Here is a 122,219-nt window from a genome sequence, read left to right on the forward strand (position 1 = left end):
CCCAATGTGATTAAAGTAGCTTTCCTTAGATAACGTGCTCTTCTGGAGATGGTCCAAAATTATGGTACGTTGGGGGGTAAGAGATCAGGACCTATGATGGGAGGATCATTTAAGGTTGCTTATGTCAATGAAGTGGATGAGATGTAGAAGAATAATGATATGTACAAATTTTAAGTATACAAGTCTTGCGTAGGTTTTTTTCTTTTTTTTTTTTTTTTTTTTTTTAATTTATAAAAAAGTGAATTCTGCGTGTTAAAAATTACTTTTTTATGGCGGGATATTTTTTTTTTTTTTTTTTTAACAAAGGGTCTGCACCAAACTTGTACACTCTTAATGCTTTGTATGTGTAGCATTACTCCATATAAATATGGATGATGTGAAATTAATTGAGCTTGTTGGACATTGACACCATTAAAATTTAAAACATCCTAGAGCATCCATATTTCGTATTGCAAGGAGGTGGTAAGATCTTGGAGTTTTAAGAAAGAAAAACTCTACTTATCATTTCCTACACCACATACCAACATATGATTTATCATTTTTGTCATTCTGTTTGAACACACATATTTATGATTGGCGTGTGGTGATAAGTAACATTTCTCTTTAAGCAATGTTGTTTCCTAGTTGAAATCAAATTTTGATGAGAAATAGAGGTGGAAGGATATGGGAAAACTGGTCCTGTATCCTATGAAAACATACATCGTTTTCGTGTTTGTATGAATGAAGCTCGAGGGTTCGGCAAGAATGACAAGGTTATAAGAAGTGTGAAAAAATATCAAAGGTTTAAGAAGTTTGTATCTATAAATTATGAACTCTCTCAACACTTAAAAATCGTGCATAATTAAATTTGTAGAGATTGGACTCAAATCAAATTCAGAAACGACTTGAAATCATCCTATTAGAATTTGAAGCTAGGAACGCAAACTTCTTATATGACTTGCACGTGTACGGATTTCATGGATCTAATGAATATCCTATTTTGTTGCATTTTCTGATCCATTTATTTCCAGCTAGACTTGATCCAATTTTCTTACAAATTCAGTTGAAGTAAGTCTTGTATATGTGGCAAAGGTCCGTGGACCAATTGGCAACATCTTGATTTTTCACTAAGAGAAATAAAGATCAAATCCCTCCTTCCCATGTAAAAAAAAAAAAACAATTGTATATATGATCATTATATTGACACATAATATAATTTGAGACCTTTGACTTTCAAACTATTAGAACTATGTATCCCGAGATTAGTCGGGACCTTGTTCTCGAACACCCGGAGCCAATAATATATATATATATATATATATATATATATAAGTCTTCAGTATTCTGCAATTGTTTATATACATACATAACATGTGCCTCTCATTCATGCGAATTAGTTTACCACATCTACACTTTGATAGTTTAGCAACTAAAGTGTATATTTCCATATTTATATGCATATTCTATCCACATAATTGATTGTTTGTTCCATAAACTATTCTACAAAATGATACACATAGACTCAACATCAATTATGGTTGAAACTTCGATTTTTAATGAACAATGTCTCGAAGTTTTCTCGTATTATATCTTTGAAATCAGTTGGTATATCACATTTTAAATGATTTTTAATTTAAGCAGTTGATCTATAAATTTACTTAAAATATGTCATATCAGTCGATATGATTGAAAATGATAAAATTTGATAACAAAAATAACATAACAGTTTTTTTTTTTTTTTTAATTTTTATGTATCAAGTAACCTACAAATTTTCTCATTATAATTAGCTTGTCTACTCATTTGATTCCATCAACTACATCTATTTTGGTCTTGGAATCCCAACAGTTAATTAAAAAATTGATCTTCAGAAATTATTGACCAAAGAATATAGTTTAGAACGAAAAAATAGACACATGTCGAATGTGGACTATACTATTTATTAAACAATTAATACTACAGTTGAGATTCGCATAGACAATAATAAATAATTATTTTATATTTAAAGCTTCGAAATAATTCTTAAAATCTTAATTCATTTTAGTGATGCTACATATACTTATAACTTTATTTTTTTAAAAAAAGTTAGGGCTACATGTCCAAGAGTGACTCATTTTCAGATTATTAATAAAAAACAACCTCACTTATAGCGGATGAATACCTTGGTTACAATGCAAACATAATAAAAAATTACACAACAAGCAACATGCCAAAAAAAAACCAACCTCACCAAGATAAAACCAACAACTAGAAGAAAAATAAGAACAACAACTCAATGACCTCTGAGATAAGGTAAGGACAATTTATCCGTTCAAATCAATCATTTCAGATGTTTTGAAACACGCAATAAAGAGCGCCAAACATATGTTGAACCTTGAACTCTTATTTTAACTAAATAATCAGTCGGCGCATTTCTTTCTGGATAAATATGATTTATAGCAAAGTCTCCACCTTCAAACAATACTCATTTTATCAGTTTTATTTTTAAATTAAAATTTTAAATTTTGAATTTCATAAATTTTAACATATTAATAACTTACGAGTGAACAATTAAATTTTTTGTAAGTTTTTTTAAAGAATTTCTTAATCAATTTTGTTCAGCCTCGTCATAGTATTAGTTACCATTATAAATGCCTTCTCCTATTTGTTTTTTTTTTTTTTCCCAAAGATTTACTAAAAAAACTCAATTAAATAATTTTCAAGAATCAAAGTCGTTATGGAATTAGTGTATTCCATCCAGTTATTATTATTATTTTCTCGGATCAATTAAAGGAGAGAATATAAAGTTTTCCACAGTACTCTTTTCTGACCGTGACCCGCACATGCAGTTGTTCTTCCTTTCTTTTTTTTTTTCTCTATCTTTTTAAAAGAAAAAAATATATATAAATGGGGATTTTTTTAAAGCAAATATAGTTCTTATACGAAATGTTAAAAATAAAATTTAAAAGAAATACACATACTGAATATAAAATATTTTAAAGACAATATATGCTCATATATAAATATATAAGCAGTTTAGTGTAGCTAATAACATTGTAAAATTCTATTTATAATTCTCTATACTATATATCAACATGCGATTTGTTAATTTTATTTTTTTATTTAAACACACATATTAATACGTAAATACGTGCATTTAAATATAAGGATAGAAACGATAAATAACATATGAGGTCTCGTTTAGATTCGAAATTCACATCAATTTATTATTATAATTTTTTAAAATTTTTATATAAAATATAATAAATAATTTAATTATTTAAAATTTTAAAATAATAATAATATTAAAAATAATATTTTATTTAATTTATTTAAAATTATTTTAATTTATCTCTGAATCTAAATAAATCCTTAATATGTGATGTGAAAATGATAAATAACATCTCTCGATAACATTTGACCTCTTCTGGAGCAGAGATACAATTACACCACTCCTTCAATGTCCAGGCTTTCGTTTTGACGAGAAATATTACTCGTATGCGCTTTCATTTCTAGATTTGATAGGAAATTCTCATCTCCTACTTCATGCAACTCGCAAGAACTATTTTAATAGATGAGAAATTATCAGTCATTTTTATATTTTATATTTATAATTTTTTTATAAAATGTGAATATATTTTTAAATGTGAAATGTTAAATACTAACTTATAAAAATAATTTCTGTTGTTGGAATTTATCAGCTTGTAAGCATTTGATCGGCAGCACAGAAAAGCATGAAACGTATTCCACGCGGCAGAAATCTAACCTCAGCCACGGTGGTCAATTACACGAGTGGGCCCAATGCAGAATATCTTATTTCCCCAAAACTCCAACGAATTTACTGCAAATCCTCAACCCCATATAATCTTCTCCCTTACGACTCAATTCAAACTCATTGGTATTTCCTGTTTCCAAAGTATTCTTTCAAAGCAAAATAAAGCGGAAGGACAAGTTCTTGGAGCTGTGGGATTCTCTGATTGATTCAGAGAATTCAAAGCAGCCGCTTTGATTGATTGGAACAAAATCGGAGTTAATGGGTGTTGGTTTCCGTGGCTTGTGGGCTCTAAGCCTCTGCTTTTCCTTTTGGAAAATCAAAAGGTGAATACTTTTGTGTTGTTTTGTATATCTTTTATTTGCTTTGGTCGGTGGTATTTAATTTGTCACTTGAGTGAGTGAGTTCGTGAGAAAAAATCATAAATTTGTGACCTTTTTAAATTATGTCTGTAGGTTTTATCTGTGTAGGTTGAATTTCGATAATTCCAGATGGTTTTTTCTAGTGGGGTTTGAGAAATATCATGGCCTTCTGCTTCTGATAAGAAATGAGCTTTTTGCAACGCTGAGCTCTTATATATGCTTTTGTTGTTTCGTTTTCGTTTGATGTGAATTTTGACTCCTTATCTGTCTTCTTGGGTCGGAGTTTAAGTTGCAGTTCATTTGAACCATAATTAGATATGGTTGCTAGAAATTTTGGTCATCATATTCTATTTCTTGCGCGATTTGTGGATTTGATTGTATGATGTATGATAATAGGTCTGATTGGATATGATCTTAGGACGGATTAGTGGCTTGTGTTGCTGATGTATTGTATATTTACATATAGAAGTTATTGATTTACCTTTGGTGGTGGTGTTGGTGAAAAGATTTTGGAGTGTCTTCAGGCAATATGAGGAGTAAGAATAGGATTGGAAAGCGGAGGGGCAGAGAACTTGGGCGGAAACTTGGCAAGATTGTGAAGTGTATCTGCTCCGGGGAGCAGTTTAGCGCAGTAGATGAAATGGCTCCTTCATCAGAGTCACTTGCAATCAAGAATTATTCAGAAAGTGCGGATTCTTTAAAAGCTGTTGAGGTTGAAAAGAAGCTGGATACTGGGAACATAGAGGAAGCTGAGTCATCTCTGCGTGAGAGTGGTTGTTTGAATTATGAGGTTGGTTTCCGTTTTGTTTTGGCTTTGGAGTATGTTTATCTCTGGAGTAATCACTTTTCTTTTTCCTAATTTACACATGGGCGGAAATTATCTATTATATATAGTGACCCATAGTAGCAATGCTTGATTTTCATCTCATTATATGTTCATTTATTTGGGCCTTCCTTTAGCCTTAATTGTGCTTTCAATTCAAGGCCACTCCCTCCTTACTAGTTATAAATGAAGCTGTTGTCCACATCATATAATGAGATGTTGCCTTTCAAGATTTGCACTCTTCTTAAGCGAATAATAGGGATTCAACTGCTACTGTACACGACAAGATATTTCTATACTCGAACCTCAGAAATCAGTGATGAAAATGATCTGCATCGACTTTTGTGAAGGATGCTTGTGATAATATGTTTTGCATCTTTAAGACCAAGATCTCTGTTTATGCAGGAAGCAAGAGCATTATTAGGAAGATATGAGTATCAAAAAGGCAATATAGAAGCTGCATTACATGTATTTGAAGGAATAGATATTGCTGTGGTAACTCCTAAGATAAAAGTCGCCCTTTCTAGAAAAGGTGAACATCATAAGAGGCGTTCTCAAAATTTTGCTAACCCACCTATGTCTATACATGCTGTCAGCTTACTCTTGGAAGCAATCTTTCTCAAAGCAAAATCATTGCAGGGTCTTGGGAGATTTAAAGGTATTTCTTTTACATTTTCTTTCTGAATTTGTAGAAGTTGCTCCTTTTTTCTTTTACTCGTCAAAAATATAATAATTTAGAGAAGTTGCTAGTTGAAACTTGCATATTTTCAATCTTCACATTGCTTTTCTATTTTCTTCTTCCCAGTGATAAATATGAGAGCATGGTTTAGGTTTGGGTATAATTGTGGTGAAGTTTCTTTTTGCTGTTGCTTTACTATAATTTCAGATTTTGTATTTGGAAAACTTCATGGACTTTTTCAACAGTTTTTTTTTCAATTACATATATTGCTGGAGAGTCCCTACTGTCAAGATGTGGTGTAAAAACCCTCCAATCACAAACTGCCACTTAAGGATTCTTCTTCTTCTTCTTCTTCTTCTTGATTCTTCTTCTTCTTCTTCTTCTTCTTCTTCTTCTTCTTCTTCTGTCTGGATGTTAAAATGAGTTTAGATATATTTATGGGAATTTGAAAAAGGTTGTGAGTCCCACGTGTAAAGAGGTTTTGAGTTGAGATGAGTTTAGTGATTTGAGAGTTGGATGTTTGGATGTTAGACTCAGCTTAAAATTAGAATTCCCACTTGAGTCTTCACCAAAAGATTTCGGGTTCCATCACTGTAGTTGTTGTTCCTCATTCTAGTCTTGCAGCTTAGCATATTGAGTTCCGTTGAGAATCTGGCCAAGCAATGGGGACTTTGCACATGATCTTTTGCTTGTAAAAAGATTAAATAAATGAAGGAAAAAAATGAAATTTGTGAGCTTAACAATCCAAACATCATTGCATAGCTAATTCCTATTTAAATTGTTCTTGCAGAAGCTGCTCAATCTTGCAAAGTTATTCTGGACATAGTTGAGTCCTCATTACCTGGAGGCTTGCCTGAAAACTTTGGTGCTGATTGTAAATTGCAGGAGACTCTAAACAAAGCTGTTGAGTTGCTTCCAGAATTATGGAAACTTGCTGATTCTCCACATGAAGCAATCTTGTCATACCGACAGGCGCTCCTGCATCATTGGAATCTTGACGCAGTAATAGCAGCAAAGATCCAAAAAGAGTTTGCCATATTTCTTCTGTACAGTGGAGGTGAAGCAAGTCCTCCAAATCTCCGCTCCCAAATGGACAGTTCATTCATACCCAGGAATAATATAGAAGAGGCTATACTTCTATTGATGATACTATTAAGAAAAGTTTCCCTCAAGAGAATTGAGTGGGATCCATCAATCCTGGATCACCTTTCATTTGCTCTATCTGTGGCAGGGGATTTGAGGGCTTTAGCTAATCAAGTAGAAGAACTGCCTCCTGGAATCATCAATCGGAAAGATAGGTACCATACTCTAGCTCTGTGTTACTGTGGAGCAGGGGAGGACTTGGTTGCTATTAATCTACTTAGAAAATTGTTGAATGGCAGTGAGGATCCAAAATGTCTTCCAGCTCTATTATTGGCATCAAAGATTTGTGGGGAAAACCCGAATCTTGCTGAGGAAGGGATAAGTTTTGCTTGCAGAGCCTTGGAAAGTTTGGGTTGTGGATGCAATCAATTGGAAAGTATTGCCAATTTTCTATTGGGTGTCTCACTTTCAGCGCATTCAAAATCAGCTGTTGCTGATTCAGACAGGGCCTCGAGGCAGTCTGAGACAGTTCAGGCCCTTGAAACTGCTGGGAAAATGACAAGATTGAATGACCCCAATATTCTTTACCATCTCAGCCTAGAAAATGCTGACCAGAGGAAGTTAGATGCTGCGCTTTATTATGCAAAGCGCTTGCTGATATTGGAAGGTAGCTGTAATGTTCATGGGTGGTTATTATTGGCCCGGATATTGTCAGCTAAGAAACAGTTTATTGAGGCGGAAACTGTCATTAATGCTGCACTGGATGAGACTGGAAAATGGGATCAGGGAGAGCTGTTGCGGACTAAAGCTAAACTTCAAATTGCACAGGGTCAGTTAAAAATTGCCATTGACACTTATACTCAGCTTCTTGCCATTCTTCAAGTTCAGCGCAAAAGCTTTGGTTCTGGGAAGAAACTTATCAAGGTTTGTTAAGCTCAAAATTATTAGCTCCAATATTTTGACATAGAACTCTTATTACCTTTCGCTTAAAATTTCTTCATGTTCTGTTGTTCGTGGGAATTAAACTGTGTCTTGTTCCTGAAAGAATCAAATATTCTTTTTGGAATTGGATGCATTTAGTTTCTCACGTTATTGTCTTAGTAGTGTTTGATATAAGAAAAGTGGTAGGTTTCTACTAACTGGCATTCTGAATGCGACCTCTGGTTCCAAGAGATAGGATGACGGACATCGGCAAAAGATTATTTCTATTGAGACACTTTGATTATTTCTATTTAAGCTATATCGTTGAAGGACTAGTGTCATAACTAGATAGATATACTTCTATAGATTCCGTCCTACTTGAATCATTTAAAAGTCGAAGTGGTGGAAGTTTCTCTCTCTTCTTCTTCTTTTTTTTTTTCTCCCCCTCTATAACTGATATATGGGGATATTTACTGATTACAAAAATGATATGCAGAGGATAATTGCAGTTCCATTTTCTGAGTTTGTTTTCCATTACGAAAAAGGCTCCCTTTTTTCTTTGTATTTTTAACATTCCAAGAATTCTTTTTAGATAAAATTTTTTCGAGCTAGTTAATATTTTTGAAATACTCATCACAGAGCAGCAAAACTCCTGCTAAGAGTTTGGAAGTGGAAGTATGGCATGATCTTGCTTATCTCTACATAAGCCTGTCACAATGGCATGATGCTGAGATTTGTCTTTCAAAATCTAAGGCCATCTGTTCTTACTCTGCTTCTAGATGCCATGCCACAGGTATATCTATATCATCACTCATTCTATAGTTTTTTCTTTCTTCCAATCATTTCTGTGATATTTTAGATGCCTTTTTGTTTAGGTAAAAGTTTTGTCGTCGTCCAATTTTACTTGTTCACGTAATTTTCAATAAACAAAACTGACATTTAGTTTTTCCGCTTTTCGCAAAGTACTGAAAATATGATTTACTTGGGATAAAAAGTTTATGAAAAAGGACAAATTTGATGCAGTTGTTAACAATGAATCTTGTTTTAGTGATAGCTATTTTTCCCTTTTTTCACAAAGGGTTGGCCTAAACAAGCCACCCCTTCAGAGCTCAAAAAATTGTGTCTGACCATATGTCCTAATAGCCAGCCATACAGCAATCACCAATTGAGGCCGCCCTGACATAATTTGCCAACCAACCCTTTTTTTTAGTGATATCCCTTGAGGCTATGGTACTTATACCGTACCCTTAGACTCTAGTGTACTGATTCCATCATTTCTTAAAGCAAGAAGTTTTGGCCTATGTGCTTATATCAGACTGGGGATTTTCCCCTTGAATTTCCGGAGGTGCACTTGCAGGAAACTCCTTACCGAGGGCTTGTGCACTTCTGGGATTAGTCGGGACACTGTTCTCAGACACTTGGTGCCAATAAAAAAAAAATAGTTTTGGGCTATATATATCTCACTTTTGTCTCCAATTGCTCTTGATTTGAATTTTGATTTTTTTTTTATAAGTAATAAGAGATTTTATTAATGCAAGTAAATAGGCATAGTTTAAGTACACAAGAATTTTGAATATACAGACATTCGAATTTTTGAAGGCACACTATGTTTGCTTCCCTTTATAGGAGGTTCGCTTACTTTATAGTTTTCCCAAGTTTTCATGGCCATTTTAAGGGAAGATGAAAAAATTCTATCAATATAAAATTCCTTTTTTTACTTGTAAAAAAAATATAAACTTCCTTTTGAATTGGGGGTCCATTCTATTGATAATTATTCATTTGTTTTGCATTGCGTGCTATCATGAGTTAGCTTTTGTCATTCCTGGATATCTTTACCTGAGCTAAATTACCAGCCTCTCGATCCCCATTCTTTTTTCAATTAAAAACTGTCGGACCATTGGTTGCTGGAATTTTGGTTCTGTTTTCATACAATGACTTGACTGGCTGGTAGGGCTTGACAATTACTCCCCTTTTGTTCTGCCTCATGTTTTAAAATATTCAGTTTCAATCGGAGATAAATAAATTTATTGGAGTATTGCTATATGCGCCTAGAATCTTTAACTGAGAGAGAAAAGACTGATTTGAACATTTCTTGTGAGAAAACTACAATGTCTTCTGGCATGGTTATGGCTGAGACCTCTAATTGAAGGGATCATAATGGAATTTACAGGTGTGCTTTATGAAGGAAAGGGACTTTACAAAGAAGCTCTAAAAGCTTTTGCGGATGCTTTGGAAATTGATCCCACCCATGTCCCAAGCTTGATCTCCGTAGCTGTGGTTCTCAGGCAGCTCGGTAATCCATCACATGCAGTTGTGAGAAGCTTTCTGATGAATGCACTACAACTTGACAGAATGAATCATTCTGCATGGTATAATCTCGGTTTACTCTATAAAGCTGAGGGCACTGCATCATCGTTACTAGAAGCTACTGAATATTTTGAGGCTGCCACTCTTCTTGAGGAGTCTGCCCCAATTGAACCCTTCCGATGACATGACGGTTTCATGTAAAACATTTCATCTCTGTAAACCCCAGAATCCTCTCCTCTCCCACCATTGTCTTCTCATATGAATCTTCACTTGCTAGTGAAAGCCAATAAAAAGAAAGTTCATCTGATCTGGTTGAGTTGAAACACCGAGACAGAGTAAGCTTCTGGTGATGGCTAGTGGATATAGCAAACTAGTACAAGTGAGTGACTGGCCACTGAATTACTTGCATACAACAATATATAAACTTCTTTTAATGAGGCTTTTGAAGCCAAAAAAACTCACTGGTTTTGATTTTTTATTTTCTTTGACAAGGTTATGTGATCAGTAAAATGAATACTAATATATTTTGATTTCCAATCAAAGGTTTCTCAGATCTGTTGTGTTGAAGGCAATGACTGCACCAACTCTAGGAAATGGAATTGAGAAAGTCCATGATGGGCCAACATTCTTTCTCATCTATTTTCCCCTTAAAGAAAAATCCTTAGAAACATGGGTTTAGATTAGATTAATCTTGTATCAATACAAATACAATGTTTTGATAGTAAAGCTGTAAAAAAACTAGGCAGACTATGGAACGGTGGAAAAAAGGTCTTGGGTGTGTGGGCTGGTTTGGGCGGCCGCTAACTTTATATATCCATAACAGTTATACAGCGTATCACGAGAAATGCTTTGGTGCAATCAAATTAACAAACGACAAACACAACTACTTATGTCTTGAGCAGTCTTCTGATCTTCTCTCTTGTCTCACTCCTTCCTCACATGGATCTTGTACAATACTCTCTCTCTCTCTCTCTCTCTCTCTATATATATATATATATGTATGTATATGTGTGTGTGTAATATATGTATCTGGAAATTTTGTTTTTATGTTTTTGTTTTTCCAATCTCAAACTTAAACTGAGAAATCTCTTCACAAAATCCAAGCTTTAAAATTAGAACAGAAATGTCTCGTCTGTTATAATCATAGAATAAGCCATAAAAAGAATAAAATTATTAATTAATCAAGGCGCGATTCACGAGTAAAGCTTTGAATTGAATTGGAGAAGGCCCACTTGTTTTAATGCACTTCTTTATTTTCTGTCTATGGACTCGTTTGTTTTTAGAAATAAGATAAGATAAAATGAGATTAAAATTAAAAATTAAATAAAATATTATTAGAATATATTTTTTAATATTATTTTTATTTTAAGATTTAAAAAAATTGAATTGTTTATTTTATTCTGTATAGAGATTTAAAAAAATTATAATAATAAAGTGAGATGAAATATTTCCTGTAAACAAACGAGGCCTTAATTAATGTCCTTTTTCGCTATTTTCTTTGACCCATTGCCCATATATTAACATTTTTTTATTAGAATTTAGGGTAGTCTTTGATGGTCCAAGTGAAAAGTCTCAATCATGTTGGTGATCCTCACAATTCCAACTTCGATTATTTAAAAAGAAAATACTAACTTGTATATACATTGTTTTTTAGTAATACGATCTCTTATGATAGATAAATGATAAGTTTGGTAAGTGGAGAAAGACGTAAAATTATCATTTCATCTTATTTTATTTTTAAATTTTTATATAAAATATAATAAATAATTTAATTTTTTTAAATTTTCATTCAACTTTTTAAAATAATAATAATATTAAAAAATAATATTTTAAAGTATCACGTCTTCATGTCCTCAGACTATATAATAAGTTTGCGAGTCATCTATTGTAGATTGGTTGGAGGGGGTGCGTTTCCATTTATTTTTCAAAAAATTTAATTTTTATATTTTTATTAAATAATAATATCCTTTTCCCACAACCAAGAGTCAAACGCCGGTTTACGTAAAGTTGGAACAAAATGATATTGCTTCTCATTGGGGTAAAAAGACAAAATATAGAGGTTAGTTTGGTTCTTTAATTACATTCAGTTCAGTCGATTTTGGTTTAGATTTAGATCTCTTTTAATATTTAAATATTTAACTCTTGAATTATTAGATCCATCTCAATTTAAAATCAATTTACATAGGAGATTTATAATCTTTTTCAACTTAACACTTTTTTATACGTAAGATTTATAATTTTTTTTATTTTTTTATAAATATATCTAAATTTATCTTAATATCTAAATATATCTAAATCATTTTTAAATAGATCTTATAAAATTTATTTTATCATCTCAATTTATTACTATTTATAAATAATTTAATTCAATTTAATATTCAAACGCAAACATTTTGAGGGTAACAAATTTGAATAACTAATTCGTAGGGACTCGAGCGGAAAAAAAGACAGACTGTATGCTCTCAAGTCCATTGAGCAGTAAAGCATTACCCCGACACAGCACAGACAAAATTCAACACGGAGACGGCCACAAGCAAACAGACGAACGAACAAACCAAGAAACCAGAATGTAATGACAGTGTCTGTTTAGTTTAGGAGTGTGTATATAAATCTCTACTACATATATATATATATATATATATCACATTTGTTCTCTCTTTCATCCTTTTTAATCCAACTCTTCTTTTCTCTAGATTTTGTTGGGAAAACTTCGAAGGGTTTGTGCCTTTTTTTTGTGGGTTGGTCTCTATATAGAGAGGGAGGGAGAGATGGAGGGTGGTAAGAGAGGGGAGGGAGCAGGACCATCATCGGGAGGGTCTTCATCGGCTGGTGGTGTTGGTGATCAAAGACCAGAGAAGGAAAAGGAAACGAGTGAGAAGCCAAGTGGAGTTCTTGGTGGTGTGGGAGAAGAAGAAGAAGAAGAGGAAGAAGATCATGATGATGATGCTAAGGATGATAGGCTTGTTGCTGGTTTTGTTCCTGGGCCTTTGGTTTCTCTCAAGGAACAGATTGAGAAAGACAAGGTTTTGTTTTTCGTTCCCTTGTACTTTTATTTATTCGTCATTCTTCTTCTTTAACGATATGATTGCATTTTGATGTTTGGGATTGCTCTATCCCGGAGGTATTGTGTACTCAGATGCTGGTGTATATAACGAAATGATTTCATTTTTCTGTTTAGCATCCAGTTGCTATCCTATAGATCAACTTATTAATCCGGGTTTAGTTAATCAATACGTTTATTGTTGGGATGAATGCCCTAATAATCCAATTTGAACGAAATTTTGCAATAATAATTTATGTCTCGTTTAAATGTTGATTTTCTTTGCAGGATGATGACAGCTTAAGGAGGTGGAAAGAGAAGCTGCTTGGTTGCTTGGAAAGTGATTTAAATGGTTTGTATCTGGCATTATCCTAAGATCCCGGCAAATGTTTTGTTCCGTATGATATGATGGTTCTTTTCTTGACTTCATGTCTTCTATTATTAGACCAAATGGAACCTGAAGTCAAGTTCCACTCCATCGGGATTATCTCTGATGAATTTGGGGAGATCACTTCTCCCTTGCCTGTTGATGAAAGTCGGAATCGTCATGTGTTGTTCACTCTCAGGGAGGGATCTCAGTATCGGCTTAAGCTGACATTCAGTGTTCTGCACAACATAGTTTCAGGCCTGACCTACTCCAATACAGTGTGGAAAGGGGGAGTTCAAGGTGCATAATTTTCATTTTTTTCGTATAAACTGCAGTTCTTATTCTTGAAATTTTAAGTTGAGAATTTGTTAAACGTTGGAAAAAAATCTAATGGAATATATCATTTGGAATCCAGACTGTTAGAAGACCTGATGTTCGCTTTAGTCCTACTAGTTGATCTTGGCCCTCATACTTGTCTGTATTGTTAGTTATTCTTTTCTCCTGCATCTGATTGGCAATTTGCAACTGTGATGAAGAAGATACCCAATTTAGACTGAATCTTGTTTTTGGTCGGTCTTAATAAATAACAACTGCAGAAAGTTCAGATTTTGGGGTGAAGGTTTCTTTCTCATTGTGGGCTAGGAAGCATTGAGAAGGCAAGTTGCCTGTTAATAGCAATAATAGCAAATGCAGCCTGATCATAAATGATCCAGCTTATACTGAATTCTTGGATATTGCTTCCTTTTGCAATCTTCAAAAACTTGTACTCAAACACCTCGTGCTTGATTAGTATTTTCCCCCAGATAGCATCTCTTATCTACAAGAAATCAGTCAAGCTGAAACAGCAATTGTTTGAAAATACTGATGCAAAATCTAGGACAACTGATGATCAAAATGCAGAATCATATCAACTAGACGTACTGACATGCCATCTATTTATTGCCATTAACTGAAATGTTGTCCTTGAACGTTGTGATGGGTACATTTGTCTTCTCCTCAATTGATGTATCAAATATTCCACTCTTTTCAACGACTCCTCTCCGTATATTCTGTAATTTAATTCTTATCGTCAGTTACTCTGTTCATCTTTTTCCTTTTCTTCACCCATCTTCTTCTGGACTCAGTTGATCAAAGCGAAGGAATGTTGGGCACTTTTGCCCCTCAACCAGAACCATATGTGCACGCCCTTGATGAGGAAACCACTCCATCTGGCATCCTCGCTAGGGGAACCTACTCAGCGAAGCTCAAGGTGTGTGGAAATGAAGTGCATGTATGTGCTTACAGTGATATATATATATATATATATATGTAATATGTCTCTGTATGCGTGTGCGTGTGCATGTGGGCATGTATATATTTGATGCGTGTGCTTATCTTGATATTAAAGTGCATATGCATACTTGACTTTGTCTTGTGATGTTTTGCTAGAAAATCTAATCCCTTCCCTTTTTCCTTTCTTTAATAATAGCAATTAATTGATACTTATCAAAATATTAATTAATCAATCATCCATTTACTAGTATTAAAGAGTGTACATGATATGCCTACTTTGAATGGCTTGTGCTTTTCTGGGTGGAGAGACTCCGGATCTTTTGACTTAAGTTTCTTATAGGCCACAGTCATTCCTTGGCATGCACAAGATCCATAAAATCTGCTTCCTTTTTATGGGCATTAAGGGAGTGACTTTTGAACATTTTTCATCTTTTGTTTACTCATGGTGTTCCTTTTAAGGATGCTTCTAATGAAAGCCCAGATTATTGGACAGTCATGTAGGGCCAATCTGTAGATCTACAGTTTGTTCTTTGGTAAATTCTTTTGTAACATAATACGTAGTATTGAAATAACTGGCAACCATGTGGGAATTTACTTCTGTGGGGATGAATATGTTCACCAAAATAACTTGTGTCATCAAAACATTGTGACAACTATTAGATTATATCATCTGGATTGGATATAATAAAATCTGAATCGGATATTACACACTTGTTTAATTTAATGTGACATGTTAATTTTTCTTGTTACCTTCTTTACACAGTTTGAAGATGATGACAAGAGATGTCATTTGGAACTCGAGTATTCCTTCGAGATCAAAAGAGCAGCTAGATGAGTTTTGCCAAAACAATGTTTTGTTGTCTTCTGTTTTATGTATTTTTCCATATTCTTTTCTATTTCTTTCTTTCTCTCTTTCTTTCCCCTCTTCTTGTGAACTGCCTTCATGTTTGTTTGTGACGATTAGTTGAATATTGGTTTGTAGGTGTGAAACTAATTAGAATTGAATACAAATTTTATGACCTTGAATTGCATTCTTCTTACTGATCAAAGGAAAAATTGCATTCTTGAACCATAAGCTGTCCCTTTCACAAACTCTTGAAAAATTCTTGAATTGCTTTGTATAATTTTCGATATGCATACTGCCATCATCAAAGTTTTTGGGTTTCATAACTATATATGGGAGGTTCTTTTTTTTTTTTTTTTTTTTTTTTTTTAACGTACGTACGGATATTATTAATACACATTTTCATCCAAGACAAAGGTAAAAAACAACGACAACAACACTTCTTCTATATATATGGATATTAGTTTGGCACTTGACCAGAATCCACGAACTTAACGCAGTAGTCTAAAGACTTTGCCGCCCCTGTGCCTCCGATGGAATTTGAATCAGAAAGGCTAGTAGACTAAAGATGGAATTTGAATCAGAAAGGCTAGTAGACTAAAGACTTTCCAACTCGGAAAATATCCGATACCATCAACTATTGATCTAAAAGCTCTAGGACTGTTGGACATTAATTTGATTAGACCTTTAACTCATGATCATAACATTTCACCATGCTTCCTAACTCGACGGCCTACTCTATCGACATTGATCCGGTGGTAGTTCTTTTTTTTTTGGCGGCTTCACTCATCTATCAGTATTCAATGACTTAATACTATCTCATATATAGTATTAACTACTAAGGCATTTTAATCCAACCTGTAGATTGCCCTCTCCATAACTTCAACCTGTGACGTAGTCCCTGCACTGATACCAATTATTGAAGACCCAACAATTGATCCAAAAGTTCTATAACTATTGGATATTAATTTGGTTAGATCTTGAACTCTCGTATCATGACAAACTCTTTTTTTTATACTAGATTGGGATATCGAGACTCGATCCCAGGCAAGGGGCATCTCTCATAAGGGAGGAATTATCAAAACTGTTTAGTGAACTTTCACAAGTTCAAATCCAAGAGGGACAGAAAGATTCGTAATATTCAATGAAAAAAGGGTCAGCACTTGCAAATAGATGATGATAAAAGAATAAGAGACATTTGTTTTTCTTTTTTTTGGGCAAAGAATGAGAGACATTGTTACATGTTTATACAACTCTAATTGATCAATCTTTGAAGAGACGTTTCATAAAAAATGGATGGATACTCCCAGCTCTAATGCCATTATCATGGCTCAAGGTGGAGACGACTTCCCTGCATTAGAACATTTGACTTTTACATTTTAGGTAAAAAGAAAGGACCTCCTTAAAATCATATTACATGGATACAATGTTAATGACTGTCTCTTGATTAAAAAAAAAAAAAAGATTCCGCTTTTTTCTGCTGTGATGATGTCTCAGCAAGGAAGTGCTCACAAGAAGCTACTTGGACTTGGAGAATGTTAGCTACAATGGGGCTGGCAATGCAAAGCTGCAGTAAAGGCTGAAGGATGAAACCAAGACAGCAAATTAGAATTGCAATCCCAACTCCCTACTCCCTACTCCTATTGTGCATGATACAATCACTGAACTGGATGAATTGTGATTTTGAACAAACTGGACCTCTCGTATTTGTGAAGTATGTGCCGGAGCAAGCAGCTGTAATACGACAAAACAAAATATCATTAAATGAACAAAATCATACATGCATATATATATATGTATGTATGTATATTAAAACTCAAAATTTATGCCTGATGAAAAACTATAGCAGTACCACACCCAGAAGAAAACACAATTATTGACAGATAAAGATGCGTTTAAGATTACTGAAATAAGTTAATTTCGCTTTTTCATAATCTTATCTAAAAAATTTTGTTGTAGTTTTAGAATGTCTTGATACAAGTCCAATCTTTCATTTTCATTTTTCAACCCATAATGACCAGAACAGATATAAAGCTGAAGCTAGGAGAGTTGGCAAATGCTGGACAAAAATGCTTTGTAAATACTTAATAGCATGTGTGAATCCTGAGTTTGAGGGCAATCATCATGCTTTCATCTTGAGGAAAGTCAAAGCAGGGTCCCAAAGGAAATTATTGTTCATCAATAAATCTTCGTGGGGACTCTGGTAAAAGTGCAATCAATTTTCTTCCTAAGCTCCTCCTAAAAAATTCTAAATTATGCTCAACTGCCAGTTCAAATTATACTTGGATAGAGAAGAAAAAACATAACTGGCACCTTCTGATCTATAGATAATGCAACTTCAGATCAGATGAAGAGTTCTTCACCCTACAGCTCTGCCCTAGATGAACATCCCCAAAAACATACCTGCATTGCCATCCATCAAATAAAACAATAATAGCATGAACTAAAACAAAGGAAAAGCACAAGTTCCAATAAAAAAAATGAATTTGTTCTGTAGGAAAAGAATTAACCTATATTCACAGTACTCAGGCCATGCACACCGAGCTTTCCCATAATCCCAATAACAGTCTTCATCCCGCAAAGGCCCACGCTTAGCTATCAGACGTCTTATCAGTTAATATTGCTCAAATTAAACACCCTGCCCCTGCCCCTCCCCCTCTTCCTTCTTCCAAAAGAAATAATTAGATAAAGATTCACCTTTTGTAACAAAATTGGATTTTGCATCAGGATGAATATCATGCCAGATCTGAAGCCACACCTCCCGCATTAGGACTGGGGATCTAACTATGTTCCTGTGATTTGCTACAAGAAGATATAGTCTCAATTTAATGAGTATAACTCCTATTATTAACAACCCTTTTTCTACTAGTGTTTGGTATGAATCACGGTATGAAAGAAAGAAACAGACAATAAGGGCAACTCAAATTTGCCATGGAGAGATATTCCATAAAAACTACAAAAGAGTCCAAATTCTTGACTAAATATAAAACTTCATGACAATAACCCGCCTCCAAATCATAAGGCAGGAATATCCAAAATTGAGAAACTAATCCTTATAAAAAATAACGTCAATAATAAAACTTCTAGTATCATAGAACAATCCGGCCAGTTCTAAATCATCTTTAAAATATTTCACAAATTGAATATAAGTCTTCCAAATCAACAAGAACCAGCCCTTATATTTTAGAGAAATTTTATTTGCAGTCCTGAGTGGGGGACTGCATGTGCAATCTCATTGATGAATGAGGGTAAAAGGGGAAAAAGTATTATTCTAAAAAGGATATTATTGTAATTTTAAAATTTTTTTAAACATAACTATATGGGTTTGCATGAGCAGCCCCATTTGGGGACTGTATGTAGACTAACTCTATATTTTATATACAATTCTACCAGTTGTACATTGCATGTTGCATAGCTATGCCATGCTGTCTTAAATAACAAAGCAAATGATACAGTTTATAAGGGCATTATTAAAGTCAAAGAGCTATAATACACTGACATGACTCTTTTCATGCACAATTCATAGATATGTAGCACACCTTTATCAAGCTCCCAAACTGCTGTCCTCTTTCCAGGAATACTTTCCGAATCTTCATAAAAGGTGATGTACTTAACCCTTGTTGATCTTGTCATATTGGGAACAATGTCTTCTCCATGATGTTCTACATTCAATTCCACTTGTATGTTGGACCCATCATGCTCCGACTACATTTTCAGAACAACCGTGGAATTATCAAAGCTCTCGTAGAAAAACAAAATTTTGGATGTTTAACATATCGGCCCATAAACTGCATTTTTGTTTGTAAGACAAGTATGGATATACAAGCAATGGAAACATTACACAAAGGTAATAGAAGTAAATAAGGCCAGCCCATGGTGACAAGGAACATCAAAGACCAAGGGAAACCATTTAAACTCTTGAAACTGGAGACAAATGAGGAATATGTTTCTTGCTCCACAATTCTCAGATTTAATTTCGCTAAATCACAAAACTGATTCACTTCACTAAGAAGCAATACATAACATAGTAAGAACTCAAAGAACACAACTGAGACAAATTTAAATCTAATAACATGCACCATGCATCCAAAATGTCATGGTATGTCTTGCCAACTGATCTGATCAATAACAGAGATTTGTATTCGCTTAAATATCATCCCTACAGATTAAGCAACTGCATTTACGAGGCATAAAATCATAATGCATACACAAAATGCAATTCCATACACTTATTGCACTCGCACAGGGACAACACACATGCTAACTAGGAATACCTGAGGAGCCCTTGTTATGTTCACTTTTGGTCCAAGCCAATTCTTGCACCATGAGAGGGAATGGTAGGGTACCTGTAAACAGTTATGTCTTTTTCATAGGAAGCTAAAGCACTGTTGTGTGCAATTTATAAATTAAATATCAGATACCCAGACTGAAGTGTGGGAATCTGAATATATCTTATGATTAAATATATCCTATAATAAAACCACCAACACTATTTCTTCAACTTACTGTCTCATCCCCACTTGCAGCTCCCGCATTCCCTTCAACCAGATCCCCTGACCTACATCAATGTTACAAATGTGTATGTCACAGTTCATAAAGAGAGTGGACACCTACATTCACATATTCCCACCCGTTCACCTTATCCATAAGAATAATATTTTTGACAAATTCTGTTCAATACTTGTATACACTGCTTTATAGAAAGCAGAAACATAGAGCATAAGGCTTGTGAATACGAAGCCAATGGGTAACATGACCAGTTTAGTCAGCCAAAAAGCAGGCATGGAGATGAGGTAGGGAAAATCTGATTGACTAATGCATGAGTTAATGCACCATAACAACAAATGGGCCACAAGAGAGCTGCAGGAAAAATGGAGCAAAGAGCACCAAAAACCATGTCCACAAGTCACATGAATAAGACAACTAACAATCTAGCATTAGAGAACATCAGGATATCAACATCATCAACAGTGGTGAGAGGCATGTGCAAAGATAAAGTCCCAGGCCCAGATGGTTTTTCCATGGCATGTGAAGGAAGAAGGGATGCAGATTTTTCATGATTTCCATACTTTTCACAAGTTTGAGAAGTCACTAAATGCTACTTTCATTGCTCTTATCCCGAAGATAGCTGGAGCCTATGAATTGAAAGACTTCCGTCCTATTAGTTTGGTAGGTGGGATCTATAAAATCATATCAAATGTGTTAGCCAACTGAATGAGTATGGTGACCGATAGACTCATTTCTAAACCTCAAAATGCTTTCATTCGGGGCCGGCAAATCCTGGATTCAGTTCTGATTGCTAATGAGTGCTTGGACAGCCGGATAAGAGAAGGCATCCCGATTCCTTATTATATCTCCACCACCATTTTCTAAGTAGCGCCTGATTAAAGATCCTCACATTTCTAATACCCAAACCACCATTGGAGATAGGACGACATACCGTATGCCACTTTACTAGGTGGAATTTATCCCCCATGCCACCCCACAAGAAGTTACGTTGGAGCTTCTCAATTCGATAAGCCACACTTGCAAGTATAGGAAAAGGTGATAGAAAATAAGTTGGCAAGTTAGAAAGTGTACTCTTGATCAAAGTGATCTTGCCGCCTTTCGATAGGTACATACATTCTCTTCCATCCTGCTAATCTCTTCTCTATTTTCTCAATCACCATCTCCCATATAGAGGAAGCCCTTGCAACCACCCCCAACGGAAGTCCCAAGTAAGTCAAAGGAAGAGAGGCTATCTTACACTCCCAATGTGCTAGCCAGCTACTGTATATTAGGAACATCTCCAATTGGAACCATCTCTGATTTATTTAAATTCACTTTCAAACCGGAGACTGCTTCAAAACAAAGCAGCAAGGCCTTCAACACTTGAATCTGATTTCGATCTGGCTTACAAAAAACAAGTGTATCATCTGCAAACAACAAGTGTGAAATATTAATGATACCCCTATCAGGAGTTCCAAACGAGAAGCCATCCACAAAGCCATTAGAAACCAAAGCCGATGTCATCCTACTTAAACCCTCCATCACAAAAACAAACAACAGAGGCGACAAAGGATCGCCTTGTCTTAGGCCTTGCGAGCTATGGAAGAAACCAGCTGGGCTACCATTTATCAATACCGAAAATTTCACCCAAGTCCGCCACCTCACACCAAAGCAACACCTCCCAAGGAGGTAGAGAAGAAAATCTCAATTAACGTGATCATACGCTTTCTCCATGTCAAGCTTGCTTCCTGCTATACCAACCTTCATCCTACTGTCCAGACATTCATTAGCAATAAGAAACCCGTCTAGGATTTGCCTACCTTTAACAAAAACATTTTGGAGTTTGGTGATAATCTTCCCTACTCCCTCACTCAGTCGATTTGCTAGTACTTTGGATATGATCTTAGCAGATTGGTATGGGGATACCCCACTACAAGTTTCTTTCCTGTCATTATTCCAAATCACAAGTGATAAAGAAGTTGCAGTGGCGGATGTCATGGGGCTTTCGGGGGGTCAGATCCATTGGGATATCAGTTTTAGTAGAGCAGCACAAGATTGGGAGATGAGCAGCGTTGCTGATTTTTACAGCCTCATGTACTCCGTTAAACCAAGCACTCAACAAGAAGATGGACTGTGGTGGTCACCCGCTGGGAAAGGTGCATTCTCGATTCACTCTTTTTAGAAGGTTCTCACTCAAGAGCCTAATACTTATTTTCCATGGAAAAGACTTTGGAGACACAAGGCACCCTCCAAAGCTGCTTTTTTCATGTGGACAATATCGTTGGGTAAAATTCTACAAGTGACAATTTGCGAAAAATGAGGGTTATCATAGTAGATTGGTGTTACATGTGTAGGGGAGGGGAAGAGTCGGTGGACCACCTTCTCTTCCATTGTGAGACAGCAAAGGTTTTGTGGAATGAGGTGATCGGTCGAGTAGAGTTGGCTTGGGTTATGCCGGAGACTGTAGTGGCAGTGCTGGCCAGCTGGACAAATTTAAGAGGCATGCAACAGATTAAAGTGGTTTGGAAGATGATTCATATTTGTATCATGTGGTGCTTGTGGCAAGAGCGCAATGCCAGGATGTTTGAAGACAAAGAGAGATCATTAGAGGAACTTAAAGTTTTATTTTACACTACTCTATGTACCTGGGTCATTGTTGTTGATTTTAATGGCATGGACCTTCATGACTTTCTTATTTCTTTGGCGCCTTCCTAGCTAGGTGACACTGTGTATTTTCTTATGTGTATCAGGCTTTGCCTTATTCTTTGATTAATATAGTTTTGTTTACCTATCGAAAAAAAAGAGAGAAGGCATCCCGGGGGTTCTTTGTAAGCTGGACATGGAAAAAGCTTACGACCATGTGTGTTGGGATTTTCTCTTTTATATGCTCAAGAGATGTGGCTTTGGAGACAGGTGATGTGAATGGATCCAACATTGTGTTTCAACTGCTCGGTTAAATCATGTGGATTTTTTCAGACTTCAAGGGGTTTGAGACAAGGGGATCCATTATCCCCTTTTCTTTTTGTCATTGTTATGGAGGCATTGAGTTGAATGGTGGAGGCTGCAATAGGGGGGGGGGCTTTATTACTGGTTTTTCGGTGGTTAACAATAGTAATGGTGCTAGTTTCATTTCCCACTTATTATTTGCAGACGATACTCTTATTTTTTGTGATGCAGATTGTGGTCAGATTCAAGCCTTAAGGGCTGTTTTGTTATGCTTTGAAGCGGTTTCGGGACTCAAGGTGAATTTGGGAAAGTCGGAACTGGTACCGGTTGGGGACATGAGGAATATTAACTTTCTTGCGGACTTGCTAGGCTGCCAAGTTGCCTCTCTTCCTATGAAATATCTTGGGCTTCCTTTGGGAGCGTCTTTCAAAGCAAATAGTATTTGGGATGGTGTAGCAGAGAAGATTGAGAAAAGATTGTCGGATTGGAAGCGGTTATATCTATCAAAAGGGGGGAGATTAACACTTATCAAAAGCACCCTCTCCAATCTTCCTACTTACTATCTTTCTCTCTTTCCATTACCAATGGGAGTGGCAAACCGGATGAAAAAATTATTTAGAGTATTTTTGTGGGGTGGCATGGGGGAGGAGAACAAATTTCATCTTGTGAGTTGGCAAAGGGTGAGCTGTCCACTTGTGAATGGTGGTTTGGGGGTGCAAAAGTTGAGTATTTTTAATAAGGCATTATTAGGAAAGTGGTTGTGGAGATATCAAATGGAAGGGAACTCGTTATGGAGAGAGAGCGTTATTGATCGGAAGTATGGAAGTGAGTGGGGGGGATGGTGCTCTAAGGAGGGTAGGGGCCGTATGGTGTTAGCCTATAGAAATTCATTAAAAAAGGGTGGAACATTTTTGAAAAACATTTCAAGTTCGAGGTGGGTCACGGAGCAAGAACCCGTTTTTGGTTCGATGTATGGTGTGGCGAGAGACCTCTTTACACTGTTTTTGCGGTCGTTTACAGCTTGGCTGGAAACCAGCAGGCAGCAGTTTCAGAGGTGCTGTCTCGTGTAAATGGGACTGAATGTTACTTTCACTAGAAATGCTCAGGATTGAGAACTTGATGAGCTTGAAGGTTTTTCAGCTACCAGTATTCAGTGAAGTTGGGAGGTAATGGGAGTGATCGCATGTTGTGGAAACATATGGGGAGCAAGAAGTTTACTGTTAAATCGTTTTACAAGGTTTTGACAGTCCAACAGCCTAACTCTTTTCCATGGAAGAGCATATGGAGGGTTTTTGCGCCGTCTAAAATCACTTTTTTTACATGGACAGTTGTGCTTGGGAAGATTTTGACGGTGGACAATCTACGGAAATGTGGTATGGTTGTTTTGGAGCGGTGCTTCATGTGTATGAGGAATGGGGAATCGATTGATCATTTACTTTTACATTATGACGTGGCTAGCGAGTTATGGGCTGATATTCTTAGTAGAGCTGGGCTGTGTTGGGTTATGCCTAAGAGTGTGGCGGATCTCCTAGCATGCTGGAATAGGCATCTTAATAGCTCTCAACTGGCAGCAGTGTGGCGGATAATACATTTGTGCTTAGTGTGGTGTTTATGAACGGAAAAGAATGATAGGTGTTTCAACAAGAAAGAGCGTGCAGTGGGGGAATTCTGGAATTTATTTGTATTCTCACTTTTACAGTGGTTTTCTGCTATTGTACTAAAGGGTGGGAATGTTCATGAGTTTTTGTCTACTTTTCAGCTTTCTAGAATGTAATTAGGTGTCTCATTTTGTATGCTTCCTGTGTACATGGCCATTGCCTAGTTTCACTCGATTCAATAAAATTTCTTACTTATAAAAAAAAAATGTTAACTGAGGTTTCAAGAGTTGATAGGCACTTCAATTTTCCAGGCAAAGGTAGTCAATAGCCACTTGTTGTGGAGAATCACCATTAAACACGTGCACTGCAATTACTCTCAATATCTCATCTCACCAGTCTAACAAAATCTGGTAACTAAAAGTAACTTTTAACCAACAAAAAAGCACCAACACACACACAGATTTCCAAAGAAGCTTATTCTTTTTAAGATATAGTTAAATATGACAACAATTTTCAGCAAATATAATCCATGATAAGTGTACCCCTTGCCACAAAATAAGTTTTTTGATAGGATTATAGACTTAGCACGAATGACACTTACCTTGAGAATAAAGATCCTTCAACCTCAAAGATGATATCTGTAATGATCCAATTATCAGGGTAAGGCTTACCACTTGGTGCAAAATAATAACCAACCTGTATTATCATTGGCAAGATACCAAAACTATCATTCACCATGGTAACCAGCTAGAAGATAGAACAGGCAATGACAAACCCCTAGCCATAGGAAAGATATAGCTTTGGATGCGTATAATCTAATTAGCTGTCCAGAAAGTCACTAAAACTGATCTAAAAATGTGGAGTTTAAATAAAATACTGAATACAAGAACTGACTAGAGAAATTATGATCCAATACAACTTAGCAAAGAAAAAAATTATGATGCAATACAAAATCTCTAATTGTCTAAGCTAAAGAGGCAAACACACATCCGCCCATATGATTTCAGGAATATACACACATGTTTACTAGAACTCATCAAGAAACTAAAATCTATTGTTTCTAGGTCAGTATAATACCCACTATTGACCTTAGGATATCAAAGGAAAAGGAACAAATTTAACTAATGGTTTAAGTAGCACTCTCTAAAATTGAAGGTATCCTTTTGACTAAAACAAAATTTTAAGGATTACATGTTTCTCTTTTAAGAAAAATATAAATCTGTACTATAAAGAACACAATTTTACCTCAGTCTTCGAATCTATTCCATAGACACAAAAAACATTTTTTATAGGTGGTCTGTCCCAAGGTGTAAGTGGATTCAAAACAGGATCACCATGATATGACCTGAAATGCACAGCATTGTGAACACAGGCTATTGAAAATAGAACCAGAAAGCAACAACATCCTATGCTTTCCAGAATAATAAAAAATAAAAGAGAAGGAAAAAGAATCTAGCATTAGAAATTCTAATCAATATAGCATTTGGTATTTATGAATCAGCAACTACTGAGAACTGATTGCAGGTACAGATAGAGAAGGACATCAGCAATGTAACAGTCCAAAAAAGGCCCAAGCCACATCTGAGTTTGTATTTCAAAATTACTAGGTAAGGCTTCTATTGAAGCTCCTTGGAATCATTATGAACCGTAAGAATTTCTCCCTCCCAAGTAATATGGATCCCATTTACCACTCTCCTTTACTTGAGGTGTTATAAGCAAAGTGATTGTCTGACTGCAAATGCACATACTATGGCTCAATGGTAAACTACATTTATCTCATTTGGATAGCGCCTCATGACTTATGACACACTCTTTTCGTTGAAGTTTTAGACCAGACCATCCCAGTTGCAGCTCCATACAATCTCATAAAAAATATATATATATGATTAGACACTTGCTACTGAGTCACAGATTTTATATGGCAAAAGCCACACCCAAAATCATCAACATGTATTAATCTGCAGCAGCCACTCAACCACAATTTTTTGAAGGAAAATCAAGGAACTAAAATTCTTCATCCAATTTGGCTTAATCTATATAAATCCACCCCTTACAGGAGTTTCAAGAACATCCCATAGGAAGACAGTATGATTATTTGTAGTCATTTATAAGGATCATGAAACCTTGAGTGACAAACACCAGTAACAATTATCAGCATGGATACAGATGTCCGATATAACAACCTCAAAAGCGGAATAGTAATTTTTGAAGCCAACATGAAGTTGATAGCCGAAATTAAAGGAAATATTAATCTGGATAGGTTGACATGAAGTTGCTTCAAGGATAAGTGGAATGAATTTCAGTCCTAGCAGGAAATAATAACTGTAGAAGTCATAATAATTTGGCATTCTATGCAGAAAGCCTGCACATCAAGTGGAAAGGGTTTGTTGGTGATTAGTAAGACGATACCCACTTCTCTAACTGGTACAATAGCCTCTTGCTATCTGGATCATAGTCCTCTATTGCTTTGAAAAAGGTCCCATCCGCGATTTCACGTGCAGAGAAGGATAACTGAGTAGGCAGTCCACATTCCATTCTAGAAAAGTTGGTCTCAGCTACTTCCGAAACAGATGGATAAGCATCAAACCCTGATAATAAAAGATGTAGGAAGCATGTGGGAATGATTACACTACTACCTGAATGAGACATGCATGAGTCTCAAAATTCTTACCACGGATTGAAGGAATTTCAATATTGATTATATTTGTCGCCAACCCAGAAAAGTTTGAACGGAATTCCTGCTCTTCGCAGTGATATGTTTGATGACCACGCCTGGTCACCCCAGAGAAATGTTTCCAATATGTATGATCTGCCCTACAGTACTTTGAAAAGGGCAACATCCACAATGAAGAAGAAAATGAATTGAACAACAACCGAGCTGTCCCCTGATACCTTGCAAGATGTACAATAAGCATGAGTTGGAACAGGCATCCTAGTTCAATATGGTAACCACATCAACCAAGATTGTACGTGGATGATGCACTTTCACAGTGTCTCAATCTCACTGAGAAGAAGAGTTCAGTCAATTGAGTTTCTTAAGACTGCCTGAACAGGTTCTAGTTGATTTAACTCTTGAAAGGGCACTGTAGGAACTTCTATTTTAAAAGTATGATGCACTGTGCAGTAACTAAAATAATAGAAGAAGATTAAAGTAGTAAATATTGATTTGCAAGGAAGCAAATACAATTACATATAGGACAAGTAAAAAAAAATAGACAAACAAGAGCACTGATAAGAACAGAATATAATATATATATATATATATATATATATATTACTTAAAAGAAAAAGTAAGAACAGAATATTTTGAGATAGTCTGAAAATATGGAAGTAAAAGAGGTAACCTCAGAAACAGGAAGACCAAAAGTATCTCCAGAAAGTGTTGATTTTACCGTCTGAATTGAACCAAGAAGAGGAGCTCCTGGAATCAAGAAAACAAAAAGGCCACAAGAGCATCATCACAACTATCTCAAGCAACTAGAATTTTGAAGTAGATGGAATTTGATTCAAAGAGATTATACCAACAGCAAAATAGGCGTGAATGTGTTCATCCAGCCACCGCACATAATGTTTCGGAGGAATTTCTAGCTTTAACCACTCCAAAAAATAACGGAACACATTGTTACCCAGTGAATGGGCCAAGACGATAGAGGGACCACCACGGAGTTTAAGAGCAGTTTCAAATGTCAGTCTGCAAATTTAAAAGCAATATTTGGAAATTCTCAGCATCCCAAAATTTACCAGTAAAGGAATCTCACCCCAGCACAAACTGTAAAATCTAAGGAAATTGTTCAAAGCATGGGAATGCTATCCATTGTAACTTTAGCTTTGTACGTAGATTAAAGTGACAAGCGAAATTCCCCTTCTCCTTTTCTCTCTCTCTCTCTCTCTCTCTCTCTTGGGGGAGGGGGGTTGATTTGTTTACAGGAATCCATTCGGAGACAAGAATCATAGCCAGTAATTATAGTAGGCAGTACAAATGTTTAGGTTAAATACGAACTTTAACTTGTGAAAGTAAAGGTCTCGCTCCTCAAGCATTGATGGAGACAATCTCCAATCATATGGAACGGCAATAATTGCGTTAGCCTCAATACCAAACTCAATACACCACTTAATCCATTCTTTCCACACTGAAGAGAGAGGACCTGCAGACCACAGAACAACAAAATTGATTTAAGCAGGCCATACCGCCAGAAGATTAAAACATCTCCTGAATATCTTAATCTCAACAAACAGAAGAAGACCATAGTAAAAGAATTCAAAAGGCATACCCGTTATATAGCCTGGGTCCAGTTCAGTGATAGCAGAAAGACCGCAGTCTGGCCTAGACTTGCATTCTGGATGATCCGTTTGATTGTAAGGATCGAGCCACATGCACTTAAGCCAGCAGTTGACAGCAGAAAGAAGCTTCAGGCAAAGGAATGCGATTTTCTCAGGCTATGGATATAAATAAGATTATTTCAACTCACTAACGGCCCCTTTACCATCACTTACTTATATTCTTCGCAATTTTGCACGTATTTTTGTTTATATGCTAGCATAACAAACACTGATAAACATAAATTAACTCTTTATCCAACTAAACTAAAGCGTGACACAAAATGACGTGCAGCGCGCATATTTAGTTCCTCAAAAAAGCACCACAGTAACAATGCCATGCAAGCAATAATGCGATGCCAAAGCAGGAGATTGAGACAAAAACGAGTGGAATTCATCAGATTTCCAATGCTACGGGAAAGAACAATGAAAAGAACAAATACATACTTTCGTGGTGTCGAGCCAGACCAAGTCGAGAGGGTTGAAGTCGAGAGGGGAATAGGGGCAGTCGAGGATGGACCAGGCGCGGAGCTGGGTGGAGGCGAAGCCGGGGATTATGATGCCAGAGAGCTTGGAGGAGTCGCCGGAGAATTGACCGGCGCTGGAGACGGAGCATTGGAGGAGGAAGAGGAGAAGAGTGGCGGCTAGAGTAGAAGGAGGAGGAGAAAGAGCTCTCATTTGGCTGTACGTTGTTTCTGTCTGTGAAGAAGGGGGAAGAACTAAGAAAGGCGAGAGAGCGGAGAAAGAGATTATTGTCAAGCTGATACAAGTCTTCTCGAGCAGTTTTGACCGTCGGTTGGTTGTGGAACGTCGAACCATTCGGCCCCCTCTTTTATGCTCACGTTGTTGTTGTTGTTTTTTATTTATTTATTTATTTATATTTTAGAACACATAATTTGTTTATGGGTAATTAATTTGTGCTAGCATCGTGCACTTAAAAAAAATTATTATTAATAAATTATTTTTTTACATAAATTTCATATGTTTTTTATTGTTTTAAAAGAAATACACAGTACTTATATATTTTATGACTGTAAATATCATTTTTTTTGAACTCTTCCCCTCTCGAGTAATAATATTCACACAATAAATTTCAAAATTATATTTTAAAATAAGTATATTTTTTATAAAATGATGTTATTTTTATAATGTATTTTATAAAAATACTCTTCATTTTCAAGTATTGTTGTGAAAAGTATTGTGTATTTATCTTTTTCCATTTTAGAGATGCTACGATCTACATCTTATAAAAGTAAATTTATAAATTGACATACTTTAATATTTTATTTTATTATAAATATATTCAACATATTATGTTAATTTATAAATTTATTTTTATGAATTGAATATTTGAATTTAATTGAATGGCATGTACAATGAGAAAACGTGATAGGAAATATAGAAGGTACTATATGCACATTAACTGAATTGCACAGTGAATTTGTATAGTTTATCTTTGTATAGGAAATAAGGATATATACACACATACACAAACATTTATCTTTGTATAGTTTTCCTCAATCAATTATGATTTTCGTGGAGATTTAGCCAGGTTTACTTTCAAGACCAAAATCTAAAATTTTAAAAAATTTGAAAATCTCTAATATCATCATTATAATTTTTTCAAATTTTCACACAAAATAAAATAAACAATTCAACTTTTTTAAATTTTAAAATAAAAATAATATTAAAAAATATATTTTAACAATATTTTAATTTTAATCTCAACTGATCTGATCTGATCTCTAAAAATAAACGAGACTTAATTTCATAATTTGATATTGAAACTTCAAAATACCATCTAAGCTGGATTTTTTTAGATGTTTAGGGTGAGAATTGGATGAAAAATCACTAGGAAAATACAAAAATATGACTAAAAAAAAAGAAAAGAAAAGAAAACAACATTAATCATATATTTGAAAAAATGGGTATGTTGTCGTGTAATTTTGTCAATGCTAAGATGGGGTGTCCGATTAGAGATTTTTGGACTAAAACTCTAATATCAATTTCTAGAACCATAGAAATGTCAAGGATTAAATAGTATGCAAGAATATTATAATAACATGATAGAACTTTCGAAAATTCCAAGGTGCAAAATTTGAGTTAGGCAGCATGTGGCATGTTTGACCATTTGGGTCAGAAGTAGCGCCCAACCTGCGCATGACTTTTCTAATCTACCAACTATATTTTTAAAAAATTTGAAAAATGATATTGGCATGTGGATAGTAAGTCTTGTGCATTATATCTTAAATAAATAAATAAATAAATATAAAACTGATAAATATAAAATTCACATTAAAAATTAATTTTTTTTTAAAAAAATATACGAGATTTATATACTTTAAAATTATATATAATATTACTCTCGTATATCTATTTTCTTTACTTGGGCCAATAAGAAAGTTAACTCAAAATGCAACGGCAAGCCCAGGACAAAATGGGCCTCAATGACACGCGGGTATTTGTAAGTGTTTAAGGTCCGTTTAGATATAAAACCGATTTCATCTCATATTATTATTATTATAATTTTATTAAATTTTTATATAAAATATAATAAATAATTTAATTTTTTTAAATTATAAAATAATAATAATATTAAAAATTGATATTTTAATAATATTTTATTTAATTTTTAATTTTTATATAAAATTATCTTATTTTATCTTATCTCAATATTTAAATGGGATCTAAATGTTTTAATTTTATTTTTAAGTACTAAAGTCAATAACAAAATCATAGATGGACGAATGTTTTAAACTATTTTGTAATTAATTTAGAATTCTATATGAAATAGAAGGTAATTTTGTAACATCGAAATTTAATTTTAATAAATTGATACGACTGCGTTGATTTGTTTTTTTTCTAAGGAATAAAGGAAAGAGACAACCAAAGTGGTTGCCGTTTTGTTTAACGAAGAAACCAAAGCATTTGGCGCGAAAAGACGACAGAGACTTCGAAACAGTACCTTACGACTTAATTGTCGAGCTCACTTAATTTCCTCCGCTTCCAGCCTTCCAAGGTACCGATCGCGTTTGTTTGATGGGAGACAATTTTCCATGGATTCTTCTTCCAACCCTTCTACATTCCGATTCCGAGAAATGGAAAACTCAGCGCATTCCGACACTGGCTCCGACTTTTCATCCGTGTCCAGCCACTGTGCTGACGATTCCGATATACAGTCCATGGCTGGAAAGGCATGATTCTCTTCCTCGCGCTCCCTCTCTCTATAATTGACTTAAAAACTCCTAGATATACTTTCTATGTGCCGAGAAACAGTTGAAGACTAGAAATTTCGCCTTTTCTGGTTTGTCCAATGGCAAGGAATATGAAAGCAGGAAAATTTTTATTTGTTTGCTTAATTTGAGTATGCATGCCTAAATTCTAACCGGTGTTTTTCCTTTTTTGCTTGTGCTTTCGATTTCTTAGGGAATTAAGCATCTTTGTTCGGAGCTACTTGAGCTAAAGGAGGAATCCGTTGAAGATTTTGAAAGAAACGTCTTTTCCAATTACTCAGCCTTTGTTAGGTGATATTATTGAGCTAAATTTTGCTTCATCATCATATGATTATGCAGCGATATTGTTTCATAAGACGACCCCACTGTCAGTGGATTGGCCTCTAGCAAAATTCTAGTAAACGTTGTACTAACTTTAGCATTAAGCTCAAGTGGTAAAGGCGTTGGACTCAGGATATGCTCCCAGGTATAAGGTTCAAATTTTCTTGTATGCAAACAATCTTTAGGGGCCATCGGATTAGGGAATTTTCTTCTTGAGTTACTCAAGGTGCAATTGTAAGAAACTCTTTGTCGAGGGCATCTGCATCCCGGGATTAGTTGGGACACTGTTCTCGGACATCTGGTACTAATAAAAAAAAAACTTTAGCATTGCTCATAATATAATCATATAAAAGTCAATTTAGTTACTCGAGTATGGTGAACTAGCGTCCAAGATTGAGGTGATAATTTATAAGCAAGTACTAATGAGGTGTGCAATTACACGTGCAGAATATTTGAAGAAGTACGAGATGCTGAGAAGGAACTGATGAAACTGAAAAAACCATGTTTCAACGCAAAAAGGGCTTGTGAAGGAACTTGTAGATGGTATATATCTAGAGGTTTTATCAGAGGAGACCATAGAATCAATTATAGAAGAACATGTTAACACTGATCCACCTGAGCCAAGTGAGTTAGAGGCTCACGTTAATGATGTTTCAGAAACCCTGGATCTTCTTCTATCAGAAAACAGGATAGATGAAGCTCTGGCCATTGTAGAATTGGAGGATGAAAATTTTCAGAGGATGCAGTTTGAAGGAAATGCTCCATCAGACATGTTGATGTTATATAATTCTTCACTTTGCAAGGGGAAGGCCATGCTTACACTGCAGTTAACACACGTGGCTGAAAACCCACGAACTACTGCACCAGAACTTCAAAAGGCGCTCTTTGGAATTTGCAGACTTGGTGATAGTCTTCTTGCAACTCACTTATTACTTGAATATTATCATTTACGTATTGCAAGTGGAATACATAATTTGCAGTGTTCAAACTCATATTTACATGGGACGTACATTAGGGACCTTGCAAAAATATTATTTTCTATGATTTCTCAAGCAGCAAGGAGCTTCACAATGTTATTTGGAGGAGCTTCTCCCCGTGCTTCAGAACTTATTCGGTGGGCATGTGAAGAAACCAAAGTGTTTGTTGTTTGTTTTAATAAGTATGTTAAGTCCACGTCAGAAATAAGCGGTGGATTGCCCAAGGTTGTAGAATCTGTGCAATTTTCAATGTCATTTTGCTCTTTGTTAGAAACTCAGTCATTAGTGTTGCGGCCTTACTTAATCAAGCATATTCGTCCTGGCATGGAAGTGGTTTTACAGATTCATATAGATCACTATAAGAAAGTTGTATCTATCTTTACAGCAACTGAATCTTGGGTTTTGGGTAGATATCTTGTATCAGGTGTAGTAAACGAAACTTGCTCTTCTATCATGGTTGGGAAACAACTGGAATATTGCCTGCTCACTAGCAGCGGCCGGAAGTTTGTGACACTGTTACAGGTTTGTTTTATTTCATTTTAAATTAATTTTAAAAGTGGATAATGTTAGATTGATTTAAAAGTAAACCTGGTAAATAGAGAGTAAAAATTACTAGTATAGGATCAAAACCATTAGGTTAAGTGTTTGATTCAAATGCAATTTCACCAATTTTCAAAGCCACAATGATAATTCTTTCCAAGCAATATCTTGTTGCATATCTAGAAACTACCATAAGTTTTGAAGCAGACAACCATCATAAGTATTGTTGTAGGAAAATGTGAACATGTTGAGTGCACTTCTAAATGCTAGCTTCGAAGCTATATTTACTATTTGTGGCTTACTTCTTTCCATATAAATGGAAAGAAGCATGCTATATTTCTTTGTGGATTCAATCAGAAATGACAAATGTTTATAATCCAGAAGGAAAGTGATTACATTCAACCAAACAATAATATGTTAACTATTAGTTTGTTTGGTGACACATCAAGAAGTCAGGGTTACATTAATGTTTGATTTTGTCACCGTAAAGATTGTGTATTGTGTTTGGGAAATCAAAATTGTTGAATGGAAAACCAAATATAACCTTTCTGCATGTGACTTAAATAAATCATGCTGTTGTTTGGTCATATGTGCCTTCCAGGTGTGACTTGCTCTCACATATATCCTTTCTTCTATTCAGGCTATCACAGGAGATATCTCACCTCTAGTCACCCTTCAAATGGATGGTCTGATCCTCAGAGGCCTCGTGGACCTCTTTCTGGAGTACACAATCGTGCTCGAAAAAGCCATCACCTGTGATGAACTTGTCACAGAAAAGGGTGGTTCAAGAATCAATTTGGCAGAGACACTTACACAAAAGGTTTCTGTTCTGGTGAACTTATCAACATTAGAAAAATTCTTCTCTAACATCATCAGAAGTACATTTGGGAGCACGAGTCACATCAACTCTGAGCTAATGAGAAATGATTTAGTAAGCGATCAACAGGAGGAGCTTGATAGTTGTATATTGTTTATTCAAGAGGCTTCTTGTCAGGTTAGAGCTCATTTCTGCCAGCAATTTATACATGGAATGATGTCCATGGAAACTGGCTCCAAATGTTATCTGGAAACTTGCATTGATGGACCAAAAGATCTCATGCCCTCCATTGCTTTTCAGGTACCCTTTTTATGTATGTAAAGATTGGAAAAAATTTTAGTCAACACCTTGTGGGGAAAGAAAAAGTATTGGATGGTCTTCATTTTGGTTTCTTTTGATCAGGTATTATTCTTAGAACTGAGGAAAATGGAAAAACTTGTGGAAGATTGTGTTTTTGAAGTAGATTGGTTGATGGAACTTTTGAGGGAACTGATAGAGGCCGTATTTGTTTGGATATCCAACAACAAAGAGATCTATGCAATTTCTGAAGAAGATTTGACTGTCCAACATTCTGACAATTTCAAGAAGGTACGTTCTTTTTATGGACATTGCATAGATAAATGTTCTCTTTAAGCTCTGTGTGTGTTTCCACTGCTTCCTATTAATACATCTCAATATCCGGTTTCTTTTTTATAAGTAAGTAACATCCAGTTTCATGTATAGTTGACCTTCTTTTCCAAATCTTTATTAGCTGATCTGCTTCACCTACTTGCCTGGATCTTTACGAGTTTGGAGCATTTACACTCAAATCTTTTGGATGCAAACAATCATTTTGTTGTTTTAGGAAAGGAAAACTATCATTTCTCAACTCACATTCGTGTGGGTTCAACACCTCTGTACAAAATCAAAAACCAATGTAAGAACTATACTATCCTTTCACACTAACACGACCAAATTCATTTACAACGCAAGACAAGGGAGCTCTGCCCTTTCTACCACCAGACAACCTTTTGCCTCCTTGGGAACATTTTGCAGCTCTAAGGCCTTGTTTGTTTTTTGAGATGAGATGAGATGAATTGAGATGAAAGTTGAATAAAATATTATTAGAATATATTTTTTTAATATTTTTTTGTTTTGGGATTTGAAAAAGTTGAATTGTTTATTATATTTTGTATGGAAATTTAGGAAAGTTGTAATGATTAGATGAGATGAGATGAGTTGAGATGAACTGTGAAAACAAACGAGGCCTAAGTATTCACGTGAAGTCCCCAAAGCCTGAACTTTGCAAAGAAATCTGCCATTTGGTTTGCCTCCCATTATGCGTGCCTCACCTGTAAGTTCAAAGATTGCTTTGTAACTATGAGTTCCTCCCAAATGTCAATTACAGCCCACACAATTGTATGCCCATGGAGTTTTTCTTCTCCTGAATATGTGATATAACAATGTCAATCCTTCCTCACCATAGTTGAAAGAAATATTTCCGCTGGAGCATCAGAATTTGGTTCTCTTAATCATATTTTGGGTGCTTGTCAAAATTTAGACCTTGCAAAAAACAATAATGGATATTTTAAACAAACCTTTTAGGTGTTTTTTCTAGAAGTTCCCTGCTTCCCCTCCAATTTTTTTAGATGTGATGGGATTTGTTTTTGGCCAGATTAAAGTTTGATAACAGCTCCTTTTTTCATGTCTTTGTGTCATAATGTTTTGATGTTAGTTTCATGTTGGAGGTTGTCTTGTGACTATTTTTGACTTGGATGACTAAATATGTCATGGTTACCTATGGATTCCCCACCCTCAAATTTAGTTTGATGATGCATGGTGAGGGTTTTTAATATGTAAAGGAATTCCTGGTCATCTTTTGTCATAATGCTGAGTCCTCCGCTAAAATTATACTGATATTCCTTTTCCTTTTACAGTTTGCATTGGATATGCAATTTCTTGTGGAAATCTCAAGATATGGGGGATACTTCTCCAAGAACAGCTCGGTTCTTGTAACTTATATGAAATCGGCCTTTCTTTCAGCTGGACTCAATCCTGAAAGGTGGGTGTATTATTTTGCATCATCATGGTATTTTATCGCATATAAAAAAAGGGGTTCAGAGTTGTAAATCATGTATGTTTTAGGCCATGATTTTTTAGGGGATTATTTTGTACACTCATTGTTTACTTAATTCTTTCATCGTGATAAAAAAAAATTCTTTCGTGATTTATTAATTCTTATTGAAGAAACTCAAAATGAATTTTTAATTTAAAAAAAAAAAAAAAAGTTCATGAGTAGTTTTTTTTTTTGTTTTTTTAATGCAGTTAAACCCTAATGGAACACTCACCTACAAATTAACATGCTTAGACATACACGCACACACAAACACGTATATACAAATGTTGTGTTTATATCAACTTTGTCTTTTGCTCTGCATTCAGTAATTTGATCTTTAACTTGTTTCAAGTTTACAACTTAGAGGAGTTTCTCCATATTGTGATAAAATCCTCTGTATTGGAATTTATTCAACATCTTGGTAAGCCAGAAAATAATGAGCTGTTGCATAAGAGAGAATGAGAGACACCTTAAACAGTGGAGAATATGCACACAGCTGCATCATATTTGGTAAAAAAAAAAACTAGCATGCATATTACATTCTACCATACTACCAGGAAGCCATTGGGCTTTTATAGAAGAACCAAAATTGTTCCTTCAATAAATCAAATCAGTCTCTAATAGAAGATGGGTGCTTGTTTTTGCTTTTCAGAGATGGCATGGATGATGGATGGGCTATAAATGCTGTTAATGAAGCAATAACAAAACTACTGATGATCGAAAAAAGAAATATGCTTTCAAATGATGATTCTGTTGGTGTTGTTGAGGAGGAGGAACTGCATGAAAATCAATCTGAGCATGTGAGTGACTCTGAGGATGGTGCTAGGAGTTACACAAATGATTCCATGAAGTCATGTGATGATGTAGAAGGTAATACTGCATTGGAAGCCGATCTAAATGAAGAAACAATGATAGTGAATACAGAGTCAAACCCTCCTCGAGAAGAAGACGATGGTTCTTCTTATAGAACTGCTATGAACAGAAAGGATAGTTCTGTGGAAATAGAAGATGTTTCCTCCAAAACTGCAGCTAATAATACAGAATCTGTGGATATCAATAACAAAGAATCTGGTGGGGAAACTGAAGGCTCTTAACTTACTAAACAAGGATATTGGGTCGATAATTGACAGCAGCTGAAGTTTCTTGTTTCACTTGGAAGGGGCAAGTCAGATGGTTTGATGTCAATGAGGTAGTTAAAGAAGATCTTGGATTTTAAAATTAAAGCCTTTTGAGATGTTTTGAATTATTAAGAGGTAGCACAGCTAGTTACTGGATTTTCTTGCTGAAATGCAGAATAACAGTTGCTTTTGCTGTTTCGTTTTTCTTTTTTAAATTATTATTGCCACTTTTTTTTTTTCTTTTTATTATGAATGCTTATTTCTACCAAAATTTTAATTACTTTGATATAATTCTGATGAAATTTACAAAATAAATACTCTTTCACAATTCTTTAGTTTGTTAATTCAGTAGTGTTCTCATGATCTACCATCAATGTTTACAGCTTACCCATCAAAATTGATATCTTTTCAGGTTCCTAAGTTGGTTTTTTACAAAAAAGATTTGAAACTTGAAAAATAATATTTTATAAAAAAAATATAATAAATATTTTTGTTAATGAGTTATTAAAGATGGAATTACTTTCCCTTAAACGATATGAATAAACCAAATAATTGTACTGAAAATAGGAAGATGTCTTAAACGATATAAAAAAAATGAAATTTATCATGAAAAGTTAATTTTTTTTATATTAATATCAAATTTTTTTTTTTAAATGCCAAACTTGCACCCTCGTAATTGAATAGATATTTTTCTTTTTATTTTTTTCTTATCATTTTTATAATGAATTTATATATTTCCATTTAATAAAAGAGAACTACTACGTACACAAAAAGATTATATAAAATTAAATTTATAAACTGATGTAATTTAATATGATCTGTTAAATTTATTTTAAAATAAAAATAATTTTATAATTTAATTTATCATATAAAATTACATCAATTTATAAATTTATTTTTCCCTAAAATATTTCCATTAACAAAATAGGAAAGCAGGCTGGCGGGAGTTCCCGAAAAGCCGAATACGAAAAGAAGCGCGCACAGTTGAAACGTCACCGTTCGGCCGCCCCCGCAATCAAAATGTCAAATTCCTCTCTCTTCGCGCGCGAGCGTTTCGACCTTTCCTTCCTTTGCTCTCGGAAAACCACAATCTCAGCAGTCCACGTGTCTGCTCGCTTTCCGAGACCTCAGTTTTGGACGGTCAAGCAAAGCAAGCCCCAGTTAATTAATATATATATAAAGAAAATACGCATTCACTGTACAGCCACAAAAACACTCACAAACACACCTTTCTGGGAGACAAATCTGCGTTTTCAGTGTCAATGGGGGATTCTATTGATAATGGCGGCAGTAGATTTCTGAACCCTTGGTTTCTTCATTTTCAGAAACTGGGTCTCGAGCTCAAATGCCCTCTCTGGTATGTGTTTCTTTATTTTTTTCTTTTGCTTTTTGTGTGTGTTTGGTTTTCGGATGAAAGAAATGACTTTTGATCTGAATCGACGTTTTTTTTCCAATCTAGTGCCCAACCAAACACAGCCTCAATGATTTCTTTCTTTTGTATTTGTAATCTATAATGGGATTTCATGTTGATTTTGCAGCTTAAACTTGCTTGCCAAACCAATGTTACTCTCCTGCAATCACATTTTCTGCAAGTTAGTTTCCTCTTCCTCTTCATCTTGATCTTAATCTGTCTATTTTTTTATTTTTTTTTATTTTTTTACAAATTGTACTTAATTTAAGTTCTGGGTTTGCGTTTTTGAATTGAATTCCATGTAGTTCCTGCATACCCAGCTCAACACAGCTTAAATCAGAGTGCCCTGTCTGTAAAGCTCACTATTTTAACAAAGGTATGTGATAAATCTTGGGGTACCTCTGGTCTTTATTGCTTTCTTCGAACAAAATAATTTGTACTAATACTTAGAAAAAAAAAAGTTTGTACTGATACATTATGGTTGAACAGTACCTCCGGCTCCACTGCCTTTAAGCATACTTTGTAGTTTTTTGGGTGAGAATACCACAAGGGAATTAATATATTCTCCATATAATAAAACCAAGCAGGGGCATGCTAGATCTCTATTTTTTTCCTTTTTCCAATTAGTATCTTTTACTTAAGTAAGAGAACTATTCCTCTTTTTTTTTTGATAAGTAAGAGATAGATATTATTGATATGAATGAAGTAAGAGAACTATTCTTAGCTATTATTTGTCTCTTTGTTGATACAAATGATTTATCTATCTTCTTATGGTTGGCAGACTTAAGGCCTGCGCCTTTCATGGATAATCTAGTAACGATATATAGGGGTTTGGAGGCTACTTTTTGTGCCAATCTGTTTCAGCGTGTGCCTTCAGGTACAACCACTAATTGTACCCTTCTCTGATAGACGTTGTTTTAATGAATTTTGGTTCTTTATGATTCATTTTTGAATTATAGGTTATTTGTTGGCTTATAGCTTTCTATAATTGATCTTGTAGATTCCAGGAGGGTTTTGGAGCAATTCCAGGCTTCCCTTTATACTGGTAATTGTAGTAAGGAACCATCTGACATTGTCCAGAGGGATGAATCATGCAGTGGACGGTTAATCTTTCCATTATTGGCTAATAAGCAAGATCAAGTTCCATTGAATTTGAATAATTCTGTTGAAAATGGGTTTGACATGAATGACAAATTTGAGAAGTACAGTACTCCATAGAGGGTAAAGGTGGTAGGGAAGGAGTCAAATTTAACGATGCATTGAGTACGAATCCACCACCATTGAGTTCACAAATGGAGCCTGAGAGCCTTGGAGAGCAAAAGGTTTTGGAAATAGAAATGAATCAGGTGTCTCAGTCATTACCAGATACCCCTCCTTCGTTTGGTGATACTAAGGGCTCAGATGATGAAAGCTTTTATCGGGGCAGTGTGCATGTATGGTATTAAGAGTTGTAGATTTGATAATGATTTGCATGCATTAGCATCAATTCAGATTATTGTTATATATATATTTTAATAAAAAATGACATTTTTATTTTTCTTTACATAAATTTGTTGATGTAGATTGTTTTACAATTCCTTATTGTTATGTTTTGATAATTTTTTTCTGTGTTTGACTCAGCCTCCACAGTGATAGTTGCAGACAAACAGTGATTCTAGGCATTTATGTTGTAAAATTGATAAAATTGTGAAATGATGAAAATTGATACGCCATCAGTCATAGGGAGAGTGTAATCAGTTCCAACAAATACATATTCACATAGCAATACTTTAGATTTTTCCCCATTATGTTCTGTTGAAGCGTGTTTTGTGCTGCTACAATTTTTAGCTGGTATTGTGGCAAATAGATGCAGCGTGTGATTTTGAATTTAGTATTGGAAAATTTTAATTTTCACCCAAAATGACCACCTATTTTTCAATTTAAACCTCAAGTTACCAAAAGTTTCAATTTGCACCCTAAACCTATCTCTATTTTTCAAGTTGCATCTTTAGTTATGATTTGACCTTTAAGGTGCAAATTGAGGCTTTTAGTAGTTTAGGATGCAAAGTGAAAAACAAGTGGTAGTTTATTGATGTGATGTGAAATTTCCCCTCTTATTTTTTATAGCAGTTATTGAATCCTTACGTGACCTCTTCACATTTTCAGAGTCCAGAAAACTCTTTGATCAATAGAGCATCCAACAAACATTCTGACGGCAGGACTAGGCAGTTGAGGCATGACAGTTCTGCCTCTGAAACCGAAGATGGTTATTTGAGGGATATCAAGAGACAAAAGAAATTAACCTATGAACCACCAGGGTTGAGGATTGAAAGACACGATTGTATTCCACCAGTCTCACATTCTGAGATCCTTATGATACCTAATTCTGAATTGGAACTTGAATCTAGGGTGCCTCCTGTTGCTGCACAGCAGCCTTTAGTTTTGGATGCCTCATATATGAGTAATAGCATTTGTGCATTTTGCCAGTCCCCTGCAATCTCCAAGGTAAAATTTACTTATTTCTTGTTGCTTTTGTTGCTAGAAAATGCATTGGAAGTCAATATGTTTCGTATTTCATAAATAATTTTGGTGCTAATTTACTTGTTTTCTCACTAAATTTATCCAGAATACTGGTCCAATTTTGCATTATGCTAATGGGAAAATGGTAGTAGGAGATGAGGCAAGCCTTTCAAATGTCATACATGTCCACAGGCTGTGCGTTGATTGGTATGTCATCTTAGCATGAAGGATTTCCACTTGATTTTGATGATATTACGTCTCTTGTATATTTTGCCCTACTTTGGTCAAAATATAGGAAAAGGGCCAATCCTGGTTTAACTTAAGTCTCTTTTAGTCCAAACTCTTATTGTCAATAACATGCACTGATTCTTTTTTAGCCTTTTCTTGTCATTGGTTTTCTATTAGACAAATTGATAATAATTTTCAAAATGCAGGGCACCGCAGGTGTATTTTGTTAATGAAACTGTTAAGAATCTGAAGGCAGAAGTGGCAAGAGGTTCAAAGATCAAGTGCAGCAAATGTGGACGAAAGGGAGCAGCCCTGGGCTGCTATGATAAATCCTGTCGGAAAAGCTATCATGTTCCCTGTGCAGTGGAAATGCCAGATTGTCGCTGGGATCATGTAAGTGCAATATGTCTTTCCATTCAGTATCATGATTATATAATTTATTGCCTGTGGCATTGATCTTTCAATGTAATGTGTTAAGCTTTAACTATTAATGGGTTTTTATTTTGTTTCTTGCAGGAAAACTTTCTCATGCTCTGTCCTGCTCATACTTCAATCAAATTTCCAAATGAGAAATCTCAATCTGGAAAGCATGTTTTTAAGGATAATCTGGTGCCAAATCAGAGGTACAACTCCATTTTCTTAGGTTTTTTAATGCTTTAATAATTAACTGAATCACTTTTCAATGTTTCAAAGTGATAAATAGTGTATAACTATGTTGAAAGTATCATCTAATTCTCCAACTGTTACAATACTAATACGACGAGTCCTAAACTGTTGCAAATCTATTGCTTAAAGAGAAATAGAAAGAAGAAAATCTATTGCTTAAAACTGTTGCAAATGGTTTCTTGCAGCAAGGTCTTGTTTATCTGTTCAGACCTGTCGTGTTCCATGAAGCTAATCATGTTGCTGATCTTCTTGCCAAAAGAAGGTTCAAAAGGGTTTCAAAAGAATACATTGGGATGGATCAAATACCTAGATTTATTTTTTTAAGTGTCTTTCTTTGGAAACAGCTGGCCTCCCATGTATCATATGCAAATTATTTTTCTTGTTTGGGGTGGATGGATGTAGAGTGTTGTTTTTTTCACTGTATGGTTTCAGAGAATTTTATGCACTCACCATGATATATATCATCTATTGATATATGATTTATTTCCCATTTTCTGCTGTACTGCATGTAGAGTCCCTCCGCAGCCTATACTTTGGGTAGCTCCTAGGGATGGAGCCAAAGAATGGGTTATATGTGGATCTGCTCTATCTACTGAAGAGAAGGTTAGTTCAAACTGGTTTTTGTCTTTTTAATCACTCCCTTGAGTCATTGTTGTGATTTGGTGGAAATTGAAATATTTTCTTTTTCTGCGATACTTCAAAATGCCGAGATTGTGTGTTGCAAGAATCTCCTTGCTTGCATGGACCTTATTGTTGATTAATCTGTTTTTGCTGAAGGCATTTTGAAAAAATATCATTACATTTATAAGATGATTTTTGTCACTTGATTTCTTTGAGCTTTTCAGATAAGCACACGAGAAAAAAAAATAGGAATTGTTAAACTGAAGCACCTTGACTCTGAAGATTTATGGCAAAGCAAATTCTTTACTTGATTTTAGCATATGCTTTTTGATTATTTAGTTTGGGAGTAATCAAGTGATTAGCTTTTTCACCTCTTCTTTCTAAATAATTTCACTTCAGGTTCTTGTGCTCAAGTTTGCAAGCATGTGTGGTGCAACTGTCACCAAGTATTGGAAACCAAATGTCACACACGTGATTGCGGCCACAGATGCACAGGGTGCATGTACCAGGACGCTTAAAGTTCTCATGGCCATTTTGAATGGGAGATGGATCCTTAAAATTGGCTGTAAGTTGTCCTTAACATTGTTTTTTGTTGTGCTGATTACTTTAGCTCTTTGACATTCTTGTATAAGACCAGTCGCAGGTCCAGAAACTCATCTTTGGGGGCCAAACTATTATAATAAGTAGTTTTTAAGATATAATCAATATTTTCAGTAAGTTTTTATTAACTGAAGGATATATGATACGCATTAGTGATAATTTAAAACTTAGTATATTTAGGCCTTATTTGTTTTCACAAATGAGATAGGATGAGATGAGTTGAGATTAAAGTTAAAAAGTTGAATAAAATATTGTTAGAATATATTTTTTTAATATTATTTTTGTTTTGAGATTTGAAAAAATTGAATTGTTTATTTTATTTTGTGTGGGAATTTGAAAAAGTTGTAATGATTAGATGAGTTGAGATGAACTGTGAAAACAAACGAGGCTTTAGTGTTTTCTTTCCAAGTTGTGGATATGGAGGAGAGAACACAAATAAAAGAAAGAATAAAATGTTGAACGAAATTCAAAAGAAAATAGAGAAAAGCCTCATAGAAAAAAGAAAGTGGAAGAGAAAATTAGAAATTTAAAGGGGACTGGAGTGAATAGGAAAATGCTACATGCCAGGGGTTCTTTCTATAAAGGAAAATCTATTTTTTTGGATTTTTAAAAATTTTAAGGGCCAAACTAATAGGTTTTCAAAAAAATTAAAGTATTTTACAAAATCTAGGGCTAAATTTTGAATTTTAGCAGAAACTTAATCCTATAGAATTTTTTAAAGGGTTAATTTAGATTTTTTGAGAGTTAAAAGGATTATTTATATATGCCTATATTGGTGTTTCTCACCCTTAATCTTGTTTCTCTAAGTTTCCTTTTATTGGTTTAAACTTTTAAGTACTGATGTAACTTGAATGCTGGCTTTGCAGGGGTAAAGGCTTGTATGGAAGCAATGCACCCTGTGGATGAAGAACCTTATGAAGTTGACCTTGACAACCATGGGAGTTGCAATGGCCCCAAAAATGGCAGGCTTATGGGCTTGGATAATGTAAGTCCAATTCTCTGATAAATAAATGCATGGCAGACATGAACGATGGGAATAGATGGATTATGTATGCTCCAACTTTTATGAGCATCTTAGTTCAACCGGACTTGTCTTGAAGAAAATTAACAGACCATTATCTCATGATAAGTCACGAGAAAAGAGGTGGCCATCTTGTTGAGTCCTGGCTATTTGTTCTCAATATGGGAATTTCCCTGAAATATTTTGGCTGAATGTAATGGGCCATAGAAGGCTGGTAAACTATCTTGGTGTCATATCAAACCTGCTTTCAGGTGGGATGGGGTGATTTATGCAGGACTTCGCATTTTTTTTTTTTTTTTTTTTAATAGAAGGGGTTGGGGGGTTTTGAATCCAGGTTTTCCATTTGGAGAACCTGGTCATATGCCATCAGGCCATCGGGCTCTTGGCACAGGACTTCACATGTTCAGTTATCCTACTGCAATTTGGTCTGGAGAAATAATTGTGCAAATTTCATTCCCTGCTAACATATTCTTGATATTTGTTTTGTACCATGTTACTTCAGTTTCCCATCAGGTTGAAATAATCGATTTGCTTATTTATTTTCCAGGCACCAAAGCTCTTTAATGGGTTGAAGTTCTATTTTGTTGGTGATTTTGTGCCTGGATACAAGGAAGATCTGCAAAATTTGGTTACAACTGCGGGAGGTACTGTTTTGAAAAGTAAAGAAGAAGTGGTGGCACAAAGATGTGATGATCAGGTTGTTCTGTCAAGGATACGAGTTGTTTACAACCTTGATTCCCCACAAGGATGCAAGGTGGGAGAGGAAGTTGATATTCTTTGGAAGAGGTTGACTGAGGCACAGGATGTGGCTGCTGACATGGGATGCCAAGTCATCGGTCATACTTGGCTTTTGGAATCAATTGCTGCATGCAAGTTGCAGCCTCTTGTCAACTGAGAAAGCATTTGTGATCAGATATGTTCTTGTTACCATTAGTTGGGGATCATAATATGTTTATCATGCATGCTTAAAGCCCTCATCATGTATATGATTAAGCCAAGCTATAAAATTAGATAGAGTCCTGTTTCTTTTTTCCGCTTAGGATCAGTTTCTTTGTGTAGGTTGCAGCCTTTCTTTAGCTGATAAAGCTTTTGTGATGCAGATATTTAAAGTTTCTGCATTGTAGTTAGCTGCGGATGTCATAATGTTTGTAATAGATTCGTTTCCTATCATTTCTTTTGATAAAAAAAAAAAAAAAGATTCTTTTGATCTGATTTTATTTTTGATTTACATGAGATGTTAAGGTTGTAATGAATTCGACCTATTTGTTCTGGCATTTGATCCTAATTTGTTTCCATTCATTGTCATTGTCAACGGCAATGTTGTGTACGTGTATGGCCACTTCTTGATTTTTAAGAGATGACATGGAGGATGGAACATGTCACCATTTACATGATGGTTATACATGTAACCTTATTTTCGTGATGGCTATGCATGAAAAAAGGGAAAAGTAATTGTTGTCCCAAGTCTATATAATATATATATATATATATATATATATGTATGTATGTATGTATGTATGTGTAGAAGTCACTAGCTAGCCTTGCGGGTAAAACTTCTGTAAGGTACCCTTGTAATGGATTGTATTTAATTGTGAAAAGCAAGCAATATACAAACACTTTTATCAGCTTATTCCTTTCTTCAAGACTTCATTATCTTGAGATGAAGCTTTGCTCGGTACTGAAGCTTCCATTGCCAAGCCCCTCTCGGATTCTGTCACGTCATTATTATAAACAAACAACCTTGCGACGAGCAGAAAAAAGAAGAGGTTGAGAAAGCTCAGGATTGCCAGGAAACCATAATAGTAGTCTAAATGAGAGACATTTATATTGTCCAAAATCCAACCCTTGTGGCCATTTCTCTTTGTGATATCAGAAACTGTTGTTAAAAGAAAACTACTGAGAAAGTGTCCAATCCCCAAGCTGCTAGTGAAATATGAGGTACCTAGGCTTTTCATGCCTTCTGGAGCTTGATCATAGAAAAACTCCAACTTTGCAACTTCCACAAAGGCATCAGCAACCCCTGTCAATGCATACTGAGGGAGGAGAATGAAAATAGTAAGGGGAACTGTATCATGTTTGTCAAACATGTGATTTTCTCTTGCAACACTGAGTCTCTTTCTCTCAGCCAAGCAAGCTGTGACCATGATAATGACATGCAACACAAGGCCAATCCCTAGTCTCTGCAGCAATGTAATTCCTCTAGGGTTCTTCGTGTAGCGCCTTACTGTTGGGACAAAGTAGCGGTCATAGATTGGAATGCTGAGCAGCATGAAGATGGTTACAAAAGCTGTGAGGCATGCTGGTGGGATTTTGAAATTAGGACCAACGCTCCTGTCCAGGGTGGTGCCTTGTTTGATGAAAAGTGTACCTACTTGGGCTATTACGGCGCTTGGTACGAAAGTCGCAATCAAAATAGGAATCATTTTCACCATTTGCTTGGTTTCTTCTACTTGGGTCACTGGGCATAGCAGCCATGGTGAGCTTGACCCTTTCTTTACTGCTGCTTTGTCAAGGAATCTGCAGGCAATGCAATGCGACTGAGGTGGCCGGAAATGGAGGAGAACCACAAAGGTTGCTTGCAAGTAGTTTAGTTCTCTTTGCATTGTTGTTCGTACGTTTGTTTAACATGGGAACTACTTTGGTCAATCCAATTCTTGAAAATACACAAGTTTCTACTTCATTAACATTTTTTTATGATAGGTTAAATATTTCTTATATTTTATCCCAAACATTAAGGTGTCGTTTGAATTTGAAGATGAGTTGAGATGTGTTGTGAATAGTAGTGAGATGAGTTGTGAATAGTAGTGAGATTTGTGAGTTAAAGTTGATGAATAGTAGTGAGATGAGTTGAGATGTGTTGAGATGGGTCGCGAATACAAACCGGGCCTAAGCTAAAAATGATGAAGGCTTTCTCCTAAAATGCTATCATTTTTCAATATTCTTTCCTGGTAATTGGCTGTTTGCCGTTCTGAAGAAACTAAAATTGGGAACAAAAAATTAGCCTCGTTTGTTTTCGCAGATGAGTTGAAGTTAAAAGTTGAATAAAATATTGTTAGAATATATTTTTTAATATTATTTTTGCTTTGAAATTTGAAAAAATTGAATTGTTTATTTTATTTTGTATGAAAATTTAGAAAAATTGTAATAATTAGATGAAATGAGAGGAATTGTGAAAATAAACGAGGCAGTATAAAAGTGATATGGTGACGTATAGAGAATTAACCTTAAGAGAGGGGTGTACTCAATTCTGAATTTCCCATTTTTGGAGTAATCTTCCAAGCTCAGCTCATGAAGCTCTTTTGGGTCATTGGGGACAGGAACCTGCCATTTCCTTATTGCAGCCACAAGAGCTTTGACTATTTTAGTTGTAGGACTCTCTGAAGGAACTTTGTGCCTATAAAATGGAGTGCCTACCAAGAAAACCAAAACTGAAACCAAGAGCCCAATTGTTGGGAGGCCATAACCAAGGCTCCACCCCACATTGTCTTGTATGTATATCAGAAAAGTGTTGGAGAAGAGAGTGCCAAAGAAAATGCTAAACATCCACCAATTAAAGAAGGAGAGCTTTTGAGTCCTTTCCTTGGTATCAAAGTCATCAAACTGATCTGCCCCCATGGTTGAAATGTTGGGTTTGGTTCCACCTGTCCCAACAGCTATTATATACAAGGCACAATAGAAAATACCCACTTGCAAAGATGACGCCGTTTTAGTGCAATCTTCTTCTTTAACACCATGGCCACAAGATGGTGGTCTTAATGCTGGCACTGAGACTGCTAGGGTTAAGAGGAACATTCCCTATATATTTACCATTACAGGAATTATTAATTATATCACTAATTTATATCACATAATTAAATAATAGATTAATTTTTTTTTCTAATGTTTTAGAATTAGTACTTCCTAATTAATTATCTTGTTTTTCCTAGCTACTATATATATGTGTAGAAGGGAGAGATCCTGGGAAGAAAAGGACCATATATATACTTGACATGCAATATCCTACTTTTAAAAATTAAAATTTACTGGTAAATCGATACCGCAAGTTTATATATATAATGACAGGTACGAGATGCATGATCTCGATGTGCTTATCACAATTAAGTCAGCTTGTTAAACTTTAATCAAACAGATCATAATCAGAATTCTTGTGGTTCTTCTTCCTTTGAACCATAACCAGATAATCAGATCAGGTACGTGTTCGATTATGCATGGTTGATGGCATATATATATATATATATATATATGAACAAGTGCCAAGAAAATCTTAGCATGATCTGCTTTTGAATTTAATGTGTCTCATCTACTCCTCCATATATTAAATTCACAACAAAAAAAAGGGACATTAATTAATTGGAAAAAATATATATATATATATATATATCTATATGTGTGTGTGTGTGTGTGTGGATATAATAGAGAGTGTACTTAATTTATTAATATAATAATAAATAATTACCACGAGATAAATTGCTGAAGCAATGACGAAAGTCCAGTATCGGCCAAGAAAAGTATCTGCGATGTATGCACCTAAAATGGGTGTCATCCATACAGTACCAACCCAGTTGGTGACATTGTTTGAAGATTTTACAGTGCCTTCATGGAGCTCTTTTGTCAAATATAGCACTAGGTTTGATGCTATCCCATAATATGCCATCCTCTCAAAGACTTCATATCCTACAAACAAAAACATATATATATGCATGTATATCCCATTAGGGAACAAAGAAGCTGAAGAAAGAAGGTTAGAACTCATGATGTGAAAACATCGAACACTTTATATATAGATGAATTAAGCAGTACTGGAGGAGATTTATGCAGATGATCAGTTATTCGAAGTGAAAACAGGATGGAAGTAGTCAGAAAGACTTCATATGATTAACATGAGCATGGTTCGTTAATATATATAGCATCTCAGATCATGTTTTCCAAGCAAACTAATCTGTGCTTGGTTGCGATGTTATATATATATATATATATCATATATGATCGTTGGTGTCTCAAAGGTTTGGCCAGGATTAACAGAAGCTCTGATATTCTAGTTCCTTCCTTCCTTCCTTCCTCCCCTTCTTCTTCCTCTTAACACATATATACGTACATGAAAGATAGAGTTACCATATCCAAATATTCACGTTCATTCAACCACGTACTGTCCGGGAGTTTGGCCTAGCTAGCTGGTTTAATATAATATATTATATACAAAAGTAGTACTACTGAGATGGAAAGGCTATATATTGATGAAGACTCGCTCAACCGAAGGGTTAAAAGGCATGCAGTAGTACTACTAGTACTATTACTGATAAAGAAACGTAGGCAATTAGATGATTACCTACAATGAAGGAACAAGCTTTCCATCCTCCACTCTTTGATCTTAAAACAGGTCTACCTTTGAGATCTACAGTCCCATCTTGTGTGTAATCGTCTCTTCCATCTGCAAAGCCTTTCTCTTCTACCGTTGCCATCATTAGTGTCTTGTTTGAGATCATGTGAGTTTAAAGCTGGCTTTTTATAAAGTTTTGGTAGCAAGGTCTCTTCCTTTATAATTACCATGCACCTCCAAAACAATAGATTTTTCCATTTGCTTTCCTCATCATCTCTCTTCCCTTTTCTATTTTTGTTCCTTTTTTTTTTTTTGGAAATTATAATAATTTTTAATTTTCCTACAGATATGGTACTATAGGAATTATCAAGTGTGTATATATAGCCAAGTAGTATACATCTATATCTACCTCTCTTGTTTTGTTCTGCACTTTTATTTTTTGCGATGATATTTGCCTCGGAAATATCGAACAAGTTATGATCAATAGTTAGAAGGACCTCGATCGTCATGCCCGAAGAGATGATCATGATGAGCTAGAAAGTTTTATATTTAATGGGTTAATTTTCAACTAAATCAAGTATTTGAAAATGAAAAAAAAAAAGTACTTGAAAATGAAAATTTTTTTCATCAGCTACTATTCACTATTCTGCACCTCGCATCCCGACCCACACCTTATGAAAAACACCCTCTCATTCTATGAAAAAAAAAGTTATAAATGTGAGGTGTGAAAGTGAATAATAGTTGATGCATAGAATTCATATTTGAAATTAATTCTGCACGTAAGCGATAAGTCTTTCTGAATCACATGCTTTTTATTTCTTTTATTTATCTTTAATTTTTTTCAGAATCACATGTTGCATATTTGCCATCATGTATTGTGTATTGTATTTGATTTTCATAGGCCCCATAAGTAATACTATATATTAGAAGCTGAAAATCCTGAGCTGACGTTAGTATTAGTACATGTTCACATGGTATGAAAAATGGCATGCATCTTAATTAGATGATGGGCATTAAATATTATAGAAATGAAATAAAATATATATGTTGGTTGGGGAAATAGGGGACATGATGGGTGCCTCTTAGATGATTTTCATGTGGTTCCATATATATAATGATGGATAGGAAATTCCAACATATGGAATCATTGATTAAATTTCAATTCCAAGAGTGACTGATCCTATGCAATTTTAAATCTTCCTCCTGTTTAAGGTATATATATGCACAAAGCTTATGGAGTACACGTAGTCACATTTGAAGCTCTATTTGTGGACTTTATTTTCGTACGAAGAAATGTTTTAACCACAAAAAGATTTCATAAAAGCAAATTCACAAACGACGTGACTTAATATGAGATGTTAAATTGTAAAGTTATTTTTATTGTAAAGTAAATCTAACGTATCATATAAAGGCATATTAGTTTATAGGTTTAATTTTGTAGAATCTTTTTGTAGCTGTAACACTTATCTTTTGTATAACCTCACTAACAACAGCTCATTTCGTAAATTTTAAAGTGAATGTATATTTTTTTTGGAAAGCACCATGATATATTAAAGTATTTGAACATCCTTTTAACTTCCTTATATATAGAAAAACCTTAAAAGTAATTATTTGGTAGATCATTTTTCCTTCTAAACCCAAGTTATAGAAATTTCATATACAAATTCTAGAAAATCAAGCTAGTCTACTCGTGTGCTTTTCTTGAAAACTAAAATCTTCAAGAGGCAAAGAAGATCAGTACTAATTATAAAGACAGTAGTACTAAGCAAGAACCTGATAGAGACAAGGCTTGTAAATGAAGACAATAAGCAATACAGACATTTCATCTTGTTAGATCCGCCCCCAAGGAACCAATAAGAAAGAAAGAAAGCTCTAATGGGTCCGAAAATTTTGAAACTCCTGCATTATTTGACATGTCAAGGCTGATGAACATCTATATATGCAGACCACATATGTATCTAGTTTTGTATTATGTTAAGGATGATTATTAGCCAATCAAAGAAACACACATATCATTGACCCCACGAAAATGGGCTTTCGATGGTGATCGAAGTAGATAGATGCAGTGCACCAATTAGCTCCCTCGAATGCTAACCCACACGTATCACTTTGGCAATGCCTTGTTGATAAGGAAAACTCATGAGGGGTTGTGAAGAGGAGGAAGAAGCACAATTGGTCAATGGCCTTAATAGTGAAGACTTGAGATTTTTCTACAAACAGTTAACTTTTCGTGTCAAAGTGGCTTCAGCTTTGAATGTAACCTTGGCTTCTTTTGCGATGAGAACTTGAGATATTCTAGTAGGAGTGGCATTTTGGCAACCTCTTTTGAACCTGGGTTTTGGAGATCCTTAATCTGACTTTGTCGAGAGTGCAAGTGGGATATTGACAAAGATATTTGATGGGAGTTCAAAATATTAGACACTATTGTCTCTAGTGAAGATGGATATATGGTTCAATTTCAACTACTCCACAGGCTGTCCAAAAATTCTCCGATCAAACCCATTTGAATTTGGCCGAAGAGCTTATAGCTTAAGTTCGTAGACTTGTCATTGAATAAAAAGACAAACCACAAAACAAAAATAGAAGATTGTAAAACAGCACTCACATCAGCACGGCCCAATATAAATTCTCGAGTATTGATCAGCACTCGTATCAACACAATTTAGATCGTTAGATATGGTATCAGACCTAGTAATTTCAGAGAAGTTTGTAACACCCAGTTTCACATTGGAAAAAAAGAAAAGCTCACATAGAATGAGTGAGTTACAAAGGTATTCATGAGTCCCGTATTAGCTACTTACTAGGTGAAACTGGACTTTAATTATGAGTCCCGTGTGGAAACTTCCGAGGGTGCGGTATACGGACCAGAGTTTACTCTATAAGAGTGGGTTCAAAAGGCCCTGCATTGGAGAGGTTCACCGACATAAAAAATATATATAAAAACAAAAAAAAAAAAAAAACAAAAAAAAGAAAGAAAAAAGAAACTGGACTTTAATTATTAGTGATTTTGGGGAACTTCAAATAAACATCTTTCAGGGTTATAACTTAAATGTGACTGGGGCATTCTCTTGGTTGTAACAAACTCAATCACAAAATAACTCGTAAAAAAGGTTCAACGTACATTCTCCTAGTGGACATTCGATAATAAGAAACTATTGGCAATAGAATTGAGAATCATAAAAAGGGGACAAAATGAGCTGTAGAGTCAATTGCTCAATTAACCATATGTAAGAGAGAGGCTGGGGAGTGGCAAGAAAGGCAAGGAACACTTGAGACATTTGACGGTAGTACATAAAAGAACGTATAGATTTTGGCGGGATGGGGGGTGACCGATGGAGGAAATTTTTTAAAAAAACACTAATCTTAATACTTTTTTTGATAGGTACTAATCTTAACACTTTTCAGATTCACAATGAGAAAAAAAAGGCCAACAAAATAGGAACTGCTCATACCCACTACAAGGAAACTTCAAATCTTCCTCATATAAAGGTAAAAGGACAAATATTAATTACTACTACCAAAAACTTCTTGTCACAATAAAACAACAACAGAGGTGCTACTGCCTACTACTAGGGAAATAGAGCAATCAAACCTGAGAATAATAAAGTGATCCAACCCATCCATGTTCTGTGACCATCCTTTTTTCTACAGTGTTACAAGCGGGGAAGTACAAACTCTTTCCATAACTGTTCGTTTGATAGAAAACCAAATCACTGGATCACTAGTGTTAAGCCTGCCTGGACAGAGTTCCACCATAGCCAGCCCCATAACCGCCAGTGGCCTGTGAAGGGTCCGATCTCCATCCTGCATTGGAGTACCCTGAAGTTCCATTTGTGTCACCATAGCCACCACCCATGTAGCCACCACCCATCCCCTGTTGCTCTGCTCCACCAGCACCAACATTGCTACTTGGGGCACTTCCACCACGCCCTCCTGCAGCCCCATACCCACCAGAATAAGGATTATCACTTCCACCATAATTACTGTATCCATAAACTTGATTCCCATACCCAGAAGCCCCACTTGGAGATTGACCCCGTGGGGCAGAAATGAAACCAACATTACCTGGAGAATTCCAAGAAGCTGCAGTTCCATACCCTGCATTCCCACCATAGCCTGAAATGCCATACCCAGGAGAAGGCTGGCCACTCCAAGTATTTTTAAACCCACCAGGCGCCCCACTTCCATAACTAGCATTAGGGGCATTTGGGTTGCCATATGCCCCTGTAGGACCGCCAAATCCAGTGCTTGCACTTCCATAACCACCAACACCATAACTGCCATAACCACCATAACCATAGCCAGGTCCACCATAGCCAGGGTACGGTGGGAAACCACCTGCAGTAGTTTGAGGCTGCATATATCTACTGCCATCTGTCCGACTATCAAATGTATTTGAATTTGCACCAGAGGCAGTATAACCTTGATAGCCCCCACCCCGTGCCCCACCACCAGGATTTGCATCTTTCGGAAGGGCTCGTTTTACCTCAACTGCTTTACCACTCAAGTCATGGAACGTCTTGCGAAGAACTCTATCAACTGCATCCTCAGTTTCAAACGATATGAAACCAAAACCACGAGGCCGTTGAGTATTCTGGTCATACATGATTACCACATCAGTTACTTGTCCATAACTTTCAAAATACTGACGAAACTCATCTTCTGTCAGGTTGGAAGGCAACCCTCCAACAAATATCTTTTTGGTCTTAAAATTTCCTCCCTCTCCAGAGGCTCTGCCAGCATTAAAATTTCCAGTTCTAGAGGAAGTCTGCTGTTCTTCTCTTGATAAAGCCCTTTTTACCTCCACCTGTGTAGCCAAATGAAATTTAAACAACTATAAGACATAATAAACACAATTGAAAGACAAACATAAAAATATTTGTTCGTACACATACAAGGATCGAGGGAAACTAAATACCATGCAAAAAGAATTTATGTTAAAATATGGACAGTTCTTTTGTAAATTAACCAAAACAGAGATTTTATCTCTTTGCAAGGGTATATGAATATCATTCAAAGCCAAGACTATTTGGGATGAGGAGAAGATAGAGTGAAGGCTGGCAAGGTGGAAAAGGTTGTATTTGTCTAAAGGGGGTGGGATTATCTTAATAAAGAGTACCCTCTCAAACCTTCCCACATATTTTTTGTCATTATTTCCTCTCCCAACTAGTGTTGCCTTTCGGATTGAGAAGCTCCAACGAGATTTTCTGTGGAGTGGACTTGGCGACGAGTTTAAGTTTCACTTAGTTGGGTGGGACAAGGTGTGCGCTCCAATGAGGGGTGGTGGGTTAGGGGTTCGCAATTTGAGGGCCTTCTATAAGGCTCTTCTTGGGAAATGGTTGTGGAGATATAATTATGAGAGGGAAGCATTATGGAAGGGGGTGATTGATACTAAGTATGGGAGTATAAGGAGGGGTTGGTGCTCTAATGAAATTAGGGGGGCATATGGAGTGGGGTATGGACGCATATCCAGAAAGGTTGGTGGTCTTTCTCTAGCCACACTAGGCTGTGTATGGGGGATGGCAATAGAATCAATTTTTGGCATGATGTTTGGGTTGGAGATACAGCTCTTAAGGATGCTTATCTCTCTATTTTCAGAATCTTTAACTTGCTATACACCATTGGACCTATTGATATAGTGGTGGATAAGTTGGTGTGGCTGCCTTCCATAAAAGAAAATTTTCTGTATGCTCTTTCTATGAGGCTCTCACTACTCAAGTTAGTAATCACGTTCTTGGGAAGAGCATTTGGCGGAGTAAAGCACCTCCTAAGGCTGCTTTTTTTGTTTGGACAGCATCCCTAGGGAAGATTATGACCATTGACAATCTAAGGAAACATGGGCTTATCCTCATTGGCTGGTGTTGTATGTGCAGAAATAGCGGTGAAACAGTGGATCATTTACTTCTACATTGTGAGTTTGCAGGGGCCATATGGAATTACTTTTTCAGCAAACTGAGATTAGTATGGGTTATACCGGGGAGGGTGGTTGATCTACTAGCTAGTTGGGAGGGATCATGGGGATACCACAGATTGCAGCTGTGTGGAAGATGGATCCCATTTGTCTACTTTGGTGCGTCTGGAATGAAAGAACAGATAGAAATTTCGAGGATCGTGAGCGCTCCTTGGAAGAGTTTTAAGATTTTTTTTTTTTTTTTTCCCTAGAAGACTTTATTTATGTGGGCCATTGCTATAGACTTAAATGGTCTAAACTTCCATGATTTCCTTGTAACCATTTCTAGTTCCTAACTAGGTGTAATCGCATGTATACTTCCTATGTACATGGGCCATGCCTATTTCTATGTCAATAAAATATCTTCTTATAAAAATAAATATGAATAACTAACCAATTATATATATATAATATATAAGCGTATTTTTCTTTGAGAGATGGGCATTTCTGATAGAGAAAAACAATACAAGGAGAAGGTGCTAGTAATATTCATTGCAGTGACCACAAATTCACAAACTCAAGGAAGTGCAAAAAGTTCTCCCCTCAAACCATGGAAACGGAATATTCTATTAGCCTTTAATGGAGTCACTTAACAATGGGGTGATATGCTTTTAGTTTTTTTTTTTATTGCCACAGGAAATATTACGAACGTTTTTTATAGAAAAAAATACGAACTATGGTTTTGTTAAACGAAACACAACTCCGATCAAGCCCCAGAAACCTAAACTCCGTAACAGCCAAGCATCACATACAAATACTGAAAACCATGCGTTATATCCAATAAACAGAGGAAAAAAAAAGCAACTAATATTACATCCTACAAAAACCAATCGAAATTAACATGAAAGCAAATGCTATAGAGCACTATACACCAAAGAGAGAACGAAATAAAGCAGTGAAATCTAAGCAGTAACCAGACAAAATCCCAGAAAACCAAAATATTTCAATATAAATTCACAGCCAATTAAAACTAGGACACACCACACCACTCGACTTGAAAAAAACGATAAACAAGCCCCAGAAATTAAAAAGAAAAAATTAGCAGACAAATAAAGGGAAAGAAAGCAAAGAAATCAATGTGAAAGAAGTTGTTCGAGTTGAGAGGCTGCTGACCGTACGGCCATCGATGGTGTGTCCATCCTGGAGTACACTGTCGAGGACGGAAGGGTCGGAGAAGACGACGAAGCCGAAGCCACGAGGGCGGCCGGTGGGCTTGTCGCGCATGATGACGGCCTGGGAGACCTGGCCATACTGGCCGAAGTAGTCTCTCAGAGTGTCCTCGGTCGTGTCCCACGCTATTCCTCCTATGAAAACCTTTCCTTCGTCCGAATCCATCGCTCTCTCTCTCTCTCTCTCTCTCTTCCTCCGACTCAATCGGGGAGGGAAGGGATGGTTAGGGTTTTGATTGAAAACGACGCCGAGTTAGGCATCTGAAAAAATGAAGAAATCTTTTTAGTCCTTTATTATGTTTATAATTTCGGTTGTTCCCAATTATACTTTATACATATAAGATCATTCTTCATTTCTATTTTAAGGTTTTGTTTGAATATTGAGCTGAGTTTTTTATAAATAATAGTGAGTTGAATAGTAGATAAAATTATGTGAGATTCATCTAAACAAGTATTTAAATATTAAGATGAGTTTAATACTTTTTATGAGAAATTGAAAAAAATTGTAAGTTCCATATATAAAGATAGTTGAAAAAGATTGTGAGTCTCGCGTATAAGAAGATTTTGAGTTGTGATGAGTTTAATAATTTGAGAGTTGAGTATTTAGATGTTAAACTTAGTTTAAAATTAGACTGAACTCAACTAAATTCAATTAAATTTGAAAATCAAATGCAGCCTAAATCTAATGTATAATTGGATTTATATAAAATTAATGTTACATATAGTTTTAGAGAATGATATAATCATTTTGAAATAAAAAAATAGAGTAATTTAAAACTACCTGAAATAATCATATAGTTTTACTTACTTAAAACTCAAATCATATTAGAAATTTAATAATATTTTTGATGAAGTAGCACGTATCATTTGATTATAAAATAGATTATAAATAATGTTAAATACACTTTCAAGATATACAACTTTAGTACACCCTTTTAACAAAAAATAGGGACCGTCGTGAAAAAGTTAGATTTTTAGGTAGGATTCAGGTTTTTCCTTTGTTCTTCAAAAAGAGTGTGAAATGTTTGCATATTCTAAAAGTTTGTAAATTATTTCTATAAAATAATTAGAAAATATTAAATGTTTTGAAAAAAATTATAAAAAATTTATTTTTTCACATCTTAATTATTGATATACTGAAAATCATGATATTTGAAATTAATTTAAAAAAAAAACTAACAAAATGAATGTTGTAAGTAAAATTATAAATACATGTAACAATTTCAAAAAAAAAAACTAATAAAATGAATATTGTATGTAAAACAGTAAATAAAATTATAATTACACATATAATATTACTCAAAATAATTACATACGCATTGCTATTGTTTTGACAATAGTCGATTTAGAAATACACAAAACTCTTTTAAAAGTACTGCTTTGCATTCACCCCTTAAATATTAATTCGGGTAATCCATTTTTTTCCTAAAAATAACAAGGTTATCATGGTAAAATGACAAAATACTATTTTTCAATTAAAAAAAGTAAAGAAAATATTATTTAAAAATAATAATTTTCACTTTTTTTTTTTTTTTAATCTAGAAGACTAGAATGCCTATAAACACACCGCTTATCGTGGTCATGTCAATCATAAAAACTTCGAAATACAAATATCTTTTATGTTAATTGTTGTAGCAGACTCATGGCAATCTCGACATATTTGATGTGTCAATAACCATGTTTGTAAGTAGATTTATTTTAAGATTTAAATATCTTTTAATAATTAAAGATTTAAGGAAGAAGTGAAAAATGATTATTAGATAGTCTCAGAGTATGCATGACGGCGATTAGGGGTGCTACCCGCACTATACGGTGTGGGGTAGCCCCCTCCCCGCCCCAAGCTCTGCATGGACCAGGGGTGGGGTTTTCATCACTGCCCCTTACTCCTGCATCCTCCCACCTCCCGCATACTTCAATAATTGATTATAGTCCACTAGATTTAAAAATTATTTTTAAGTTTAAAAGTGATAAAAAAATACATTTTGGACTCAAATTTTAAATTTATATTTGTAAATATAACTATAATTTAAAATTTATGTATTTTTAAATTTACAAGTACATATTTTGTATAAGTTATAGTATAGTAGGGTGACTATTTTATAAATTTTCTTCATAATTCAAGTTTCACACTTAAACAATGCGGGACTCTTGTATTACTTTGGCAATTTATAAAAGGATCACCTACTACACTAATGCTTAGATAAAATATTAAATAAAAGTTTTACTTAATACATATTACGATATTTATATATAGTACAAATAATAAATATTTATAAATATGTATAGTATAAATATATATAATAAAATATATAAGTGCGGGGAGGGAGAAATGCGGGGTTGCCCACCCCACCATGCGGGGGTAGGGAGAACGGGGGCAGGACTCTGCTGCCCACCTTTATCTAGGGCTGTACAACAAATCGAAGAATCGGCCGGGATCGACTCAAATCGGCCCACTGATCTCAGAACAGGCTGAAACCGGTGGAGAACCGGTCGGTGTGCGATAAAAAATTGAGAAAATCGATATCGGCCAGTTTGGCATTGGTTCGAACTTGGTTCGAACCGCTGAACCGGCCGACTAAAGAAATTGATTTTTTTTATATATATTTTGTACTCAAAACGATGCCGTTCTACTTAAGTTAAGTGGAACGGCGTCGTTTTGATCCTATAGTTATGTTTTAAACACAATTGAAACAACATCGTTTAGTATTAAACTAAACTGCGTTATTTTATTCATAACGTATTAAAAAGAAAAAGTTTTGATATCAATTCGTCTTCTTCCTCGCGTCTCAGTTCTCATCATCTCTCTCTCTCTCTCTCTCTCTCTCTGTCTCTCTCCTCTGCAACTCTCTCTCTCTAGTCTTTACTCTCTTAGACGAAGCTCGGTTTGAGAACCAACCGTGAACCGCCATAGAAATGAAGCATCGGCCGGCGTTGGCATTTCTCCTCCCCATCGACCGATTTCGGCCGATTTTCTTTTCCAAAACTTAAGCATCGGTCAGCATCGATTTTGTCCAAAAACTGTGCCGAAAGGGTCAGTTTTCACCCCTACCTTTATCAGTAATATTCTTAACTTAACAGTAAATTTTCAAGATTAATATTGTTTATATAAATATTACGAAATTATTTGACAATCACAAGAAAGTATGCCAAGGTAATTGTAAGTTTTATTTTGTAAAATGCAAGTAAAGAGGAAGAAAAAAAAATATAAATCAATAATTTTATTTTACTGAATTTAACGTCTAGAAAAAAAAAAAAATCCATATTTTACAGGCTGTGAAGTGATCACAATCAGGAATCCTAAGCCTCAACGGTCACTTTCTCCCAATAATAATAAAATAAAAGACAAAAAAAGACAATTCCTAGAAAAAGCTTTGCCTCTCTCACTGGTTTCAAATCCCTAAAGACCGTTTTGTCCCTACCGCCCCTTCGGTTACCAACGGTCACTTCCTTCTTTTTTTCCAATAATAAAATAAAATCACACTCGCCCTACGAGTCTATCCCGATTCCCGATTCCCTACTCCCCTTCCTCTTTCTCTCTGCTTCTTGGAGACAATGAAAACTCAGTAGCCAAAGATCCTTCCCTGCGCGAATATAAAAGCCCGTTTAGCCAATCCTTGGGAGAGGAAGTAGATTTTTTTCAAATGGGTTGCTTTCTTGCTTGTTTTGGTTCCTCTAAAGATGGGAGGAAACGAAGGAAACAGAGCCGGAACAAGGTTCGGCCTCGTGATCACCAAGTAAGTTTTGTTTTTCCAGCTCTGATTACGGTTTCCGTTTACTGTTTTCGTTGAATCTTTTGTGTTTAGTTCCTCAGAATATGCCTGAAAAGAAAGAAACAAGGGCATCCGCATTTTGCAGCTTTTTTGTTCCTTTCATTTCTGTTTCTGTTGTTGCTTTTTTCGTGATAAGGCTCCGATAGTCAAGTTAATAAAGTTAAAAACAGTGGAGTATGTATTGGCCAGTTTTTTGAAGTTTCGATTTTTGGTTTTCTTTCTTATTTCTTAGGTTTTCTAAGCAGCCGAACAGAGCTTCAATTGATAATTGTTTTAATATTCAAGCTTTGGTTCCTGCGTCGTCTAGGCTCTGCCTTAACCCCCTTTTTTTTTTTTTCTTCAAAAAGGACGGGCCATTTATGTTGCTCTTTTGAATCTTAACGCGCAGTTTCTTGACGATTTAAAACCTGGTTTCTTTCTAATTTCCCACGTTATCCCAGCAGCCAAAGGGATCTTTAAGTTGATTGTTGTTTTAGTGAATAAAAGAATTTGAATTAAGTTCTGAAATTTGTTGCAGAGAACTGTAAGTTGCAAACCTGTGCAATCTACTGTTTCTTTGACGCAGGGCGCCTCCCAAAATCCCATCACCACCCCAGTTCCACAAATTCTACAAATCCGGTTGGTTATCAAATTCTACACCTGTTTGGGTTTTACTGCTTTCCAATTGGTTACTATTGGATAAGAAAATATAATTATTTTTTCATTGTTGATATAAATTCTGATGTGTTTGGTCGTAGGGATGAGGTTGAGGAAGAGTTGAGCTTCAGGGCCAGAAAGAAAGTAACATTTGACTCCAAGGTCAAAACCTATGAACATGTTTCATGTGATGATAGTCAGGATTTTTCATTGGAGAGTGAAGGAGGTGGGAAGGAAGGGGAGGAAAATGTAGCAAAATCAAACCAATCTAAGTCCTCTTCGGAAGATAGCTCGATCACGTCAGGCTCAGGATCTTATCCACCAAATTATAGGTACCAAAATTGCAGGGACAGCGATGATGAATACGAAGAACCAGACAATGAGGATGGTGATCTTGATTGTGATTATGACGATGATAACAGTGGAATCGAGGATAACGGTTTATACGGGGATGATGACGATGATAGAATTGTGAAATCAAGGAGAACAATTTCTGCAGCTCATATATTTACCGAGGAGGTTGAAAGTCCTATGCCAATATGTGCTTTGCGAGATGGGGAAGTAAAGCCAATTGGGTCTAACCCATATGCTCGAGATAGGAGTGTTTATGTCCATCCGGTGCTGAACCCAGTAGAAAATCTTACACAATGGAAAGTTGTTAAGGCTAAAGGGGGGCAACCATTGAAACCTCAGAAAGAGAATTTTGTCTCGAATCAAGAATCCTGTGTTCCATTGGGTACGGATCAAAGTTTTGAGGAATTATCATTCAGTTTCAGGTTGAAAACTGATCAATCTAAAAAGTCGAACCAAGAAATAACAGTTGATGCAAGCCTTTCAAACTGGTTGGTTTCATCCGAGACTACTCCTGTCAATAAGACTAACACAAACTGTCTTAATACCATTTCGCCCGAGAAAAGCATGTTACATGGATCAAATTCTTCAAGGTGTCAAGACGATAGACCGATTTTAGGAGCATTAACTGTTGAAGAACTCAAGCAATTTTCTGCTTCTTCTTCACCAAAGAGGTCTCCGAGTCGAAGTCCCGATGAGATGCCCATAATAGGCACAGTTGGGACCTACTGGAGTCACAACACTGTCCCTGCCAAGGATTCTGGTTCTGCCTCTTCCTACAAAGGAATACCAAACACGACCAGCAAGTACAGAGAGGTACATGTGTAAGTAAGGCTTTTGGGGATTTTGTATTAGTTAATGGTGTGGTTCTGATTATATTTATGGATGTGTATGCAGGATAAGAGAGTGAATTGGCACTCTACCCCATTTGAAACGAGATTGGATAGAGCTTTGAAGGGGGGTGTTGCTTGAAGCTTACACTTCTGGTACTCCAGGTGTATTTTAGACAAGCTTGTGATATGGTTTTTTTCTGAGTATTTTAAGTGTTGTGTCTCCGGTCCTGTTTCACACTCCAGCTGCTGCTGCTCTCTTGTTTTGTTTTGTTGTTGTTTGTATGTGTACATTCCATTCACAATATATGTATAAAATAAATATTACATTATCAAGCCTACTTTAACTCGCCTGGCTATTGGGATCTCACCGTCATTGGGAGGAAAGACTCCCAATTTGCTATATTGTGTGGTATAGTGTGGTGTGAGCTGAAAATCATAAGCTTCAGACAATATATTTTTGTAGTAGTAAGATGTTTTTACACTGAATATATGCATTACATTGGTTTACTAAATTGAAATCCTGAAACGAAGTATTTGGTCCATTGCGAGAAAGTAGATCGACATCTTTTTGAGGTTAGTGATGCAAATGCAAATACAAATGGTTATGATACTACAAAAGTTTAGATAGTAGACTTTGGTGATAGATATGCAGGTGTGAGAGCAGCTCTTACTCTGTGGCTTATTCTAGCAACCAGTGTTGTTAGAGTTGTAACTTATCGTCGAATGGCCATTCTCCTTGATGAAGATACTACAAAAGTAATAATAGGTTGTACAGAAGGTTGTAAAAAATGTTGTATGCCTATCATTTTCCAGAATTGGGTTAAGCTTTTCATCCTGTAACTCACCAACAGGACATATCTCCTGTTATAAAACCACATGGTTCCAAGTAACTTTTCTTTGTCTTGCATAGGTAGAGGAGGATTTGGAATGATGAACATTGGCAAATTCTGAACTTTGGAACAAAGACTCTCCTTGATCATACAAGTTAGAAGAACCACATAACATTGATCAAAATAATTTGCTCTTTGTTTTGCATGCTCAGTCAGTTCTGACATTCTGAAGTAAAAATGACATTAAAATGACTCTCCATTTCAAGTGAAGGGCATTGAGTACACCCTCCAACTTCCCCTTGATGGGTTAGGGTTTAAATTCCAACCTGGCCTAGGTTGTTGGGCTTCACTTTGGCAATCCCCTATGAATATTTTGTTAAGTATTAAACCATTTTTAAGTGCTTGAGCGCGAAGTCGTCTCTTCAGCCTTCCGATCTAATAAAAGTTTGAAGGAGACTGGAAACTTGATGTGCAAAGTAAGTTTCTATTAAACTTCCTGTTGATGTTGTGTTTTGCGGGCCTGGGCAACTCCTCGCCCCCGGTTCACAAGCTCAATCCTGCAGAGTCAAAAACGGAGAAGCGACCTTGAGGTCCGTTAATCCTCCAAAACTTGAGTCAGTACTTGAGGAAGTAAGGCTAGAGAGAGAGATAAAGAGAGTATTTTTCACATTACCCCTTTTGTCGTTGGGCTGCCCCTTATTTTTAGTTACCGTTTAGGATTCCCTGTGGCTGGATTTCGTGTTGCGCAGGACATTTTGCCCCACGAGCTGTTTTACCAAGCGGCTTACTCTTTGTTTCCCTACTGAGTGGCGATAACGCCCAGCCTTCTTTGCGCACTATTCTGGTCTTGGGCTGCATTTAATGCCACACACCTTGCGCTCTGGGAGGCATTTAATGCGACATGGCCCCTGCTCTAGGCCGCATTAAATGCGATGTGACCTCTGTTCTGGGCCGCATTAAATGCGACATGGCCTCTGTTCGATGTTCTATCTTTTTGACAACGTCATCCACAGTCCTCCTTTCTTCTCTCCCTCTGAATACCCAGCCCGACCCGGATCCCCTGCCTTGGCGTTGGCTTAGGCCTTGTCTGGGCTTTGGTGACTGGGTTGGGCCCTATGGCTGGCCTAACCCCTGCAACAAGCCCTTTCTGCTTTCTTGGGCCTAAGGTAACGATTTTCTTCCCACCACAGTATCCTACGAATTTTTAGCACACTTGTGGGCTAAAAATTTAAAAATCCCTTCTATCATCCTGGCGTTGATTCGTTTTTAGCGCAAGTGCCGTGATAACGTCGTGCCGTCTTCCCGCTATCGAGGCGCCTCTTCGAATTCTGCGACGCCACTTTAATCTGGCGACCGTTCATTTTGTTGCCCCTTCCCCCCTTCTTCTTCCGAGCCAGGGGCGTTGCTAGGTTCGGGATCTGGCCACACCAGGGCCCGGACAACGTTTTTCGAATCGTACTTCCAGAAATTCCAATCGCTCTTCGCCCACGTGAGTTTCTCTTTAGACGACCGCTTTTCTCCTCATTCTCCTTACTGGAAAGCAAGTTGGAGTCTGTGAGGGTGGCCTTGGAGAGGAACGTCGACGCGACTAACCAATGTTTTGAATACCGTACTGGATGGCGTACCGGTCAAGGCACTAGAACGAAATATTTCGGTACCGGTACCGTACCGTTTCTGGATAGTCGATATATGATAAATTATATATATAAATATATATAACAATTATATTCTAAAATAATAGTTTATATATGAATAAATTATATATAAATACATACATATATATAAATTATAAATAGTCTAGTCTAAATTGGGGGTCAAAAAATGAACTTGTAGTTTGAAAAAATGGAAAAAAAAAATGAAGACTGACATTTAGGCCGGTACAGGCCGAAATTTAGGCCGAAACGGTCGATATTTAAGCCGGTACGAAATACAGGTAGTATCTGTACCGGCCACTGGGCCGGTACGGCAAATATCGGTCGTACCGGCCGGTACGAAACGATTTTTAAAACTTTGCGACTAACGCCCTGGAGGATGAGCAGAAGCGCGTGGCTGAGCTGGAACGTGAGCTGGAGTTTGCCCAAGTGGCCCTTGGCCAAAGCGAGGGGACAACTGAGACACTGGAGGCCGAAAAGAAATGGGCCACACAAGCTCGGGTTTGCATGTTCCACCACTATATGGGACTGCTTAAATCCGTGGATGTGAAGGCCCTGATCCTCACCTCTGTCTCCAGTATGGAGAACTCTTTGAACGCCGCGCAAGACCGCGCGGTCCTGCTGGAATCACAGCGAGGAGGGCCCCTGCCCTCCGCAATCAGGCCTGGATCAACGGGTACTGGGACGGCCTTGAGCTTTTGCGAGGGCTGCTTCTGCAGAACCCTGGAACCGACCTCCGCACTTTGAACCTGCGGGAAGTGACGCCGGACGTGAAGGCTTACGAGAAGATGCTGACTTGGGGCGTGAAGGAGATGCCTTTGGCCTTCAGAAGTCCTCCTCCTTAGACATTTTTCTTACTTTCTGTTTTTGTGGTTTTTTGTAGTGTACCTTATAGCTTCTAGTCGTTAAGTTCCTTTGGGCCGAGGAATGCATTGGGCTCCCTTGCTTGGGTGAATACCCTTGCAAGGTAATCACCGCACAGCTCGCCTCGGCAGAGGCCTTAAGCAGGGATTTATCTACTAAATGCAGAGTGAAGTTCCCCAGGAGCCTTTTATTTTAGCTGGAAAGTGCACCGCAGGGGTCCCATGGCGTGGTGGCCTACTTAAGTCCTCGTTAGAAAGTTCTTAAACTTCAAACCCCAATCGTGACTCTGTCCGAGTAGCGACTGCTTTCCACCTAGCGTCTACCGGGCCGCTCGTTGTACTCCGTACACACGTGGGCGGCTGAACCTAATGTCGTTCTGATGGCTGTCCGGGGGTTGCTCTCCACCGACACCCCTATTTCTTTGTCTGGTCCAAGTGTCGCCCAACTATAGTCAACTGCTCCAGGAGCCTTTATTACACTCGTGACCCAAGTTTCGTACTTGGCTTCCTCATCTGTCACCCTCTTTGTACTGCTCACATGTTGACCAAGATTCTCCACATTTATTTCTCCTTAATGACCGTTCCTAGGGATTTGAGTCTTATATGGGACGCGTGGGCGAATCTTGGGATTCCCATGGATACGTGGGAGCTGGGGAGGGCCATTAGGTGTCGTGGGCCCCAGGTTTACCCCGAACCGTTTCCTGCTATAAAGAGGGGACGTACTCATCTCTTACTAGTACATATCCGGCCTTGTCTTCTCCCCTTCATTGTCTTTGTTGTTCCACTATCACCTCCCCCATTGCCCCCTTTTTGCCGTTTAAGGGAGGCAGATGTGTTTGGTCCTAGTGTTCGAGATGTTGTTGGAGGGAGTTTGGCTGCTGGAAACATGGCGAACTCCAGACGTCTCTTGCTCCTGCCCTCTTGCTTATCACGCCTCACTTGTTCCTGCCCTCTTGCTTACGGGGTCAATCTCCGTGAGCATTTGAACCAGAACCTGCATCCCACAGGTTCTGGACGGTGTTCGGTCAAGGTGGTGGCGTGGCTGTCGCGGCTGACGAAGGTGAAAACAGATGTCGGTGGGGAGGGTGCTCTGCCTTGGCCATTGCCTGCCCTTCGATATGCTGTTACCCACGTTGCTGCCGTCTCCCGGTTACAACCTTGAATCCCCTTCATTGTCTTTGTTGTTCCACTATCACCTCCCCCATTGCCCCTTTTTGCCGTTTAAGGGAGGCGGATGTGTTTGGTCCTAGTGTTCGAGATGCTGTTGGAGAGAGTTTGGCTGCTGGAAACATGTCGAACTCCAGACGTCTCTTGCTCCTACCCTCTTGCTTATCACACCTCACTTGTTCCTGCCCTCTTGCTTACGGGGGTCAGTCTCCGTGAACATTTGAACCAGAACCTGCATCCCACAGGTTCTGGACAGTGTTCGGTCAAGGTGGTGGCGTGGCTGTCGCGACTGACGAAGGCGAAAACAGATGTCGGTGGGGAGGGTGCTCTGCCTTGGCCATTGCCTACCCTTCGATATGCTGTTACCCACGCTGCTGTCGTCTCCCGGTTACAACCTTGAATCCCCTTCATTGTCTTTGTTGTTCCACTATCACCTCCCCCATTGCCCCTTTTTGCCGTTTAAGGGAGGCAGATGTGTTTGGTCCTAGTGTTTGAGATGCTGTTGGAGGGAGTTTGGCTGCTGGAAACATGGCGAACTCCAGACTTCTCTTGCTCCTGCCTTCTTGCTTATCACGCCTCACTTGTTCCTGCCCTCTTGCTTACGGGGGTCAGTCTCCGTGAGCATTTGAACCAAAACCTGCATCCCACAGGTTCTGGACAGTGTTCGGTCAAGGTGGTGGCGTGGCTGTCGCGGCTGACGAAGGCGAAAACAGATGTCGGTGGGGGAGGGTGCTCTGCCTTGGCCATTGCCTGCCCTTCGATATGCTGTTACCCACGCTGCTGCCGTCTCCCGGTTACAACCTTGAATCCCAGTTCGTTACCGGGAGACCTCTAGTCATATGCCGCTCAGCTGCTCGCCCACAGAAGAGGGATGTACTTTGCTGAATCTGCTGAGTGTCCCTCCTCCTAGGGCTACCATGTTTACTTTTTATAGCCACTTCGTAGTTGGCTCTTTTTTTTTTTATCCTTTTTTTTTTATGTAGGGATTCTACTTCTGACTCTTGTTCGGGATGTATGTATATAAAGAACCTTGTCTAGCTCCTTCTTTGTGGCACCTTATATCTTGTTTTTCCTTTGCTTTTTCCTTGGGGGTTGTTGTCACAAGGATGAAGCCCACGGCTCGCTCCTAGTACTTCCTTCTCGGGTGCACCTCTCCCTGCTCCTTAGCATGGAGCTTGGCAAGTCATTCAGATTGTGTTTTGTACTTCGTGGGTTGACACTTGTAGGTTAGCAGGGCCCCGACCCTGCTCCTTTACCAACGCGTTGCTTCCTTTCTTTTGGGCATGAAGCTCGGCAAGTCATTGAGATTGCGCTTTGTGCTTCGTGGGTTGGCACTTGTAGGTTAGCAAGTCCCGAAGGGCCCTGCTCCCTTACCAACGTGGTGCTTCCTTTCTTTTGGACACGAAGCTTGACAAGTCATTCGGACTGCGTTTTGTGCTTCGTGGGTTGGCACTTGTAGGTTAGCAGGTCCTGAGGGGCCCTGCTCCCTTACCAACGCAGTGCTTCCTTTCTTTTGGGCACGAAACTCGGCAAGTCATTTGGACTGCATTTTGTGCTTCGTGGGTTGGCACTTGTAGGTTAGCAGGTCCCGAGGGGCCTTGCTCCCTTACCAACGCAATGCTTCCTTTCTTTTGAGCACGAATCTCGGCAAGTCATTTAGACTGCGCTTTGTGCTTCGTGGGTTGGTACTTGTAGGTTAGCAGGTCCTGATGTGCCTTGTTCTCTTACCAACGCGGTGCTTCCTTTCTTTTGGGCACGAAGCTCGGCAAGTCATTCGGACTGCGCTTTGTGCTTCGTGGGTTGGCACTTGTATCATTTAAGGGGGGAACACAACAACGCTACATTTCACAGTTAGTTCACTAAACCTTTAACTAGTAGTAGTTTTACATACATTCGAGCTCAGCTCGTGCCATTTTCATACAAAGTACTTCCTCAAATGCTCCGCGTTCCATAGGTATGACAGCTCGTTCCCTTCATGGTCTTTCAGCCTGTATGATCCGGGTCTTCCGGTCGCCGCCACCACCGGGTATGGTCCTTCCCACTTGGGGCCCAGCTTCCCCCCATCTTGAGTTGTGACTCCCGTCTGCTTTAAGACCATGTCCCCTACTTTAAAGTTATGAGGTCGGACTCTTTTGTTGAAGTACGACTCGACTTTTCGTTTGTTGGTTACCGCTCGGCTCGCGGCATCCTCCCTTCTTTCTTCCAGGAAATCCAGGCTCTTCCTCAATCACTCGTTATTCCGGTCTGGATCATACTGCTGCACCCTGTACATGGGTATGGCTACTTCTGCCGGTATTACGGCATCCACTCCATAGAACAGAGAGAAAGGCGTTTCTCCGGTTGGGGTCCTTACTGACGTTTGGTAAGCCCACAACGTGCTCGGGAGCTCTTCAGCCCATTCTCCTTTTTATGCCCCCAGTTTCTTTTTTAAGATGTTGAGTAGTGTCTTATTGGTTGATTCTACCTGTCCATTGGCCTGCGAGTGTCCCGGAGAGGAGTCTTTGACCTTGATCTTGAGCTCCGTGCACCATTCTCAGTAGTGTGAACAGTCAAATTATCGTCCGTTGTCAGAGATGAGACTTTGGGGGATACCGAAACGACAGATTATGGATTTCCAGAGGAAATTCGTTATTGCCCGAGCTGTGATTGTTGCTAGAGCTTCCGCCTCTACCCACTTGGTAAAGTAATCCACTGCCACCATGACGAATTTCACCCCTCCCTTGCCCGTTGGGAGGGGCCCCACAAGGTCCAACCCCCAATTGGGCGAAGGGCCATAGGGCTGTGACTGAAGTAAGCTCTGCAGGGGACAACGAGGTATGGGGGAATTTTCCTGGCACTTAAGGCACTTTCGGGCGAATTCGTCAGCATCTTTGTGGGCATTAGGCCAATAGTATCCCGCCCGAACCGTTCGCATTGCCAAAGCCCTTCCGTTCGTGTGACTGCTGCACACCCCTTCATGGATCTCGGCCAATACGTACTGTGCCTGCTCGCTGGAGATGCACCTTAATAGAGGCTCAGCGTAGCCTCTTCTATACAGAATTCCCTCTACCAGCGTGAATCGGGCTACTCGGTTTCTAAACTTTCGGGCTTCCTCCCGATCGTCTAGCAGGATTCCCTTTTAAAGGAACCTCAAGACGTCTGTGTCCCATTCCGGGGGTGAATGGGCCCCGATAGTCGACACCCTAATTCCCACTGCAGCTAGGTCAATGGTTCGGGCGACCACGTGGTCTGGGAGTGGGACTTCCTCTTGCCCCAAAGCTGCCTTAGCCAACCGAACCGCTTCCCGGTTCTCCCCTCTAGGGATCTGATCGATGTAGAATATTGGAAAAGGTCCCGTTCCTTGCCAACTCGTTGCAGATATCTCTTCAGATTTTCTCCCTTTGTGAGGAACTGCCTTGTCACCTGCCCCACCACTATCTATGAGTCGGCTTTCACTTCAACTTCTATGGCGCCAAGGGATCTGGCAATCGTCAATCCTGACAGGAGCGCTTCATATTTTGTTTCATTGTTGGTGACCTTGAATCCGAGCTTGAGAGCGTAGTCGAATCTCTCACCCGAATTCGTTACTATGTGTACTCCTGCTCCGCCGCCCTTTTGACAAGACGAGCCGTCGACATAGACCTGCCACGGCTTGCCCCGTGGTGCAACAACCGCTTCTTCGGGAAAATTCGAGTATTCGACTACAAAATTCGCCAGTACTTGTCCTTTCACCGACGTTCGGGGGAGGTATTCGATTTTGAATTCGCTTAACTCGATTGCCCAGCCAGTCATTCGGCTTGAAACATCGGGTTTTTGTAATATCTTCCTCAGGGGGACATCAGTCTAGACCTTCATTGGGTGGGCTTGAAAGTAGGGCCTCAATCGTTTGGCGGCTATCACTAACGCAAAAGCAAGCATTTCCGTTCGGGGATACCTGGCCTCGGCGCCTCGGAAAGCTCTGCTAATGTAATAGACCGGCTGTTGGACTCCAGCCTCGGTTCGAGTCAACATAGAGGATATCGCACTAGGTGTCACCACTAGGTACACCGTCAGGCTCTCTCCTAGGGTGGTTTGGTTGAGCAGCGGCAGGTGAGCCAGGTACTTTTTTAATTCGTTGAAGGCTCTGTCGGAGTCCCCATCCCATTCTCGCGCTTTCCAAAGGACACTAAAGAAAGGGAGACATCTGTTGGTCGATCTGGCGATGAAACGGCCCAAGGCGGCTATCCTTCCTGTCAGCTTCGGGACTTTGTTGATGCTCCTCAGCTAAGGCATGTCCATGATGGGCTTAATCTTTTCAGGATTAGCTTCGATCCCTCGGTTTGAAACCTGAAGCCTAGGAACTTTCCTGACTCCACCCCAAAGGCGCATTTATGCGGATTGAGCTTCATCTTGTACTTTCTCAGCACCACAAAGGCTTCGCGAAGATCGTTGAGATGCTGCTCGGCCTTTTTGCTCTTGACTAGAAGATCGTCTACGTAGACTTCCATATTTCTCCCGATCTGGTTCTTAAACATCATGTTGACCAAATGTTGGTATGTTGCTCCCGCGTTCTTCAAACCGAAAGGCATCGCTGTGTAATAGTAGAGTCCTCTATTGGTGATGAATGCCATTTTCTCTTCATCATCAGGGTCCATCCTTATCTGGTTGTAGCCAGAGTATGCATCCATGAAACTGAGCAGCGAGTGCCCTGCCGTCGAATCGACTATCAAATCAATCCTTGGGAGAGGAAAACTGTCCTTTGGGCATGCTTTGTTCAGGTCAGTGAAATCAACACACATCCTCCATTTCCCACTCGCCTTTTTGACCAATACGACATTAGAGAGACATTCGGGATAGTAAACCTCTCGAATGGAGCCTACGGCCAGGAGGCGTTCCACTTCCTCAGCTATGGCCGTGTACTTCTCTGCACTGAAACTACGGCGCTTCTGCTTGACTCTCTTTGCATCAGAATTCTCGCACAGCCGGTGCTCCATCACTGACCCATCAAATCCCGTTATTTCTTTGTGGCACCAAGCAAAGACATCGCGATGTTCCTGCAACAGCTGTCTCATAGACTGGCTTAATTCTTTGGGCATTCTAAACCCCATTCGTACAGTCCGCTCTGGGTCCTCAGAATCCATCGATACCAAAACCAAGGGTTCGTTGGGCTCTGCTTGTCTCAGCGTTTCCTCATCCCTCATTTCGTGGTCTAGCTCCATTGCTGTTGGGGGTGATGGCTGTGTTGCCTCTCCCGGACTCATTCGTATCCGTGTCTCTTGGTGTTCCCCCTCTTGTTCCTGTCTTGCTTGAGCGGGCGGCTCTGATTCGGCGGCCCACTCGGAGATCACTTCTAAAGTCTGCACGATTATTGCTTTTAACTTCATCTCCTTGGTGTAGCAGTCTCTTGCAGTCTGTTGTTCACCTCGCATCTCCCCCACCCCGCTTCCGGTTGGAAATTTCACTTTCAAATGGTACGTGGAGGTGACGGCCCTCATTTGGTTCAATGATGGTCTCCCAAGTATTACGTTGTATGAGGAATGAGCTTTGACCACCAGGAAGTCTACCATGAGGGACGCAGTCTTGGGGGTTGTGCCTGCTAGTATCGACAGGGCAATCGCACCGGCCGGCTGGATGGCTTCCCCTGTGAAGCCTCTAAGGGGAGTCAGGGTTGGCCGTAATCGATCGGGGGAAATTCCCATCCTGTTGAAGGCTTCCCAAAAGAGGATGTCTGCGAAACTGCCATTGTCGATCAATATCCTGCTAGTTCGGTAGTTGGCTATCTGCGCTGTTACTACTAGTGCGTTGTCATGAGATCTAAACAGCCCCTCCCCGTCTTCTTCACTTAACGTTATCAAATGTCCCCTGGAAGGGTCTCTGGGGTGCGTTCGTTGGGTGGAGAACACTTCTCCGTACCTGGCCTTTCTCACGTGGGCCTTCCGAGCCGAGGAAGTCGCTCCTCCAGCATATCCTCCAGCTATGGTGTTGATTTCCCCTAGGGGAGGTTTTTCTCTCATCGACCTCTCCTGGTGTAGGCCCCATTTCTGAGGGTTTGTAGCTCTTCTCCTTTCGGGACTTGCACTATCCCTCCGGGAATAGTCTTGACTTTCATAAACTGGGTTGCGGCTCCTGGGGGCTAGATCTCGTCTTCTTTGTATGGGACTTTGGTCCAGATCTCCCCGCACGGTGCTCCGGTCTCGATTTCTCCAGGATGGAGGGTGGTATTCTCATCGTGAATCACTTCTTTTAGCACTGTTCCGTCCGGTCCGGATCCCTGGGCTGTCAGGCCTTCCCTATTTAGTATAACAGTCTTCAGTGTTGTGTCCATTGCTCTGGTGAAAAGAACAATATTTGGGTCGCGCCGGGCCTAACCCCCGACCCTCTTGTCGACTCGGGTTTTCCTCCACTTCTATCGCCAAGCTGGAGTGTAGGCGTGAGCCATGCTTTCCCTTACTTTTGACTTCATGAGTTCGCTTCTGGAGGGCTCCTCGGTTGAGTTCTCGACGCCACTCCGTCGCTTTCTTGTCTGCTCTTTTCAAGTCCAACTTCCTTGGCGCTGTAAGTGCTTGGAATGTGTCTTCCCCGTTTATGTAACCATCCACCTGGTCCATGAACTCCCTCAAAGTTGACGGTGTCTTGCGAGCAATTTCTGCCATGAATGGACTTCGAGGCCAGATCCCACCTAGTAATGTTGCCAACGTGATCTTCTCATCTTGGTCGTCCATCTTCATCCGTTCCTTGTTAAAGCGAGAGAGGTATGACTTAAGGCAAGCTCTTGTCATCCCTTTGCTTGACGGTTAGCAAATAGGCTGCCGGCCTCCTCCTCGTCTGGCTGGCCATAAACTGCATTAGGAACCGGCGTGCTAGTTCATTCAAGCTATCCACGATTCCGGGTTACAAGGAGACAAACCACATTCGTGCCGCCCCTTTCAAGGTGAGAGGGAACGCCCTGCATGCTACCTCACTGGGAAAACCGTGAAGAGTCATGTGGGTTTTGAAAGTCTCCAAATGCTCCAACGGGTCCTTAGTTCTGTCATAAGCTTCCATCTGAGGGACCTTGAACCTCAGCGATATCGGTACCGCCAGGATTTCGATGCTGTATGGCAATTCAGCATTAGTGAGCAGTTGGTCCATGGTGGTGGGTTGGCCTATCTGTTTCGCCACCTCCATTTGGATCTGTAGGTTTATCTTACGTTGTTCTTCCTCCGTGGTGACTGGGTTAGGTTGGGGGTGGTCCCCTGAATGGTGGCTTTGTTGATCTGCTTCCGTTTCTTCCACATTTCTTCGTAACGCCACATTCTCCTGTCGGAGGGTCTCCATATCCGCTACAAGTTTCCGTATAACCTCATTCTGCTGGTCAAACCTCGCCTCAACCGCTTCAGACTGCATTCTTTCACCTTGTGAATGCTGGGAGCGGGTGGTTGCCGGCATACAAATGACACGCTAGTTATGGGATAACCAGGATCCCACAGACGGCGCCACTGTTGATGTCGTGTTTCTCGGGCCTGGGCAACTCCTCGCCCTCGGTTCACAAGCTCAATCCTGCACAGTCAAAAACCGAGAGGGACCTCGAGGTCCGTTAATCCTCCGAAGCTTGAGTCAGTACTTGATGAAGTAAGGCTAGAGAGAGAGATAGTATTTTTCACATTACCCCTTTCGTCGTTGGGCTGCCCCTTATTTATAGTTATCGTTTAGGATTCCCTGTGGCTGGATTTCGTGTTGCACGGGACATTTTGCCCCGCGGGTTGTGTTATCGAGCGGCTTACGCGTTGTTTCCCTACCGAGCGGCGATAACTCCCAGCCTTCTTTGCGCACTGTTCTGGTCTTGGGCTGCATTTAATGCCGCACACCTCATGCTCTGGGAGGCATTTAATGCGACATGGCCCCTGCTCTGGGCCGCATTAAATGCGACGTGATCCCTATTTTGGGCCGCATTAAATGCGACGTGGCCTCTGTTCGGCGTTCTATCCTTTTGGCGACGTCAGCCACAGTCCTCCTTTCTTCTCTCCCTCTGAATACCCAGCCCGACCCGGATCCCTTGCTTTGGCGTTGGCTTAGGCTTTGTCTGGGCTTTGGTGACCCGGTTGGGCCCTATGGCTGGCCTAACCCTTGCAACAAGCCCTTTCTGTTTTCTTAGGTTTAAGGTAACGATTTTCTTCCCACCACACTTCCCATGAGACTCAAAAGTTTTAAATGAGAAGTTTCTTTACACTTGAAGGAATTGGATAAAAAAAAAAATTAATAAAAAAAATTCTATAGAAAAGTAAATTAGTTAAAAGTGAGAAATAATTTTTAAAAAATAAATAATATTTACAGTACTACAGAAAAGGGATAAAAAACCGATCCATCCATCTAGAAGAAACATTTATAACCTTTGACGATTTGAATGTGGGTTGCTTTTTTGTCACAGTCACCCGATACAATGGATTCTCCCCAAACAAACAACTTTTACAGCCATTGAGCCAGTCAAGATAGAAAATACAGTACACAAAAGTCAGCATAAAATATCATTAAAAAACAAAAAGACAACTCCTCTGATACGTAAGTTTAGCAAAAAGATATCCATTTTCTGAAGTGATTGTTGAGACTACATCATGTTCACATTGCCTTCATTCATGTAAGTGCAAAACATTTGACTGAAACAGGAGGTAGGTACCGTGTGGGGACCCAAAATACAGAAGAAATTCATTCATTCGAATCTAAACCACTATTTATCATAGAAATTCATTCATTGGAGATAGGCCACACGCAACTCTAAAGTTTGTTTGCCACAGCCCTCACATCACGAAATTATAAAAAAAAAAAATGGAAATAATTTAAAAAACCGTAAATAATTATAAAACTATGAAATCTCTTAAAATCTCTCAAGGGTTTTGATTTTTTTTTTTTTATGAAAAAGAAAAGGTATTTTTGGCTTTATATATATATATATATTGTAATTCTAGCAGCATGACATCTTAGGCTTCGTTTGGAAACACAACTCATCTCAACTTATCATTATAACTTTTTCAAATCTTAACACAAAATATAATAAACAATTCAATTTTTTCAAATTTCAAAACAACAACAATAATAATAATAATAAATAATATTCTAATAATATTTTATCAACTCAACTCACTCAACATCTAAACGCACTCCAAGACACCTTGACATGTGACACTGTTACATTATTTTTTAATTGTTGAACAATCATCAATGGAATCAACTCAAGTGCCGTTTCATTACATATAACACCACCTTGTGAAAACCCTTACAACTGAGAAAGAGAATTTAGCAAAGACCATAAAGGCATGCTGAGTTGCAGACTGCAGAAGTGAGGAATGAGGGGACATGGCTGCCATCCTTCTGGATGTAAATTTCTTCCATGATTTCAACTTGTATTTAAATTTGTGGTAACCAAAATGAATTTCAATGACCATTAAAGTCCACCCAAGTCATAATTGAAACAAAATTAAATAAAGACTAATCTACCCAGTCTAATATTCCACATGGCTTGAACTCATATCCATCAACCAATCAAAAATCAACAACCTCATATTAGACCAACTCATACTAAAGCCAGCAGAATCTAAACCTTAGCATTTGATCAAACTTATAAGCTAAAATACATAGAATCTAAAACCTTGATCCTTATTCAAAATCATTTCTTAAAGTGCAAGATTGTTTAGGGCATTGGATGAGACATAAAATTCTCATTTCATTATTACAATTTCCTCAAACTCTCACACGAAATATAATAAACAATTCAAAATTTTTAAATCTTAATTCAACTTTTTCAAATTTCAAAACAATATTAATATTTAAAAATAATATTTTAAACTTTCATCTAAAACTAAAAATTCTTATCTCACTCTCCAAACATACACAAAGAAACATCAAATCTGAATATTATTTCCTAATCCACAAATATACAAAACCTCGTATACTATAGTCTGCAAAATCTCAAACTTGGTTCTGATATCAATAGTAACGTCCCAGTCCCTAAGGGATCAAAGAGTTACTACCTTTCACTTAAAAAATCATATCTCACAATATAGATGTAAACTCTAATTTCTCAATTGGAGAAATTGAGTACCTTAGTCGTCTCTTCAGCCTTCTGAGCTAATAAAAGTTTAAAGGAGACTAGAAAATTTATGTGTACAAAGTAAGTTTCTATTAAACTTTCATGAGACTCAAAAGTTTTAAATGGGATTTTTTTTTTTCTAAGCATATTAAACTTCCCATGAGAGTCAAAAGTGTTAAATAGGAAGTTTCTTTACACTTGACGGAATTGGATAAAAAAAAAAAGCAATGCTACTTATAGTTCTCATTTAGAGACTGCATTGCAAGTCTAGTTAATTTTATCTTTAAATTTTTTTTAAAATTATAATAATATCCTTATTAAAATAGTACTTTTTAATTTAATGAAGGATCTGTACATACAGTCTCTAAATAGAAATTGTAAATAGAATTTTTTTAAAAGAAAAGAAAATTTTTATAGAAAAGTAAATTAGTTAAAAAAGAGAAATAGTTTTAAAAAATAAATAATATTTAGAGTACTATAGAGAAGGGGTAAAAGACCGATCCGTCCATCTAGAAGAAACATTTATAATCTTTGACGATTTGAATGTGGGTCGCTTTTTGGTCACAGTCACATCATACAATGGATTCTCACCAAACAAACAGCATTTATAGCCATTGAGTCAGTCAAGATAGAAAATACAGTACACAAAAGTCAGTCTGAAAATATAATAAAAAAACAAAAAGACAACAACTCTGATATGTAAGTTTAGGAAAAATATATGTATTTTCTGAAGCGATTGTTGAGACTACTCATCTTATGTAAGTTTAGGAAAAATATATGTATTTTCTGAAGCGATTGTTGAGACTACTCATCTTGTTCACATTGCCTTCATTCATGTACATGCAAAATAATTGACTGAAACAGGAGGTAGGGTACTGTTTGGAGACCCAAAATACAGAAGAAATTCATTCATTTGACCACTATATATCATAGAAATCTGAAGGAATGGTCATCGCCACACGCAACTCTACAGTTTGCCACAGCCCTCACATCACGAAAAAAAAATTAAAAAAAATTAAAAAATCGGAAGTCATTATAAAACTATGAAATCTCTAAAAATCTCTCAAGGGTTTATATTTAAAAAAAAAAAGGTATTTTGGGCTTTTAAAAATCATGGTTTTTTTAATGTATATATTTTGTAATGCTAACAGCATGGCATCTAAGAGTCACATCTTGACATGTGACACTGTTACATTATTTATTAATTGTTGAACAATCATCAACGGAGACAACTCAAATGCCTTTTCATTACATACAACACCACCTTGTGAAAACCCTTTACAACTAAAGGCATGATGAGTTGCAGACTGCAGAAGTGGGGAATGAGGGGGAATGGCTGCCATCCTTCTGGACGTAAATTTCTTGCATTGTAGTAAAAAAAAAAAAAAAAAAAAAAACAAACTTATCCATAACTTTCCATATAGAGTGCTTGCTTACAAAGTGTGTATCCAGCCAGATTGAGATTCCTTGTTACAAATCCAAGGAATAAATCCTACCCGTGATGAATGAAGCTGCATCCTCACATGGCCCTCTCATGATAATATTTTAAATTTGCCCCAACATATCTTCCTACATCAAGCTCTGGTTTGGTTTCTTTGACCCAAATCAAAAAAATGAAAATAGAAAGAGATCTGATGGGTTCTAAATGGGTGCAAAATGCCCCTTAATTCAATCTCACCTTCCATTACAGTGAGACTACTTTAGGAGTAAAAAAAATACTCTTGAGAGAAGTAGTAATAGTTAGTTTTCTTGCCTTTTTGAATAAAACACACACATGAAAGTGACAAGGAGCCATCTAAGTTGAACATTATTATTCGATAATAATTTAATGGAGGTCTGATACCAATGGCATTTTCTGGCTCTGTTTAGTGTTTTTTTTCATTCTCTCTCCCCCTCATTCTGACTGTATGCTATAAGAGATCAAACCCAGATCAGAAAACATTGCATTTGAAAGTCAAAAACTAGGCATGAAAACAGATACTCCTCTTATCCTTAGCATTCTCTTGCTCTTCTTGCTTTCACAGAGCATCACAGCATCACCAGCAACTCAAGCAGAGGCTCTTGTCAAATGGAGAAACAGCCTCTCAGTTCCTCCTCCTTTCACTTCATGGTCCCTCACCAACCTCAACAACCTCTGCAATTGGACAAGCATTGTCTGCGACTCATCGGAAACTGTCTCAGAGATAAACCTCTCCAGCACCAACCTCAATGGAACCCTTCTCCAATTCAATTTCACTCCATTTCTTAACCTCACACGCTTTGATCTCAGCAACAACAATCTCAGTGGATCAATACCACCCGCCATTGGAAACCTCTCCAAGCTCACTTACTTGGACTTGGGCCTCAACTACTTCGACAACAAAATACCTCCAGAGATAGGCCGCTTAACGGAGCTTCGGTACCTAAGTTTCTTCAGCAACTATCTGACTGGTACGGTCCCTTATCAGTTGAACAATCTTCAAAAGGTATGGTACTTAGACCTTGGTTCAAACTACTTAGTCGATCCTGACTGGTCCAGATTTTCGGCCATGCCTTTGTTGACCCATCTTAGCTTTTCTTTCAATGAAATCCATTCCGGATTCCCGGGATATATAATTGATTGTCAGAACTTGACGTTCTTGGACTTATCCCTGAATAAGTTCAATGGATCAATACCAGAAATGCTATTTTCCAATCTGGGCAAGCTGGAATACCTTAATCTTACTGATAATTTATTCCAAGGGCCAGTGTCACCAAACTTTCCCCAGCTTTCCAAGCTCAAACATCTTCTTCTAGGACGAAACCAGTTCAGCGGTCTCATCCCTGAAGATATCGGTTCGATGTCGAAACTGCAAATTATAGAATTGTACAATAATTCATTGGAAGGGACAATTCCTTCTTCAATAGGCCAGCTCAGGGAGCTCAGGGAGCTTGTTCTTGGAAGCAATGGTTTGAATTCTTCTATACCTTTTGAGCTTGGTTTTTGTACAAACCTCACCGTCTTGGCACTGGCCATAAATTCATTGACCGGCGAATTGCCTGTATCCTTGACCAACTTGACAGGCATTACCAAATTAGGTTTATCTGATAATTCGCTTTCTGGGGAGATCTCACCTTATTTTCTATCCAGTTGGACCGAGCTGATCTCGTTGCAGATTCAGAACAATAATTTCACTGGAGAAATTCATCCACAAATAGGCCTATTGACCAAGCTCAACTACCTTTATCTGTATAAGAATAAACTCTCTGGCTCAATTCCCTCGGAGATTGGGAACTTGAAAGATTTAGTGGAGTTGGACCTTTCAACAAACCGGCTCTCCGGTCCCATTCCTCTAACATTGTGGAGCCTCACAAATCTTAAAAAGTTGCAGCTTTTCGAAAATAATCAAAGTGGCACAATATCACCGGAGATTGGAAATCTGACATTGCTGGAAACTCTTGATCTCAGTGCTAACCAAATCTCTGGGGAGTTGCCGGACACCATTTCTGGCCTCATTAGTTTACGGTCGATCTCTCTTTTCACCAACAACTTCTCGGGCACTATTCCAAGTGACTTTGGGAAGTATAGTCCTTTTCTGGCCAGTGTTAGTTTTTCCAACAACAGCTTCTCTGGAGAGCTGCCACCTGAATTGTGTAGCGGCTTTGCTCTTCATGATATCACCGTGAACGACAACAACTTCACCGGGCCAATGCCAGAGTGCTTCAAAAATTGTTCACAACTAAGTAGAGCACGTTTTGAACGGAACCGATTCAATGGAGACATTACAAATGCATTTGGAGTTTCTCCAAATCTTTATTTCATTGGGCTTAGTGACAATCAGTTTATCGGTCAAATCTCCCCAGACTGGGGAGAATTTACATCTCTCTCTAATTTACAGATTGACAGAAACAGAATTTCAGGCAAGATCCCAGTTGAGCTTGCGAAGTTGACTCAATTGCAAATTTTAAGTCTGAGCTCCAACAACTTGTCCGGGGAAGTTCCAAGTGAACTAAGAAATCTAAGTCTGCTATACATGCTCAATCTGAGCAGGAATGATTTGACAGGAGAGATTCCTCGAAGTTTTGGCAATTTGAGTGAGCTTAAGGAACTTGATTTGTCTGAGAACAAAATGAGTGGGAACATACCCAGAGAGCTTGCTAATTGTGAAAAATTATTGAGCTTGGACCTGAGCAACAACAACCTATCAGGTGAAATACCACCCGAGCTTGGTAATTTAATTTCATTGCAGTACTTGTTGGACCTCAGCAGCAATTCACTCTCAGGAACAATCCCTCAAAACCTTGCAAAGCTTTTGACATTGGAGAGTCTTAATGTTTCACATAACCAACTCTCAGGGGAAATCCCAGCATCATTCTCCAGCATGGTTAGTCTACGCAACAGCTCCATTGATTTTTCTTACAATAAGCTAGCAGGTCAGATCCCAACAAGTAAAGTTTTTGAAGAAGCACCAGCAAAAGCTTATGTTGGAAACTCAGGCTTGTGTGGAAATGCAGAAGGGCTGAATTCTTGTTACGCAGACTCCAAAAAGAAAAAGGATTCTAAGACGGTTCTACTAGTTGTCCTCATTCCGGTATGTGGCCTGTTATTCCTTGCTACAATAGTTGTCGTACTCATAATATGTTACCGGAAAACCAAACTCCTCGATGATGAAAGCAAAAGAGTTGAAGATTTTGATGAGAAGGCGGAGTCTATGATATGGGAAAAAGAGGGTAAATTCACATTCCAAGATATTGTGAAGGCCACAGAGGACTTCAACGACAAGTACTGCATTGGAAAAGGTGGATTTGGAAGCGTGTACAAAGCAGCATTGTCAACCGGTCAGATTGTTGCAGTTAAAAGGCTTAACATGTCAGACTCTAGTGACATTCCAGCAACCAATCGCCAGACTTTTGAGAACGAGATTCGCATGTTAACTGAAGTTAGGCACCGGAATATCATCAAGCTTTACGGGTTCTGTTCCATTAGAGGGTGCATGTACTTGGTTTACGAATACGTGGAGAGAGGCAGCTTAGGAAATGTGTTGTATGGGGTGGAAGGGAAAGTGGAGCTTGATTGGGTTACAAGGGTGAAAATTGTGCGGGGTGTGGCTCATGCAGTTTCTTACCTGCACCATGATTGCTCTCCACCAATTGTGCACCGAGACATAACTGTGAATAACATATTACTCGAGTCAGAGTTTGAACCAAGGCTCTCAGATTTTGGCATTGCAAGATTGCTAAACCCAGATACAACTAACTGGACAACAATTGCCGGGTCTTATGGCTACATGGCTCCAGGTAAGCAAACAATCTAACATCTGCATTTTTGTTCAACTCATTTTAGGTACTTAATTAACTACAACATCTATTAAGACAGCTTTTTAATCAAGAGGTTGATAATGTTATGTCATGGATGTGAAGAGCTTGCTCTCACCATGCGAGTAACGGATAAATGCGATGTTTATAGCTTCGGAGTGGTGGCATTAGAAGTTATGATGGGAAGGCATCCAAGGGAGCTCCTAGCTTCCTTGTCATCATCCCAACCAGTTTCAGACAACACAGAATTTCTGTTGAAGGATGTGCTGGACCAGGGACTCCCAACACCAACAGGCAAAATAGCAGAGGCTGTAGTGTTTGTTGTGACCAGAGCTTTACTATGTGTGCGTGACAATCCAGATTCAAGGCCTCCCATGCGTTTTGTGGAACAAGAACTGTCAGGTCGAACACAAGCTTGCATTTCAGACCCTTTTGACACCATCACCATTAGCAAGCTTACCAGCCTTGGAGAAATAAACCGAAGTGGCATTAAAGGGTAGCTATGGTTTAGGTTTGCAGAGCTATAGCCAGGCCATGGATTAATTGTACAACATTTTTCCTTCTTTCTTTTTTCCAATCTATTTCAGTTCCAGAATCCAAAGACTTTTTTGATAGTTTCACATGCATCCAATGACTTTTTCTTCTCCTCTGTCCTCGTTGGAAATTTGAGGACTTTCCAAACATTTTCCCTCCAGCATATATTTATTACTTGATATTTTTATCTTTCTTTTTTGTTTTTTTAGGGGGGGTGTTGGAGCTTTTGAGCTGTCATTATAGGTTGCATTTGAATGTTGAAGTGAATTGAGTTAAATTGAGATGATAAAATATTGTTAGAATATTATTTTTTAATATTATTATTATTTTAAGATTTAAAAAAATTGAATTGTTTATTATATTTTGTATTGGAATTTGAAAAAATTGTAATAATGAGTTGAGATGAGTTGAGAGGTGTTTAACCCATAAAGTTAATTGCACAGAACATTTTTTTCATTTAATAAATCTACTTACTGCGTAAGTTTATGACCAGGAATAAATAAATAAATAAAAACAAAGAAAGAAAAAGAAATTTTTTTTTATGTATACCCGAACACAATTTAAGACATCTATTATATCCTCCAAACTTGCACCAAAATGTTCTTTTTAACCATCGTAATCATATGATTATGCTTAACAAAACTTTTTGTAGTAGTAAGATGTTTTTACTCTGAATGTATGCATTTCATTGGTTTACTACTTAGAAATCCTGAAATGAAGTATTTGGTCCATTGCGAGAAAGTAGATCGACATCTTTTTGAGGTTAGTGATGCAAATGCTTATGATACTACAAAGGTTTAGATAGTAGCAGTCATTAATGGTGGAACTAAATGCGAGTGTATGATACAATAAAAGTTTAGATAGTAGACTTTGGTGATATATAAGCAGCAGGTGTGAGGGCAGCTCTTACTCTGTGGCTTATTCTAGCAACCAGTGTTGTTAGAGTTGTAACTTATCGTCGAATGGCCATTCTCCTTGATGAAGATACTACGAAAGTAATAGGAATTGGGTTCAGCTTTCATCCTGTAACTCACCAACAGGACGTATCTCCTGTTATAAAACCGCACTCTTCCAATTAACTTTTCTCTGTCTTGCATGTTACTGCATAGGTAGAGGAGGATTTGGAATGATGAACATTGGCAAATTCTGAACTTTGGAACAAAGACTCTCCTTGATCATACAAGTTAGAAGAACCACATAACATTGATCAAAATAACTTGCTCTTTGTTTTGCACGCTCAGTTATTTCTGACACTGAAGTAAAAATGACTCTCCATTTCAAGTGAGGCATTGGTTCTTGGACTTCACTTTGGACAGTCCCCTATGAATATTTTTATCAGTATTAAACCATTTTTAAGCGCTTGGACGCGAAGTCGTGTGATGCCCCGGTCATGGAGGGGCCGGAGGGTTATTACCTTTCACTTAAAATCATATATTGCCATATACATGTAAACTCTAATTTCTCCATTACACTTATATCTCATTGTTTTAAACCGACTACCTCAATATAATTAAAGTGAGACACCACCCAGCCTTAAAATAAATGTCAACTTTTTAGAGTATCAAATCGATAGAGCAAAATTTGCTATGCTCACACAATCTTACACATGCTTTCTATTCTTGTAAAGATAAGGGGTGAGTTATCAATAACTCAGTAAGTAAAGAACATATGCTAGTATATAAACATGAACCTTTTTAGAGAGTTCAGCATGCGGAAACAAAATTTTCATTTTCAGAATGCATATTCCAAAAACATGTTATTAAAACATCAGAGCCACATTTCAAACTGTTTATATTCAAAGATCTTTTGGCATAACATGAGTGAACATTATCATCTTATCATATTATTTCATATCATATCATCATCTCATATTTTATACCATATTTAATCCACGTGGTAGAGTTGTGCTATACCCAGTGGCTAAACCAGGTTGTATCAGAATGTGAAACTTTTCCTTATTCATTCTAGGAGTCCTGAGTGTGTACACAGGAAAGAACATGTAGAAAAATTACTTTATTTCCAAAGTGGGTGCACTTATATTAGAAATGCTGGTACCAACTATATAACAGAATCAAAATTATCATATTAGAACTATAATCAGAATCAGAATCAGAACAAAACCAGAAATTAATGCCAAAGATTTTTCAGATGCATATCATATCAAACAGAGCGTTGAACTTATTCATATCATTTTCACATAGTCAGAAACAGATTCAGAACATCTTCATATAACATGTACAAAATTCTTAGATTTCATATTCGCTCTTTTGCATATTTCAGAAAACAACACGTCAAAATATAGCTCATGTATACACTAGTCATGTTAGAAACATTTTCTCTTTTATACAGATTTCATGCGTAATGCAGAACACATAACTGTGGTTATTTTTTAAATTTCATGCGCCGTACACATTTTCATAAATCAACCTCAATTCATTTTCTTTTTATGTAAAATTTAGCATAGGAACCCCGCTTACATGGACTCTTTAACTTTTCTGAATTTTTCCACAACAATTTCGAATGAATATCAATCGTTATCTATAAAATAGACACGTAACCTACGTAAATCTATAATTAAAAGCATATTTTGATATTTAAGTCTAAAATACTAAAATAATCTATTTTTCTTAAAAATCTAAAATTTTCGAAACTCTAAAAATATCTTTACTCCAAAATAATCAATATTTATTAAAATATCTCCAACAAATACATAAAGTCTGAATTATTTTCCACCTTTAAACACCTAATTTATCTTGTTTTCATCACAATCACATCATAAAATATTAATCCTACGGTCAACACTTATTAGAGGGGTATTTACGTAACATGCTATCTATAAATCATAGACGTGCTATCCCTTGGAGAGGCAAGGTTGACTTACGAGGCAGTCATGCGATGTGGTTTGTCGTTGTAGTTTTCGGCGAGGACGGGCGACTACTTTAGAGGATTGCAGAACACGCAGAGAGAGAGAGAGAGAGAGAGAGAGAGAGGGCCATACGGACATGGGCAATCGAGAGGGATGGAGGTCCATCACGGTGGTTCAACCATGGGCGGAGGGGCTGAGGTTTCCATGGTGGTCAGCCTCTATGTGCCGCGGCATCTACGTGAAATCTCGTGGCTGGGTTGCGTTCAATGGTGCAAGGCAGTGCAGAGCGAAGGAGCAAGAAAAACCACTCCGTTTCGGTTCCTATAAACAAGGACCATGGTGGCTTTTGATGGTGGTCACAAAGAAGGTCTTGGGTGTGGAAGAAGCTCATCCACGGTTGGTGTCACTCGGTGATGCATGGTGGCAGGCGAGGAGACGTGCAGCTTGCCCTCGGTTTGAGTGATGTGGCTCTGTTTTGGCTTGCCTAAAACATAGGTCTTTGTGCATGAGTTGGGCCGTGCGCCTGGTTTCCGTTGTGGTCCACGGTGGAGAAGAGGCTGTTGGCGTGGAGGAGAATGTCGTGGGGGTGAGAGTGAAGGGCACTAACAACGTAGCTTGTTGGGCAGTTGGTTCATTTTTTTTTTTATGGGAAGTTTCTCTGCTTTAGAGTAGAAAAACAGGGGTGGGTTTACGTGACTAAGGCGTGGAATAACAGTGTGAGATGGAGGAAAGCAGCGGTGCAATTGGGCCTGTGTTGGATGTGGGCGAAGACTAGGCCAAGGGGCTCAAAGTGATTCGCAAGATCTAGGTTGGTGGTTTGCTACGCGTGGAGTGCTAGTCCACATTGGGTTGTTACATTCAGCTTGCTGGTCGTGAGGGGCGTGGTGCTTGCTAGCTTCGTGGGTGGCAGTTGACTATGAAAACTTAAGGGGCAACAAGACTACTTTTGAGATCAGAGAGAGGGATTAAAAAAAAAAAAAAATGAAGGAGAGTATTTGTTAAGAGAAATTAGGACTTAGGGTGTAGATCTGAAATGGTGTGAGCAGGGAAGAAAGTGTTGGGAAAAAAGAAGAGAGGGAGAGGAAACCGCCAGGGGTCGGGAAGAAAAGAGAGGGAAAAAGAAAAAGAAAATAAACTCACTAACGTTTTTTTCCTCAGCCAATGGGCTTCTCTATGGGCCTCGGCTAAAATTGGGCCCGGATCCTCCCTTATTAAAAAATTTCGTCTTCAAAATTCATTCACCACATTTTTCATACATATTTTAATCCTTAATCATTTTGTCAAATCTAGCGTTCTAAGATTCTAGTCCTATGATATTTTAGCTCGATGCCTCAAATACCCCTAACCCTCTAGGCATACACGTTCGTGCACAGTATCGAATGGCATACTCTCTAGGTGGAAATTCAAGTCTATAAACATAGCCTCAACAATAGAATTACAAGCCTAATACTAATTCTGCCTAAATTCTTAGCTTAACTTCATTGGGAATAGTACATAAAACTCTTAATATAAAATATGAACATCATGTGGATAGTAAATATATATAAATATATATATAACTTTCTAAAATCTGGTATCCTTAATCTTACACTCGATTCATAAACATATCCAACTCGTGATCCTAAAGAATTTATCATTCCTCAAAAATTGAAAATCCATGGCCGCAAGATTTAAATGTTAATTGATCTCACTTCAACAAATTTCCAAACCCTTACCAAGTTTACTTTCAACCCATCATATCAAACTTCATTTGCATACTCTAACCGTCACTTCCTCAATGCCACCTATCCAAGCTTTCTACTTCCACTATCTTCAACCTCAAAATCTCTAATAATCTCTCGTTCTTAAAATCATCAAACTTGAAATCTATGATCTTGAGATTTAAGTCCCAGGTGGTCCTTAATAATTTTACTCTCATCCCTCGTATTGCCAAGAACCACGGTTCCATTGCGCATTTTGATAATTTTACCAAGATGTCTAAAACTAGGGGCCATAAATCATCAACGTGGAGCCTAGCCCTACCTACCAAGATGACTCTTATTACTCTTTGATGACAAATAAACTTCGTGTTTACTAAAACCATACACCTTCACTTATCTCTTAGATACTCTTCCATGCTCAGTTGCAATCGATAACCTTTGAGTACACATTTATGACTGATGACCACATACTATAACCCATGCATTCAAAATGCACTTACTTGCATAAAACAAATATCACAATATCATTGGGGGTGAGATTTGACGCTAAAAATGAGTGATCTAAAAGAGTCTACCCACAACATCCTTACCATTGGTTTACTTTGGAGTAATCCGAGAACTCGTAAACCCATACATTAAGTTAAACTCAAGGGTGTGGATAAGATTGATTAGTCATAACGGAGTGGTTGGAACTCAAAGATGAAGAGATGTAAGTTGAAATTTTCTCATAAGCTTCCAAACGTTGAGAGAAAACTGATATAATGAATGAAGTCGCATTTAGGCACCAAAGGTGGGCTTTGCCAAGTGACTATAAAAAATTAAATCGCAACTAGAATGGGAAGGTCAGAACGATGTAGTTGGGTTTAAAGTTGATCCTTTAAAAAAAAAAATGTTTTTGAATAAAGCTCTAACTTGTAGTCAAAAACAATCCCAAAATATTCTTGTCGGAACACTATTTGAGTTGCCAAAAAGATTTCATTAAATTGGACAAAAATGACTTCATATATATATATATATATATATATATATATAAACAAACAAACAAATAGAATGAATTGACCTAAAACGAAATGCTATATCTAATTTTTTTTTTTTTGTCCAACTTTAGAAAGTTTTAGAAAAATGTCAGGTTTTTTTTTTTTTTGGTCAAAAGAAACTTTAAGAAGTTAAAAATCAAAGGGTAGCGACAATCAAAGCATTCGTAGTGAAAATAGTTGAAATGTTGTAAATTCATGGAATGTATTTGATGGATGACCATTAGAATTCTTTAATATTCGGGTATCCTTATTTCTCAGGTTCATGTTTCCCTTTGATTCATATATTTTCATTTCCTAAGTTCATGTACCCATTTAATATCATGTATCTTCCATGCCTATAAAATGATGTCTTGGGGAGCATTTGTAGTAGACTTACAACAAGAAATTTAAGAGAAATAATATTTAGTTTCTGAAGAACTAATTCTAGATATTGTGGTCTTTCAATTCTCTTACTACTTTTCTTTAATTTTACAACACGTTATTAGCACGAGACTCTAGCCAATTGTCGTGTTATATGACGTTGAAAGCTATTTGTGAGATTGCTCTGATCAGTGTAAGTTATTCCACTATTTTATAATATCATTTTATAATCATCATGGTATGTTCATATTTTCAAATGGTGCTATAACATATATTTTATGCAATACTCTTTGAAGTAAAATATTATATTGTCAATACAATTCATAGGACTTCATAAAGTTTATAATTCTTATATATTCTAAATCTTATAATATTTACTTATTCAATTTTTAATATATTTGTTATAGATAATGTCAAATCTTACAAAATTAGAATTTGTTGGTACCTCATTATAAAAGATCCATTGATTTTATGGAATAGTCTAAGGGAGAGATACGAGCATCAAAAGACCGTTATCCTTCTACAGGCTCGATATGATTGGATGCACCTGAGGCTGCAAGATTTTAAAACAGTGTCTGAGTATAACTCTGCACTTTTCAAAATAAGCTCACAGTTGAAATTATGTGGTGAGAAAATAATTGATGAAGATATGTTAGAAAAAAATATATACCACTTTTCATGCCTCAAACGTGCTCCTGAAGCAGCAATATCGAGAGCGCAAGCTCACAAAATATTCTGAACTAATATCTTGTCTGTTAGTGGATGAACAGAATAATGAGTTTTTAATGAAAAATCATCAATCTCGTCCAACTGGTTCTACTCCATTCCCTAAAGCGAATGGAACTCATTTCATAATCATAAAAGAAATTGTGGTCGTCGTAAGAAAAATTATAAAAATCAAGGAGACCGTATTCAAAAAGAAACTCAGTATACCACTGGAAGTGAAACAACACTAAGACAAAAAATGATGATAATAAAGATTCACAAAATAAGTCTACAAAGAACTATGAGAATAAATATTTTAGATGTGGTATGAATGGACATTAGTCACGTACCGGTCGTACACCAAAACATTTGTTAAACCTATATCAGACCTCCATTAAAGAAAAGGAAAATGTGGTCGAAATGAATTTTGCTGATCACAAGAATCTAGTAGATTTAACTTATACCCCAAATGGAATGGATCTCACCCATCTGGATGTTTCTGATTTCTTTGTGAATCCCAACTAAAATACAGATTTTTTGATTAGTGATGATTTTGGATACAATAATTAATTTTCTTTCTTTGTCTTGTAATCACATTATATTTCAGTTATTATCTCTGAATACATTGTGATTTCCTTTATATTAATAAAGTTTTATATGTGTTTTGCTTTTATTAAGGAAGCATGAATTTCATTGATGAATTGATTAATTTGAAGATAATTGATGGAGATATATGTCTCGCAGACAGTTGTACTACACATGCAATTCTTAAACATAAGAAATATTTTAACATTGAATAGAGCTAATGTCAATACCATATCAAGTTCTTCAAATCTAATTGAAGGCTCCGGAAGAGCAAATATAATGTTACCAGAAGGAACAAAATTTTGTATTGACGATACTTTGTATTCTTCAAAATCTAGAAGAAATTTGTTAAGTTTTAAAGATATTCGTTGTAATGGTTATCATGTTGAAACCACCAATGAAGGCAGCAATAAATATCTTTACATTATTTCTATGATTTCGGGCCAGAAACTCATATTAGAAAAATTGTCAGCTTTCTCTTCATGCTTATATTATACAACTATGAGTACAATTGAATCAAATATTGTAATGCACCAAAAGTGCATTGATCTAAAAAATTTTATGCTTTGGCATGATCGCCTTGGACATCCGAGATCAATTATGATACGATGAATAATTGAGAACTCACATGGACATCCTCTAAAGAACCTAAAAATTCATTTACCAAGTGATTATCTATGTGCATCATGTTCTCAAGGAAAACTTATTATCAGGCCATCCCCTTCTAAGATAGTAATTGAATTTTTATCATTTTTAAAAAGAATTCATGGGGACATATGTGAGTCGATACATCCGCCATGTGGACCATTTAGATATTTTATGGTTTTAATAGATGTATCAACTAAATGGTCACATGCTTGTCTACTTTCTACTTGTAATGTTGCATTTGTTAGACTTTTTGCACAAATTATTAGATTACGAGCTCAATTTCCTGATTATCCAATCAAATCTATCAAATTGGATAATGCAATAGAATTTACATCTCAATCCTTTGATAATTATTTCATGTCAATAGGAATTCATGTTGAACATTTAGTTGCCCATGTACATACTCAGAACGGTTTAGCTGAATCGTTTATTAACGACTTCAATTAATTGCTAGACATTTACTTATGAGAACAAAACTACCTAATTCTGCTTAGGAACATGCAATTTTATATGTTGCATTATTAGTTCAGATTAGACCAACTACCCATAATAAATATTCTCAATTGCAACTTGCTTTTGATCAACTAGTAAATATTTTTCATCTTTTTATTTTTTGTTGTGTTGCCTATGTTTCGATTGTACCTTTTAAATGCACTAAGATAAGTCCTCAAAGAAAATTTAGTATTTATATTGATTTTGATTCTCCTTCTATTATTAGATACCTTGAACCTTTAACTAGTGATATTTTTAAGGTATGTTTCGAAGATTGTCATTTTGATGAAACAATTTTTTCACTATTAGGAAAAGATAATGTGTCTGGAGCACAAAAAGAAATAATATGGAATGCATCGACATTATCTCATATTGATCCTCATACAAATCAATATGAACTGGAAGTTCAGAGGATTATTCATTTACATGGTATTTCAAATCAATTGCCGGATACATTTACTAATAGTAAGAAAATAATAAAATCTCATATTCCAGTTGCTAATATCCTTGCACGGATTGAAGTCCTTGTAGGACAATCAAGAAATCAAGCAACAAATGAATCTAAAACATGCCTGAAACGTGGAAGACCTATTGGTGCAAATGATAAGATTCCCCGAAAGAGAAAAGCAAAAGAAATTGGTATTCTTAAAGAAACCATACCCACAAAACAAGCAACAAAATCAATTAATCCATCCAAACTTTCAACACCAAATTCTCCTGAAAAAGAATCCCCTGAAGAAAAATCCCCTGAAGAAGAATAGGTATATGAAAATAACGAAATCTCAATAAATTATGTAAGTACAGGAGAATTATGAGATAGAAATAAAATTATTGTCGACAATATATTTTCATTTAAAGTTGCAATTGACATTATCAGAAGTAATGATAAAATTGAAACACAAAACCGTCGCAAAATGTCGATATAGAAATGATTGGCCAAAATGGAAAAATACAATTAATGTAGAATTGAATTCACTTACAAAACGTGAAGTATTTGGACCTGTCATCCAAACATCTAAAGGTGTTACACCTGTTGGATATAAGTGAGTATTTGTACGAAAACATAATAAGAAAAATGAAATCGTGAGATATAAATCACGACTTGTTGTACAAGGTTTCTCGTAGAAACTTGGTATTGATTTTCAAAAAATATATTCTCCTGTAATGGATTCAATTACACTCAGATTTTTGATTAGTTTGGTAGTAATGGAAAGTTTGGATATGCGTTTAATGGATGTGGTTACCGCATATTTATATGGATCACTAGATAATGATATATACATGAAAATCCCTGAAGGATATAAACTGCCCGAAGCATATAATTCAAAATCCAGAAGTATTTATTCTATCAAGTTACAAAAATCATTATATGGTTTAAAGCAATTTGGACGCATGTGGTACAATCGTCTTAGCGAATATCTATTGAAAAAGGGATTTGAGAATAATTCAATTTGTCAATGTGTTTTTATTAAGAAGTCAGAGTTTGGATTCACAATTATTACAGTATATGTGGATGATTTAAATCTCGTTGGGACTCCAGAAGAGGTCACAAAAATTGCAACTTGTTTGAAAAATGAATTTGAAATGAAAGATCTTGGAAAAATCAGATTTTGTCTTGGTTTTCAAATTGAACATCTTTCAAATGAAATTTTGGTTCATCAGTCTACATATACAAAAAAAGTATTGAAGCACTTTTATAAGGATAAAGCTCACACTTTAAGCACTCCAATGGTTGTTCGATCACTTAATATTGAGAATGAAAATTTTCGTCCTCAAGGGGAAGATGAAGAAATGCTTGGTTCTGAAGTATCATATTTTAGTGCAATTGGTGCTTTAATGTATCTTGTAAATTCTACAAGACCTGATATTTCATTTTCAGTCAACTTACTAGTAAAATATAGTTTTGCACCAACTCTGAAACATTAAAATGGAGTCAAACATGTCCTACGTTACCTTCGTGGTACAAACGGCATGAGATTATTTTATTTAAAAGAATCAAGCACACAATTAATTGGATATGCAGATGCAGGTTATCTATCTGATCTACATAAAGAGTGTTCTCAAACAAGATACCTATTTACATATGGAGGTACAACTATTTCATATAAGTCTGTCAAACAAACAATAGTAGTTACTTCTTCTAATCACTAAAAAATTATTGCAATACATGAAGCATGCCGTGAATGCATTTGGTTAAGATCAATAATTCAACATATTCAAGAAAAGTGTGGTTTACCCATAAACAAAAGTGGCCGAACAATATTATACAAATATAATGCGGCATGTATTATGCAAATAAGAAGCGGTTACATCAAAGAAGATAGAACCAAACATATTTCACCAAAGTTCTTTTATTCACACGAGTTTCAAAAAGGTGGTGACATTGATATCAAGAAAATACAGTCAAGTGATAATTTGATAGACTTATTCACTAAAACCTTACCAACTGCAACATTCAAAAAGTTAGTACACAATATTAGAATGCGACGACTTAATGATTTTTCATCATGAACAATTGAAGATTTGCAATTATCATTTGGATTGTACTATTTTTCCTTCGTTAAGGTTTTTCCCATATGATTTTACTATGCAATGTTTTAATGAGGCAATCCTAAAGCATTCAGAGACACATTAGAATGTTGTACTCTTTTTCTTTTGCCACAAGTTTTTGCCACTAGGTTTTCTTTGGCAAGGTTTAAACGAGACATATTCTTTGTGTATGGTCATCCAAGGGGAAGTGTTGTAAATTCATGGAATGTATTTGATGGATGACCATTAGAATTCTTTCATATTCATGTATCCCTATTTCTCATGTTCATATGTCCCTTTGATTCATATATCCCTTTGATTCATATATTTTCATTCCTTAAGTTTATTTACTCATTTAATATCATGTATCCTCTATGCCTATAAAATGGTGTCTTGAAGAGCATTTGTAGTAGACTTACAACAAAGAAGTTGAGAGAAATAATATTTAGTTTATGAAAAACTAATTCTAGATATTGTGGTCTTTCAATTCTCTTACTACTTTTCATTAATTTTACAACATGAAATTTATTTTCTCAACTCTAATACGTGTTAATTCATATATAAAAGAAACATCTTTACTATGGAGATATCTCCAATTACAACTTTAATACAAGCCGAGCCACACTAGTAAAAAATCAGTACGTCCCATCTAAAATAAACGAGTTCCAAAAGTTTCAACACCATTCCATCCAAACCAAATGGAACAGAGCTATAAATTCATTCTAGCAACATGTACTAAAAAAAAAACTCATCTCCATGATTCCAACTTGTATTTAAATTTGTGGTAACTAAAATGAATTTCAATGACCATTATAGTCCACCCAAGTCATAATTGAAACAAACTTGAATAAAGACTAATCTACCCAGTCTAATATTCCACATGGCTTGACTTCGTATCCATCAACTTATCAAAAATCAACAACCTCATATTAGACCAACTCATACTAAAGCCTGCAGAATCTAAACCTTAGTGTTTGATCAAACTTATAAGCTAAAATACATAGAATCTAAAACCTTGATCCTTATTCAAAATCATTTCTTAAAGTGCAAGATTGTTTAGGGCATTGGATGACGATATAAAATTCTCATTTCATTATTACAATTTTCTCAAACTATCACACAAAATATAATAAACAATTCAAAATTTACAAATCTCAATTTAACTTTTTCAAATCCTAAAACAATAATAATATTTTAAACTTTCATCTAAAACCAAAAATCCTTGTCTCACTCTCCAAGCATACACTAATTTGAAACATCAAATCTGAATATTATTTCCTAACCCATAAATATACAAAACCTCGTATACTATAGTCCGTAGAATCTCAAATCTGGTTTTGATACCAACAGTGACGTCCCAGTCCCGAAAGAGTCGGAGAGTTACTATCTTTAACTTAAAATCATATCTCACAATATAGATGTAAAACTCTAATTTCTCAATTGAAGAAATTGAGTACCTTAATCGTCTCTTCAACCTTCCGATCTAATAAAAGTTTTAAGGAGATCAGAAACTTGATGTGTACAAAGTAAGTTTCTATTAAACTTCCATGACACTCAAAAGTTTTAAATGGGAAGTTTTCTTTCTTTTTCCTAAGCATTGAATGGGAAGTTTCTATTAAACTTCCCATGAGACTCAAAGTTTTAAATGGGAAGTTTCTTTACACTTGACGGAATTGGATAAAAAAGAAAAGAAAAGTTCTATAGAAAAGTAAATTGGTTAAAAAATAAATAATATTTACTGTACTATTGAGAAGGGATAAAAAACCGATGCATCCATCTAGAAGAAACATTTATATAACGAGCAATGCTACACAACCTTCTCAATCTCTACACATTATATTTTTTAAAATTTTTAATATTTTTTTTGAGTTTTTTTTTTTAAATTAATTCAATTCTTCTATACATTATTCATATATTAAATATTTGATAAAAGAAAAAAATAATAAAAATTAAAAAAAAATGTGGTGTTTGTGTGAATAGGAAGAATGTGTAAATTTTTTCATATATAACCTTTGACGATGTGAATGTGGGCTGTTGTTTCACCCGGTTGCTTTTCGTCAGAGTCAGCCTGAAATATAAAAAAAAAAAAAAAACAAAAAGACAATAACACTGATATGTAAGTTTAGGAAAAAGCCGAGAAAAAAAAAAGTTTAGGAAAAATATATGTATTTTCTGAAGTGAATGGTGAGACTACTCATCTTGTTCACATTGCCTTCATTCGTGTACATGCAAAATATTTTACTGAAACAGGATGAAGGGTACTGTTTAAAGACCCAAAATACAGAAGAAATTCATTCATTCGACCACTATTTATCACAGAAATCTAAAGGAATGATCATTGCCACACGCAACTCTACAGTTTGCCACAGCCCTCACTTCACGAAAAAAAAAAAAAAAAAACCTGGAAATAATTTATAAAATCATAAATAATTATAAAACTATGAAATCTCTTAAAATCTCTCAAGGGTTTTTATTTTTATTTTTTGAAAAAAAAAAGGTATTTTGGGCTTTTAAAAATCATGGTTTTCTAAAAATATATATATATTGTAATTCTAGCAGCATGGCATCTAAGAGTCACATCTTGACATGTGACACTGTTACATTATTTATTAATTGTTGAACAATCATCAACGGAGACAACTCAAGTGCCCCTTTTCATTACATTCAACTAACAACACCACCTTGTGAAAACCCTTTACAACTAAAGGCATGATGAGTTGCAGACTGCAGAAGTGGGGAATGAGGGGGAATGGCTGCCATCCTTCTGGATGTAAATTTCTTGCATTTTAGTAAAAAAAAAAAGAAAAACAAACAAAATTATCCATAACTTTCCATATAGAGTGCTTGCTTACAAAGTGTGTATCCAGCCAGATTGAGATTCCTTGTTACAAAGCCAAGGAATAAAGCTGCATCCTCACATGGCCTCTCATGATGATATATTAAATTTGCCCCAACATATCAAAGGTATCAAAGTTCCTACATCAAAGTTCAGTTCTGGTTTCTTTGACCCAAATTAGAAAAATGAAAATAGAAAGAGATCAGATACCAAGGGCATTTTCTGGCTCTGTTTTTTTCACTCTCTCACCCTTCATTCTGACTGTATGCTATAAGAGATCAAACCCAGATAAAAAAACATTGCATGTGAGAGTAAAAAACTAGGCATGAAAACAGATACCAAGCCGCCTCCTCTTATCCTTAACTTTCTCTTGCTCTTCTTGATTTCACAGAGCATCACAGCATCACCAGCAACTCAAGCAGAAGCTCTTGTCAAATGGAGAAACAGCCTCTCAGTTCCTCCTCCTTTCACTTCATGGTCCCTCACCAACCTCAAAAACCTCTGCAATTGGACAAGCATTGTCTGCGACTCATCGGAAACTGTCTCAGAGATAAACCTCTCCAGCACCAACCTCAATGGAACCCTTCTCCAATTCAATTTCACTCCATTTCTTAACCCCACACGCTTTGATCTCAGCAACAACAATCTCAGTGGATCAATACCACCCGCCATTGGAAACCTCTCCAAGCTCACTTACTTGGACTTGGGCCTCAACTACTTCGACAACAAAATACCTCCAGAGATAGGCCGCTTAACGGAGCTTCAGTACCTAAGTTTCTTCAGCAACTATCTGAATGGTACAGTCCCTTATCAGTTGAACAATCTTCAAAAGGTATGGTACTTAGACCTTGGTTCAAACTACTTAGTCGATCCTGACTGGTCCAGATTTTCGGCCATGCCTTTGTTGACCCATCTTAGCTTTTCTTTCAATGAAATCCATTCAGGATTCCCGGGATATATAATTGATTGTCAGAACTTGACGTTCTTGGACTTATCCCTGAATAAATTCAATGGATCAATACCAGAAATGCTATTTTCCAATCTAGGCAAGCTCGAATACCTTAGTCTTACTGATAATTTATTCCAAGGGCCACTGTCACCAAACTTTCCCAAGCTTTCCAAGCTCAAACATCTTCTTCTAGGACAAAACCAGTTCAGCGGTCTCATCCCTGAAGATATCGGTTCGATGTTGAAACTGCAAATTATAGAATTGTACAATAATTCATTGGAAGGGACAATTCCTTCTTCAATAGGCCAGCTCAGGGAGCTCAGGGAGCTTGATCTCGGAAGCAATGCCTTGAATTCTTCTATACCTTTTGAGCTTGGTTTTTGTACAAACCTCACCTTCTTGGCACTGGCCATAAATTCATTGACAGGCGAATTGCCTTTATCCTTGACCAACTTGACAGGCATTACCGATTTAGGTTTATCTGATAATTCGCTTTCTGGTGAGATCTCACCTTATTTTCTATGCAGTTGGACCGAGCTGATCTCGTTGCAGATTCAGAACAATAGTTTCACTGGAGAAATTCTACCACAAATAGGCCTATTGACCAAGCTCAAATACCTTTATCTGTATAAGAATAAACTCTCTGGCTCAATTCCCTCGGAGGTTGGGAACTTGAAAGATTTAGTGGAGTTGGACCTTTCAACAAACCAGCTCACCGGTCCCATTCCTCTAACATTGTGGAGCCTAACAAATCTTAAAAAGTTGCAGCTTTTCAACAATAATCTCAGTGGCACAATATCACCGGAGATTGGAAATATGACATCGCTGGAAATTCTTGATCTCAGTGCTAACCAAATCTCTGGGAGTTGCCGGACACCATTTCTGGCCTCATTAGTTTACAATTGATCTCACTTTTCACCAACAACTTCTCGGGCACTATTCCAAGTGACTTTGGGAAGTATAGTCCTTTTCTGGCCAGTGTTAGCTTTTCCAACAACAGCTTCTCTGGAGACCTGCCACCTGAATTGTGTAGCGGCTTTGCTCTTCATGATATCACCGTGAATGACAACAACTTCACCGGGCCATTGCCAGAGTGCTTCAAAAATTGTTCACAACTAAGTAGAGCACGTTTTGAACGGAACCGATTCAATGGAGACATTACAAATGTATTTGGAGTTTCTCCAAATCTTTATTTCATTGGGCTTAGTGACAATCAGTTTATCGGTCAAATCTCACCAGACTGGGGAGAATTTACATCTCTCTCTAATTTACAGATTGACAGAAACAGAATTTCAGGCAAGATCCCAGTTGAGCTTGCGAAGTTGACTCAATTGCAAATTTTAAGTCTGAGCTCCAACAACTTGTCCGGGGAAGTTCCAAGTGAACTAAGAAATCTAAGTCTGCTATACATGCTCAATCTGAGCAGGAATGATTTGACAGGAGAGATTCCTCGAAGTCTTGGCAATTTGAGTGAGCTTAAGGAACTTGATTTATCTGAGAACAAATTGAGTGGAAACATACCCAAAGAGCTTGCGAATTGTGAAAAATTACTGAGCTTGGACTTGAGCAACAACAACCTATTAGGTGAAATACCACCCGAGCTTGGTAACTTAATTTCATTGCAGTACTTGTTGGACCTCAGCAGCAATTCACTCTCAGGAACAATCCCTCAAAACCTTGCAAAGCTTTTGACATTGGAGAGTCTTAATGTTTCACATAACCAACTCTCAGGGGAAATCCCAGCATCGTTCTCCACCATGGTTAGTCTACGCAACACCTCCATTGATTTTTCTTACAATAAACTAGCGGGTCAGATCCCAAGAAGTAAAGTTTTCGCAGAAGCACCCGCAAAAGCTTATGTTGGAAACTCAGGCTTGTGTGGAAATGCAGAAAGGCTGAATTCTTGTTACGCAGACTCCAAAAAGAAAAAGGATTCTAAGACGGTTCTACTAGTTGTCCTCATTCCGGTATGTGGCCTGTTATTCATTGCTACCATAGTTGCTGTACTCATAATACGTTCCACCAAACTCCTCGATGATGAAAGCAAAAGAGTTGAAGACTTTAATGAGAAGGCGGAGTCTATAATATGGGGAAGAGAAGGTAAATTCACATTCCAAGATATTGTGAAGGCCACAGAGGACTTCAATGACAAGTACTGCATTGGAAAAGGTGGATTTGGAAGCGTATACAAAGCAGCATTGTCAACGGGTCAGATTGTTGCAGTTAAAAGGCTTAACATGTCAGTCTCTAGTGACATTCCAGCAGCCAATCGCCAGACTTTTGAGAACGAGATTCGCATGTTAACTGAAGTTAGGCACCGGAATATCATCAGGCTTTACGGGTTCTGTTCCATTAGAGGGTGCATGTACTTGTTTTACGAATATGTGGAGAGAGGCAGCTTAGGAAATGTGTTGAATGGGGTGGAAGGGAAAGTGGAGCTTGATTGGGTTACAAGGGTGAAAATTGTGCGGGGTGTGGCTCATGCAGTTTCTTACCTGCACCATGATTGCTCTCCACCAATTGTGCATCGAGACATAACTGTGAATAACATATTACTCGAATCAGAGTTTAAACCAAGACTCTCAGATTTTGGCATTGCAAGATTGCTAAACCCAGATACAACTAACTGGACAACAATTGCCGGGTCTTATGGCTACATGGCTCCAGGTAAGCAAACAATCTAACATCTGCATTTTTGTTCAACTCATTTTAGGTACTTAATTAACTACAACATCTATTAAGACAGTTTTTTTAATCAAGAGGTTGATAATGTTATGTCATGGATGTGCAGAGCTTGCTCTCACCATGCGAGTAACGGATAAATGCGATGTTTATAGCTTTGGAGTGGTGGCATTAGAAGTTATGATGGGAAGGCATCCAAGGGAGCTCCTAGCTTCCCTGTCATCATCCCAACCAGTTTTAGACAGCACAGAATTTCTGTTGAAGGATGTGCTGGACCAAGGACTCCCAACACCCACAGGCAAAATAGCAGAGGCTGTAGTTTTTTTAGTGACCAAAGCTTTACTATGTGTGCGTGACAATCCAGATTCAAGGCCTCCCATGCGTTTTGTGGAACAAGCACTGTTGGGTACAACACAAGCTTGCATTTCAGACCCTTTTAACACCATCACCATTAGCAAGCTTACCAGTCTTGAAGAAATCAACCGAAGTGGCATTAAAGGGTAGCTGTGGTTTAGGTTTGCAGAGCTATAGCCAGGCCATGGATTAATTGTACAACATTTTTCTTTCCATTCTAAGTAGCACTAGTGAATGCGATTACTAGACCTTGAGGTTAAGGCCACCAGTATTATACCACATTTTTCTTTCTTTCTTTTTTCCAATCTATTTCAGTTCCAGAATGCAAACACTTTTGTGATAGTTTCACATGTATCCAATGACTTTTTCTTCTTCCCAGTCCTCGTTTGAAATTTGAGGACTTTCCAACCATTTTCCCTCCAGCATTTATTTATTACTTGATATTTCTTTCTTTTTTATTATTATTATTTTTTTGGGCGGGTAATTGCAAAGAACATTTTTTTTCATTTAATAAATCTACTTACTGCGCAAGTTTACGACCGGGGATAAATAAATAAAAAGAAAAAGAAAAAATCTTTATGTATGCCCAAACACAATTTAAGACATATCTATTATCTCCTCCAAACTTGCACCAAACTGTTCTTTTAGCCATCGTAATCATATGATTTTGTTTGAGATTGAGGATTCTATGGTTAGATACAGTTGGTTGGTTGCTTGGAAGCGAGCGTGTGGTGTGTATGCTCACCATTTTCAACTTTGGAGCTACATCTTACGAGTTTCCAAGTTTTCATTGGGTTTATGTGTGTTCGAAGCAGCTGCTTCTTTCCACTTCCAGTCAAGCATGGAAAAGGACTCCATGCGAGGGATCCTCTCCATGAACTTTCGGACTGCTTTACACAAGGCGTTTAAAATTTGCTTTGACACCTGACAAGTAAAGGAACCAAGTCAACTCCACCCAACCCCAACGGCACCACATTCTTCTATTTCCCATTCCCTTCAAAATTTCCTTTCCCCAACACAATTACCATGAAAAGCATTCAAAAACCTCCCTTTCTTCTCTGCCATTTTCTGTTGCTTTTCTTGCTTCCATTGAAGATCACATCATCACCAAGAACCCAAGCAGAAGCTCTCGTCAAATGGAAAAACAGTCTTTCTCCTCCTTTTCCTCCTCCTCTAGCTTCATGGTCACTATCCAACCTCAACAACCTTTGCAACTAGACAGCCCTGCCACACCAACAGAACAGTCTCCGAGATAAACGTCTCCTACACCTACCTCACTGGAACACTTGCCCATTTCAATTTCAGCTCATTTCCCAATCTCAGTGTCTCACCCGCTTGGGCCTCAACAACAACAATTTAAGCGGATCAATACCACCAGCCATTGGAAACCTCTCCAAGCTCGCTCACTCGGACAAGGAAACCAACAGTTTTGAAGACGAAATTCCTTCTGAGATAGGCCAGTTAATCGAGCTTCAGTATCTCAGCCTTTTCAACAACAGTCTAAATGGCACCATCCCCAATCAACTCAGCAATCTCCAAAAGGTGTGGCACTTGGACCTTGGATCAAACTACTTTGCGTCTCTCGACTTGTCCAAATTTTCAAGTATGGCGTCCGTGACCCACCTGGGCTTGTTCCTCAATTCACTCCAATCTGAATTCCTTGAGTTCATAACGCATTGCCGGAACTTAACATACCTCGACTTGTCTCTTAATTCTCTGACTGGTCTGATACCTGAATCAGTATTTACCAATCTGGATAAACTTGAATGCTTCAATCTCACTAATAATCAGTTCCCAGGACCATTGTCGCCAAGTATTTCTGATCTTTCCAAGCTCAAAGAACTTCACCTGGGAAATAACCATTTCGCTGGTCCAATTCCTTTGGAGATGGGTTTGATATCTGAACTTAGAATTCTTGAATTGTACAACAGTTTGTTCCACGGGAAGATTCCATCCTCTATAGGCCAACTCAGGAAGCTTGATCTTCGAACAAATTTCTTGAGTTCTTCAATTCCTTCTGAGCTAAGCCTTTGTACGAATCTTACCTCTTTGGCACTAGCAGGTAATAATCTCACCGGAGTCCTGCCTTTATCACTGTCTAATCTGATCAAACTTACCGATGGGTTTTTCAGAGAATTTACTTTCTGGTTATATTTCGCCTTATTTGTTCGCCAACTGGACTGATTTGATCTCATTGCAACTCCAACATAACAAGTTGATCGGGAACATTCCAACAGAACTAGGCCTGTTGAAAAAGCTCAATTATCTTTTTCTCTATAATAATTGGCTCTCTGGATCAATTCCTCCTGAAATAGGAAACTTGAAAGATCTGATAGCGTTAGACCTTTCAGTAAACTAATTCCAGGGTCCAATTCCCCTAACATTGTGGAATCTCACAAAGCTTAAAACCTTACATCTTTTCAATAACAATTTTAGCGGCACACTTCCCCTGGAGATTGGAAATATGATGTCGCTGACTACTTTTGATATCAACACTAACCAACTGTATGGGCAGTTGCCAGAGACCATTGCTCAACTAAATAATTTAAAATCATTCTCTGTGTTCAGCAATAACTTCTCTGGCAACATATCCAGTGACTTTGGGAAGTATAGTCCTAGTTTGAGCTATGTCAACTTTTCATACAACAGCTTCTCAGGAGAATTGCCACCTGAATTGTGTAGTGGTTTAGCTCTTGAGAATATTACAGTGGATTATAACCATTTCACAGGATCATTGCCAGAGTACTTGAGGAATTGTGCAAAACTCAGTAGAGTCCGATTTGATGGGAACCAATTCACTGGAGACATCACAAATGCCTTTGGAGTTCATCCAAATCTTGATTTCCTCACTCTTAGTGACAATCTATTTATTGGTCAACTCTCACCGGAGTGGGGAGAATGTGAAACCTCACCAATCTACAGATGGGAATAAACAGAATTTCTGGAAAGATCCCAGTTGAGCTTGCGAAGCTGACTCAATTGCAAGTTTTATGTCTGAATTCCAACCACTTGTCTGGGAAAATTCCAATTGAACTGGAAAATCTAAACCTGCTGTACATGCTCAATCTTAGCAGGAATGATTTGACGGGAGAGATTCCTAGGAGTCTTGGCAATTTGAGTGAGCTTAAGGAACTTGATATTTCTGAGAATAAATTCACTGGCAACATACCCAGAGAGCTTGGGAATTGTGATGGATTATTGAGCTTGGACCTGAGCAACAACAACCTATCAGGTGAAATACCGCCCGAGCTGGGTGACTTGACTTCATTGCAGTACTTGTTGGACCTCAGCAACAATTCACTATCAGGAACTATGCCTCAAAACCTTGCGAAGCTTTCATCATTGGAGAGTCTTAATGTTTCACATAACCAACTCAGGATAAATCCCAACATCATTCTCTAACATGGTTAGTCTACGCTCCATTGATTTTTCTTACAATAAGCTAGCAGGTCAGATCCCAACAAGTAAAGTTTTCAAAGAAGCACCCACAAAAGTTTATGTTGGAAACTCAGGCTTGTGTGGAAGTGCATGACTGAAACCTTGTTATACAGATTCCAAAAAGCAAAAGCACTCTAATACAATTCTCTTAATCGTCATTCCGGTATGCGGCCTCTTCTTTCTTGCAACCATTGTTGCTGGATTCATAAAATGTTACCAGAAAATAAAACTCGGCCATGAAGAAAACAAAAGAGTTGGAGACTCTGATGAGAAGGCCGAATGCATGATATGGAAAAGAGAAAGTAAATTCTTATTCAGTGATGTTGTGAAGGCCACAAAGGACTTCAAGGACAAATACTGCATTGGAAAACAAGGTTTGGAAGCGTATACAAAGCAGCATTGTCGACGGGTCAGATTGTTGCAGTTAAAAGACTTAACATGTCAGACCCCAGTGACATCCTGGCAACCAATTGCAAGACTTTTGAGAACGAGAAAGTGGAACTGGACTAGGGTACACGGGTGAATGTACTTGGTTTATGGTTTCTGCTCCATTAAGGGGTGCATATACATGGTTTACGAATATGTAGAGAGAGGCAGTTTGGGAAAGGTGTTGTACGGGGTGAATGAGAAAGTGGAACTGGACTGGGGTACACGGGTGAATATTGTGCAAGGTGTGGCTCATGCAATTGCATACTTGCACCATGATTGCTTTCCACCAATTTTGCACCGAGACATAATTGTGAATAACATATTGCTCGAGTCAGACTTCAAGCCAAGGCTTTCAGATTTTGGCATTGCAAGATTGTTGGACCCCAAAAAGATAAACTGGACAACAATTGCTGGGTCTTATGGCTACATGGCTCCTGGGAAGCTAAGAATCTAACTGCTACACTTCTGTTCTGGTCATTTCAAGTATTTTTCTTTTTGATGAAATTTCAGGTATTTTTCTTAGAGTAACTTAATTTCCGACATCATTATAGCAATGGTACAATTAAAAAAACAATTCTTTAGTAGTTTATGGGACGTTACAAGTATGAAGTAGCAATGTCTTACAGCCCAAAGGAGTTTTAAAAGGTCCTAGCTTGTAATTAGGTGTTCTCTCTTGTATACTCCGGGCTATGCCTAATTACTTGATTTAATAAATTTCTTCTTACCTATATAAAACAAAAAGAGCTTCTTTAAAGGAAGCAGTACTTATCATATTATGAATTGTTTTTCTCATGCTGTAACCAAATGTACTTGCTTTCTAGTTCATATGTTATCTTTGATAGTGTTTCGGTAACAGTGTTTCATTAACACGCTTTTTATTTTGTTTTATGAATATGCAGAGCTTGCACTCACAATGCAGGTAACTGAAAAATGTGATGTTTATAGCTTTGGAGTGGTGACACTAGAAGTTATGATGGGAAGGCACCCAAGGGAGCTCGTAGTTCCTTGTCATCATCCCAATCGACAATGGCAAAATTAGTCACAGATAATAAAGAGTTTCTTCTAAAGGATGTGCTAGACCAAGGTCTCCCACCACCCACAGGCAAAATAGTAGAGGCAGTGGCGTTTGTAGTAACCGTGGCGTTACTAATGGTAAATTACAATCCAAAGTCACAACCCCCCATGCATTTTGTGGCACAAAAATTGTTATCATTACCAAGTTCACCAACCTTAAAGAAATAAAGCAGAGGGATTAGAGGGTGAGTTGGGATTTGAGTTTCTTTGAGCTATATGCCCCACATATAATAAGATCTCTTTTCCTCTCTGTTTTAAGCCCGATGTTGAGCTGTAGTGGTAAGAACTCTGGACCCCTAACGTTAAGGTCTCGGGGACTCCACCATACTATGTATTAGGATACTACCTCATCCAAAAGGTTTGAGTCTACGTATTAGCGTCTAAGTTATATTATGTTATAACCATTCACCAACCACATTGTATTATCTTTTCAAGGCAGAACATTCTGTTTTTTTTCCTTACTCCCTAATTTTTTTTTATAAGCAAATGATTGTATTAATAAAAATAGACATAACTCAAGTACACAAGAAGGTATACAATATGTGACACCTATCCAGAAAGAAGAAATGCTCAATACCCTAATGTGAAATCCTCGCTTATTGTATAGGTTGAATTTTTGTTACATAACGTTTCATGTACAGAATCTAATTTTTACCATATGCACTTTGCCTGCCATAACCAGATCTAAATGTGACTAGAGTTCAAACATTTTTTTTATAGGTACGAATAAAGTTTTATTGATAATCCCTAGGGGTTGGCTCAAGTGGTAAAATCTTTGGTATTGGTGGTATACTCTCTCCAGATCTAAGGTTTGAATCCACTTGGGTGCAAACAATTTCTAGGAGCCATCAAGCTAGGAGAATTTTCCCTTGAATTACCCAAGGTACACTTGCAGGAAACTCCTTGTCAAGGGCCTGTGCATCTCCGAAATTAGTCAGGACTTTGTTTTCGGACACCCAGTGCCAATAAAAAATAGTTAAGTTTTATTGATTGGAAAGAGGCATTTCCCAATATACATGAAGTATACACAGATTACACCTAGCATTGTCTAGGAACTATAAATGGATACAGGCAAATTATAAAACTAGCCCCATGACAACCACAAAGTTCAATCTCTTCTCCTGCCATAACCAGCCAAATTTGAAAATTTATTTTTCGTTACATTTTTTATTAGTTTTTTTTTATATTTTATTTTATTTTTTTTTTTTCTAAGCTTGTCTTCGCCGACCTTTTTTTTAACCATGTTTGGGTTGCTCTAAACAAAAATCTCATTACAAAATATGCGGTGGTAGAAAATAAGATAAAATGCAGGTAAAAGACCAACTGTAATATTCCTTTGTTTAGCAAGCATGTGAAGTGGAGGGGATAAGGCTCAAAAGAGGAAAAAAATAGGATCCTCCTAAATGCAAAACAGAATGCAGATAGAATGGATGGTTTGAAAGTTAACATATAGTGTTAATTAAGGTAATAAAAAACACACAAAAAGGAACAATACATATAGAAAGAGATACTAACGTTTGTTTGAACGCGCAAGCATACCCGATTTCATCTTGCCAGTGTTGCCACATCTACATTTGCGATATATCCAGAAGAAACGTAAGTGATTGCTACATCCCCAAAAAATCATAACCGATCATACAATCTGCCAAAGACGTAGCATCCGTGTAACACCTCCTTCCCGTAGGATAGAGATATTACTAACATTCATAACATAATGCCCGGTAAAGAGATTAATATCCTGAAATACCTCATTTATTGAAAAACCATAAAAAAATATTAAAACTGAATTGAACATGATTATTTCGAAAACTGAACGTAACGTAAAAGAACATACCTAAACTAATCCTATGAGTGACATAAAAGAAATCTAATTCTTGTGTGAATATCACTTATTTCTTTCTAAGTCTTTATACTAGGTTTATTCCTGGCCATCCAGCTCTGCGTCATTATAGACACCATCTGCGAGAATTAAACATGGAAGAAAACAAGAAGACAAACAAAAATGAGTCGAATACTCAGTAAGTAGCACATCATACCGTAAAATATAATCTGACCTAGCATGGACTTAATTTCTGAAGACTCTTCACAACATATTTACACCATCACAGATTCACAATCATACACATAACATAACTTTCTGAAAACTTTGCATACGTATACATATCATCACAAATTCACATGGTAGATATATATTCATCATTAACATGAGCGGAAGCATACATAATCATGGCAAATATGTAAGGTGAATGCATAATAACTTGTTTATCTTGTTTTAACATGGAGTGAAACACGCTTGGGTCCGTGTTCCACTTAACTGAATAACATGAAGTGAAACACGCTTGGGTCCGTGTTCCACTTAACTAAATCATGGAGTGAAACACGCTTGGGTCCGTGTTTCACTTAACTGAATAATATGGAGTGAAACACGCTTGGGTCCGTGTTCCACTTAACTGAATCATGAAGTGAAACACGCTTAGGTCCGTGTTTTACTTAATTGAATAGCATGGAGTGAAACACGCTTGGGTCCGTGTTCCACTTAACTGAATCATGGAGTGAAACACGCTTGGGTCCGTGTTTCACTTAACTTGTGGTTAACTACGCTTGAGTCCGTGGCACTGTATTAAAACTTCTTATCTTTCTTAATGCATGAGAATCCATTAGGCTTCATGAATTTTCTTAACATGGCATTTTCTTGTACATGACATAGCATAAAATGATATAACATAACATGATCTGAACATTATATGACATTCCATGGCATACATGATTTAAGAACTACATGAACATGACATACATGATCTAAGTACTACATGGCATACATGATCTAAGTGTTACATGAGCATGGCTTGCATAATCTGGCTATTCTATTACATGGCATACTTGACTTGAATTACTACATGAAAATCTCATGACTTTCATATGATCTTAGTACCATTCCATCAATCAAACAAATTTATTCATTAAAGCATAATCTCATATTTCATCAAGATCGTGAAAGGAATCTAACCTTGACTTGTCTCTTAGCATAACGTAGATAACCATCATAAGCACATCATATTTTCATACATAACAATAATAACAATCATATTCACAGCACGCATGCATTTGTATGATCATACTATTTACCTCTTAGCGTTGCTTCCTGATTTCCATCTTGTAGCGCGTTACCTATAGGAGGTACTAGGTGTTACTAATTTCCTAGCAAAACGTGTCGTAATGCTCTACGTAATTAGATACGTATAATGGAATTTAACTAAAATAATAGGCTCCATAATATACTTTAAAATCCTTTAAATACCTTTTATAAAAAATTGTCTATAGGCTCTTAATTATTCAAGTAGATAAAGTCTATGTAAAAGTAATGTTTTTCTGAGAATATAACCAACCCAATAAAATACTAAAACATGTTTTTGTTGAGCACCACTAGCCCACTTTAAACCATAAAACAGTTTCTGTCAACCCAAGTTCATCCACTTCAATTATCATATCTAGTCCTTTAAATATAAAATAGTAGAAAATATCTACATATTATGTATTTTATAAAATAGATTTTGCAACTCAGGTTTAATAATATTGAAGGCCCACACAGAAAACAGTCTTCTAAAATAATAAGCCAGTTTTGTAAGATTGGGTCCAGCTTAAAACATGGCCCGTGTAGATACTAGGCCCTCTTCAAGTTTATAAGGCTCCTGGCTAAAAGGCTTAAGGCCCATAGCCCATTCTAATATCAGTAAAGTAAAAGCCTCAAGGGCTGAGAAAGAAATGCTCCTGAGAGGAGCATCATGCGACGGAAGGCAACTCACCGAGAGAGGGACCGAGTGCGACGGCGGCTCTGGGTGGCTGGGAGTGACCGGCGACGCAACTGGGGGGGGTCCCTATGGTGGTGCGACACCGAGAGAGGGAGAGAGAGAGAGAGTTTAGAGAGAGAACCATCAAACCGAAAAAAAACACTAGGGAGAGAAAATGGTGGCTGACGGCGATGGGCTTACCGGAAGGGAGTGGGCTCGACGGGGTTGGGCTGGCCGGCAATTTCTGGCACCGTGGGTGGTGCTCCGACGTCCTATGGTGGTCGGCAGTGGCTGGGCAGAAATAAGGCTTGTGCGAAATTGTTGTTTCTCTGGGTATTTCAATGTGTTTAAAACAGAGGCTTTGTGGGTTTCTTATAGGCGATGGGAGGGAAACCTTCAGGAGATTGGCTGACATTTGAAGTTGCCTAGATTTTAGGAACCTATTTCTACGAGGATACAGATTCTGAGAGGATTTCAAGAGTTTGAGTTGGAGTTAAACTCAAACTGGAAACCGAATCTAATACGGGAACTTAATGGATAACGTATACGAAGGTTTTGGATAGGGAATGAATCACTAATTTAATCTATCTGTTAGCACATTTTTTAAAATGATAATAAAAGTAAAATCTAATAAAATAATAATAATAATATGAACAATACATAAAATCTATCTTATGGTCTAATCTTAAGATCGGGATGTTACAATCCATCAAGCTAGAGAAACTTTGCGTTGGGATGTCTTCCCAAAGCTAATTCTTTTTTTTTTTTTTTGGAAGCTGTCAGCTTCTATGTGTGTAGCTGTTTGCACAGATAGCTTTAAACCTCCAGTTGAGATAAGAGATATATCAAGGATGCTGCTGTATACAACGAGGATGGCCAGGCTGCTACAGTGAAATTTGGACCAGCTTCTAGCTTCTATGAAGCTTGAACCTGAACAGATTTACGCTCTGCCAAAGATAGCAACTCTCTGTCGTGAGGCCAGAAGAGCACTCCATGCTCGCAACCTGGAGGCATGGCAGGTTGAATGCTGTCTGGGTTCAGAAGAAAAAGTATTTTGTGTAACAATCAATAATGGACGTAAAATTGCAATTTGCTGCGACCTTAGGCATCTGTCCACAACAGTCAATATACAACACAATTAAGTCATTAAACACAAAAAATAACATACCTGTACAAAGGTTTGGGCAGCCATATTCTGCATGAAGATCTGGAAAATACGTTTTGCATAATCTTGGCTCGTCAACTTCTTGACAAACATAGCCCAGCACTACCCAATTATCCCAGAAATCATATACCACTGAAGTAAAAGAGAATAAAACATCTTTTAGTTAGCAAATTCAAGCAGAAGTGGGTACATTGTGAGTGTCACACATATAGCCATGATTCAAGAAGATTGGTAGACTCATGTAGCTTCTTCTTGGTGCACTTGAACAAGACATTATACACGAGATCGAATCGAATCAAAGTAGTAAGCATACGTAAGTGGCAGGAACTACCCAAGTGATATCTTTCAAACAGGCACTTATCAGGAAAAGAAAAAGAAGAAAAAGAATATATCTTACAAACACGCCGAGGCTAAACTTCAGTAATTCATGGATTCTAAGGCTTCCTTTGTTTTCATCTCATCTCATCTCAGGCCTAAGTCTGGCAAGAACAACACGGTCTAATACCCACTTGCCAGTCAAGATAGTCCTATCAACTCAATCAGTAGCATGAGATTCGAAGTAGAATTAACTACCAACAAGAACCATTACTCAGATTGGGCAAAATTATTCGACTTCATTCCTCGATCTTTCCCTTCAATGCCGATGGGGGTAGGTTTGATCCTGGATTTAGTGCAAAACCATTTAGTCCCTGGAATTGAACAATTCGAATATATCGCAACTCTTATTGCAAACCACCTCCTCAGTCTCCTTCGTATACCACAGCGATGGCATCGTGGACCGCCCATCTATAAAAGCCTCGCAGATTTCTGCACACATTCGCATTGTCCGAACCAGAGACGAGGACATCCCTATCCGCGGCAGGGCTTGAATTCCCACTAACCGTCGAGGACCGGGAGGGTATGGAGTCGGACACAGCGTCTTCGAGGCAGACGTAGAGGTAAAGGGCGGTGGGGTTCTGATCGAAAATTTTGGTTTTTGAGCTGAGTCGGAATCTGAATGACGGTGGAGGTCAAGCTGGAAAATCATGAGTCGCCAGGCGGAAAGGATGGTGGAGATAAGGAGGCCCGGAGAAGGGAAGGGAAGGGCTTGGCGGCAGGTGGGATTTGGTTGAGAGACGCTCAGGTGGTAGGTGTGTGCGCCTGATGCTATTGATCTTGCTCTGTATACAATATCATATTCAATTAATAAAGAATAAATACAAATAAAAGTTATTATTGAAAATATTCTTTTTTACACATAATGTAACATCATCTAAATCACACATCTTTTCAAGTGAGTATTAGAAACAATTAATTAGAAGTAGTTATACAGTGAATGAAAAATATATACTGCTACAATGACTTCTCTCTAATATTACTCATTGATAAAAAATATATAACCGTACTCTTCGCACACTCCAAACGTAATTTTTTTTTTAAACACAGTACAAGGTGTGCTGCAGCTGTAACACACATTGGCTGCAATAAAGATTTTCCCTAAAAAGAGAGTTGGTTATATTTTACATGAAAATATCCACTCTCTATCTAGATTCGGCTTATTCAATTGACTAATCATATACTTACAATTTTTTTTTTTTTATCATCTAACTACCTTTTTTTAACTCTTTAAATTTAGATTAAAAAGTTTATAACATCACGTTCTAGAAAATAAATTTAATCAAATAACGTAATCATGTAATTTTAATTAAAAATAAATTTAATTTTATAAAAATTGACATTCTTTTATTTTTTGAGTAAATTTTTATAAAATTGAATTTATTTTTAATTAATCTACATGATTACGTTAGTTGATTGTATTTATTTTCTTTTAAATTATGTAAAAAAATCATATTCTAAAATTTTTAATCGAGATTCAAATAATAAAAAAGAAAAAAAAATTAGATAATAAAATAGTAATAAATGAGCTGTAAGTATTATTGGATTATCCTTTTGGTAATTAGGTTTTAGTCTTACATGGTTAAGGAATGAGAGTCTCGAGATCACAACTAAACCGTGAGGAAAATCCTTCTTCCTTCCGTTCAAGCGCGGGTAAAAATTAACGAATTGACCGACAAATCTCCATCTTTATCTTTAGTCATTTGTTACATTGCTTGCACAGGATGGCCTCAGCCTGGTAATTTGTTGTTCCTAACTCCTCTCAAAGCATCAACTATGTAGTCTTCTCGCATTCGACCAATGAGTCGTGTAGTCTCACTTGGTCTAGTGCATTAATGCAACATTTGAAGCCACTTTTTACTTCAAATCAAAGTGGCAAATTTTTTTTTCTCGTCTTTGCCCTTGCCATCCACCATTCATTTGAACATGTCTAGTTTCATAGGCATTTCACCACTCGTACTTCCATCACCTCTGAGCCAAATAGGCATCCCCTTTCAATCACGTCCAATCTAAAAAAAGAATGCATTTTCCTTCTTCCCTCCATCCAAAGATTGTTAAGAATAGGAGATCTTGAGAAACCGCCCCTAAATCCAGTGAGGAAATCCTTTCTTCATTAGTTCTCCTTGTGTTGACTGAATGCTCATTCCTCTCTTGCTTGGATATTGCAAAATAATGACAATGATGACAATTTTGATAAAGTGAGATTAAGTGTTAAGGGTTAGTTTGGTGTATGAGAATGATGAAATAAATGAAAAGTAAAGGAACTTCAATGCATGCAAAGGGCGCTATAGTGGAGGCACTAGAGTTGGTACCACTTTGGTATATGGAATTAGGGTTTGGAGGATGGTATGGCTAGGGTTGGACGGAATCTTTGGAGATTGGCTTAATTGGATGATTGAGAGATTTAATGAATGTTACTTAAATCTTGGATCTCAATATAAAAGTGTATGGCCGGCTATATAGATGGATATGGAAGGAATTAGGGTTCCTAAAGTCTAGGAACACTAATATGGTAAGTATGACTTTCAGCTAAGGCAAAATGTATAAGGAAAGATTTGTGGTAGCCGAATATGGAAGTGTATTTCGCTAAGGCAAATTGGATGGAAGGAAAGAATTTATGGAAGATATGGAAAATATAAATAGTAAGACAAACACAAGTGTTGGTCGACAATATGGTATGCAAGGATCAAATGAACAATGGAATTGATGAACACAATGAACACTAAAGAACTTAAATGAACAAAAGATAGATAATCAACTATGATTCACAAATTGCACATAGTTGAAAGAAAACCTCATACATTGATAACTTGAATCACACATATTCAATGAATTGCAAGGTAATGATCATCTTTTTAGAATTCACGAATTACACCTAAAATGCTCAAGTGCAAAGGCACCGAATTATGATCTCATAAACAAATAATCTTCCTCTAGGGTAATTGTCAAAAGATGTAAAGTAAATGACTAAGGGTCCTATTTATAAAGATTACAAAGTGAAAACTCTCAAAATGTCCCTTGAAAAATAATTAATTAAATGAAATAAGAAATAACTAAAAAACAATAAGATAGTAGTGGACGGGCTAAGGTGGCCCGTGGCATGCTAAGGCCCATGAGTGGGCCATGTTGACTCTTGGTGGGCACGGCATGGGCCGTGCATGGCTGGTTGATAGGCACGACATGAGGCCGTGAATGGCTGGTTGATGGGGGTGACAGGGTGCCACGCATTGACTCGCTGGATGGCATGACAGGGTGTCGTGCATGGCCTGTTGATGGGTGTGATAGGGTGCCACACATAGGCTTACTAGATGGCACGACACAATATCGTGCATGGCTGCTGCATAGCCCAGGCAAGTGGCCACATGGGATGGCCTCAGCGTAGCCATATGTTATAGCGCTTGCAAAGGGTGGGTTTGGCATGACCATTTGAGAAATTAAGGCTTCGTTTGCTTCCTAAACTTTTCTCAACTCATCATTACAACTTTTTCAAATTTCAATATAAAATATAATAAACAATTCAACTTTTTCAAATCCTAAAATAATAATAATATTAAAAAATAATATTCTAATAATAATTTATCATCTAAACTCAACTCAACTCAACTCAATTCAACATCCAAATGCAGCCTAACTCTTCTCGCAAGTAATAAAGTTCAAATCATCTTCAAAGTCACTATTGTTGGGAATAAGAATAGATAGCGGTCCCCACTCACAAAATCATCGTAAACAACTGTATGAAAAGAAAGAGTCATTCGATTATACTATTGGCATTCACCATTCGATCAGCATAATGAACACTTAACAAATATATACACATACACACACATGCGTACATATATATCCTACGTTCACACTTACCAGAAAATCAAACATGTGACTTGTACGTACATGTTTAACCAGTCTACACCAACAAGACTTGGTCAATTAAAGCACTCTCAATAGATTATTTATCTTATCCTTTAAAATATATTACTAAAATTCATTTTTTCTATTTTACATACTGTAATTATTATTTAACTACTATTTATTGACGTGGCTAATGAATTATATTTATTTTAAAATAATTTTTTACAATATTATGAATCATTATATCAATATATAAATTTTGGAAAAATATTTATTACAGCGGGCTGCAGCACACCCTGTGCTATGTTTAAAAAAAAAAAAATTGCATGTGGAGTCTACGGAGAGTCTCATAAATTTTATTATATAAAGTTTTCGTGTACACCAAACATTTTTCTAAGAAAAAAGCTAAATACAGTCGGTGTGCGTAAACGTGGGGGAACAGCTGCTGATGTGGAAAATGAAGTGCACCGTTTTGTGTCTTCGGTAAAACGTTTTGTTTCATTTCGTCTCAACCCTTCGAACTCTTCCTCCCTTCAAAGACCAAGACCAGAGTCTCCCTCCCTTCTTCTCCACCTCTCCCTCCCTTCGAAGACTACTAAGTTGCAAAGGAAACCTGAGATTTTCTGCATCCATTACTCTTGAATATTTAGGTTAATCTTTTAAAGAATAAACTTGATCAGATCTACCGACAATCACAAGGATCGAAAAAGTAACAAATATGGAGAGAGGGAGGGGGTGCGGGGGGATCCAAATGTAAATGGATATTGTGGATCAAATTCGTGCGATTCAGGAGCTCAGAGACGCTTATTGAGCTGCTTAAAGGCGATCTGAACTGCAGCGAGAGGAACAACAATCAATTTGGTAAGAGAAAAAAGAAAAATAGAGTAGAGGAAAGTGAGGATTGGATTCGACGGAGGAACGAACCTTTTGGTGATGATGATCATTGGTCAAAGATTGACCGATCGACAACGCATTAGATTTGATCTGTTAACGATTGAGCTTTTTTCTTTTTTTTTTTGGGGGAGGGGGGGGGGGGGGGGGGGGGGGGGGGGGGGGGGGACACTAACTAACGCTGCACTTTACTAATTGCAATCAGAGGAAGTGAAAAACAACTCTCGTCAATGACTCTGTTTGCGTCCGTTTGGGTCTTCTTCCTACACATGCCTCAGACTGGGTTCATGTAATCTGCTCTTTTGGTTTCTCACAAAGATCACTTGAAGACTATAGACCCAACTCCTTACGGACACATCCACCTGAAAAGAGAGCACACATCCACTTGAAGACCATGGAGATGAAGACGAGCTCGAGAAGACCATTGAAGACAAAGACCCATTCCCAACCAAAGAAGAATTAATTCGAGATTTATTTTCTTTGCCTCTGTCTGTCTTTTTATTTTTGTCTATTTTTGTGTATTTTTGTTTTATATTAAATATATTGGACGACTCCCCCGCACTTACCCGTTACGACTGCTGTTTTTCTAATAATAAATAGCGTGTAGTTTACTTCCAAAGAAAAATAATAAACGTACAACAATTAATCCGAAAGGCGGGATAGATTTCAATGTATATCCAAACACCCCTAAACCCTCGCAAACCCTAGAACCACAGTAGCAGAGCGAGCCGCCGTCACGCATATATAGCCCGCCATTAACGTTCTCCAAAGGGCAAGCGTGTGAGAGCGCAACGCGCAGGCAAGCGATCAACCGATCGACAATGTCGAAGCGAGGTGCGTATCGCTTTTTGTCATTTTATTGCACTTTCTCGTCAACCAAATAGTACTTTTCACTTCTAAAATTCTTCCACTTTTTACAGGTAGGGGTGGATCTGCGGGGAATAAGTTCAGGATGTCTCTGGGTCTACCGGTGGCTGCCACGGTTAACTGTGCTGACAACACGGGGGCGAAGAACCTGTATATTATATCGGTGAAGGGAATCAAAGGGAGGTTGAATCGGTTGCCCTCCGCCTGCGTGGGAGACATGGTCATGGCCACCGTCAAGAAGGGGAAGCCTGACTTGAGAAAGAAGGTCCTTCCCGCCGTCATCGTCCGCCAGCGGAAGCCCTGGCGCCGAAAGGACGGTGTCTTCATGTACTTTGAAGGTACACGTCCGAAAGACGTCGTTTTTCTCGCCAGTTTTTTTTTTTTTTAATGTCTGATCTTCTGTTGCATACTGTCTTAAAGGAGCCCCGTCACGTTTGTTAAGAACTAGCGTTAGAAAAAAAAACACGGTTAAATGACCGATCAAGAATATATATATATATATATATATATATATATATATATATATGCAGTGTAAATGTGCCATGGTTTAGTTGGTTTGGAAGATTACAGTAGCTTAGGAGTTTTGTTTTCTGTATAAGATTTTGTGGGCTCCCCTGGATTGTGGAGAATATGTGACGTAGTCAGCTGATTTATACTCGAGTGGAATTGGTATTTTTGGTTCACTGGTGTTTCTGTATTTGTGGTTCTATGGATTTGTGTAGTTGACACTGAATTCTTTTTTCAATGAAGGGCGGTCTCCCAGTGGAGCCTTCAGATTGCAACATTCTTAATCATACTTGTGCTTGGTTTTATTAGAGTTTATCACGCTTTTTATTGTCAGGATTCTGTCATTTGGTTGAGTTAGTATTTTATTTTCATTTTTCTATCCCCTTTCATGTTCTTCATCTAGCAGTGCTTGCCTATTGGTCATTTTTTTAAGTTGCTTCTATATAAAAGAAAAAGATGACTGCCCAATTAACTAGTTGGTCGTTCATTGTTAGAAGCATACATCAAAGAAAATACCAGCTTTAAACAGCATGATGTTCATCTCTTGCATTGTGTTACCTGTCTCCTGGTAAATGTATTTCCTAGAAATGGTTGATGCCTTTTCCTATTGCTTTGTTTGGTTAAGCGCTTCATGTAGCGGGGTGACCCTTGCTACAAAATAGATGGGAATGAAGGTTTTTTTTATGATTGAATGAAAGCAATATTTTGAATGGATCGCTAAGTTTGTAGCTTGGCCTTGGGCTGTTTTGACAAAAGATTGTGAATATTGTGATCCTAATTAAGATACTCTTTCTTTATATTCATTTTTTCAGTCATTTGGTTGGTAGATGCCACATATTTGCTTATTCATTCACTTCTTACAACCGGCTACCTTCAGTTTCTGAATTCTTGTTTTTGGTTTTTGCAGATAATGCTGGGGTCATTGTCAATCCCAAGGGAGAAATGAAAGGTATCATCATCTGTTATATCTGTTCTATGAAATGCTATAACCTGAAGCTTATCGGGAATCCTTTGATCTTAGTCACTTCTCATAGTTTTAGTTTAATTTTTAATTTTTTTAACTTGGGTGGGGTAATGGGTACCTGCAAATCCTGGGGAACTTGCATCTCTATAAGCGTGTTTAAGTTTATGTCTGTTACTGTGTTTATAAAGAAGAATTGGTTGTTTTTTATTTATATAGTTCAGTTATTTATTTGGTGGTAAGGCAGATCTTATTCACATTTAGCAGAAAAGATGATAGCTTTTCCAGGCACAATTGTCGTGTTGGTTGTCCAGAAAGCAATCTCATTTAGCTGTAAATTATGGGGTCTCTCGTTTTCCTCCTTTTTTATTATGATTTTGATGGGGTTGCTCTTGTGATTATTGTAGGTTCTGCTATCACCGGCCCAATTGGGAAAGAGTGTGCTGATCTCTGGCCAAGAATTGCGAGTGCTGCCAATGCTATTGTCTAAAAATGAATTCTAAGCTACTGGTTTCATGATTTGTTGGTGATTGTAGGTTTTGAATCCTGTTTTGGGAGTTTTCTTTGGCTTATATAGTTGGAGTTTCTTTTGGCTTATATAATCATTCCGTGTTTAGGACAACTGTGATGGTTAGATAGTTGCAACTGTTCAAGTTTTGATTGCAATTTAGGTCGCCATTCTAATATTCATGCAGTCTTTGCATCGTTGTTAGTGATTTCAGCTTGGCATTTGCCTCCCTTCAGTGAAAGCAAGTTTTGTGTGTTGATCAGATGGTGTTGCGATTTTCACCAACACAATGAGAAAATGAATGGGACTTAAATTTTTGGATAATGAATCGATCTTAACATGCCCATGAACTTTTGGAGCGAAACAGAGAAACTCAAGGGGAAAACAATAGTAGCAAATTGTATTAACTAATATGAAGGTTTCTTTCACATTGTAAGCCCCTTGAAAGGTTTTTTCCTTGGCATTTTACACAGAAATTCCAATCCTGTATACATCTTGGAAATTAAGATGCTCGTTTTGTTATACAAAATCAATCTATCTCATTTCATAATAACAGTACAACTTTCATAAACTCTTATATAAAATATAATAAACAATTCTAACTTTTTAAAATTTCAAAATAAAAATTATATTATAATAATATTTTATTCAATTTTCAACCAAATATTTTATCTCATTTTATCTTAACGGCGCAACCAAACGAGACATGTTGAATGTTGCGTTTGTAATGAATGGGATCGCAAAAGCTATAAAACAAGCGCGGACCTCATCAAAACCATAATCTTTCTTAAAACAAAGCACTACCTTTTGCAAATTCAAGCGTTAACAATTAAGAAAAAAGTAACATCTATGATGAAAAAGAAGGAAAATTAAAAACCAGTCTATATATATACCAATGTTGACATGTTCGAAAACTCCTCCAACGGTAATGACAAACAACAGGGAAAACGGAAAATAGACTGCAGCAGTTGCTCCAGTGAATGGGGAAAGCATTCCAAATTCAAGGTATGAAATATGCACCTAAGAAGATAAGAGCAATGAGCCTTAATTTGGCCAATTCTCTTCAATTAAGGTGTTATTCGAGAACCCCAAGTGGCTGTTCACCCCGAGATAAAAAGCAGATGGACACTGGACGGGGAATTTTCTAACCAGTTATCTCGATGTACGCATTCTCGATGTGCCTAACAAAATTGTGGAACCAACATGTTGGTTTTAGACTAATAGACTGAGGTAGGTATACCCTCCAGCAAAGGCCCTTAAGGTCCCTAAAGTAGAAAACCTTAGTTGGAAATTTCAAATTTATAGCTCTGGCAAGAAAAGAGGAAAAAGAAATATATTAAACAGTATTTCATCTTATCTCATCATTATAATTTTTTTAAATTTTCACATAAAATAAAATATAATAAATAATTCAACTTTTTTTAAATTCTAAAATAATAATAATAATATTAAAAAATAATATTTTAATAATATTTTTTTTACCTTTTATCTAAAATTATTTCGTCTCATTTCTGAATCCAAACTAGCCTAGAGGGAGGAACATGAGTCCAACTCTCAAAGTAGAATCTCAACAATTGCTCCACCCAACTGGAATTTCCCATATGCTAATGTTGGGATGAATATTGCACTAAAAAGGATGATAATGGTGAAAAGTAATGTTTAGATACATGCCTAGTGTGCACAAGTTTCGCCCAAGTAATTTAAAAAAAAAAAAAAAAGAAGAAAAAAGCAAACGGTCATGAAAAAGTAAATTTTTTGAGGGATTTAGTTTTTGAGATTTGTTAAGTGCAAGCGGTTTGGCACATCAAATTGTGTACCAACACTTACATAAATTTTTTTATTACAAAAATAAATAAATAAAATAATATAATTGTAAACGATTCTGCGCACTAATACTTGCATCTATTCAATATGATTGGTCAGAGACTCAAAATGTAAATTTTATTGAAAACAGTGATAATTTAAATTTAGAATATGAAGGCAACAATATTAGTACGCAGATTGGTACGCAAACTTACTTATACGTAGCAAAACTCATAAAAGAATGCCTTATATTTAACATTGGTATGCGATTTAGTTCATAAAATTACTTGCAAAAATATTTTTCTTTTTTTTTTTTTTCTAAAAAACTTGCATGAAACTTTGCACATTCTAAGAGCATTGATATTGAATTAGCCAAATATCTTTTCATCTTCAAATTTAGCAAATATCATCCATATTTACTCCACATTGAATTAGCTAAATTGTTTTCATCCAAACTATGAGCTATAGTAAATCTATTCTTCTTTTCAAATATGAAAAGAACTATAGCAAATCTAAAATTATTTTTTGAGATTATTATATTATAGATATGAGATTTTTATTTATATGAGATTTTATCATCTATATACATATGAGATTATTATATTATAGATTGTTAGATTGTGAAAATGAAAATGAATATGATTGTTGGAGGTTATTGAAGATTATAAAAATAAAATATAAATTAATTAAAATAATAAAAAATAATAATAATTTATTATTATAGAGAGAAGGGGTGTTCATCCGAATCCGGATATCCGGATGCTAAAATCCTGGCGGTTATTCGCCCAGATTAATCTGAATTTAATCCGGGCGGATAACCGGATTATAACCGGATAAATCTGGTTTTTATTTTATTTTATTTTTAAACACTTTAAAACTTTAAAAAATGTTTATATCGCACTTGTTTTTTTTTTTAAATTCTGATATGCTTAAATTGGCCAGATTGTTTTAAAAAAATAATTTACACACTTTTTAAAATATTTTTATAAAAAAAAATCAATTAACAAACAAAATAAATAAAAATGCAAAATAAATAAAATTGTTGTTACATCACAATGCAAAACATAAATTTACAAAAAATAAAATAAATAATAATACATCACAACTAATTAACTAAAACATAAATTTACAAATAACAAAAGAAATAATAATACATCACAACTAATTAAACTAAAACATAAATTTACAAAAATCAAAATGCATTAGTCTTCACATCTTGAATATGGCATCAATGCTGATAGCAATCTGGAATGGAAACCACATGAATTTTAAAAAAAAAAATGGGTGGCCAAATTTAAAAAAAAAAAAATGTTGATAGCATCAGTGCTCCAAAAATAACATCCTTACATGGATTATAAATCCTATTGTTTTCCTTGTAATTGAGAAGCTCCTTCCACTATTTCCCAATACTCAACTGCAACAAACAAGTTTGACATAAGGTGCTTGTCTATATTATCATCACAACCCATTAAATATAAAATTTCTTAAATTGAGCTAATGATGAGAAGATTGCAAGTTTGAGTACATTACAACAG

The 122,219-nt window shown here is 37.0% G+C and overlaps 11 protein-coding genes, 1 long non-coding RNA gene, 1 other non-coding gene and 2 pseudogenes across 22 annotated transcripts; 10 read left to right on the top strand and 5 right to left on the bottom strand.

Annotated features, from left to right (window-relative positions):
• Window positions 1-3,777: 3,777 nt before the first annotated feature.
• Window positions 3,778-10,219, top strand: LOC121249898 (protein NPGR2-like). Of its 3 annotated transcripts, none has more exons than XM_041148751.1 (6): window positions 3,778-4,054; window positions 4,597-4,880; window positions 5,319-5,571; window positions 6,383-7,599; window positions 8,236-8,389; window positions 9,767-10,219. In XM_041148751.1, the coding sequence occupies exons 2-6, from the start codon at window positions 4,620-4,622 to the stop codon at window positions 10,084-10,086; spliced, it is 2,205 nt and encodes a 734-aa protein (XP_041004685.1). In that variant the 5' UTR covers window positions 3,778-4,054; window positions 4,597-4,619; the 3' UTR covers window positions 10,087-10,219. The 3 variants fall into 3 exon arrangements, with proteins under 3 accessions (XP_041004685.1, XP_041004687.1, XP_041004688.1); XM_041148753.1 differs by having other exon boundaries at window positions 3,800-4,054; window positions 4,615-4,880; XM_041148754.1 differs by lacking the exon at window positions 3,778-4,054 and having other exon boundaries at window positions 4,576-4,880.
• Window positions 10,220-12,362: 2,143 nt separating this feature from the next.
• Window positions 12,363-15,608, top strand: LOC121250846 (rho GDP-dissociation inhibitor 1-like). Its single transcript, XM_041150075.1, has 6 exons — window positions 12,363-12,472; window positions 12,597-12,926; window positions 13,232-13,295; window positions 13,389-13,610; window positions 14,435-14,559; window positions 15,346-15,608. Exons 2-6 carry the CDS (start codon window positions 12,672-12,674, stop codon window positions 15,415-15,417), a joined length of 738 nt encoding a protein of 245 aa, XP_041006009.1. The 5' UTR covers window positions 12,363-12,472; window positions 12,597-12,671; the 3' UTR covers window positions 15,418-15,608.
• A 995-nt stretch (window positions 15,609-16,603) lies between these two features.
• Window positions 16,604-29,579, bottom strand: LOC121250116 (phospholipid--sterol O-acyltransferase). Of its 3 annotated transcripts, none has more exons than XM_041149056.1 (16): window positions 29,223-29,578; window positions 28,730-28,865; window positions 28,459-28,603; window positions 27,980-28,149; window positions 27,803-27,879; window positions 27,130-27,343; window positions 26,872-27,046; window positions 25,704-25,803; window positions 25,060-25,154; window positions 19,933-19,984; window positions 19,701-19,772; window positions 18,966-19,131; window positions 18,124-18,228; window positions 17,937-18,021; window positions 17,734-17,829; window positions 16,604-17,160 (listed from the first exon to the last, which is right to left on the bottom strand). In XM_041149056.1, exons 1-15 carry the CDS (start codon window positions 29,451-29,453, stop codon window positions 17,748-17,750), a joined length of 1,905 nt encoding a protein of 634 aa, XP_041004990.1. In that variant the 5' UTR covers window positions 29,454-29,578; the 3' UTR covers window positions 16,604-17,160; window positions 17,734-17,747. The 3 variants fall into 3 exon arrangements, 2 of the variants coding, with proteins under 2 accessions (XP_041004990.1, XP_041004989.1); XM_041149055.1 differs by having other exon boundaries at window positions 17,740-17,829; window positions 29,223-29,577; XR_005937714.1 differs by lacking the exons at window positions 16,604-17,160; window positions 17,734-17,829 and having other exon boundaries at window positions 18,006-18,021; window positions 18,124-18,218; window positions 29,223-29,579.
• Window positions 29,580-31,689: 2,110 nt separating this feature from the next.
• On the top strand, window positions 31,690-38,067 carry LOC121248078 (exocyst complex component EXO84B-like). The gene is given in 8 exon segments (XM_041146435.1): window positions 31,690-31,969; window positions 32,202-32,299; window positions 32,777-32,822; window positions 32,824-33,828; window positions 34,487-34,963; window positions 35,066-35,251; window positions 36,580-36,704; window positions 37,411-38,067. Coding segments are annotated over 8 exon segments (2,517 nt in total). The 5' UTR covers window positions 31,690-31,831; the 3' UTR covers window positions 37,853-38,067.
• Window positions 38,068-39,065: 998 nt separating this feature from the next.
• Window positions 39,066-46,196, top strand: LOC121251232 (BRCA1-associated RING domain protein 1). Its single transcript, XM_041150596.1, is given in 14 exon segments — window positions 39,066-39,233; window positions 39,415-39,468; window positions 39,593-39,663; window positions 40,069-40,164; window positions 40,288-40,504; window positions 40,507-40,720; window positions 41,433-41,771; window positions 41,893-41,993; window positions 42,221-42,407; window positions 42,531-42,637; window positions 43,193-43,283; window positions 43,701-43,866; window positions 44,768-44,886; window positions 45,470-46,196. Coding segments are annotated over 14 exon segments (2,205 nt in total). The 5' UTR covers window positions 39,066-39,138; the 3' UTR covers window positions 45,818-46,196.
• Window positions 46,197-46,463: 267 nt separating this feature from the next.
• Window positions 46,464-50,384, bottom strand: LOC121248669 (protein NRT1/ PTR FAMILY 5.2-like). Of its 2 annotated transcripts, none has more exons than XM_041147209.1 (4): window positions 50,249-50,384; window positions 49,379-49,596; window positions 48,146-48,717; window positions 46,464-47,439 (listed from the first exon to the last, which is right to left on the bottom strand). In XM_041147209.1, exons 1-4 carry the CDS (start codon window positions 50,382-50,384, stop codon window positions 46,545-46,547), a joined length of 1,821 nt encoding a protein of 606 aa, XP_041003143.1. In that variant the 3' UTR covers window positions 46,464-46,544. The 2 variants fall into 2 exon arrangements, with proteins under 2 accessions (XP_041003143.1, XP_041003144.1); XM_041147210.1 differs by having other exon boundaries at window positions 50,253-50,375.
• A 3,339-nt stretch (window positions 50,385-53,723) lies between these two features.
• On the bottom strand, window positions 53,724-57,634 carry LOC121250178 (heterogeneous nuclear ribonucleoprotein 1-like). The gene is made up of 2 exons (XM_041149171.1): window positions 57,303-57,634; window positions 53,724-55,046 (listed from the first exon to the last, which is right to left on the bottom strand). Exons 1-2 carry the CDS (start codon window positions 57,522-57,524, stop codon window positions 53,967-53,969), a joined length of 1,302 nt encoding a protein of 433 aa, XP_041005105.1. The 5' UTR covers window positions 57,525-57,634; the 3' UTR covers window positions 53,724-53,966.
• A 3,179-nt stretch (window positions 57,635-60,813) lies between these two features.
• On the top strand, window positions 60,814-63,286 carry LOC121250807. 3 transcript variants are annotated; one of them, XM_041150029.1, is made up of 4 exons: window positions 60,814-61,092; window positions 61,646-61,746; window positions 61,866-62,939; window positions 63,013-63,286. In XM_041150029.1, the coding sequence occupies exons 1-4, from the start codon at window positions 61,000-61,002 to the stop codon at window positions 63,023-63,025; spliced, it is 1,281 nt and encodes a 426-aa protein (XP_041005963.1). In that variant the 5' UTR covers window positions 60,814-60,999; the 3' UTR covers window positions 63,026-63,286. The 3 variants fall into 3 exon arrangements, with proteins under 3 accessions (XP_041005963.1, XP_041005962.1, XP_041005961.1); XM_041150028.1 differs by having other exon boundaries at window positions 61,694-61,746; window positions 61,866-62,931; XM_041150027.1 differs by having other exon boundaries at window positions 60,816-61,092; window positions 61,866-62,931.
• A 9,322-nt stretch (window positions 63,287-72,608) lies between these two features.
• On the bottom strand, window positions 72,609-73,432 carry LOC121249525. The gene is made up of 2 exons (XM_041148228.1): window positions 72,841-73,432; window positions 72,609-72,775 (listed from the first exon to the last, which is right to left on the bottom strand). Exons 1-2 carry the CDS (start codon window positions 73,430-73,432, stop codon window positions 72,609-72,611), a joined length of 759 nt encoding a protein of 252 aa, XP_041004162.1.
• A 5,994-nt stretch (window positions 73,433-79,426) lies between these two features.
• LOC121249905 (MDIS1-interacting receptor like kinase 2-like) lies at window positions 79,427-101,384 on the top strand. 3 transcript variants are annotated; one of them, XR_005937668.1, is made up of 3 exons: window positions 79,427-82,737; window positions 82,861-83,307; window positions 101,235-101,384. XR_005937668.1 is itself a non-coding variant. In XM_041148760.1 (3 exons), the coding sequence occupies exons 1-2, from the start codon at window positions 79,449-79,451 to the stop codon at window positions 83,253-83,255; spliced, it is 3,684 nt and encodes a 1,227-aa protein (XP_041004694.1). In that variant the 5' UTR covers window positions 79,434-79,448; the 3' UTR covers window positions 83,256-83,292; window positions 101,118-101,384. The 3 variants fall into 3 exon arrangements, 2 of the variants coding, with proteins under 2 accessions (XP_041004694.1, XP_041004695.1); XM_041148760.1 differs by having other exon boundaries at window positions 79,434-82,737; window positions 82,861-83,292; window positions 101,118-101,384; XM_041148761.1 differs by having other exon boundaries at window positions 79,434-82,737; window positions 82,861-83,266; window positions 101,194-101,384.
• Window positions 97,192-101,384, top strand: LOC121249904 (annotated as a pseudogene).
• Window positions 101,385-101,873: 489 nt separating this feature from the next.
• On the top strand, window positions 101,874-106,411 carry LOC121249526 (annotated as a pseudogene).
• A 4,122-nt stretch (window positions 106,412-110,533) lies between these two features.
• Window positions 110,534-112,080, bottom strand: LOC121249906. The gene is made up of 2 exons (XR_005937669.1): window positions 111,324-112,080; window positions 110,534-110,870 (listed from the first exon to the last, which is right to left on the bottom strand). It is a non-coding gene; the product is annotated as an uncharacterized LOC121249906 (long non-coding RNA).
• A 4,589-nt stretch (window positions 112,081-116,669) lies between these two features.
• On the top strand, window positions 116,670-119,063 carry LOC121249907 (60S ribosomal protein L23). Its single transcript, XM_041148762.1, has 4 exons — window positions 116,670-116,872; window positions 116,959-117,243; window positions 118,320-118,361; window positions 118,781-119,063. The coding sequence occupies exons 1-4, from the start codon at window positions 116,860-116,862 to the stop codon at window positions 118,861-118,863; spliced, it is 423 nt and encodes a 140-aa protein (XP_041004696.1). The 5' UTR covers window positions 116,670-116,859; the 3' UTR covers window positions 118,864-119,063.
• On the top strand, window positions 117,845-117,988 carry LOC121251292. Its single transcript, XR_005937960.1, has one exon. It is a non-coding gene; the product is annotated as a small nucleolar RNA snoR137 (small nucleolar RNA).
• Window positions 119,064-122,219: the final 3,156 nt, after the last annotated feature.

Source organism: Juglans microcarpa x Juglans regia, chromosome 2D (genome assembly GCF_004785595.1).
Source record: "Juglans microcarpa x Juglans regia isolate MS1-56 chromosome 2D, Jm3101_v1.0, whole genome shotgun sequence".
NCBI lineage: Eukaryota > Viridiplantae > Streptophyta > Magnoliopsida > Fagales > Juglandaceae > Juglans > Juglans microcarpa x Juglans regia.

Excerpts from the sequence above, each read along its gene's own strand:
- LOC121250178 (XM_041149171.1), bottom strand. The coding sequence starts at position 57,524 with ATGGATTCGGACGAAGGAAAGGTTTTCATAGGAGGAATAGCGTGGGAC. Across the intron at positions 55,047-57,302 it reads ACACCATCGATGGCCGTACG|GTGGAGGTAAAAAGGGCTTT; the intron begins GTCAGCAGCCTC and ends TTGGCTACACAG.
- LOC121249907 (XM_041148762.1), top strand. Across the intron at positions 117,244-118,319 it reads TGTCTTCATGTACTTTGAAG|ATAATGCTGGGGTCATTGTC; the intron begins GTACACGTCCGA and ends TGGTTTTTGCAG. Across the intron at positions 118,362-118,780 it reads TCCCAAGGGAGAAATGAAAG|GTTCTGCTATCACCGGCCCA; the intron begins GTATCATCATCT and ends TGATTATTGTAG.
- LOC121250116 (XM_041149056.1), bottom strand. The coding sequence starts at position 29,453 with ATGAGAGCTCTTTCTCCTCCTCCTTCTACTCTAGCCGCCACTCTTCTC. Across the intron at positions 27,344-27,802 it reads TTGGTCTTCCTGTTTCTGAG|GGGACAGCTCGGTTGTTGTT; the intron begins GTTACCTCTTTT and ends GCAAGGTATCAG. Across the intron at positions 25,804-26,871 it reads CTATTGTACCAGTTAGAGAA|GTCATATCATGGTGATCCTG; the intron begins GTGGGTATCGTC and ends TGTGCATTTCAG.
- LOC121248669 (XM_041147209.1), bottom strand. The coding sequence starts at position 50,384 with ATGATGGCAACGGTAGAAGAGAAAGGCTTTGCAGATGGAAGAGACGAT. Across the intron at positions 49,597-50,248 it reads AGCTTGTTCCTTCATTGTAG|GATATGAAGTCTTTGAGAGG; the intron begins GTAATCATCTAA and ends TTTTGTTTGTAG. Across the intron at positions 48,718-49,378 it reads CTTCAGCAATTTATCTCGTG|GGAATGTTCCTCTTAACCCT; the intron begins GTAATTATTTAT and ends GTAAATATATAG.
- LOC121249525 (XM_041148228.1), bottom strand. The coding sequence starts at position 73,432 with ATGAGAGAAAAACCTCCCCTAGGGGAAATCAACACCATAGCTGGAGGA. Across the intron at positions 72,776-72,840 it reads CGGGGTGGGGGAGATGCGAG|ACTTTAGAAGTGATCTCCGA; the intron begins GTGAACAACAGA and ends ATAATCGTGCAG.
- LOC121250846 (XM_041150075.1), top strand. The coding sequence starts at position 12,672 with ATGGAGGGTGGTAAGAGAGGGGAGGGAGCAGGACCATCATCGGGAGGG. Across the intron at positions 13,296-13,388 it reads CTTGGAAAGTGATTTAAATG|ACCAAATGGAACCTGAAGTC; the intron begins GTTTGTATCTGG and ends TTCTATTATTAG. Across the intron at positions 13,611-14,434 it reads GTGGAAAGGGGGAGTTCAAG|TTGATCAAAGCGAAGGAATG; the intron begins GTGCATAATTTT and ends TTCTGGACTCAG.
- LOC121249898 (XM_041148751.1), top strand. The coding sequence starts at position 4,620 with ATGAGGAGTAAGAATAGGATTGGAAAGCGGAGGGGCAGAGAACTTGGG. Across the intron at positions 7,600-8,235 it reads CTGGGAAGAAACTTATCAAG|AGCAGCAAAACTCCTGCTAA; the intron begins GTTTGTTAAGCT and ends TACTCATCACAG. Across the intron at positions 8,390-9,766 it reads TTCTAGATGCCATGCCACAG|GTGTGCTTTATGAAGGAAAG; the intron begins GTATATCTATAT and ends TGGAATTTACAG.
- LOC121249905 (XM_041148760.1), top strand. The coding sequence starts at position 79,449 with ATGAAAACAGATACTCCTCTTATCCTTAGCATTCTCTTGCTCTTCTTG. Across the intron at positions 82,738-82,860 it reads TTATGGCTACATGGCTCCAG|AGCTTGCTCTCACCATGCGA; the intron begins GTAAGCAAACAA and ends ATGGATGTGAAG.
- LOC121250807 (XM_041150027.1), top strand. The coding sequence starts at position 61,000 with ATGGGTTGCTTTCTTGCTTGTTTTGGTTCCTCTAAAGATGGGAGGAAA. Across the intron at positions 61,093-61,645 it reads TTCGGCCTCGTGATCACCAA|AGAACTGTAAGTTGCAAACC; the intron begins GTAAGTTTTGTT and ends AATTTGTTGCAG. Across the intron at positions 61,747-61,865 it reads CCACAAATTCTACAAATCCG|GGATGAGGTTGAGGAAGAGT; the intron begins GTTGGTTATCAA and ends GTTTGGTCGTAG.